Raw genomic sequence first — 144,179 nt, forward strand, 5'->3', positions numbered from 1 at the left:
TTTGAGATAAAACACAGCACTAATTGATTTAAGCGTGCTGTGGGGGTTAATGGGGAGGAATTTAGTCGGTCATCAAGACTTTTCATATTTACACTAAAGGAAGAGAGCGAATACATGCTTCCCAAAACTAACAAAAATACACAAGCCTTTAGAGATATTACACACTATCCAATGTTAGCCTTTCTGTAGTTAAACAAAAGTTAAGTTGTACATAAATAATAATTACACTTGAGTGAAAAATCCCTTTCATTTGATCGACAGTAACACATAAAAGCGTAAAAGATAAAAAATCAGTTGGTCATAGACTGCTGCCATAACTTTTTCTGTTTTGTGTTGTCGGTACCTCGAAAACACAGAAGCAGCAACTGGTAAAGGCGTAGAACTAAAGGAGAAAGTCACATTTGTTTGGGCCACAGTGTGAAGACAGCCAAGGCGTTTCCACAGAGAACATGATGAATGCACCATATCAAGGACACGCTAACGTGCAAAGATCCACAGAACAGAAAAATACAGAAAATACTGTGGATAGAGACTGCTGCTTTCAACCAATCATCAACCAAATCCTAATATCTCAACTGTACGGCTGTATTTCTAGAATTATAATTGGTTTAAATCTAGTGCTTTGTGTTACAGATATACTGTATACTCTTAAACATATAGGTGCTTCGCGATGCCGTAGAAGACCTTTTTTGTCTAAATGGCTCCATAAATAACCTTTATCATCTGAAGAACCTTTTTGTTTCACAAAAGGTTTCTGTGTGGCAAAAAAAGGTTCTTCAGATTACGAAAAGCTAAGAAAGAGATGGTTCTCTAAAGAACCTTTGACTAAATTTGACTAAATGGTTCTTTGTGGAACTAAAATGGTTCTTCTATGGCATTGCTGTGAAAAGTGTAATACATTTTTTCAAAATCACAATTTGTTGATCTGTAGGACCAAATATAGTTCTATACAGACAAACTGTCAGTTGTTGTAATCTAGTTATCTGAACTTGACATTAAGAAACCATGGCACTATAGCAACATCTGTTTTTTGGGTTTTTTTCCCATGCTGGACATACAGCGCATTAAGTCTTCACATTTTACTTAAGCTACTTTGGAAAACGTGTCTTTCAAATGTATAAATGTAAAATATTTAGGTCTAGAATCATCAAACATTCTATATCTTTCAGGTTGTTTAGAACTGCCCAACCAAACTGCCAGTAAAAGGTAGATTTCAGTGTTGTTTCTTTCCTTTCTGTTGAATTAGTAAATATGTCCAACCATTTGTTCATTCCATGTTTTATAAACAATGTATTCATTTTTAAATGTTATTCAAATGTGTGCATATTCGCAGTTATTCCCATACCCACGTTGTATCTCATATTTTTGCAACCATATTTCAACAGCGTTCTTGCGTTAAATTAAAAATGTCGATGTTTTGTATCAAATGCCAGTTTTTTTCGCTATTTAGTCTTCTCAGGTGGCACCACTGGGACGCCGAGACTAAAGCGCGTGCAGGTGAGGCATTCAGCTGTGCCAGGATAACATCAACCCAGAATCCTCTGATAACATCCTTCAAATCTAACTTAAATTTCACCTGGACTAACATATCAATGACCAAACCATCGATTCTTTTATTTCCATTTTATTAAAAACGGACAATGAAAGGAATTTGGGTTTGTTAAGGAAAATAAAAATCATATACAATATTTATTCATGAATTAACAATACAACCCACAGCTTTCACTTAACAGTTAAACATGTAATAATTACATTTGTACAAGAGCTTTTCGACTAAATGGAGACACCAAGATTTCTTTAAAACACCAGTTTTTTATTTTTAACAGTTGCCCGCTGTCCTCAAATATCATTTTCACAGAATGACTTAAATGCTTTTGGCAATAAAAAGTGCGAATTTGACAGGTAATTCAAACGTTGTATTTTAGGGGAATGGTCACACAACATTAAAAGAAAAACAGTGAAGCGAAGGTGACATGTTATTTTTATGCCAGTAACCCGTCTTATAAAGTGCAGCTCCACATTGGGGATGCTGAGATGTACTCGATATCAAAACGTAAATACATTATGAGTTTAGATTTAATTTGGGGTTAATTCATTTACCATTTCTTGGTCTTTCTGCAATTGTTTCTTTTAATAATTTTATCAAATAAACAACATTTTAACAAAAGGGAGAATATCATAAAATTAATATTTACATGCATAATTTATTTCCTTGAGAGCGATATCTAATATAATTAGACCATTAATCATTATTTTTACTCGATTCCTGGTCGCTCTGATCATCCGTGAAACAAACGTCAACGTCGCTGTCGTTGTCGCTTTTTTGTTCAGCATCTTCAAAGATATCTTCCATTTTGTCATCTGTTTTTTTGATAGATTGACCTGGATGCCTTGATTTGACGTGCCTCTCCAAATCTCGTCTGCGCACTAGCACTTTCCCACAGAACTCGCACCTGTACGGAGTGTTTCCCTCCGCGTGAAGTCGGATGTGTTTGTTGAGATTGCTGGGATCACCAAAAGGCCTAAAACAGACTTTACATTTGAGTGGTTTGTAACCTGTATGAGTCCTCATGTGAATCTTCAGGCCGTATTTTCTAGAGTACAATTTGCCACAGTAAAGACACAGGTGTCCCTTTTTCTGTTTCCCCGAGTTTGGGTTGGATGTGGGAATTGACTCAAGCCTAGAACGGTTTTTTTCTACGGAAATGTCTGACAGCTGCTGCGTGTGCATCGCTATCTCCCTGTCGATGTTCGTAATTGAATTTAGGTCTGGATTAAGAGCAGGTGCACCGAAGTAGGAGACGGTGTCGGGATATTTAAGCAGGTTGCCGAAGTGAAATTTAAGAGGGTAGTATGGCGAACTGTACAGGAGCTCTCCGTTGTAAACAGTAAATGGCATCAGGGGTATGTTGCAGTCTCCATTGTATGATTTTCCCCCATCAAACTGCGATAGAGGGAACCTCTCGAAATGAAACGCGTTGGGTAGTTGTGAGTATCGCGAAGGGGATAGAGCAGAGTGCATGCGGCTGTCCACGTGTTTGAACGCAGAGGTCTCCTCAAAGTGTGGCAGTAAAGGAAACCCACGGATAGTGTTTGCGCCGGGAATCACATGTGGCGTGGTATCCATAGGATGCGCGCATTTTGACGGATGGACATTAGGCAAAGGTGACTTGATGCTTCCTAACAGTTTACTAAAACCGATGCTATTTGATTTTGCATTGGACTCAACTCTTGTCACTTCAGCCGGGGAGATCTTTGAAAGTCCCATTGGTTTAAACGCAGAACGTACGCCGGGGTGAAAGCCCATACTGTTAATTACAGATGGCGTTCCACCGAGGCCCATGATGTGTACGGGGTTCCGGCCAGATGTCACGCTCATGTCAAGGGCTCTGTCCTGCTCCTCCGAGCTCGTTTTTTTCAATAGTCCCGCTTTGGTGGCGAACGGCGAGGTTGACACTGTCCTTTTCGCAGAATCTGACAGCAAGGTGTTGTGGCCGTTCCTTGGAGACGAAGAAGTGTTCGGGATATCCCCAGATTTTGGAGACCTGTTAAAGTTGTCCGTGCCTCTCGCTTGCTCGTTGCTCATGAAGCTTTTGCCATTGCTTAAAGCGCAGTGGAAATGTACGTGGGCTTTGAGAGTGTTCGGGTATTTAAATATTCTCCAGCAATGCCAGCAAATGTAGCGCTCCTCACCTGAAAGATTAAAAAGAAAAATGCATTAAACGCCGTTACACTTTATAGCTTTTTCACCATGTTATAAATGTCTTCTTCACGTTGACATGACACCACTTGGGCAGTCTGGGGTCAATTATATAGATGTAATGATTTTGTAATCCGCAAAACCCCGTTGTTTATTTCCCCATCAAAAGAGCAAGCGCCGGGCCAATCTGGCGCAATACATTGAATAGACTTTCCCTCTGCGCTTTCCCGTGGAATTGACGGCAGCTGTTGCTTGAAATCGCAAGTCGCGTAAAACAATGAGGCTGGCCCATCTGTTGACGCTAGAGAATTGGAAGCGTATGTCAAGGACCGCACCGTGTATTGGCCAGGGAGCAGCTCTCACAGTTCACCGTCGCAAATCAGGGCAATATACATCCCACATAAAAGTTAGCATTCACCAGCCAACAATACCTTACGCACCCAGCTAATTTACCGTAGAGCACCGTTTTGAATTTATTTGCTTTTGAATACATCAATATTAATGGCTATGACATTTGTTAACCTCTTCCCCTCGCTTAGCTGTATACACGCATCACCCCATTGCGATGGTTCCCGGGTCTTTATTTATTGATGGATGCATTAATGAAATAAAAAGAGAGAGAAATTTTGCGGGGACAGAATCAATCATTCATTAATAACAAATAAATATATATTTGCGTGTACAAATAGGTGTGTAGCCTACTCTTAAACGCGCCTCTGTAATTCTGGACCAATCAATGTGTGTTACTCTAGACTATACAGACCTTTCGATTTACTAAGTAAAAGAGGATAATCTGAATCAACTACTAAGTCTTTGAAATCGGATTTAAATAGGATTAGCCTCGATTCAGCTGGTGGCAGAGTAGTTTAAAAATCCGCATGTCATGTTTCCTTTGCTCTGTCATAATTCGTTTACCGTTAGATAATGTTATGCTTTCTCGAAATAACAGCTTTGCATTTTAATTTGAAGTAATCTATTCGGCTATTTAGTATTTTATTGTTTTTGTGCATATGTACAAAAGTAAATTCTGTAATGAGGAATATTTAGCCTAATTATTAATATACATTACATTTTCACGTTGCTTAAGTGAACGAAATTTTAATACGTGTCTCACCTTTTTCGTCATGTGTTGGAGTTGCAGTCGTGGGGATGTCAAACCATTGGGCGAGTGCGCTGGAGTACCAAACACTCAGTTCCTCCCCAGCTTGGATTTCTCTCAACACATGATAGAATATCTTTAAAAAACAGGAGGAAATGTTTAAACTTAATAAACATATCCAAACTGATTATAAAAACAGGATTAGATTCATTCAATATTTTTGTCGTGCAGCTCACCTGTCCTCCAGGTAAATCCGACACCGCTTCGAGGTTTTGTTCTTGACTGTTTCTAGCCGGACGTATTAACCCAATCCACTCGTGAACTGCACTGCCAGACTCGTCCACGAACTCCCCTCTTACCAGACGAATCTGCAAATACACAAATAACCCTTAAAACACGCTTAACGCTTCGTAACGATAAATAAATTGTCAAAGAATTTAGGTAAGTTGCAATTTAAAAATGATATCTTTATTTCCCTTTTTTATGTCTTGTACTTATCGAATGTTTAAATATTTAAAAATGAAGTTTTATCAAATTAATTTAGTTTTTTATTCTAAATGTATTTTTTTCTGGTTCCTCCCTCTTACTCATTGTTAAATATGCCACCCCAAGATTTTTTAAACAACAGCCCGTTAATGTGGTTTTATTCGGTCTATTAGACAATGGCGATATTTTCTAAAGAAAATGACTCATAATTGAGTTGATATGAGAAACGAATTTGAAGAGTGTCAAAGCATTTCTATTCTGTTCAAACAAATTAAAGATTAAAGCGTGACATTTGACACGGAGATTGCACCTGATGATCGCTTGTGGCCCGGGGCGTTGCATTTACGCGCATCAATCACAGAAGCAGAAAGCGTAAAGAGCTTCGGTCTATTTACAATTTATTTATGAAAGTTAATACCATTATTTATATGAAGTCTATTATATCTCTGAGATTTATAGATGCTCTTAATTTATAAAGCTTTTTTGAATGTTTAATACAGTTCTCATATTAAAATATTTGGATACAATTACTTAAAAACAATAAATTTACTTGAATTCGAAACTAATTTAATTCGCAATAAATTGAAACTTTTTATAGCGTTGTATTTTTATTTATTTTAGCAACATTTTATTGTCATTAATGACAGTTATTGTATAGTAGACATTTTAATATAAAATAAGTGGTAGCCTACATCGGAATTACCAGACCGCAAGCCTATGAAATTGAATGGGCACAGGGCATGGAATCTCACGCAAAAACTCAGGTCACCCTATTAAGGCGGTTAAGTTAAGGCATAGGATGACAAGTTGTCCTGCTAACATAACTCAATTATTTCCAACCTGACAGCCCAAACTAATTAATAAGAAAACGTTTTATGAAGAGTGACAGGTCAACTTTAAGACTTGATTGGTAAAATTTTTGAACCTGCATAAAAATGGTGATATAAAAAATGTAATAGTCATTTTTGTAGTTACAAATATTACATTTTGTGTGGTTGTTCTAATAACTAAATAATTAGGCCTAAATAATCAAATAAAAAATATTTATTAAAAATGTTTAGATTATAAATATTATTATTAGTATGATTATATGTCATGGTTGTGTGTTTATTATTTGATCAACTAATCAACTAAAAAAACAGCATACAAATGAAAAAGGAAATGGCATAAGTGTATTATTAATGTGAATAGAATAACATCTCCTCGTTGTTTAATAAATAAATAAAACGTGTTGCATATTGCAAAACTAAGTGCACATATTTAAACTGTTGTCAAACAATGAAAGTTTATTCACGGGCAAAATAAATCTAAGTAACTTGCCTTCTTTTTGACTCCAGCGTCCTTTCGGTCCGAAACGTACTTTCCAAGTTTAAAGATGCCCGGCACTGGTCCTATTCGCAGCCCTGCTGGGATGCTGCAGTCGGCAAACACACTGGGTGTCCGAGTCGCTTGCATGGCTGGCTCTGCGTGTGCAGCGGTATCAAAACCAGGAAGACCAAGCAGCCACTGATTGAGATGAGCAGAGAGTCTGAGATGAGGACGGACTAATATCCGCCCGCGAAGTGACGTCGTGGCGTGTGTGATCCGGCTTTTCTTATGTGGCGGTAAGCTACCCCTCTGCACATTAATGCGCAAGGGCGAGCAGAGCGCGATGAGAGAGTTGCGCTCTTTTAGCAGCTGTAGAACACTCCGAAATGGTCACATGGAGACTTTCCCTCACCCTCACACATAATGAACCGCTCCAAACGGTCAAGAGACAATAGGCCCAGCGACCTTCCCATCCCCAAAATCCAATTTGTCAAGGGCAGAGAAAAGAGAGTGCAGAATCAAAGGTCTGGCGCAACCATTAATCCTCAGCATGTGGCTTTGTCCGACAGACAGTTCCGATATTTTAAGTGACAAATCCACTGTATAATTTCTCCATAAATTCTCTCCCCCTTCATTGTTCCTATACAAACCAGTTTTTGGAAATCAGTGACTACTTTAAATCTACTTGGCTGCATCCTTTTAGGTTTTATGTACTTCAAAGCTCTTTATCCTCTGCCTGGCTGTATTGTCTGTTGCAGTTGTAACAAAAGGAGCAGGAATGTTTGGGAGACTTGTTAACTTCTATTGACTCCCGGCGTGTGCCGTGCTGGGACCGGGCAGGTACTCAACGGGAGAACCAGCAAAAAAGTAACATCTTTTAAAACACACGTCATCTTATCATTTCACACTTTTTGACAACAGGTGATGAATCATGGTGGCCATTCGTTCTTATGATAAAGCACCATGCGAGAGAAATATTTTTTTCCTCACAACATTTAAAGTGTTGCGCATGGCTAAATGTGCCTCTTGTATTTTTTCTCACCCTATATGTAAACAGTATTTTCATTTAAAATGTTAGCCTGCTACTTTTTAAGTAAATCCAACATTAACGATAAAAAAATATTTTTACATAGATCTTCATGTTTTCCTGTACACACATCCGACAGGAGGTTGGGAGAGCCTACTGCTTTCACCTATACAGGACCCTTGGGTATCATTTGAAGTGAGCCCAGTGGCATTGTTTTCGCTGGTTTTAAAACTTCATTTGACCCCTTTGATCGTGCTCCTCAATGAGTGAACAGAGGGCGAGGGAAAGAAACAAGAATTTGTGGGCGATAAATTTAAGCCATGAACATGTCCTGCTAACCTCTGCCCTGGCTACTCTTCGATGACGCTCCGGTGTAATTGGAGAAGCAGAGGTGGGATTTCTTTCTTCGCCAAAAGGTATCCCACTGGTCCTTTTTTGGGAGCCCTCTCTTTGGGCCGCTTAATGAGTCAAAGAGCGTGAACGACACGCGAACAATTTTTGAATAGGCGCATGGAGAGGCCGGCTGTGTGGTGGGTTATTTATTAATGTTGCCATTTGTGACTGGTTCCCATCCGCTCTGCAACAGCGGGTTCGGCCTCTACAGCGCTCACACCAGCCGGGCCGATTCTCATTCTTGTCTTGTGTCTTGAACTCAAAGTTGTTCGGCTAATAAATTGTTCACCGTGGTGGAAACGGGGACGTTTTTTATTCTGTTCTGTAAGCGGAGAAAAGCAGGAGTGAACGTCGTCCCAAAGCGCTCATTGGTGCACGGTGAGCGGTCAAAAAGCTCGATTTTGCGAGCAAAAGCAGTGTTCAGAGCAAATGGGATGGAAAATTAAATGAAATCAAATAGCTTGAACGGTCGCATTGTTCGTTGTCTTTTATAAAGCACATTAATTACATGGTAGCTGCTTTGTTTCTCAGCAATATTGTGGACCCAAGCGGAGCATTCCAGAACTTTTTACGCGTCTCGTCAAAGGAAAAAAGGTCGGATTGTGAATTTCGGAGAAAGTGTTGGTCAGGTGTTGAAAACATTTTCTCAGGGTCTCAGCATTACAATTCGAGCTAAATGTGGGATCTGATTTAACAGGTTGCCAAATAATGAACCATGAATGAAGAGTAACACTAACTTTGTGAAGAACTGTGGTTAAAAGGGATAGTGTCCCACCAGGGATTCCATTCATGCATCCAAACTTCGCTTGAATGCCAAGGGTTCACCACTCTATCTGAACGGTTCACAATGCCTAAGCTCCCTAAAACATTTTTTACGCCAACCATAAAGTCTTTGCCATGCAAAGTACCGCAGGCAAAACTAACATTCTTTTTTTCGTTGATTTCACTCTTGAAAATGTCAGTGCAACGAAAAAAATACAGCCTGTAAAATTATAAATGTTTTTAATCATTTGCCGAACATGTTTACATTAAATTCAACAGGCTGCACGTCCAAAACAATTTATTGAAGATGTCCTAGATTAGAAAATTAATATATATATTTGCATAACCAAGTAAAAAAATGATGTTGCGTGGCTATTTGAATGCGCTTAACCTATTCGCTGTTTCTGCGGGAAAGTGCAAGCCTTACAAAGGACGGACCAGCTGCGTCGCAGATAGGGGATGCGGGTGGGACATTAGTGATGCGATTGAATAGTAATTATGCTTGTATGGGAGTCCCACCAGATGACATGATTGGGATTTTAACCCAGACTAATATTCAAAGTCGCATTAGAAAGTGGAGAGATAAGTGGCCACTGATTCGACTCTGTTCATGCGTGCTCCCATTTCTAAATGCTTTCAAAAGGAAGGGGTTGCTCCGTTTCAGTATTCAAAGCCTGAACAAAGTTAGCTCTGGCTTTTGAACCGAGTTTCCCCGACTTTAACTCTCTTGTCCGAGTTAAAAGGGCTCGCATAATGGGGTGTAAACTTGTCTGAATTAAAATGTTTCGGTGTACCTTATAAATTCATACCCTTTTCACTCGAACGCGCAGGAATGAACCCTCAGTCTATCCGATTCTCTCTGGTGTCGAACGCCTTTGCGGCGAGCTTTATTTGTGAAGTTCATTTTTAGGCAAATGTATTCAGGGAAGGGTTGCAGTGAATAGATGTGTGTGTCAGCCGGGCCTAATTGGGATTAAGGCACTAAAAACATATGCAGAAAGTGACAGAATTTCTCAGGTTTTAAAGAGGACCAACTTTTGCCCCCTTTTGATCCTTGAGGAGTAGACGCTGGGAAAGAAGCTTTGCGTACCGACAGATCATTAGTTATTCCATTGATGAAGAATTCCATTCTTAATTCAGTCTCGTATATATTTTGAATACACTGAATGCATGCAGTTTTCAATGTTGAGCCCATAAAGATGAAGGAAATTTGTGATACAAAATTCATGGGTATGTGGAAATATGTAGATCTGTATTATGTGTGTTTTGTAGAAGAAATCTGATGCCAAACAAAGATTAAAAAGTTTGAGCATTTGTTTAATAAGGCCTGGTTAAAAGCATTTATTAGATTAGACTTCCTGTTGGGATCAGACATCCCACTTGCTGTACATTATTTTCAATGCCATATTTTTAATCAAATTTAATTTGCATGCATCAAATTAATACAGAAAACGGAAGATAAAAGCCACAAAGAGACAATAAATTGCATGTGTACATCTAATTTGTTAATCTGATTTGCAGAGCACACTATGCGGAACAAGATGCTAGTGTGAACCTACCAGGACCCTGGATAGCTCCTGTCTTTAAAATTGTGAAGGTCAGATGGCAGAATCTAATTATATTGATAAGTCAAACATAATTCAGACATGCCTTCCCTGCTTACAAGGCAATTTATTTTTTATCATCCTTTAATGCATATGAGCAAAGCATATAGCTCGGCATGCACATTACATGAATGGCAAAAAGAATGCTAATGATCACCACAAACTGTCTGTACCCACCTCATTAATAGGCGGGATTGACATTTCTGGGTTTTCCATAATCCTAGTTCATTTCTGTGGAAAAAAATAATGCATGGCAAGTAATGGCCATTAATTGTGTTTCCATTTCAGGTGGGATGAGCTTGTGGAAATGATGACCATGGCTAGAACAGTAATGAAGAGCTGGTTAATCTGATAAATTCAAGATCCTGAATCGTCAAGACCCTCAACCCTGCTGTCAAATTCCGAGCAAACTGGGGTGAGATTGCATTCCTACTTTAGTTTTATACAATACAAATGAATTTAAATGCGTTGTTTACATTACAATGTACATTACCATTACTTTAATGGTGTTCAATGATTGATGAAAATCACCTGCTGTGATGGTTAAAATAATATCAACTATTTTTTAATCTGGCAAAATTACTTCTTGACAAAATTTCATATTCTAATTAAATTTTTATTTTTTTGAAATAATTTTAATTTGGAAATATTATCACAGAGGGCCCACAATTCTCAATTCTTCCAGGAACCACATTACTGAAAATTGCAAATTAACAGTATTTGTACTTAATATTGCAGCATTTATTTACAATCTGTGAACATCAAATAGCAAATACGAAGAACACTAAACAAAATGTATTTATATTTTTAAGATTTTTAGGATTAACAGTTTCTGATGTCCTATCAAAAACTGTTTACTTCAGAATTTAGACTTCCTTGCTTTGATTACTTCTGGCAATTCACTTGTCATTTCATTTCTGTAGACTGTCTGCCCACACGTATGATGCAGTTTCAGTTGTTTTGCTTTGGGTGAGATTTATCTGAAAGTGGTTTTGACCTGTATCAACACTTTTAGATGAACTCTATGATAGATTCATATTAGCACATTAGTTTCCTATATTGTTATCTTGGAAATTCTTAGAAATTCTTTTAAAATAAAGCATTTGAAATAATGTTTAAAATGCTGCATGCAGAAACTGTGTCAATGCCACATTCCATGCTTTGCAAGTCTGTGATAATTTATGTCAACAATATTCCCCTTTAGCCCATAATGTACAGCTTCTGTACTTTATAGTTTACAAATGCACATCTCACCTCATGGTTCAAGACAGGCCGAGTATTTGACATGTTCCAGTTGGAGCCGATCAGAATAGATCAGATGCAGATAAAAAGGGAAGATTTGGATAGAATGGGGCCATACCGGGAGTGTGACTTCATGTTGCAGCAATACTGTGTGTGTGTGGGATCTCTTAAAGTTCCCGTTGGCAAGGAATCAAGGTGAAAGGCTGAGCCTAGAGTGACACATTTATTCTGCTTGTTGTTATTATATTTTGTTTTCCTGTCTGTTTCATATCCATTGTTTGTTTTCTGCACATCCACAGAGTGCCTGCATCTTACACCTGTTGCTTAAGGAAAAATAAGCATGTGCTACTGTGTTTTGTGAAAGATGATGTGCTCGATTGAACACTGGGGTGGTGAAGCATTTGTTTATCTTTGTAGATAATGGTCTACAAAACAGCCCATTTAACTTAAGACAGAGTCCTGGGTGCACACAATTAAAACAAAACCTACAAAAAAGTGTGTTGCTCAAAGCTTTATTTTTAGTGGGCAAGTTGTAAGACTCAAGTTTAGGCACACAAGCATTAGGGCACAAGATGCAAGAGAACACATTTGAAGATTTATCTTGATAAAATGGATAAGGAGAAGGCACAGCTACTCTTCATCGTCTGCTGCTCCAGAGATGGAATAAGATTTCTCCTGTGTGTTGCTTTCAAATGTGTCATCCTCCGTTTTAACTGTCCTGAGAAAAAAAGAGAAGAAATATGCAAAAACCTTTTCAAAGTGAAACCCACCAATATACAGTTACATTGCCTCATTGAACTACTTTTGGATATAATGTCTAACTCTTGGATAAAATGTCTATTTCTTTATTTTGGGGAAGAGCATGACATGCATATTTCAGAACACTTGTGCCAACCACTATGTCACGGCTCTGACAGAATGCTTAATTTATGCTACCTGATAAGAAGAGTCTTCCTCTCAGTCATCTCCACTGCCTGCTCTTGAGTGTAGTCAATAGAAGTGCCTGGGTCGACAATCCCACCAGTGATCCCATTAACAAGACCTCTGCCGACTCCATCACCAAGACCTCTGCCCACTCCATCACCAAGACCTGTGTCCACTCCATCACCCGTCCCTCCACCCACTCCTGTGCCCACACCTCCTGCCACACATGCAGCTCCAGCACCATGGACATTCATAGTGCCACTCATAATGGACATGGTTTGCATGGTCTGCACCATACCAGTTAGACGAGAGTCCTCACCCTCAATAAGCTTCCTGTTTACATCCAAAGAGGAGGGAGGGTTGAAGAAAAGAAGCTGTCTTTGGAGTCTGGCTTCTTTTCTGTCTTATTAAATAAATCGTTAAATGCATTGGGCTATGTCATGTTACCTGTAGGTGGTTATTTCAATCTCAAGCCCCATTTTAACATTGAGCAGTTCTTGGTATTCACGCAGCAGCATAGCCATCCTTTCTTTGGTGGATTTCAGCTCAAGCTGCAAGGCTTCAATTCTTGCCTGGCAAAAAAATTTCAATCGGTCAAATTTGTGTATGATTTTTTTGATATTTTATTGTATACAGGATATAGCATGATTTTGTTAGACTTTTTTTTTCACCTGGAGTTCCTCGAGTTCTTTTCTGTACTTCTCTTGAGTCTCACGGATTCTTGCTTCCAAAGCCTCGTTTTTGATCTTTAATGACTCTAAGTCCTGCATCTTATTCTGGATCTAGAAAAGTATCACATTCATTAATTCATATGAAGAAATTAAAATAATTTATTCCAAATAACATAAGGTAATATTGTTTTATGAAACACACGTCTTTCTTTGCAGTAACAATTTCCTCTCTTATGCTTCGAGTTTTGTCCATTTGTTTTGTCGATTTGCTGTTGAGGTCATCGAATTTAGTTTTGTACCATGAATCCATTTCCTAGACAAACATAAATTATTTACAGAATATATACATCCTATAGGATTTCCCACTCCAAATGTTTAGGAGGACTAGTATTTAATAATGTTAGTTACCTAATAGTTTGATATTTAAAAAAAGTATAAATGCATTATTATTATTTATCCACCTGTAAATTCTTGGCGGCCATGTTATCATACTGAAGTTGGATTTGCTCGAGCGCGTTGGACAGATCGGGAAGAGAGAATGCGTCTTGGGCTGTGGCGTGGGCTGCGTATATCTGTCTCACAAGGTCGTCGATTTCCTTAAAATGCGATATAAATATGACAGTAAACACGACATTTCAAAATCTTGTATTTTTGTATTTATTAGTAGGCTGTAAATGTAATTACCTCCTTGTGTACTCTTTGTAGGAATTCTATTTCCACCTCCAAGTTTTCCAGCTGCTTTTCTAAAGCAATACGCGTGGAGGTTGCGGCGTCCACGTCCTGTTAAATTGATAAAACATAATTTTTTTGACGCATAAAGTAAAATAAGAAATCGTCATAATAAAAGAAACAGACCGGACGGAAAGCCTCGATGTCAAGCTCGGCTTTCTTTCTCATCTCCACGGCCTCCTCATATTTAACCTTCATCCTCTCCAGCTGACCCACCATAGCATCCTTTGCTGCTACAGCGTTGTCCTTAAAAACAAAACGGAGTATTGTCACGTGCTGTTTTCTGACAGACAAACATTGTCGTTTTAAACTGATTTAAGTTCTATGTATAGCATTATTGCCATTGTCTTTTCAATATGGTCTTATAGTTCAGATCTATTCGAAGATTGACCTACATTAATAACTATTAACATCCATTAGAATATTGGCCCACAAATTTAAATATTTACCCGCTGAGCACTCATTTGGTCAGCAAGCCTCTTCAGTTCCTTGAGTTGCTCCTCGTACAACAAGCGCAGGCCGGTGGGCTTCAAGTATCGATTCTGCAGGGCCTCGATTTCGGTCTCCAACAATTTGTTCTGCTGCTCCAGCGATCTGACCTTTTTGACAGAGAAAAAGGCGACACATGCTTTTTGTACATTTGCTCTGCTGTAGAACGGCTTCTGTCCATAGAGGTGCGAATAATTCGCTTTATCTTCTGACCCAGCAGTGCCATCTCCACACTGCCAGTCTGTGCCATCCACTCAAGCGTGACCACATCAGACAAATTCTGTCAAAATGCCTCTGAAAGTAAGTCTCGCTTGCAAGGGCATTAATCTCACATTTCCCAGGGTCTAATATTTAGAAGTCTACTGCTATTTATTTTGCTGTGTAAACACATTAAGTACACTAAACGCAATTTAGTTTCAATAAATTATTTTTTTGTCATTAAGATCTGTTCATTGTTGCAAAAATGCAATACATTGTGAATGATATGTGCTTAATTGCCTTCTCGATGTATGCTGCCAGTCGGTCGTTGAGTAGGACCATCTCTTGTTTCTCACTGGTTCGTGTGCTGAGGAATTCACGGTTTTCCGCAGCTACTTGATCGAGATCGACGGCTGCGCCCCCTCCACTAACACAGATGGCCCCCATTTCGCCACTGCAATTCAAATGTATATATTAAAAAAAACGATAAAAAACACTGTACATAGGAAGTGAACTTGCGTGTGGTTATGTCAAGGAAGGAAGATATATTTCATTGTCATGTTGGATTTTATTAGCCGACAATTATTGAGAGTACTCGCGTCTTTTAGAGACTGAGTGTGATTTCTAACGGAACAATAACTCTTGAAAGCAAAATATAAACATGATGTGGGAACCTTTGAAGCATATTCAGAATAAATCAAATGAAGCCAATTATTATGAACTGATAGAAAAAGCTAAATGTGTAATGCTAGTGTTTTCTCTTTTAACACTATAATATTCTTGTTAAACAATGCAGTTGTTTTTAAAAACTAGTGTAACATTTATTGAATATAGAAATATTGTACTTTTTAAAATTATTTAAATGGTTCAGCAGATTAAAAAACATTGTTATTTTCATCTAATACTGCTGGTGAAATGCATTTGATGGTATTCTGCACTGTCCCAATGGCATACACTCAATAAATAAATAAATAAAAATGCTGGATTGCTTTCAACCCATGGTTGGGTCAACTATAACCCTTTACCCAACGTTGGTTGGGTTTGTCCCTTTTTGACCCAACCATGTATTGAAAACAACCCAGCATATTTCTAGAAGTTTTTAAACACTATCACCACCTTCCTTCAATCAAGAAAATATAGACTTACCCAGTCATGAGGGGACGGCTGCGTGAGGATGAGATGGTTCTACGGCCCACTGCCATGTTGCTGCTGACTGCTATGGCATTGCGGGAGTAGCTGGCTGAACGGCACCTTCCGGTATCCCGTCTGACAGGGGAAGGGCTGCTTACCCTCACCTGGAAAGAGGAGGTGCTGGTATCCTCGAAATGGCGGCGATAAGAAGAAATCCTTTCAGGGCTGCGACTCATCATGGGACAGTGGCTAGTTTCAGTTCCTGGGCTTGAAGGTCTTACTGTTTTGATCTTCCGTGAAGCTCCACTCACAAATACATACTCTTTGACAAGGGGTCCATGCTCCTTATATTTGGTCTCCATTATGAGTCAATGCGTCTGGAATTTTGAGCCTCTGCATCATAGCGAAATGGGCCTGTCACTCAAACATTTATCAGGTTATTGAGAGGTGTTGAATGGAGTGAAATTATGAGGTGGCGTGGGTCCATTAATCTGTAGGTGCAGTGGTGATGTGGTTTGATTTGAAGGGATTTAATTACACATGCTTCAAGACAGGGCATGGAATAATGTCATGAGGTCAGTGTAGAGAGAGATACTTTGTGAGAGTTGTGATATTAATAGACGTTAATCTGAACCCTATTTACATGAAAGTGGGTAACGATGAGAAATCAAATGGGAATCAACAAAAAATTGTATGGCCTGTCAGAAATTCATGCTTGAGAGGACTCAAGGATGTCAGTGGGAATAACAGTCTTGGGTTTGGACCCTTTAATTAGGGTCCGAGGTTTTGAAAGCTGCTCAAAAAGTATGATGGTTTATTTATGCAAGATAAATCAGCTTAACCTGACCGTGCTGCCATTTTTGTCATTATAGGCTGTTTTTTTATTTTAATTGTTGACCAGATCAGGTTTATTAGTCTCTTCCCAGCTATCTAAGATTCCACAGGCATGTGGGAGGAAGGCTGGGTCTGCATTTCTCTGGGATGTGAACAGTGCTAAATGAGCTTAAACACTGAGGTGTTATTTTACTCTCGCTATCTCATTGATTTACAGTACATTAGTCAGCCCAGTAGTGGTGCGCTCAAATGGAAAAACAATGACAGCACTGGTAGGGACGCATGTGGTTAGAGTAAGACGCTGTTATTCTTATTAATTTTTAAGTTTGATGTTGAGGTTGTTTGCTCATTTCTAATTAAAACATTTTTTAATTTTATATACTTTCAAAAGAGGATTGTCTTGAGTGAGAGACAGCTTTATCACATCCACATCAGTGATTATTACGGTACACATTTCTTGGTTTAAATATTAACATGCTGGTGCAGAAACCCATATATGATTCATGGGACCACATCACAAAAGAACATGAAATGCCAGCCAGATGATGTATAGAGTGAAGAGGGCTATAGGTATAGGATCTAAACAGGATTCCTGGAATAGGAATAGCTTGACCAAATTTAAAATACTGTCGTTATTTATTGACTTTTATTATTACTAACCCACACTGATAATCTTTGTCTCTAAAAATGTTAACACTACGTAAATAATATAACCATAAATGTATACAATTCTGTCCTAAAGTAAGATGTTTCAGTTTTATAACTAAACAGAAGAAAATTGAAGTAATGCCTGCCTCAGTACATCGCTCAAAGTCAATATGAGTCAAACCAAAGATAAGATTGAGGCCCTATTAGATTTCAAGTATATTGAAAGACAGGGAAAAGCAGATATACTGTTTTTTTAGTTGAGTACAATATACACAATAGAGCATCAAAGTTTTATTTTCAAGAATATAAAAACAATTCTTTGATATAATATTTGGCTTTTCTGCTCAAATATATTATTACAGTTATAACTATTAGGCAAAAATCCAACAGCCCTATGCATATCAGTCATAATTAAGACACATTGTAAGCCTCTGAATTTCCATTTCATGTGAATGCACACTGCTCGCATCATATAACAGTGCATCTTTTCGGGCTTAAAAAGTAACCACACAATTACATTCGGTCAAAACCATAAAATTCCTCCGTGGTATTTGGTGGCACATTCTGATTCAGTGTCAATGGCTTTAATAATATTGTAATATAACTGCATTGCTTTCACAGTGCTACCATGACAATATTGTGAGGTTCACTTTTTGGTTTGTATTATTTCATGTTCTGCCCAGTCTTTCCATCCGCCGGGGTAATGCTGGACACTACAGGAAAAGAGAGACACAGAAAGTGATTGGACGCAAAACTTTCCAACAAGTTTTTTTCATTTCAGGGTAGTTATGACATAAAAATATAATTATGAACGTTTTAAAAATGTCATATTTCTATTTACTTATTAACAACAAGGTGCGTGATATAAGTTTTATATTAAAATGCTTACTTGGTGTAACCTAAAGATACTGCAGCCTCCAGCGCTGTTTTGCTTCTTACACCAGCTAGGCAGGTAAAAACAATATTCTGGGAGTGTGATGGCATGTCTCCACCATACTTCTCCTTGAACTCCTCTGGACTAAGCTGGAGAGATCCGTTCACCTGTGCCACTGTATGTGAAAGAAACAAGAGAAAAGTCACACAGTGTGTTAAAAAAGAGGTGACTTGAACGGTTTTGTGTAGATTAAGTCGATTCCATACATGAGTATTAAAAAAACAAGACCTGAAATGTGTATATGCAAACAGGAAACACCTACAGGGTACGTTAATGGATCCAGGTATATTCCCGTACTCCCTGAGTTCCCACGGCTCACGGACATCTATAACCACACCGGACCGGGCTACCAGCAGCTTCTTCAGCTGCTCGTAGGACACGTCGATTGAAGGCTTGCTCGATGAGCTGAAATGTCGGAGTAAACCACCCTCGTAACGTATAACACTGTTGTCTGAAAGACAACAACATGGTCACTTGAACAACAGAGGACGTTCTTCCGCAGCATGTATATTAATGGGTGAAATATGCGTTATTTACAATTACGATCTCAAACAATACCGTAGACTTTACAAAACTCAGGCCAATCTATTACATAAATATGATATGCGCGTTTGCAATGTATGTACATAATCTGTCAATGTCAAACAAGCTTTATTACACGTTGCTGTTGAATTTAGACGTCAAGTTTCAAACACTCACGCTGTAAGCGTCGTAAATGTGTCCAGCACGAACCCGCTGCCAGCGGTCTTGTGACAGAAATAACATTTCTACTCGCTAAAGCGCGGGGAATGATCCTCGACAGCCTAGCGCAGACATTTAACGCCATCCTCGGATTGAGGTGAAAGTTGCAAGTTTACGATCTTCCCTTTGTCTTGTTTGTATGTAAATATAAACGAAATCACAATGTATTCGAGTTACGTAGCTCGATTGCGCCGATCCAACGTTGTACGCATGCGCACTATTACGATTTAACGTGATCCGTAATAGTGCGCATGCGTGCAACGCCGGGATACTTCAACCACAAATGAAAATTCTGTCATAATTTACTCACATTCGAGTTGTTCCAAATCAGTATACGTGTCTTTGTTCTGATGGACACAGATAAACATATTTGGAAGAATGCTTATAACCAGACAGACCTCCCCATTGATTACCACAGTAGGGAAATATACAATGGTAGTCATAAGTGCCCCACAACTGTTTGCTGTCCTACATTCTTCAAAATGTCTTATTTTGTGTTCAATCATTTTTTCCCACTATGGGAGTCAATGGGGGGCAAAATCGGTCTGTTTATAAGCATTCTTCCAAATATATTTCTCCATCAGAACAAAGTAATTTATACAGATGTGTAACAACTTGAAGGTGAGTAAATGGTGACAGACTTTTAATTCTTGAGTGAAGTATCCCTTTAAAGGACCAGAGAGGTACACTTGTTGTACATGAAATGTTTTTTCACGTTAAAAGTATTCGAACATGTCTGAGTTCAAACCCAACGCTTTTGGAGATGTTATTATAATTCTAAATGAGTATGTTATTTATCAATTTAGTGATATTACTTTCTAAATATGAACATATATTTTTTTAAGTTATACATTTTGTATTTTCTTTTCAATAAAACTAGGATACTGAAAGGTTTCCCTGATTAAAACGTTACCTAAATATAAGTGAATATGCAGTTGTGGCGAAAATATTGTAAACATGACATTTATTTCCACCGCGTTTTGTAGATTTGCAGACGCGTTTGACTCTACGAGCATCCGTAGTGCGTCGATGAGGACGCGACCACGTGATCCAAGTAAAGCTTGTGTTTTCTGTTCTTCAAATGCCACCAACTATGCTCACAAACTCCGTTAATAAGTGTTATTTTTCGACATTGCGCAGCTACTCGTTGTTTGAGTGCTACTTTTAAACACTTAAACAAAACTATCACCAGGTATTTCTCCCGTTTCTAGAAACTTGTAAGGATTTATTAGTTATTATCAGCCTCGCTGTTTTACCTGGACACTTGTCAACTGACGTTCGCTTGGTTGTTTTGAGCCTGGAGAGGAGGGGAAAATAAACGGGGTGAGATGTGCTTATAACTGTCATTCAAAGACTGTTTGACATGTGTAGCAACTGGTCTTTTATGTTACCCTATGCTGTATCTGACTTAATGCTGAAAAAGGAAAGGCCTCTGGTATATGCTGTCAGTAAGCACAGTCTGGTCATTTGTGTCGGTTCAAGTGTTATTGTTGTTGTTCTATTACTGTGGTTGACTATTATTAGTTATTATTTTGTATACCTTCTCAATCCTCGTATTCCGAATGACGTCCTTAAAAGTCATGCTTGTCATTCTGATGCTGTGAAACTGTAGTTTTTGACACCTGATATTTTTAACCCCTGTTACGAAGAAAATTGGTTAATATAATATTCTAATTAGAGCATAAACATGGTTTTGCAATAAATGCATATCTCTAAAATGTAGAGAGTCATCTTGTTGCTCTTGGATTTTTGGTTGGCCACTGTTTGACACACCCCTATCAGGTCTTGAAATACTCTATGTGAGGCAGATGAGTTAAAGGGAAAGTTCAGCCCAAAAGGAAATTCTGTTATTTATTTACTCAACCTCAAGCTGTTCCAAACCAGAATATTTAGTTTTTCTGTTGAACACAAAATATTTTTTGTAGACATTTGTGGGGCACCTTTCTCTACCATCGTCAGTATATTTTCATAGGTGTCAATTGTGCCCTAGAACTGTTCGGTTTCCCTCGTTCTCCAGAATATCTTAACTTGTGTTCAACAGGTCAAATACATTTATACAAGTTTGGAACAACTTGACGGTGAGTAAATAATGACACTCTTTTCATTTTTAAATTTACATTTAGTAGACACTTTTATCCAAAGTGACTTACAGAGCATTCAGGGAGCAATAAGAGATATGTAAAACAGGAGTGATTATATAGTTGGTGCTAATACAAAGTTACTAGTTTCAACAAAAGCCAGACCAAAACCTGTGGAGAGAAAGAGAGAGGGTTAGTGTACATTACATGTTTTTAATTTGTCTGTCAAGTATTCACAGAATAGTATTATGTTGTGAGAGATGTGGTTGACCAGACTGAGCTAGGAATAATGTTCCACCAGGAAGGATGTTGTGAAGGAGAATGAGCGGAAAAGTAAAGAAGCATTTTACTGTCCTGTTGAGAATGCACTACATGACCCCGCTGGTTATCTGAAAGCAGGGTTCTTGATGGAGTGTATAAAAGTATGCTGGTGCAGAAACAGTGATTGTCCTGTAGGCAAGCATTAGTGACTTGAATCTGATACAGACTTCTACCGGTAGCCAGTGGAGAGAGATGTAAAGCGGTGTCACATGAGCCCTTTTAGGCTGTTGGAAGACGAGGCATGCTGCTGCATTCTCAACCATCTGGAGTGGTTTGATAGCCTTTGCAGGAAGACCAGCAAGGAGAGCATTGCAGTACTCCAACCTTGAAATCCCCATGGCCTGGACAAGGAGTTGTGCCGCATGCTCAGTGAGCTCTAACCTTCTTATGTTGAATAAGTCATACCAGAATTACCGCGTTGTCTTTCCGATGTGATCATTGAAGGACGGCTGTTCATCAAATATGTTTTGGAAGGAGTGATTGTGGTATTGCCAAGTTGTATGGTGGGATCGTATTGCACCGTGGGGTGTGCCGGAAACACGAGTAGATTCTCTGCCTGAGAGGTAGGATTTGAACGAGTGGACAAGAGTGCCCGAGATTCCTAAAGATGTCAGGGTTGACAGTAGTATCTGGTGATTGAACGCTGCTGAAAAGTCTAGCAGAATCAGGACACAGGATTTAGACTCTGCCTTGGCTAGCCGCAGTTCTTCTGTGACCGATAGCAGTGCAGTCTCAGTTGAGTGGTTTGTTTTGAAGCCGGACTGCTTGTCATCCAGTAGGTTATTCTGGGATAGGTAGGAAGATACCTGTTTGAGAACTGCCCTTTCAAGTATTTTTGCAATAAATGGGAGGAGAGAGACAGGTCTGTGACTGTCGGTAGTGGAGGGGTCCAATGTGGCTTTCGTAAGTTGGGGCGTGACCTGGGCCTGTTTGAATGTTGATGGAAAAGTGCCGGTGAGCAGGGAGGTGTTGATGATGTGTGTGAGTGCAAGTGTGACTGTGCTGGATATGGCCTCTAGGAGATGGGAGGGGATCGGGTCAAGGGGACAGGTGGTGGGCTGGCTGGAGAGAAGTCTGGTGACTTCAGTGTCAGTCAGTGGGGCGAAAGAAGCGAGATCAATGTCTGAAGTGAGGGTAGTGTGTACCGAGGTATGAGGTGCTAAAAATTTAGTGCTGATTGCTGATGTTTTTTCAGTGAAAAATACATGGAGTCATCAGCAGTCAAAGATGAAGTTGTAGTACATTGATGGCTCTTATGACATGTGAGCAGCACATGCTCGTGTTGCAGAAGCAGAGCTGAAACAGCAGCGATTGTTTCAGTGCCGAATCTTTGCGCCATCCTTACATATCTATGGCTCAAAATGTTAACGTGAAAGGTTATGATGTCATAAACTGAGGCAGTTTCGAACTGCATTTTTCAAACTGACTTTTGTAAACTGCAGTTGTATGGGGAAAATACTCTGACTCTACTGTAATAGTTTAAAATTGTGAATTTGCATATGGTTTGTTGTGAAGCATATTTAAAACGCAACAAACAACATTAAAAACTGGATTTTCACCACAGGGGGACTTAAAAAATTGTGGCTGCCCTCACCAACTACCCTATAATCTCCGAGCAGTCACTATGTATTGCATTTCAGTTTGGCCTAGCATGTAAGAGAACAACAAGGAAAGAAAGTGAAATCATTTTTTAGTCAACATGTATTTCTTAGTTAAAAAAAACATCGACCTTTTGAGATTATAAACTTGAGAGTATTCAAAAAACTAATTTAAACTGTTTGGTGGGCTCTCATTTTCAACAAGTGACTCTATTCCTAGGTACAAATGCGGCTGAAAGACCCCTTCTCTTTAAAAGCCACAGACATGACCAAGCGGTCCAACAAGCCAAAAAAGCCTCGGGATGAAGACTCTTCCGATGAGGTCGGCGGTAAGGATGCCATTTCTCACATTCTTCAGGGGACATCTGTGGCCAGATTTATGAAATATGAACATGTTCTTAAAACATAATATAAGATTGTTCTTAAGATCAATTATAAGAAAGTTCAATTTCCACTCTTGACTTTCCATTGTAGGAATAAAAAATATGGCAGTTAAGGAGAATTTTACCCCCTGATGCTTAAAATCACAGACAAACATTGATGGCATTTTTTAGATATTACAAGATCTAACATGCATGTAGTTCCTCTGTCCTAACACCAGGCATTCGGTTCCAGATTATGTATGTAATAGTGCTCGCACAGAGTTGTAAGATCTGCAGTGAAGATGTATGTTTTATACCATTTAGGGCTGACATGTCAGCATGTGAGCAGAGCTGTGGACCTCAGTTCAGTGAAGAAGGCAGTGACCGGCAGCCTGTGGTCTGTCTGCTCGGAATGCCTTAAAGAGAGAAAGATGTTTGAGGGGGATGCAGCAGGAGTTCATGACATCCTTGTGTGCCTCAAGTGCGGGTTCCAGGTAAAAATTTAAAAATAAATAAACTGTCTTGCTATTGTGTTTTTATAGCATTTCACCAAAACACCTGACCCACTTAAATAATGTAATTATTCATGGATAATCTACACAATCTATTTGACTGATCTAAAACTATAGAATAATTTTTATATTAATAATGTAGTATTTTGCAATTGTACTAGAATTCACCCACATCCTCATTCACATGAAGTATTTGTCCTGATGGAAGAATATACATTTTCTGATTCACTATTGCAGGGATGTAACCAGGCAGAATCTCAGCATTCTACAAAACACCAGCAAGCCCATCACTCTGATTCTCACTGTATCACCATCAGCCTCAGTACGTGGAAGGCCTGGTAAGAAAACACAACTCATGAGGCAGCATTTTTATTAATTGATCCTTGTTTAATTCATAAGATTCATGTGAGTTTGGGGCTTATGTGATAGATTATCAAATGTGCTTTGAAAGGTGCTTTGAATGTAATGAAGAGCTCTCCACTCACTGCAATAAGAAGGCCCTCGCTCAGACTCTAGACTTCCTCCAGAAGCACTCTGCAAAAACCACCTCAGGTACTGTAGTTCTTATTCAATAACTGATTTCCATCTAATAATGTTATTAACAGTCATTACACTGGTGCCGGGGCTGATTCTCCTCTGAAAATAGAAACCTGAACTTGCTTTATTTTTCACAGGATTTAGAATCCCAAGTAGAAGCTTAAAATGTTTATGCTTAAAATGGTTTCTTTCTATACTTTTAAGGTATTGTCAACTGAAAGCACTGCAGTGATTTCTGGTGTATTTACTCTCTTGTATTGATTTCAGTCCAGTTTTATTTGTATAGCGCTTTTCACAATACATACTGTTCCAAAGCAGATTTACAAAGAAAAGTGCTTCACTAGCCCAGTGAGCAAGCCAAACCAAAGTTAACAATGGTGAGGAAATCCTATGCTGTGGATGTAAAAACCATGGAAACCAAAAAGACTACCTGGCACCTTACAAATACTTTTTACTTGTTGCTTATTTAATTTGTTATTTTATTAAATCTAATGATCACGGTTTATTTTAGAAAAAAGTTATTTTTTCAGAAAGAAACTTTGAACTCCACAAAGACACATTAGAGTTTTGCATATTTGGAGATGACATATTAACCTCTGTGATATTATAAGGCTCTCAGTATTTATATAGTTAATCTGGTAGAGCGTGAGAGATAATGTTACCAGGTCATGGGTTCGATCACAGGGAATGCATTGATTTGTGTAGCTGCCAAACACTATAAATCAGTAATTTTTTATTTCCATTTAGTTTGTTTCTGTCAGAAAGAACTGGCAGACAGCCTTCTGTTGTACTGAAGCTCCCTGGTTCCACCTAGAGTTCCAGCTGCTTTACTGCCTTGAACAAATGATGAAACTACCTTCTGCAAAAGACACTTGTGATTTAAATAAATTGTGGTAAATGAAGGAGGCTGCGGGGCTATTTGCCCAACTTTTATGAACACACTGCAGTGCAGTATTTTAACTTAAAAAATACCGGCTATGACTTTTTGAGCTCGGTGTGACAAGCGGTTTAGGATGCGTTTTCAGCCCCAGTTTAGAAATACCACGAATGTGCTGTTTACAGGGTTATGTACTTTATGTTGGATCAATGACATCACATGCAGACAGAGAGGAATCAAATTGAGCATAAACTACCTAATTTGAGCTCTTAAGTTTTTTCGGTTGGTTAAACTCCTCTGTTAGAAAACGTATTAGTGATATTTCACCCCTAAAGCAAAACAAAACTTTGTTTTTGGAGGGAACTTGATTCTTTTGCAGTAATTATTGGGATTATGTTTGCCGCTATAAAACATTAGAAATCTCATCCTCAAAAATTACAGAAATATAATTTTCTTGTTAGTGCACCACTAATGCAATACATTCATATGATCTACCATCCATGTCTTCCTGCTTTGGTGGAGTGGAGTTAAGCTCAGTCTGACTGGTCTCCTGTCACTCTCGGGTCTGTGCAACTTCTAAACTGCCAGGGTCTTGCTGCAGAATCTGCGCTCCAATTCCTTTACTGCCGCATGGCTGCGCTCATTAATGCCATTAGGCGCTTGAGTGCTGCTCCCCGGTCGGATTCCCTAAAGAACGGTTGCAGCTGTGAGGAGACAGGATCCTGTGCTCTGCTCCTCCCCCTGCCCTGCCGCATCTCCCATGATTCCTCCTCTCACTGAGCCTTTGGGAAGAGGGTCTTAGGGAAGGGTAAATGTTGCGAGAGTGGTTCAAGATATATATATATATATATATATATATATATATATATGAATGCTAGTTTAAGAGTTTTGAGTTCTTGCAGCTTAGCAGGCTGTCAACATGATATTTTAACTTTCAGCGCATGAGATACATTTAGCAGGACGTTTTTCCTGGTATGTAGGCTTGCCAACTTTACTTAATGTCTTTTGGTATTAACTTCGATCTGCTTGACTCAACGAACGCAGAGAAAACCCTTAACAAGTCGCACTGGGTGGTGTTCCTCTGGTGAGGACCAGAAGTTAGCTGGTGGTGGTCTGTGGTGCTGGGCCAGAGTCGTGCCACCTCCGGCCCACATCCTTCATACTCGGCTCTTTAAATTACCTGTTGCCATTCTTCTGTGTTCATTGTTACCGCCAAGCTGACTAAATAAGGGAGAAACGGGCGGCCATTGTGACTGTGAAATGGACTGGCGCTGGCATAGAGGAGCTGGTGAAATTGCATTTCTGCAATATTTGAAGGCCAGGTTTTTTTTAGATAGAGGCTATTGTAGCATTCACTTTTTCTCATAGACCCACAACACAAAAGAGCCCCAGCAAGAATTTTCCAGAATCCATAATAGTTTTCCACAACAACAGCGGGGAGAAGAAAGAAAATCTATTAACTGCGCTCTCTCACCAAAAAGGCCTTCAGCTCAAGTACCAGAGTCTGGGTAGAAAGAGACTTGACCTCAGAGAGCCAGGCTTGTGCTTGAAACACAGCTGGGGTGGCTTTATTTTGTGGAAATTAAAATGTTTTTCACTCAATAGGCCTCTGAGTCTGACACGTACAGCAGTTGATTCTCTATTTTCTCGTATTGGTTTTTGGTTGGTTTTATCTACTACCGTTTTACACATTTCATATCTTATTCAGGGCTAAAGGGTTACAAATGCGGTAATTTTTTATGACGTGCGAGGTAAAATTTAACAGGGTCGCGCATTGGTGCGGGTGCGTAAAATGAATTTTTGCCACGCCAAAGATTTAATTTAACATTTAATGTGATTTATGAATGGTGAAAGACGCGCTTGGAATGAGCGAGCAGTGAGCTTTTGCATTCCCTCTGTCTCCAAACCAGAGTGTGTGTTTGGCATCATTCAGTGTTGCGCAGTTCGAACGGCATAAAGCATCGTGGGAAAGACTGCTTTTATGACAATGTGTACCTATATAATAATTTAGCTCTGAGTTGCTTTTGAGTTTTGAGCTTTACAGCTAATTTAATCTAATTGTATGTGAGAAAAAAAGGCAAGTGAAGGCCAGTGGAAAAATTACAGCTTTTTGCAAAAAGGGCAATAAAGGAGGATTGTGAAGGGTGACTGGTTTAGTTATGTGTCAGATCATTTCATAGCCAGTATATATACTGTAATTTTACAGTATAATATGTAAAATTACAACTGTAAAAAATAAAAAATATAATATTTATTTGAGCTTTATTGGGTAAGGACTTTTAATGGTGAATGGCCATGGTCGTCACCCACCACAGGAGACAATTTTTGACCCAGGAGAAAATCTGTCTGTTAACCAATCAGGTTCGATTCCCCCCTCCCTACAAGCACGCGGTGCATAGATAATAAAACACAAGTGTTAAAGCGCAAATATGAAGCGGTCTATAGCCAACTATTTTAAAATATAGTGTAACAAATTAACAGAATGATTCATCAACTGAGGTCATTATGCAAGGTCATTATGATTATTATAAAAAGGGTGCAACCAAATTTAGAGTTGGTGCTACCAACTGATAAGAAAACTAGTGGGAAAAATTATTATTAAGTTATTAAGTGGGTATACTGTATAAGTTTAATGTTGTGAATGTCTTATATTAAAGTAATCTTACATAATATTTCTTATAATAGCAGTGGCTTTACTTTGTTTTGAAAAGTGGTACTATAATAAATTATTTCTGTAATAAATAGTGGGCGGCCTGTCCTTTGGCTTTTCGACCCCTGCTCTCACATGTATGTGGTTCCCAAACTCATTTGGGAGTTGTGGTGCATTGCACTTGAAAACAGTTTAATCCTATCCCATGACTAAAAATGTAATTTGTTCATTGATTTATGCGTTTTGCATGTACAAGCAAGCGCCGCTAGTGCGGATAATGCACGCATTTTTATATCGCTCTCTGTCTTCCACAGCTATAACTTACGAGCGTGAGCAACGGGAGATGGTAAGAAAGCGGTTCATCCTGCATTTTCCACGATTTGTAGATGTTTATGGCCCCTAATCAATACACACCTTCCACAAACATTTCTTAATTTCTCCCAAAAAAGTAGGCAAGCATTATGTTTTTATTTCAATGAGCTATTTCTATCTACAAAAACCGCGGGTCCCCTTACATGAACTTCGCCTTGTTGTTTCTACAGTTGCCCTAAAATGACAAACTGCTCTACAGTGCGTTTTAGTAAGCAAGTTATCTCCTCCAGTAAATAAGTGAAAACGTGACCACATCTTAGTCCTGTGTCAGCTACTGTAGGGTTTCGAAAGGGATGGGTAAACGGTGGAGTGAGTTGTTGGTTGCAATTCACAACCTCACCCCTAGATGAAGCTAAATTTCATGCATTGGATCTTTAAAGGGATAGTTCATCTAGAAATTAAGATTTGCTTGAATTTACTCACCCACAGGCCACCCAGGATGGTCCTTCGTAATTTATGCAATGCAGTCATTGTAATGCACCAGAAGCTTCACCAGAGTGATAGGTACCAATTTTGTGTTGTCTTTATCTGCTTTTTTTACTATTAGTGTAACCCGTGTACTTGCATTATGCGAAACAGTAAGTATCACTGCTTCAACTAAATCCTAAAGTGGTCCCTGTGTTTTTCTGTGAGGGTATTCTATACCATGGTAGTTTGTATACTGCAAATATGGATGGTATATATAGTATAGTGGTATATAATAATTATTTTGTTCACATTACATGAAAGTTGCATTGTACTCCAAATTGTCCAAAATAAGTTTTTTTCTTTAGCTACGTATATACTGTATAACTTGTCCATCATCAGCCATATAAGAACCACAAATAAGGTTTTACTGTATTTCTAAGGCTTGTTGATTAGGGGATGTTGGCCTCTGGTGCCGGAATGCTTCGCTATGTAGGTCAATCCAGGGCCAGCATCTAAGCCACAGTTTTTATGTGTGTGTTCACTAACAAACAAGACGTTGGTTGGCTTTGGCCTCAGATGGCAATGCATTGCAGTTTTCATGCCCGGTGGTCACAACAAATTAACGAATTAATAAGACATTTGGTGTTGCTTGGTCTTCCTCATGACTGCTCATGGTCTTTAGCCTGAGGATAACTGTCCTTCACTTTGTGGATAAAACAGTGTGCGTGTTCAGTGCATTTAGTGCCGTCAATATATGCTTGACAATGGAACGCTTCCCTGAAACCAAGCTTAATGTCAGCTTGACAAACAGCATTGTTTTTGCTTAACATAGTTTACCCAGAAAGCTCCACCACTGCAGTTTATCCATTAGGTTGCATTATATTTGTTATGCCTCAATGCATCTAGAGGAGTTCTTGGCTTCCTGGACAGTTTGTCAGGATTCCATGTTCAGTATTGTTATATTTGTGAAAATTTGCGTCAAATCTAATTAAATTTGATTTGTATTTCAATTTATATCATTTACATTAAGGATACTATCTGCGGACAGCTCTTTCTTTTTGCCACTTGTGTGTTTGGAGAGGTTCTGGGTGGGCATGAGTGGATCGTTTAGGCTGCCCGGGGGACATGCTCCACAGTGTCACTGCTGCCCATATTCGGTGGCTGAGCAAGGAGAGCCAGGTGGTGGTGCCGAGTATGGGACATTCAAGCGTGGCAGTGGTGCATGCTGACATTTGCCTTCCCTAACTGCTGCAGGGAGAGGAAAAGTCTGTTTTTCCATATGCTTGATAAGGGCACTGTTCCCCCCTCACCCACCTCCCCCAGTCCCCACTATGCATCTCCTTCCCTGGCTGACTGGCAGATGGCACTGTGAACATTGTTTACCTTGATCGACGGTCCCAGATGCAACGTGGCTCCATAGGCATTCCCACTCTGGACATTTGATTCTCACGTTCTGGGACTAAGAAAACATACACTAAAAGTGACGCCTTTGTTTGTTTTCTCCCGTTGTGCGGTGTGTCGCCGTTGTCCGCACTTGTTAGCATCGCAGTGTTTTTCGACATATGGGCTCTCTCCCAAATGGCTGTGTGGATACAGACAAGCTTCCAGATGTTTCCGGAGCTCCAGATGCTTTTTGGCTCCACTTAGGAACTGCGGCACTCGGGTCTATTGTTTTGACGCCTGATTACACCCTGTGAGAAAATCAGGGAGCCCACAGAAGCTGCCCACTTTTGAATTTAATAGATTTTTCCAGACTAAGCCATTGTCGTGTTATTGCTTAATACCGGGGATAGTTTGTACAGCAGGTGCCTTGGGATCCGCATCCAACATTTGGGCTCTTGAGAGCATTGTTGCTTGAAGGAAAACCAATTTATTTCATGAATTGGAGAACGTGGGTTGACCTTGAGCTTCCCTGAAATTTGGCAATGTGGATTGGTGGGGTGAGGGATCAAAATGAAGCGCAGGAATGTTGGTTTAACCTGAAAGAGGCACTACGATTTAGCGTTGTGTTTTATCCACCCATCACATTGCGGTTCTAAGAAATAACATTTTCCACCATTCAGTGTAATTTGCTTGTGATTGGCTGATATCGTTACAAGTGTCTAAAGAGTGTGTTGTATAACTATTGCAGTCTGGTTTTATGTAAACATCATCTATGTGTCATCTTGGTGTTTTTTCAAGCAGAGATTTGTCTTAGGCAGGTCTTGAGTTGACCCCAGTCTGACATGTCTAATTGTACATTTGTGTCCTTTTTCTTCACAAAGTCGATTCTATTGGACATTTGGGAATGCAGAGGAAGGGTTATATACGTGCTTTGGTTTTGTGTAGGTTGTCAAAAAGATGACCTTCAACCTTCTATCTTCCATCCAATTCAGTATTTCAACATATGTGTACAGTTTGTGGATCAATGCAGAAATCAATACACACCAAGGCAAATATACCTCACACCTACGTAAACTGCGCTGCAACTCTCTACTGTCTTGTACTGGTAGGAGAAGGCCACTTTTACCTCTTTAAGAGTAAATTTTTTTATTCCAATGGATATTGGAATATACAGTATTTGATTATGGACTGGCCGGACTAGAGAATTGTTTTTCATAAAAAAAATAATCACATGAACATGTAAAACAGGGAAAGTGAAGCATTGGGCTGGTAACAGGGCAAGTATGTTTACTATCCTGCGATAGTGCTGCTGATTCAGAAATGGCAGTATATTACAGTGTCAGTGGAGAATTTTAATAGAGATAAACAGCATGCTGACGTGTCAGTGTAAGTGCCTGGGGTGGCCGCAGTTCTTTAGTTCATTGATGCTTCATTTGACAGAACACCACTTGTGTTTTCTTTTACAAATGGTGCCATAAATGTGGATAGTTTAAAAAGATTTATTTAGAGTTTTTATAAAAATATGTCCAAGGCCTTTTTTTTATTTAAAGGAGTAATTAAAAATGAAAAGTTGAAATTTAAATCATTTTGCACTAAAAATGCATTTACGAACATAGATTTTTAAAATGTTTTCTATGTTTTCTACATGCCATAATCTGTATGGAATATTTCGATTACCAGATTAGATGATTTCGATTAGATTAGATTTACTCATGTTTACATAAACTAGCCCTCTTCTTGGGCCTGATATTATCTTACATTTTATAATTAGTATTGGCTCATATCCATGTCTGGTGGGAATTATTATAGGTGTAGATATACAAGAGTGAAAGGAACACAGTGTCATTGCTGAGCATAAAACAAAATACAGTAAAAAGTAAACTATGAATAAAATATCGTCGCTGTTCTTCCGAAACCTCAGATGTCCAAATTCACAGTTTTTTTGAAAATTAAAGTAGTTTTTAAATGATTAAATACTGTGTTGTCAAAGTTGACAAGCACTTTTTAATACTTTTTATTGGTTAGATATTTGCAAAACCCAATGAAACACATAAAGGGCGACTAATAATAATTTATGCCAAAAAAAAAAGATGTTTCGAAAGGACAGCAGCGACATGAGACAATAATATTCTGCATTCATTAATGATCTGTGTACCAATATATAAGAATCAATACAATTTTGATGGAGCCTTTTGCTTTACATGTCAGTATATTTTACTGGCCTTGAATAAATTATTATTCCTGTTGCTCTATTGGTAGGTCATGGATTTGATCCCAGCATTTATCAAATGTATACTTTGTAGTGCACTGTAAGCCACATCGATGAAAGCATCTGCCATATACATAAATGTAAATGAAATCAGGTTTTCCTCTTTGGGACTTTGAGTGCTATTTAAGGGACCGACTGCTCGCTTTGAATTATCATGCAGGTTGCTTTCTTGTCTCCGGAGTGTTTAGAACAGTGCACCTGTCATTTCTCCTGAGTTTTGCTATATTTGTGCAAAAAAATCTCCCTTTCTCTCTCTGTGGGCCTTGTGTTTGGCCGTCTGGGCTAAGAAGCTCCTGCAGAGTCCTGGCTTTAGCGGGGAGCAGCTGGGCTTGCTCCACGCTCCCTAACCAGTGAACTCTAATCCAGCTGTCATCTGCAGTATCTCCCAGCTGCTACCCAGCATGTTAACCCATTTCTCCTGCAGAAAAATCAAGCAGGACACACTGGGCCAGGTCCAGTCCGTAACACATATTTGTGTAGCAGAGTTGTTGTTTTTTACTCAAACTTGTCCAAACTTGAAAAAAGTTTGTTTTTCCCCACTCTTCTTTAAATCAGGTTTTCTGCCTTTAGTAATAGTACAACTATTTAAAATGCAGAATAGAAACATGTGTTTTTCTTTTTTCTCTGTTGATATGAATTCCATCCTGTCTTATAGGAACAACCTCCAAAATCATCAAGCTCAGAGAAGAACCCGCAGAGTATGTCGACTCTCAGAGAGGAAAGTGTCCAGTGAACAGCACACTTATCCCTGTGAAGGGCATCAACAACCTGGGAAACACCTGCTTCTTTAATGCTGTCATGCAGGTGGCACATATGCAGTATCTTGATGTACTTTAAATGTAATATGTAATTTCTGAGAATGTAGCTAAACTTAATATCCTTTGCAGGAACTTAAGAATAAGATAAAAGTACGAATATACAAGGAAAATGTTACATTTTGAAGAAGTGAATGAGATGATGATTTGAGAAATTGGACCTTGTCCTGCACTTTACGTTTTAAGAACAGATATAAAATACGATTATATTTAATTTTAGGTAATTGCAGCTGAGCTTAAAACTTGGATTTAATATCTATTTGCTGTTTTGCATATTATTTGGATACTAAAAATATTGAGAAATTTAAGCTAAATATGTCTCTCTTTCTTTATCTCTCTTTTTTATTTGTCGGTTTAGAATCTCTCCCAGACTCACATGCTGAACGACCTGATTCAGGAAGTCAAGGAGAAAGGACATAAAGTAAAGATCTGCCCTACTGCTGAAAATAACTTGGTATGTTATACGTCCCCACCTGTCACAGGCTGCATGAGACTCTGGCCTCTCAGGTTTACAGATACATAGCAAAACATGTTGTGTGCCTTGCTTTCTTCCAGGGGCCACTAACTGTGACATTGCCCAGCCCAGACCCCCTCACCTCAGCTATGTTCCTGTTCCTTCAAAGCATGAAGGAGCCTGGCAAAGGGCCTGTCTCCCCCAAGATCCTTTTCAACCAGCTCTGTCAGAAGTATGTCTACATTGCCAACTTTTGTAATACCCTCAAAAAAATGCCACCTCACTTGACTGACTTGTCGTGCTGATAAAGTAAGAACATCTGTTGCTTCCTGATGATTGCTTCATGATAATCATGGTTCTTCTGAGCTGTTGTTGCCTGCCAGAACTTTGTATATAATTTTCTGTTCAGCCACCAGATTTATCTTCATTCAGGGTGTCCACCGGGTCTTCAAAAGTATTAAAAGTTGATAAATAAATTTAGAGAAAATCAAGGCCCTTAAAAAGTATTAAAGGCCATTTTTCAAGGTATTACATTTTGTATCAACTTTTGATATTTGTCCAAAGAGATCATATGCTAAAGTTGACCTGATTTTAATCATTGCATTGGCAAATCAGTATATAGTAAATGTATAAGGTAAAGTGTTGCCAATGTAACCGATTAAAACTTGAGTTCAAGTGGTCTTAAAATGCACAAAAAAGGTCTTACAAGTATTAAATTTAGCTCCATGATTCCTTTATATACTCTGTTATTAACAGGGAAGCATGCCCAAAAATAATGTTTTATGTTGATCAAAAGGTTTAATTTTTTGGACAAAATACTTACTGCCACAATACTAGGCCATTGAGGGTGGTTGCCAGAGTGTTGCTTTGTGGTTTTTAAGGTGTCATTTTTTTCACGAGTGCACTGCCATGAAGTTCTTTGGGTACTAGATGGTTGCTTGGATGTTTTCATCCATAGTGTTGTGAGAGGTTGCTTTCTGGGCAAAAAGCCCACCCCCAAGTTTCTATTATATTACCTTGATATGTCACCACTCAGAATATTTTTCTAGCATTTTTTGCTGTTGATTTAATCATTGTACTTAAAAAAAGTATTACATTTTCTAATACCACTGTATTTTATTGAAGTATAATAGCATTTAGCTGTTTTTTGTGCATGTAAAAGTAAGAACGGTCAGTACGGATAGATTGGCAGCTTTGGCTGTTGCTGCACGCTTAGCAGCTTCCAGGTTATGCTGCTTTAAATTTACTAAACGGCTGGTTGGATGCCTGCTTTTGTGAGTTGAACAACGGTTCACCGGCTGTTGTGTGAACATGTTGAATGGTTGGGTGGCTCGGGCAGGAGCCTGCCAGGCAGTTGGGTGTCTCTCTGGTGCTGCTGTGATTTGAACTCAGGTACGGTGCCTTTATCAGACCTCTGGGTTGGCATATGTGTACATGTGCATTCAATTCACCTGGCACCAACTCGGCCTGAAACACAGCTATTCATTTGAGTGTGCTATGTGTGTGTTTTAATAAAATAAGTTTGCTATTATTGATCTTTCAAAATTGTCAAGCTTTTGCCACTTACCTGTAGTTGACCTTTTACTATTCAAGTCTTATTCAAGGTTGGTGGTAATAACTTTGCTCTTATACACAAACTCTTGCATATAAGGTTAATGTTGCACAAATCTAGTGTTTAAACATGTGAAAGCATTCACTAAGCCGGTCTGCCTCTCATGGACTCGCATTCACGTGGCCGCACTCCAGAGAAGTAACTCACAGTTTATACAGTAAGACGGGGTCAAGTGAGGGCCTTGTGTGCAGCACAGCATATCTGTGTGCTCGTGTGATCTAGCATGTCCTTGACAGAAAATATCCTGTTTGTTTAATTTGTTTGTAGCCTTGCAGACAGCGGGTCACAGCTGCTGGTCTGATGGGGTACTTGAACTACTGCGCCATCTTAAACATCATCTTGTACGTTTGCCGTGTCGGACAATGTGATGGAATGGCGGCTTTTGGAGGCCACCTTTTTTTAAGGTGGGACGAACACCAACCATAAAATGGGTGAAGACCAAGTGGTGTGTGTGTTACACAGCTGAGTGCTGTTGGCACGGTTTATTGAGGGCCTGGTCACTCTGCCAGCTGGACAGATCTAAGTGGTACCAGCGCCAGCAGTGATCCAAAGGGTAGCCGACTGCACTGCCTGCTCGACCACACACTGTTTCTGGTGCCAGTGAGGGTCTCAGCCTGTAAACACACACATATATACACACACACATGTGTATATATATATATGATTTTTTGAAATAAACTTGAGTCATGAACTGCAATTTAAAATCCTTTGGATATCACAGTGTGCATCTGTCTTGTAAATTCGTGACTTGGAACGGTAACCATTTCAAGAATGCACAAATAAGTTCCCCTTACTAGTTCAGTGTTTTAAATATACTTACACAGAAGGTTGAACAAACAAATGTAAAATATATGAGCCAAAGAAATGCTTAGAAGAGCAGTGTGTAACTTTTTTTTGAGCTATCTAAACGAAAACAGCTTGCACTGACATATCTTAAAATACATCAGTGCCATTGTTTTGTCTCAAAGTGAACACAAGTAATGTTTGGCATGTTTGTAAAATGTACTTAAATGTCGTTATTTTAACTAAGGCCTAGTTCTGGTATAATCTAATCCCTGTCCTAGAAACCGGCCTAACTGTTTAACATTAAGTACACAACCTTTTGGGAAAATAAGATTGAAATCTTTAATGTCGTCTGAGTAAGGCCATGTCAGAAATTGAAATCATGAAATTAAATAATGCGTGTAGTGGTGTGGTGTGATGTGATGTACATTGAACTGATGCAGCTAAGCTTGTGTGTTTAACATTGTGATGGGGATGCCCGGCGTCTGGTACTAACTCATCCGCTGTTAATTGTGTTAGTGGTTGCAGCTGTCCGTCTGTGGCAGGGCCATATTGGGTGCACCGCTACAGGCTCCTTCAGCCTTCCCTTCCACTGGAATGAGCTTTTAGAACATTCTCCGCATCTCTTCCACCTTTAGCCCAACCAAGCTCCTTTCACCCATCAGATTTCCTTCAGAACACATCCAACCACTGTTCTATATAAATGTAACTCTTTAACAAAAAAAGAGTATTAATTCATAGTATTTAGTATGTTCCAATTCGATTCAGATTGAATTTGAACTTGTTTTATCATGTGACTTGATGACATATTAGAATCTATTACCACATGTTCTGGTTATAATGGTGTGGATGAGAAAAGATGCGATGAAATAGAAAGGCGGGAGTCAGTCTCTTCAGACCCTCTTTTCGTGACTTGTGTTTGGAGCAGGTGGCTAGATGGTTTGCATGTTCCGGACACATAGAGCTCAGGAAAACATCAGTCCTTATCAGTCCACGGTAAAGATGTTCCAGACAGTACATGACGCAGGATGATGCTTTAACCAGACTGGCCTAGCACAACACATTCACATTCCTACACATACACGTTAGACGGTAATGACAAAACCCCAGATAAGCAGCTGGATAGCCAAGTGTCCTAACACAACACCTTGACCTGCCCCTTTACCCTTGGGTTCATAGCCGGGCCGATTGCCCTTCGCCACACTCTGACCAGCTATCCAACCCTAGTGCTAACGCTGCACAACAGGTTGATGCAGGGTCGACTCCAGCTGCCCATATGGCCCCCACAGCTGGCCCACATCTGGCCTGGGCTGCCCAGTAGAGAAGTAGACGTCTTCTAAACGGCCAACAAAGTTTTCCGCTAGATTTAGCACAAAGTTTGCTGGGAGGAAGGACAAACAGATCTCTACACGTCCTCGGTTCAGCAGTCTGGCATATTTGGGATGGCCATGTCTGGTTCTGTTCTGTACATCTGCAGTTTAAGTAAATTTGGGCCTGAGGCATTAAACTCTCTTGAAGTCCCTTAAATTTTTGACAATTTAAGCAGTAATATTATTCATATTTTGCACTTAAACCCGAAGGGTTTTAGAAACCTTTAGCTATTCAATTTTAGGAAAAGTATTTTGCAGGCATTTACATTACATAAGTAAACAGTATTAACAAAATGTGATGCGACATGTGAAAACCCAACACATGGTGAAAATGTACATATTACAGTTTTGTAACTGTACAGTTTTCATACCATATGATTACATCAATCAAAAGCCCTTTCCAAATCATACCTTGTATGTAACTAAAGTTATGGCTATCTGAAGTTAGCTGAGCGCTATGATTTTTAGGAACGGAATTTAGAGTTTAAAAGTTAGGTGATGAAAATAAAAGCACAACATTTAAGAATCGCAAGTTAAAGTCACTTTACAGTGGTAAAAGACGTACTATAAATAACAATTTAATTAAAAAATCATAGTGTTGGAGTAAAAATACAGTATTATACAGTTCGAATAAAACGAAAGTAAGGAAAAGGGTGCTGGGCACACTTAAAGAACGAAAGCTTTGTCAGGAGTCAATTTATTTGTCATTATTTTTTTACAATAAACAGGTACATTTTGCCACAATATTTTCAGAGTTTAAAGAATAAGAATTTAATGATCAACCAATTTTGACGTACTTTCGATCAATTTTTTATATTCCTTAAAACGTCCCAGCGCGACATCTGACGGGCTTTCCCAGGTCGCTAAAAGCTGTCATTGCTTTGAGTAAAGCCTAAAATACACTTCAACACTTTTACCCAGATTTTCAGTGTGGACTTGTTGCAGAAAGTCTGTGCCAGTCTACAGATTTTATCAGTTAGTGTGTTTCTTCTATCTGAAACTTTCAAAAAGTCTGAAAGTGTATGATGTCTTGTTAAAAAAAATCTTTTCAGATTTTTAAAGTCTTGTAGTGTGTTCCAGCCATAAGGAGTAATTGATGACGGGCCAATAAATGATTCGAAAGTTAAGATATATACAGATATCTGCGTGTGTCTGCGTGTTTGCAGTAATGTGACAGAAAAGCTAGTGAGTGATAGTAAATTATTTATTCCTCGTATTGTTTCTATCTTCAGCAGCAAAAATAAATCACGCACATTTTTTAAAGAGTAGGTCTATCAAAATATATTTGCTATCAGTTATAGGCAGCATGAAGAGGAAAACGAACAAGTAGGCTATCAGTGTTTATTAATTTATTTTGTTTTTCTATTTATGTTATGTATTCAATTTCAATATATCTATTTCTTGTTTTTGAAATGCTTTGTTTATTGAAACGAAACTGCACACATTTCCATTAACAGTAAAGTATGACATTATAAACGTCAGCTCAAGAGCAGGGTGCTGTGTGCGGTATTAATGTGTGAAAATTAAAGCCTCATTTAGGCTGCGCTTTTAACATTTAGAAATAAAATATATATTGCTCTCATTCCAGTCTGGGATGTGTAAATTCATTAAAAATAGAAATATAGTTAAAGGGGGCAAATGACGAATATCATCGTTTGTTTTAGATTGAATGCAATGTTTATACACTATTGAAGGTTAAAAAATTCTGTATTTTCCACATACCGTGCATGTTTGTATGTCCTCTTTGCCCCGCTTCTCTGAAATGCACAGATTTTTTACGAAGCTCATTGCTCTGAAAAGCGAAGTGTGCTATGATTGGCCAGTTAACCAGTGCGAATACTGCAAGTGTGTGACGGAAATGTAACGCCTCTTCAGGTTCCAAAGCAATTGTACTGACAGGTACACCCACCGGTCTTAGTCAAATCATACCATGAACTGATGTAGATTTGTGGGGGTTTGGTTACACAAGGTGTTTCAGGCAGGTCTTGGTGAGCATTGCCTTTTAGATAGAATGCGTCTTTTGTTCCCAAACTTTAATTTTTGAAATTTTGCATGTCCAATACATGCATGGGCATCTTATAACATATTTGTGCCATATGATACCTTTAAAGCTTTAAATACTTTGTAGATTTTAGTTTTTATATGGATGTGTATGTGTGGCTGTGCGCAAGCTGGTTGAATGGAAGTTGTTATGAGGAAAATATAATAACCGATCCTCAAACCAGCCGAGAGACAGCTAGAGTCATCATAGAAAAGGCCTTGAGAGAAGATTATGTTCTTTCTCGTCTTTAGACTTCTATATGCTTTTTGTTTGTAGCTAATGGGTGTTTGCGTTGCTTTAGGTGATTTTGTCCATGTGGATGTATTTACACTTGTGCCAATGTGTTTCTTGTGTCAGTAATTCTGATTCTGTGCCTTATGTTTGTGTGTTTGCAGGGCGCCTCGATTTAAAGGCTACCAGCAACAGGACAGTCAGGAATTATTACACTACCTTCTGGACTCTGTGAGAGTCGAAGAGACGAAGGTGAGTGTGTGTTTGAAATCTCTTTTCCTAAAATGCAGAAACATAAACTGAAAGAATAAAGAGACACTTTTTGGGGGGCTGACCTCTGTCGTGTAGGCGCACGAGTAGTTTGATAGAGCGGTTCTTTTCTGGGACTTCGGCTTGTGGAGCTTTTATTCTGGACGTGTCCAGCGCCAGGGGCCAACATCCATGCAACCCCACCAGTGGCCCTTACTGCCCTAAGAAAGCTGGTGCAGAATCGGGCAGTAAAGCCCTGGGGCCAGCCAGACCCATTCAGACCCGTGAATGTGGACAGTTGTGCCACTTAGAAACCTTGCAAGTGGCGCGACTGGCCTCATTGTGCTCCCTGGGAAACAAGTCAGCTGCTTGCTGAGGCTTTGTGATGGAGCTCCATACGCACCCACATCCCTCCTTCCCTCCCTCCACACTTATGGGAGGCTGAGAGGGAGAACATAGGGAACAATCTGCCTTAAGTGCTTCTGGTTATCAGCATGTGTGATTTAAAGACAGTGTAAACTGTATTTCTGTGCTGAGGCATTAAAACAATGTTGGAAAATATACTGCAAAAAAAATACTTTGTTACTCAGTATTTTTGTCTCATTTTGCAGTACGAATGTCTAAAAATAATTAAATCAAGAGGCAGAATTACCTATAATCTTAAATCTTTTTTTCTGTGAATTTTTGTGAAGTGAGTTTAGACTTAAAAACAAGCAAAAATATAATGCCGGGATGAGAAAATAAACTTGAATTACATTTACTTCTATATTAAGTGCTCTGGATATAATTTTTCGTTGTTTATAGCGTAAGCATACATCATTTTTATATTTTTTTTTCATAAAACAAGAGTGGATATATGTGACTAAGTCTGTGAAAACCAGGCTAAAGTATCAGAATCTGATTATGAGATAGCAAGCATTACAGTTTGATTCTAACAATGATTTAAATCTATAACATGGCCTTACTCAAAAGATATCAAGGTTATTTCACAGAATGGTCTTTACATTTATGTAGGATTCATTTCAATAGAAAGCTAAATCGCAAAAAATGGCTGTAGGTGGGTTTTCATAGACCAACTTAAGTTCTTATGTTCCCCATTTGCAAAATCGAGGGGTGTTGTTTGATTCAGGTTTCAAGTTCGATAAACAGATACATTCTGTTGTTAAGTCATGTTTTTATCACAAACAACGTCTTGCAAAAGTTAAACCTTTTCTTTCTCTAAAAAACTGTCATCCATGCATTTATTACTGGTTGTGCAAAATTTTTTGGGGGTTTCTATGGAAGCAAGGAAATGAACATAACACAAATTGCACAAAAAGCTTGTAATTAATTAATTACTAATTTACTTTTTTAATCTACTTCATGTTTTACTCTTTCTTAGATTTTTAGGTTTTTAAAATCGTAAAATGTATTTATATCCATGTTAAAATACATTTTCACTGTATAGACGGTTTCTGCTGCCATTATGTGGCTCACACTTAACTTCCAGTAGACCTCAGCAAATAATGTATCACTGTATTAAATTGAATAAACACCACTCAACAGTTATTATACAATAAAATATCAATAAAAATGAAATACATAAAAACATAGACCGGACATTAACTTCGGGCCAGGCACGTGTGTTTTATTCTCAAAAAACTGTAATCCATGCATTTATTACTTTACACCTTAACTACTGCAATTTACTCTATGGAGCTAACCATTCATCAAATGAATGCCATCAAACGGTTCAAAATGCTGCAGCCAGACTACTGACTGGTGGTCGCAAAATTCAATAACATGCTTTCTGTTCGTGTAGTTTGAGGTTAAAACATCTTTGGGACCGCTTACACAATAGTTGGCCCTAAACTCTGGAATAACCTCCCGGTATCTATGCGCATGGTCTCACCACTCCTCTTTTATATCAAAACCGAAAAGTAATTTTCTTTAGTCTTTAATGTATTATTGTTATTTTTTTATTTTATCTAATTATTTTTTTATTTTCTTTCTTTTTTCAATTATGTTTACTCATAGATTGTTATAGATTACGTTTTTTATATGCGCCTCCTGATCTGCACTGCACATTAGGTCAACCTTAGGCTTTTTTAAATGATGAAATGAAATATTCTGTCATTTTTATTGTCAAGTAAATGTAACTTGATTTCAGAATGTTTAGTTATTTATACTGGAAAACAAGACAAAAATGCTAAGTAAGAAATCATATTTTGAAATATCTAAACAGAGAAATCATAAAAAAAAATGTGGGGGTCCCAAAGTCTGACGCTGTTAGTAAAGAATTTTCAATTTTGCATTTCTTAAATTGAAATAAACGTATAATTTTACAATATAAGTTCAGTTAAAAGCTCAATTGAATAATTTGTGTTAGTTTATTGATCGTTTCATTGGATGTGCGCGCACATGACCCCCGGTTAATATCCGGTTTGTGTTTGGCTCGTGTCTAATAATAACTATTTATATTTTATGCAATTTATGTTAATATTCATTTATATTTTTCTGTATTGACTTAATTGTATTGCATAAACGATTTGTTGTATTTTCATTTTGTTAAAAAAATGTGTTGAATGGGTCCTGTAGTGTGGTCGCATTTAAACAAACCGTATGGTACATTGACATCTTGCGGTTTAGCTTGGTATCGCAGTCTAAGTTCTGAATATTGGCGAAACGAGTTTAGCCAAGTAACGGTTCTTCTCGGTTTCATTTGATTGTTATCATAAATAATCTACAGGCACTCTATTGTTTGTGAATGTGTACCGGAAGTGCAAGTTGGGGTCACAAAAGTGCGCATGCGCAGTAACGTTTGTTTATGTTGTTAAGATGAAACCGTCTATATATTTCTTAGTATTTGCAATGCCCACCTTTCACTTTAACATCGTGCTGTCGAGCTGGCATGACAAGGTTGTGCAAAACCTGATGATCCATCTTAGTCCAACGTGATTAAAAATGTTTCAAAGATCATTTTTTGGGGGTTTCTATGGAAGCAAGGAAATTAACATAACACAAATTGCACAAAAAGCTTATAATTAATTGATTAGAAATTCGCTCGCATTGGATTAATGACCTTGAATCGTACACATAATATTTTCTTTTTAAATTTTCTTCATGTTTTACTCTTTCTTCGATTTTTAGGTTTTTAAAATGTCTTTTTATCCATGTTAAAATGACTTTTCACTTTCAGAACTCACTGTATAGACGGTTTCAGCGGCAACAACATAAATTCCAGTAGACCTCAGCAAATAATCTGTTACTGTTGAGTAGTTTGAATTTAATTTAATACAGTTATTATACCATAAAATATCTATAAATTAAATACAAAATAAAAACACAGACCGGACATTAACTTCAGGCCAGGCACGTGTGTCTTATGAAACTGTCTGTATGCAAAGTAAATAACATCATCTTAATCAACACCTAACTTTTTTAAAGATGAAATAAGATCTTTAAATTAATGATTGATTGCTTAAAAAACACTCTATATTGTGATTGAGCTGTGAGCTCTTAAACCAGTCACCAAACATGGACACCACAATATTTATGTTGATCAGCCAATAGGATCAGTGCTCACAATATGCTAATTAACCTCAATGAATTGTCGCCAATTAACTGTTGAATAAAAATGCTAAGAATGAGGTGCTCAAGTGAGCTCAACTTCTCAGGAGTGTGCGGTGGCCTAGTTATTTTAGGATGCGTGTGTTTGTGTGATTAATTAGTTCGTCTTGCAGAGGGGTCCGACATCGGCGGGGGTTTTTGGGGGGCTGAAGGAGAGGGATTAGCTAGGCTTTTGACCTAAATAGCTCATCCTGAGCGTGGGGACGGGACAATGGAGGAGACCCGTCGAGCCCTATAGCCACCGCCACCACGGCCAATTATCTATTGATTGGTGCTTTACTGTGACGGTGTCGACAAACAGCTCTCTAACCAACAGAGTCACTGACCATGTCACCTCTCATTAAGACCACAAAAACACTCGCCTTTAGAAGTCTTCATCACTGTTGTATACACCATATATACAGTGCGTATGTTTTTATAAAATGCTCCACGTTTGAATCTTCACTTGAACATACCTGTGGCCTTGCCTTGTAGTGTCATTTATTTGTTTACGTGTTTTTGTTGCCATACAAACCTACAATAAATGTTTTTCCGGGAGAAAATTGTGAAGTGTAAGAGTAAAGAGGAGATTTTCTTATAGATTTCAAATCTCTCCGTATTTCTCAGTTTGTCTTATAAATAGGCTATGTGAAGTCTCTATTATTATAGGGTGTGAACCTTTACTCTGTTGCCAGTATTTTGAGCATATAAAGAAGGAACTGTGACAGCAGCTGAGCTTCATTGTCTGATATAATGGCATCACTTTGTGTTTACATTGACAGCGGATTAAAGCAGGCATCCTCAAAGCCTTTAACAACCCCACCGAGAAAACGGCTGATGAAGAGACCAAACGACAAGTGAAGGGTGATTCATCATTGCATTACAGATCACTCAGAGCAGTATTGCCATCTAGTGACAGCTTGTGTTCACTACTAAATAATATTTCAATAAAATTATTATTCAAAAAGATACTTCAGAGTAACATCAGATCATTTGTTTTCTACTTTAATAACTTAATACATGCTTCTTATCTACAGCTTATGGAAAGGAAGGTGTAAAAATGAATTTTGTTGATCGTATTTTCGTCGGAGAACTAACCAGCACCATAATGTGCGAGGAGTGTAAACACGTAAGCATTTCTTCGTTCTAATGTACAATATCTAGAAAAATATGTTTAAACCATGTGACCTCAAGCATTCTTTAGGCCTGTCAAACGATTAATTGCATCTGTAATAAAAGTTTGTTTACACATAATATATGTCTGTGTACTGTGCATATACATTTTGTATTCATAAAAACATACGCATACATGCAAGTATTTAAGAAAAATATAAAAGTTCATAAACATTTATATATGAAATTTAAAGTATTGGTAAATATAAATACATATATATATATATATATATATTTATTTATATTTACCAATACTTTAAATTATATATAAATGTTTATAAAAAATATTTTTCTTAAATACTTGCATGTATGTGTATGTTTTTATGAATACAAAATTGTATATGCACATTACGAAGACATTTTTTTATGTCAACACAAACTTTTATTCTGCATCCGATTAATACTTTGACATCCCTAATTCTTTAATTTCGTTTTATAGACCACTTTGAATGATGTAAACAACGCTGGTTCAGCGCTGGTCCAGAAGAACTTCCTGTTTCACACTACACAAACAAAATACAACCAACAGAACAGAGTAAAATGCTAAACCAATATATACAATTTATTAATGTATGTAAGATTTTAAATCTATATAAATAAAAATAAAACTGGAATTTCCTCTGGACTAGTGTTTACATCATGCAAAATGGTAATAATACTGATATCAATATAAGAATATCGTGTACAATATGTGTTAAAGCTACTTTAAGTTCTACAATTTAGCGTTCACCATCGGTGTGCTTCACTTCTAGATTTCTACCGTGAAAGAAGCCTTCATTGATATCTCACTTCCTATCATAGAGGAAAGGGTAAGACAATCCACAATGTAATGTGCACACTTCTGTATATCCTGTCACATATTAGAACACGTTCCGTAGTAAAATCACTGGCCTTTTTAATGGTTTGAATTCTCTGGATGGTTGACTGAAGGAAAACTTGTCCATTTTGCTTGCTCAGATCTCTAAACCCACAAACCTGGGTAGACTGGGGAAAAGTGGGCGGGACCAGGATGTTCTGGGCTCCCATGGCGACGATATATCAACCGCCCATTCACAGGCCAATAGAAACACTAGGAGGATGAGTGGACAGGTAGGCATAGCTATTAATATACAATCTATATGAAGAATTATTTGCAATGCAAACATTCAGTATTTCCAATGTTGTTATAACATAGAGATGACATCATACTATTTATGTAATCTGGGTGAATGTTGAAGACTTAATAGTTGAAAGGCAAAGATTATTTGAATTAAATAGAATGCGCTTATGTATGTGCCATCAGAAACCACAGAGTCGACATTTGTCTACTTCTCACGATGAGAGGGGAGCTGACTCTTTATCTAGCCGACATGAGGAAGAGCTCTGTGTGGCTGGGCGTGGCCTTTCCAGTTACCCAGCTGATACAACGGGCAGCCAATCAGACTGCAGCGATAAGGATTCTAGCTTGGACAGCAGTAATGATGCGGACAGTGAGGCATCTGAAAGTGAATGGTCTCCTCGAATCCCATGCACACCGAGTCACAGTAGCACCTCAGATAAAGTGTTCACCACGACTACACCAACAACAATGCACAACGTAAAGCCGAACCTGAGCCCAGGCTCAACCAGCATGCCCTCTCTTAGACCTCAACAGGGTGGTGCTGTAGAGCAGCTTGTCACCGCAGTGTCCAAGTTGGGCCTGGTACACACTTCCACCGACACCCTGCCTGTCAGCCACTACCCAGATGAGCAGGTGGAGAACCGGGACAGGGAGAGAGATCGTCAGCATCTTCAAGGTGCTTTTCAAGCCCTTTGTCACAGCTACACACCCAGTTCCAAAGAGTGCTCTGTGCAATCCTGTCTGCATCAGTTCACCTCTGTTGAGCTGCTCATGGGCAACAACAAACTGCTTTGTGAGAACTGCACTGAGAGGAGGCAGAGACAGCTGAAGAGAAGTAGCGGTGCAGGTTAGAACTTTGTTTATATAATATATACAGTGTGGGACAAAACTCTGGGATCTGAGAAGTATCTTGGAAGATAAACGCATATGGGCTATTTTTCAGGTTGCTCCAGTTCTTTAAGTAGCATGACATGGGTGATATCATTTTGATATCACTAGGGTGATATCAAAAGCGTCTGCTAAATGACTAAATGTAATTTTCCAATAGGCAGATTAAAGGCTATTTAAAGGGTTCCTTCATCCAAAAATGTATATTCTGTCTACATTTACTCACCTCCCTCGAAACGACATCTCTTTACTTCTGGTCACGAGGAATGGTGCGAAGGCGGGGTTTGCAATGACTGGCAGATTGCAAACTGGCATTCGTCTTTCACCTTTTAACGATCCAATCAATTGTCGGTGCATGAAGTCAAGTCCCGTCCTACATTTTCTTGTCATTTCAGAAGTTTTTTCACTCTGGTATACGTCAAGATATGGAAAAAAAGACGATCACTACTTCCATTTAATGCCGACTTTAAGAATGTGGTGTACACATGAATGCAGAAAAAAAAAACGCTTTTTTATTTTTGTTATATAGTTTTGTCTTATTAAATGAACAAAATAAACATATTTTTCGCATACAACTGATAAAAATATTTAAAAAAAAAACATTTCACTTAAGCATACTGTATTGTAGATTAAAAAATATATATATTTTATTTCTAATTTAATACAATTATTTACATAACTGGTCACATAACTGGTACACCACATGATATGCGGTCCTTATACGTCATTAACCCATTTAAGTTGCTTTAAATGTACTTCTTACACTTAATGTTTATTATATTATATAATATGTGTATTTCAGATAAGAAAGCTGAGAAGGTCTACACCAGTGCCCGTAAACAGATGCTTATCTCCGCCCTTCCTCCAGTGGTCACCCTTCACCTTAAACGCTTTCACCAGGTGTGAATCTCAGTATCCAAGCAACTGCCGTTACCTGCACTGTATTTATATTTAACACGGAGCAGTTTATATAATTAATAATGGTAAGGTTACATGTTTTGTGCTTTATGGTCCTTGTTTTCACAGGCTGGAATGAATCTGAGGAAAGTTAATAGACATGTGGACTTTCCACTTATTCTGGACCTGGCACCATTCTGTTCTGCCACTTGCAAGGTACAGATCATGTTTATCAACATCAGCCAATACCAGTGATTTAAGAATTCACACAATTCTTCCATGTTATTGATTTTGCTTTTATGTGCTCTGCAGAACCTTGGATCGGGGGAGCGCGTGCTGTACAGCTTGTATGGCATTGTGGAACACAGCGGATCGATGCGAGGGGGACACTATGCTGCATATGTGAAGGTCCGCACCCCTGCACGTAGAACTGAGCAGCGGAGAAACCAGTCAGGTACAAGGCTTTTGCCTACCAGAGTTTCCATTTAATCCTCAATATAATTTATTTGCAGCTTCCATTGAAAAGCCTGGAAAACATGAAGGTACACAAACTTAGTATTCCTTGCATCCCACCATTGGACCCCCAGTCCCTACAGCCTTGAAACTGTGGCTTTTTCGGTGAAGGCCAGATGGTATTGTTTGGTGGTATTGTCTCCCCTCAAGGAGAAACCTTGCTTTCAGCCGCAGAAGGTGGAGTTAAAAGCTCAGAGACCAAGCTGAGAGAATAAATTTTGTTCGCTGATAGTAAACCACAGTAGGATATATTATTGCGAGGTTATCGGGATCTTACAAGCTACATACAGGCCGTGAAAGAAAATTAATTGTTGTTTCTCTTCTAATGTCCATGCAGGTTTTGTGTCCCGAGTTGTTGTGTTTCTCTGAATACTAATGTGTTTGTGTGTTTTAGGTCCAAGAGAGGCAAGTTCTGCACCACAAGGTCAGTGGGTTTATGTTAGTGACGCCAACGTACAGACTGTACCAGAGTCCAGAGTGCTTAACTCTCAAGCTTATTTACTCTTCTATGAAGAGCTGCCGTAGAGCTGCGTGAACGTGAAACGTTTCAGATGAACTCTGGCAACAGACAATATCAGCTTGGACAACACCTGGCAGTTACTGCATGCCTCTGAATTTTAATGTCAGAAGGATTCTACATACTGTACTAAATATAAGCTTGGCCATTCAAAGGAACATTCATTACTCAAAGATGATCTGAATAGGGATTGGACAATGTGATTGATTATTATAGGTGTCAAATTATATTCAAAATTTAAGTTATTTATGACATTCTTTTATTTGTCAAAAGTAGGCATTTATTTTGCAGGAGTATTTGCCAAAGAGTAATTTACAAAAACATGTATAAAAAATGAAATCCAAGTGGGAAATAGGAAAAATGATCATCGTCAGAAGAATATCTACTCTCTGTAGTGAAAGGAAAACTCAGCATCATCCTATTTTGCCCTGGATTATACAATATCACACAAACAGATGTTTTTGTTGTGAAATCCAAGTGAAATCAAACGAACTGCAGTTGGTTTGTTTTGACGAACATAAAATGATATGTTTATTTAAATAAACTCTTCATATACACACAGACACGATGTGTAATGAAGTGTTTAGAGACTGTACTACATTTAAAACATTGCTTGGTTATTCTGTAATAAATAAAAAATGGTTTATTGTCTTTTTTTGCTTTGGTTTACAATACAGTTTCATGACTTTCATGAATATTCTTGGACTTTATAAAACAAAGAATTGTTGCAGAATTGAAATATATTATACTGAAATATCCCCCCTCCTCATGACTTGTGAACCTACACCAGTGCTTGCAGTTTATGAGGGCCAAGATTGTGCATGTTTTGAGCAAAGTATTAAAGTAAAATGTCATCAGCATAAATAGAATGGTATATGTACACTGAATAAGCAATATACATAGTGTTTATCACTGCAGCCTATATAGAATCTGTACCATTTTCTATACTGTTCATTTGGTTTAATGGCCAGATACTGTAACGCCACATTTGTGGTGTCTGAGGCTGCAGGGGTCTTCAAGCTTTTCTTTTGCTTGAATTTTGTGAGCATAATCAAAAATAATCTATTTGAGTGATTTGGGATCGTTTAGATACATTTAGTGGATGAAAACCTGTGAGTGGAATCTTTTGTTTTTGGGCTTTTACATTCTTGGTTTGGTTGGTCTTTCTGGAGACTTTGTTGGCCATTAGCCTGCGCTGTCGCCACAAATCCCAGGATGCCATTTTCACTTTTTACACAGTGGCGATTCGGTGTGATGGGTGCATAGGCGTGTTGTTTTGGAACATGTCCCTGACTGGTGAAGAAGAGGTGGGTGTGGAATCGGGAAAAGGGCAACGTCCGAATTCATCCTGTTCTCCTCTTCTCATTCTGTGACAAGTTGTTAAGACTGTAATCAGTTACAACCATGTGTACAGACACCAACAAGAATGTGTCATCTATGTGAAGTATGTGTTTCTATTTTTAAAGCAGGATTCTGGTTTAGTGACATTGTTTTTGCTGCTCAGATGTGATTTAATCTGAGTTAATGATAAAATGTGTTCCCTCGGTCCAAACTGACAGTGGAACCTGATATGGGGGACGGGTGGAGCTGCTTTTCCTTTCAAAAGAACCCGCTGAATTGGTAGATCACTCGCCTGCCAGAAAGAGATACAGTACATGCCTTAAAATAAATGCCATGACATGTTGTTGGGATGGCATGTCACATACCTCCAGGGCATACATAACAAGTGCTTACAAAAAATGATGCTTGTTATCTTTTTGATCCAGCTGTGATTTCTGGAGAACACAACAACATACCCAATTCTGTCACTCTTTGGAATGTCATTCTGGCTGTTTGGTATATGGCAAAGGAACAGAATGCAAAATTATATTCCCTGGATTTCAGAAATTGAAAGTGTATGATATGATTCAATTGAATAGGTGGGTAATCTACTCTTTTTAAATCCTTGTCTTCTTAATTTTGGGGGGGTTCAGCAGTCTTCTTTATTTTCTTTATTGTGTTAATTTTTCAGAGAGATTTTTGGTTTATTCCATTCTTATGTGTTTTATGCAGTCAAATAGTTCATTGCAGGTTTAATCTTAACACATCTCTGCTTTCGTTGAGACTGGAAATATAATTCAATAAAATAAATACTGAAAATAGTTGGTATTTTATTTCAATTTTTATTTTGATAATGTAGGCTATCTGGTCACTATATTTTACTGGGTGGGATTCATTTAATATTTCACAATCCTTACATTATTGCGGTCATAAAATCTGCATGCTTAACCTTGAAAAATGAAACTAATGTAGGCTATGGCATTGCAGGACATGCGTTTAACTTCCAACCTTATCTACTCCCTGATGATTTCCGGACTAGAAACGGTTTTATAAACACAAAATACTCACTTCAAAAACATTGCGTTATCTATATGCTTATTTCACAATTTTTGCGTAGTGACACTATATTTGAAACTACATTGATCAGACGCGAAGCTCAGAAATCAAAGTAGCTTATTCTTTTATAATAAATGTATTTACATATAATCACTTAAATTTGTCAAGTTTTTACTTATCTTTGTAGACATAGTTTACACGTTTATCATATGTCGTAAACTGGTAACGTTATAATATTGTGAGCGCTAGGGGGAGTTTGCTGCGAGGTCACACTGGTCGCTATTGCTTCCGGGTCATCATTTCATCGCCATTTTACTGCTGAGAGTGAGAGAAACTGAAGAGGTAAGAGAGCGATTGTATTTGTAAAACTTCACTAAACAATCCCCTGTGTCTCCTCGACATCCGATGTGACGATCGGCGAACTACAAGATTTTGTGCGTTTTAACAGCGCAAAAAATAGATTAAATTTGATAACCGTGGTTGTAATGTTGAAGACGTGCGGCCTATCGTCTGCACAGCTGCTCTTACGTCGACGATAATGTCTGTTTAATTTGTGAAGAATACATCAGGTGCAAGACGGTTAAGTGAAAAGGCGTTGTATATATGGCGGTTTGCATTTAAAAGAAAACGGATAGTTTGTAATAGTCGGAGTATCAGTGTTTCTTGGCTGCTTGTGTAGGGGTGTGAGTGTTTGTAGGTGCTGCTGGGCTTATTATATTACCGATCCGTATTGGTACAAATTGATATGACTCTTTACGTCTTTTTAAGGTAGCTGAGACAAAATCACACCATGTACACTTTGTAACGCATATTATATTTGTTTTGTATGCGAGGATAACTAATATGTTTATTGGTGCACTTTTTCAATTTACGTTTTTGTTACTGCATAATTTTGTTATGATTTGTATCAGTCTCCAGACACAGAAAAAGTGAGTGATGTGGGACCAGGGAGGACAGCCCTGGCCTCAGTGGCCCCTGGGTTCACAGCAGCAATGGATGCAGTCTTTTCAACATCAACAAGATCCGGGTGAGAACCTTGTTCCTATCGAGCTGTAGCACAGTATGTTTAAATGAGTTATTCTGAACAATGTTGTTAAGTTGTATGTATGCCTGACGCTGCAGGTCAAGTGGACTGGGCTGCTTTAGCACAAGCATGGATTGCACAGAAAGAATCCAGCGTTCCCGAGCCACCGAGTATTCAGCCCAATGGCCAGGATATGCAGAACATGGAGCCTCCAGGCCGTAATAACCATGGGGCCTTCCCGGGGGATTCAAATTTTGGCAGAGGTTGGCAACCAGGTAAGACTAACTCAACTGTATTATAATCATTGGCTCAACCTCTAAATCATTTTAAAGATTTCTTTGTGTTGCCTATAAGCGAGTGATGGTCATAATGTCACTGATATGTTTTGATCATATTTTTTTTTTATTTGTTCACAGAGTGGGGGATGCATGGCCAGCCCCCACCTCCCCCTCCAGAACAAGCGTGGATTCCTCCTGGGCAAGTGGCGATGGATGTCATCAACCCATCGGAAGACAGTAACAGTCAAGATAGTTTAGAGTTTCCTGGAGAACCGCACCATAGAGGTTTTCCTCCAAACAGCCATGGATTTGGGGGCCAGCCTGAGCCGTACCCAATAGCCACCATGGCTGTCAATCAATTTGATTATCAGGTATGCTATTCAGATCCAAAAGGTATATCTATTTCTTCTGTGTTTCTGACACTTATATTAACCTATCATTTATATTGTTTCATCCTAGCATGGTGCTGCACCGACAGGGACAGCATATGGACCACCCTCCACCGGTTTTCACGCACCATTCTGGCCCGACAGAACTCAGAACAGAACAGACCGTCTTCCTGCCTTCAGAACAGAACACCCCAGATCCCCCAACCAGATCCCCCAACTAAAACCAGAGGCGCCTACACTTGGTGAGTACAAAAGTTGGTCAGAATGAGTAAAATGCAGTTGCTGGTGTACAGTGTTTAACAAATGCTGACATTGTCTTGTTTTCTGTTCTAGATGCTGTTAAAAGGAGAACACTGCCTGCATGGATTCGGGAAGGCCTTGAAAAGATGGACCGTGAGAAGCAAAAGAAATTGGAGAAAGAGAGGATGGAAAAAGAGCGTGCTGAAATGGCAAATAATCATAGCGATATGGTAGAGGAGAGAGGTGATGGGAATCGGTTGCCACGCAGAAGCAAATTTGTAAGCATCTTTTTCATTACCTGTTTACAGGGGAGGGACCTGCTGAGGTTACTTTGGCAACTGTTGTCCCAGCATTCACTGACACGCGTAAACGTTCATTGACATAATTGTGGTTACCCTCAGTAACTTTATTTACTTTTAAAGGTATCGTTCACCCAAAAATTAAATGCAAACAACATCATGGGAATTTTGAACAACATGAGGTGAATAAATGGTGATAGAATGTTTATTTTTGGGTGAACTGATCCGTTGTATTGCTCGTTATGAATGCAGGCCACCAACACTAGCAGTATTGCAATATAGCGAATTCGGCGCTTAGCTCATGCACAAGCTTACAATCTCTAGTCCAACCAGTCCAATCTACTGTGTTTATTTAGGACAGCGATGATGAGGACGGTGAAGAAGATGATGATGGAGTATTAGGGAGGAAACCGGAGTTCGGTGGAAGAGTTTCTCCCCTGGTTCAAGAAGATCAAAGTGAACCCGAGATGACAGATGAGGAGAAAGAGTTTCAGCTGGTCTGTATTTTCTGCTTTTATCGACTCCTCCCTGCCCATGCTTGTGACATGTTACTTACTACATTCTCCCTTTCCACAGATGTTTATGACTAAAACGCTTCTGACCGAAGTTCTCCTTGAGGTCACAAATGAGGAGATCCAGCAGGTGGCCAAAGAGACCCATCGCAAAGCCTCTAAAGGTCTGCTCCTGTTCTCTTCTGTCCATGCAACAGTGCCTTCAAGTTTAATTCTGAGGAAGGGCCACTGTTCCGCAGAAATTCTACTTGCTTATGTTTTGACCCGATATATGAAGCTTATTTGACTGATCCACCATGGTAATGCAAGCAAAAGTGAAATTCCTCAGCAGCCATTCTCTGCTAATGCAACAGAAGATGAAAACAAACCACAGAGGGAGGGTGTTAACGGTCACATAGACAGTCTTATGTATGCCACAAGAACTTTCAAAGGGTTCCCTGCATCTGAATCGGTTTCCTCATTTACTTCCTGTTAAACAAATATACTTTCATGTCTATGACAGCTTTTCATTTTGACCGTGATACTGCATTAGTACAGACTGGTTCTCTCCCTCACTGTTTGCCTTCTGTGTGTGACAGACTATGTGTGATAACCTTCTTCTTCTCTCCATCTTTTTATTTTTGTTATTTTTTTATTTGTTTTGCCAAAGGCAGCTCTTGTGAATAGTGCATATGTGTACCATCATCTCTAGAGACTCTTGCCTATGCGAAAGTGGTGGCTGTATATGTTTTAACATGTTGTTCCTGTTGTTGATGTGAATCAAAGCTCCTGCAAAACAGCTGGCACAGTCAAATGCACTGGCTTCTCTCACCGGCCTCGGTAAGTGTCTATACATTTTGGAACATCGGGGGTGGGTGGGCTTTGGGATGTAGGGGGGACATTTCAGAGCTTGGCTCCTTTCTCAATTCTCTAATGAACTTGAAGAGTTCAAGAAGCAAGTTTTCTCAAAATGGTTAGCTTTCAACGACAGTGAAATGGAATTAGGGTATTTTAAAGCATGCTTCATTACACGAGGTGGGCCGCTTTAGAGTAATATAGTCGAGTGGATAAACAAGTGCTGCTGTCAGTGATGTCCGTTATAAGAGGGGGGCTTTGTTGCCGCAGGCGGGCTGGGTGAGTACGGTTCGGACGAGAGTGAGGATGAGGAGCGCAGCGCTAAAGGTTCCGACTCCTCGGACACCGACGATGAGGAGCTTCTGCACCGCATTCGCCAGAAACAGGACGCTTTCCGTCGCAAGGAGAAAGACCAGCAGGAGAGGTTGGCACTGGAGGCACTGTTGGCTAAAGGTATGTACATCTACAATAATAGCTGGAAACTCTGTTTTAAAGAAATGTTATAGGTTATTTTCTATGTGACACACTCTGCCGGGATGTAACATTATTGGGGCAACATTTCATTTTTCAGAAGAGTCTGCAGCAAACAGAGAATCCATTTATGAGGAGGAACAGTCAGATTTCAAACACAAACAGGAAGTTAGGGAAAAAGAGGTGGAGCCTATAGTAGAGCGGCGCAGGTCGCGCAGTGAACCAGAAGTTAGTGAGGTGAAGTGGGCAGCTTCAAGCAAAGAGAATGCCGGCCGTAACGGAGGAAGTGCCAGCCCCTCACCCAGTGCGAGACGCAGTCGCACCTCAAGTTCTAACTCTTCCAGTAGCAGATCCTCTTCATCTTCCTCATCCCCAGCCACCTCTCGCAGTTCCTCACATTCCTCCTCTCCCCGGAGGAAGAGGCGACGCAGCCGTTCCACCTCCCGTGGGACTCGCAGGCGCAGCCGAAGTCGCAGCTCTCGAAGACACCAGTCTCGCGACAAAGGCAGAGACAGGAGACTGAGCAGTCATGCCCGCAGCTCAGAGCACTCCTCGCGTCACAGGAAGCGCAGCCGTTCGCGACAGCGCAGATCCAGCAGGGGCCGTAGGAGCAGGTCCAAGGCCAGTCGCAGCCGCAGCAGAGACAGGCGGCGCAGCAGAGATCACAGGCACAGCAGAAGTCGCAGTACCAGCCGCAGCAGGCGGAAACAAAAAGATTCCAGCAGGGACAGAGAGAGGAGGAAAGAGAGGAGCCGGAGCCACGAGAAGGATAAGAAGAGGAAAGACAAAGAATTAGACAAAAAGAAAGACAAACAGAAGGGCAAGGAAAAAGAGAGTGATAGCAGCTCAGTAAGGGAGGAAGAGGATGGTGGCAAATCGAGGAAGAAAAAGGAAAGTGAGCTCGCAGATTCCCGTGGTGAGAAGTTTTCCCGGCAAGACAGTAAAAGTAGCAAGAAAGGCTCTGCCAAATCTAGCAGGAAGTACTCCGATTCAGAATCCAGTAGGAGCAGGTCCCCTTCCCCTGAGGTTAGCAAAGAAAAGAAGTCTAAAAAATCTAAACGTAGTCGATCAAGGTCAACGGAAAGATCTCACAAGTCTGGTAAGAAGGCAAGCCGCAAACACAAGTCTAAATCGCGATCAAGGTAGTATCCCTTTTCTTTCTATTTTTTTATTGTTGAACTGTTTTGAGTTTCTGTGTTAATGATCCGTTGTATTTTGCTTATTTGTTACCATGATTGTGTACAAACAAGTTACATTTAAATGTGGCATTTACATTCTTACTCCTATGGTTTTATGGGCAGTCTCTTGTAATGTTAAATGTGAAGTTAATTGAATTGTCCACAAAAGGTGGGTTTTGCCTCCTAGGTGCTGTTTGAGATGTGACTGATGTTATTTTCCCCTTTTCTGGATGTGACGTGCTAGTGATTTCACTAATGGTCTGTCCCCCGTTTCTGTTCCAGGTCCACATCTCCCAGTCGCCGCAAGCGCTGAGGGTTCTGCCTCTGATCTTGTGCACTTCTTTTAAAATTCCATGAGTTAACAAGCTTGTCTCATTATCGAGGCAACGTTGTAGGTGATGTCTCCACTCCAAACTCCCTCACTCCCTCCATTTTGTAAATACATGCTATTTTTAAGTGTCGTCTTCAAAACAGGAGATTTTGAATGATAGATTTTTTGCCTTGTATTATGCAAGACTGATAATTCAAGTAGTCAATAGAATCTTGAAACTGTAACGTTTTAAAAAAACACAAAGGAAACACAACAGGAAAAATTCTCATTTAATGTAAATTGTCCAATAAAACAATGATTCTTTCTGTCTGAAATGGCCTGTGTGTTGTCTTTTTAAATCATGTTATATTTCCAATCCAAATGAAGTAACGAACTTAACTTACTGTTTTGATCTCATAACTGTTTGACTCTGGGTTAAGATGTTAAGAAACTCAATTGATAACATGCATTTTACAGTAAAACCTCTTCCCAAGAAAATTACCCATGTTTTTTTAAGGATAGATTAGCAAAGTTTTACTTGAAATACCATGAACTGGTTACTGTGGCGATACCATAATACATTTGTTGTGACTGTAGTTTTACTACACGTGGGGTCGCCTGTATCTCCTTTAAATATTGATTGAAAGATTCATATCAGAAATTGGTTAATTTAATGTGTTCAATGAAAAACAAGTAAATGTTTATATATGATTAAAGGTTTCCACTACAGGAACGATGCAGGACAATTGTGTATTTCATCGTTTCTTTAAGAGAGTTTTTACACACCAGCCTGTCAAGACAGAAACCATCAACTTAATAAAAGTTACTTTAGTTATTAACTTCAAACCGTATTAAAAATAATTTTTGTTAAGAAATTTGTGTTTCCAGTCAGCTAGACTAGGAACGATTAATTCTGTTTATGTTTCTACTCCGTCGAACGTTGCGGGAACACGCGACGGTCACATTGGAACGAGTCAGACTGAAGTCAGTCACTGAGTATTTTAGGCTGAATGTGACTCTAGTATGCAGTTATGTTCTGTAAGAAATTTGGACGACTGGCTTTTGGGCTGTTAGCGGAATCCACGTATAGATGCCCATTTATCCTGAAAGTGTCTTCCGATGGAAGATCAGTCAGGTCGTTGTGCAGCTGGACGGTGTGGCATCACCGTCAGAGAAATCAGCTGTCAAACGGGTGAGTCATTTAAAACCATAAATGTGCTAATGTGTTTCATCGTGTTGTGCTTTTCTTAAAAGCCCAGAGTGCAGTTTTGGTGTCTCGGTTGTTTGTTTACATGCGCGTCTTTACGAGTAAAAGAAACTAAAAACATTATTATCTGCAGATTACCCCACACAAATGTCCGCACAGTGTCTCAGACCACACTGGACCCCGCCGAGGTGCGCAAGTTTCAGGCCATGGCGAGCAAGTGGTGGGACTTGCAGGGAGAGTTCGCTGCTCTGCACGCCATGAATGATCTGAGAGTGCCTTTCGTACGGTGTGTACAGTTATATTATTACACTGTTGTTAAACTATTTAGGCTAAATAATCACTAACATGGTAAAGGATTTAAATTGTAGTGATTTTAACGGCTCAGTGTGTGTAATTTAGTGGCATTTTATCGTTCATTTCACTCCACCCCCCCTCACTTTTAAAGCACTGAGGTTGACACAGTTTAAGGCCCTGTCCAGATGAACACGGGTATTTTAAAAACTATAGGTTACTTGCTTAACCCGGATCTATGGTAGCATTAAGTGAGGTGTCTCACTATGGGATACAACCCTTCCACGTATCCTTAGAAGCTATATTATTAAATTGGCTGGCATACATGACGCTCGTGTCTGAGGAGTGGCTACCTACGTAGTATAAATAGGGTAACACTGCATTCAAAACAAGCACACCTCTTCCTCGCTTCGCACAGCAAAAAGGCTGATCTGATGAGACACCTCACTTAATGCTATCAAGGAACAGGGGTTACGCAAGTGACCTATATTTCTCTTTCAAGCATACGTTTCGGTGTCTCACTATAGGATATCCTGTTTCGAATAGCCTATGTATGACATATCGCTTATTGCTCCCTGAACTCTTTGTAAGTCGCTTTGGATAAAAACGTCTGCTAAACGACCAAATGTAAATGTAATGCCTGCCAACCAAGATACAGTCTGGGCTGAAAGAGTGAGGACTCAAGATCCTACACTCAGCACAGCATGTGCAAACGTCTGCGCTGTAACATTTACAGTCTGGTAAAAGTGTGCGGTGACCAGCTTGCCACTTCAGAAATTTCCTGAATAGTGATCTCTTTAAAGAGAGCCCATGTCCAAAATCCAGAACCATGTCCAAATTCCACAAGGGAGAAAGCGGCATTGACACAGGCAAAGGGCGACGCGCCCCCTTCATAGAATGACACACTTAAGGATGCTGTCCAACAGTCTTCCCCTCAAACCTTATGTGGCATGCTGATATTGCAGCTAGAAACACTTTAATATTAGAGATCTTATCATTTGTTCTGATATGTTTTGCAACATCTTTTGGGTGTGATCTCGGGGTGACAGCCGTAGCAGGGCTAGCTGACATGAGGGGATCCTAGCCTTATAGGCTAGCTTGGCGTGCTAGCCTCCGGCAGAGGCTCTTTAGAGTAAAGCATGCACAGTGCTCGTAGAAGCCGGGACCATCAATCGCTGCTCAGCCCAAGACATGCAGAGCAGACCTGGTGTGTGTCTTTCCCTGAGATCTTGTTCCCGCATACGCCCAGCCGTGGAAGTTGCCCTTCGCTAACCAAAGCAGTCTGCATGGCTGCGGCCATAGTTGGGTGGTAGAAATTCCGCAATGGAGAACAAATGGCTGGTAACCAGCAGATCGTAGACCCATCAAACCAGCAACAGGCGCGGAGGTGTTGATGGTTCCCAAAGTAAAAAGGCTTCTGGTGTGAAGAGAGAAGAGGTTTTTAAATAACGAAATGATGCCGTGTTACGCTATTTGTACTATGTAGGTAGCCACTTCTCAGACACGAGCATCATGTCTGACTGCCAATAGGGGCTGGCATAATGTAATCGAGCTTCGGAGGAATACGCGGAAGGGGCGTATCCCATAGCATAGAGAAACCGAAACGTATTTTTGAACTTTTTTGAAACTCCTGCCGGAGGGAATTTCTTAGAAATTCCAGTGTTTTCGTGTGGACTGTGAAACCAGCGATGTGGCGCATGGCGTTGGGATGGGTGCCGCTATCTCCTTTGTTTGACGTCAGATTCCAGGCTTTTGATTGGCCTTCATAAATGTACATTTTTAATGTAAGTTTTTCAAGAGGAGTTTTCTTTATGTGTTAATTGTTTAAAATAGGTGAATTATACAAACGCTGAATATTTATATTCTTTTTTATTGGATATTTGGTTTCACAATGTGATTTTTACACCATTTCTTTCCTCAATTTTTTTATTTATGTAATATATTTGGGAATTTATAGTGTAAAATTCACTACAGATTGTAAAGGCTGAATATTGTTATTGTATTTTTGTTATTAATCATAAAGCATAATCCAGTTCCTCAGAGATGGCGTAATTTGTAGTCTTAGTAATTACTAATGAATCCGCATCTACATTTTGAGAGATTTGGGCCCATGTTGCATTATTTGTCGGATTTATATGCGTGATGATGTCTAACGGCTTCGCCAAATGATGTAGTCGCTTTTAAAAATTACAAGTGGATTATAATTGGTGTGTTTTATGTCAAAATATTTAGTGGTTTTATTTAGCACCGACCTTATTTCGGGAGATTTACAAAAAACCCATAGACTTTTGAGCTATGGAACCTTAAGTAAAATGCTAACTCGCTTCTGTATTTTCCATGCAAAAATACATCATCTCTGTGCCTCCCTATAAAGGATAAACAAATTGGCCAACTTGGCTTTATGGTTAGGGTTATATTGCCACCTGTTGGTTTGGCATGGTTTTGACAGCGCTTTATAGCATGTTTTTGCGTGGACGTGATTTTTTTTTCAAACAAAGATGGAAAGACTCATTCTAAGATGATAAAAACGCTTTATTATATAAGGTTTTTATAAACCTCGGAAGACAAAGTTACGTATATTATCATACATTTCTGTCAATAGATCTTCCGAAAAATTACACGCTGATGGTTTCTGTGGGTCTGTGCTGGTAATGGTTTTGGGAACCACCTACTGGAATAAAACACCAAACCAAATAAGGCCACAGTCTGGGCGTAAAGCAATTTTTGAAATGGTTTTAAGGGTAAACAGCTGATGGTTCATATACATTATATACATTTTTGTAATGAAAGCAATAAACTTCATCAGTATATATTACATTTCTAATGTGTACTACTTTATATAATCATCTTTTCTAGTTGTGTGTTCACGCTTCAATGCCAGATAAAAACTGAAGCGGCCATTAATATCAATTAGGTCAAAAGGGTCAGGACAACAAATTAGAGATGAAATGTAGCATGTATCTATCTGTGATTCATCTCTTAGAAGCTGTATATTTTAAAGACTGGATGAATGTTATGGTTGGATATTACTGTGAGCATTGCCTCCTGGAGTCATCCAACCCATATTTTCCCCTTCCCTGAACACAAGATGTGTTGTATTGGCGATGCCCTCAATTTCTCAGTGAAAGCATGCAGCATATTTATGGCTATGGCTGTGGCATTGCCCTAGTGGCATGTTTAATGAGGAACCTCTCTACTGTTGCCGGTCATCATGTTTTATTTAAAGAATGTGTGTTTTCTAGAGATCAGGCAAGAAAAGAATAAAGAGGTAGGAGACTCTGTCACAGACTGTACGGTTTGTTGATAAAAATGGACTAAAAGGATTTAGCAGGATTGGCAGTGAGCACCTCAGGCTGTCTTGTTGTGCAAGAACTGAGAGCCTGTCCGAGCATTTGAAGTGGAATGTCAAGATGTTCCCTTTGGGTCCAAAAAGATAAACTATGAATCTGTAATTGCTTTAGGATGTCAGAAGCATTTGTGTGGCCAGAGGGACTAACGGTGAGACGTTTTTGTGACTCAGTATGCACATGCTGTGATGAGCTTTAGATTTTGTGTTTTATGGCAGTTTGATGTTTCAATGCCTTTAACATAACTTTGTAACTTTGACCCCCTTTACAGGGATAATTTATTGAACATCCATGGCATGCGGCAGTCAGGCAAACCGCTGGCTGGTCTCAGGATACTGGATGTAGGTTGCGGTGGAGGTGTGCTAAGCGAGGTAACTATGGTGTCACCATAAAAAAGGTAGTTGCATTGGTTACTGCAACAACAGTTTTTCTGTTTACTAAAGAACAGTTGGATGCATGCAGTGTTTTATGGTGTTGTTGTTATATGATATGAAGTTTTCGAGCTCTTTTTTTTTTAGCTGGCACAAATTACAGCTGAAAAACTTTCAACAGAACTACTTCATTAAAACAGACAGCTTCACGCCCCATGCTTCTCTTGTGTCAAAACCTGTGTATGACTCTTTCTTTAGTGGATCACAAAAGAAGGTGTTTTGAGTGGTTTTGTGTGCATACTTAGCCAATGGGGTCCAACGTTGTTTGGTTACCAACGTTCATTAAAATATGTTTCTTTGTGTTTGGCAGAAGATCGAATGACATAAGGATAAATGATGAAGGAACGGTCCCTCTAATTCGTTTCAGTCACCTAGAAATCACATGAAACAGAAAAATACACTAGACAATTTACCATAGTAATTGTTAAGGTGCACACTACTAAAGGACATTAATATCAGATTAGCACTAGCATTTTTCAATTTCTCAGCCACTAGGGAGGATTGGTGCAGATGTGCTCGGGATCGACCCAGTAGAGGACAGTGTGCGGACCGCAGAGATGCACTCCTCCTACGATCCTGACCTACGGGAGAGGGTTCGATATCAGGCCTGCACCCTGGAGGAGCTCGCTGAGGATGAAGCAGAGGGATTTGATGCCGTTGTGGCATCTGAGGTGGTGGAACATCTGGCCGACCTGGATACTTTTGCCAGCTGCTGCCAGCAGGTCCTGAAGGTGTGTCACTTTTATCTGAAACAATGCCAATCAGGATAACTACATATTTGTGAGATTCCCAGTCGAGAGAAGTAAACAGGCTGTTTTAATCTGCTGGGTCAGTGTGTCAGAAGACACATTCTCAAAGATTAAATCCAAATCCCTATAATCTTCCCTAATGCTGTGGCATACAGTTATAATAAGAGGCACTTTCCTCTCACCACACAAAAATCCTCAGCGTGCTTTGTTTTTTCAGAAATGTATTGGAATTGAAAACAATCAGTGAACTGTATAAACAAACAAAAATATTATAATTCATATAATAGAAACGAGTGAAAAAGCTGGGGGTTTTCTGTCTGTTTTTCAGCCTGGTGGATCGCTGTTCATTACCACTATTAACAAAACCAGTCTATCCTACGTTCTTGGGATTGTAGCAGCTGAACAGCTATTGAGGATTGTACCGAGTGGAACTCATGACTGGGAGAAATTCATCAGCCCGGAGGATCTGGAACGACTACTGGAGCCTTGTGAGTTTCACTTTAACCTTTAAATGTGTTAATGTATCCTAACAATTCATTATACCACTTGACTTCCGTCTGTTCTAACTGTTCTCTTCTTTCGCTGTTGTATCACTTTGTGTGATTTTAATGGTTGGCAGTTACATTTTATAGGTGATAATGTTATGTATCACATATTTATTTTCAATTGCCATCTTATTAGGAAAGGCTTGCTAAACTATACATCATTGATCAGTACGATCTAATGTTCAACCATTCTGAGAATTTGTTACTTTTTTTTTACTAATCGTCTTTTTCTATTTATCCCAGTTGGTTTCTGTGTGGAGGCTATCAGAGGCATGATGTACAACCCTCTCACAGGAGCGTGGGACTGGCAGCAGAGCACAGCCATCAACTATGCATTGCATGCCATCAAACGTATAGAGGAACCCCAGCCTGATCGGGTCTGGGCCGAGAGCGAGAACCTGGATGAGCCACGTCAAGCCACAAGTTATAGCTGAGCTTACGTTAAAGTTGGAAATGCCACCAGACTTCACCTGAAGTCAGAACAGGAAGTCAATTATTGACTCAAGGTTGCAGTGTATTTCGCATTTGTGCAGCAATGCTGAGCAAAAAATGTAAATGCTGCTTCATAAAACTACAGTCATGAAGCTGTGTAGCTCTAATTGAGGTGAGGTCTTGACTGAACACTTTTGATTCACACCACTTACAGCACTCTTTATAAATACAGCTTTGTCTACGAGTCTTTGATGTTTGATGAAGCACAGTACGTGTTGTTTTGTTGTCTTGACCATTGATCGGTTCATGTTCAATCAAAATGAATCTAAATGGAAAATGGACAATTGTATAATAAATTGATCACGCAAAATGTTGGTACATAGTAAAATAAGATTGGATCTTGTCAGCTGGTTTCAGAAGCTTTTTTATTCAGTTCAAAACATTTCTCAAAAATGGGTTTGCCAAACAAGCTTTCTTTTATAAATAGTTTCAGCAGCAACAACATAGACTTATCCAAATAATTGATTTTATAACTTCTTTTCTATTTTATTATTTTATAACTAAACACATACTGAAAGTTAACTTCAGGCCAGATGTGTCCGTCTGATTAAAACATCTGTAGGAATCAGTAATGTTGGCTGTTATATGCAATACTTTTTAAAGTTGTGTTAAAGTTTTTACAATAATCATTTATCTGTATTTTTAAAATAGCTTGCTTCAGTAGAAAGCCTAGTGGCAGTATTGTTTTATTTCTGAACGCCCTAATATACACCCAATAGATGAGGGGTGTAAAATTAGTGTAACTTATATATATATGCACATCTATTCGCAATATATTTTATTATGTGTATATACTATATTTCAATATAATCGATTCTGCTATGTATCTGACAATATACGTTATGTATTACATAAAACTCTGAATATATTCGGGCTTCGGTTTGCAGTTTCGTTTGGTTTAATTGGTTATTAAAAGCCTAGATGTGTTTCACTTATGTGATGCGCCGTGACATCACGCAGCTCTAGAAGCAAACAAAGGAGGATGCCGATCTGCTCGCGGGAGCCACCTCCCCTTAAAATGCCGCTCTTCTGTTTAATGATGATGAAATAACATACAACCATGTAACACTAGTCTATTATAACACGGATAAATGAAGTGGCGTAGGATCTGATGGAGCAAGCGGGAGGAGAGAGAGAATGTACTGGGTCGCTGGATTCGCCTCCTCCCGGTCGCTCGTGATTGATCTCGGCCGGAATCAGAGCCCGTCCTTCGGGTTGTGCGGCTCTGATGAACGTCACTCGTTTTATGGGTACATAGTAGCCGTTCCGCTGCAGGATTTTGGTGGTATCATGTCGGGATTGGTGTCGGATTCCTGGTGGAGGAAGACCCTTTATATCACCGGAGGTGCGCTGCTGGCTTCGGCGGCTTATCTGCTGCACGAGCTACTCTCCATCAGGTCAGTGTTGAGGCCTGATTATCATCATCGTTTACAATACTCGCAGACGTTTTGAACAACTTCGAAGAGCAGAAGTGCTGAAAAAAAACATACAGAAATTCTTAACTGATTTTATAATGGGGAATCGTATAGGTGCGTGTCATGTTTTACCCTGGATTGGATCAAGTCATGTTTTTTAAGTCAAATGCACATGCAGTGTTTGTCCACACGTCACTACGTGAAAACGCCCTGTCATCAATACTTGCACCGGAATTGCCCTTGTTTACATCCTTACTGCACAAAAACACAGTTATCGAGCTATTTTTTCTGGACCTATGCATCAACGTCATGTATTGTAAATAAGCATATTAAATGGCACGTGATCGTGACTGTTCGGTTTACGCTGGAACGTGATGTCCTTGAGTTGTATCGTACGAACGACCTTCCTTGCTGCTTACGGATAAGCAGACATTTATCTTATCAAAGAGTGGCTCGTGTTAAAATATGCTACTTGGATTTGAGTCTTGTGTTGTTTGTTGATGTGTCAATACAACAGACGTCGCCGTCCTCATAAAATACATGATGGGGAGTTTTCAGCACCACAGGGCAGTGGACAGCACCATACTCGATTTACTTGCTCTGCACCATTCAGTTCATACAGCTGCATCTGTGGTCGCAATATGAGCCTACAATGAGTAGCATCCTGCTGTTACAGAAAGTTAGATTTAGTCATCGTTAAAATAAATAAATCTATACATTTATCTATGCACAAGGTTTTTGCTTTTACTGGGTTTGTTTACTTGATCATAGGCCTATATGCAATTGAGCAACTATATGTGGACAGATTTGTCTCACTGCATCTTAGAATGGAATCCTTTGCTCTGTGTGAAGGGATTTTAGCAAAGCCAAAACAATAATAATTTTCCTTTCCCTCAAAAGGTGGTGATATGAAGGCATATGGGTTTGGTTATCTATGAATCGTTAAGTTATGCAAAATACATTCTTTAGAATATGGCATTTAAAGAGAATATTGTTGCAGTTTGTAGAGTTCAGACGGGTGTTGTTTTGTGAGAATGCTTTCTTTAGATTCTAGTTGCTTCTTGCCTCAAGCTGTTTTAAACATCCCCAACCTGACTGTTTCCCCTCCCACACATCTTGCTGTTTCCTCATAATTATAGTATAAGGTCGTTTCCACTGCGTTCCATGAAAAGCTATTCCAAATAGAACAAATTAGGGGCTTTTGGCACAATATATTTGGGTGAATTGTGTTCCTGTAGCTCACAAATAAGTTCTTGTACCCCAAGAACTCAGACATGCCATGAAAATGCATACCTACCTAATCTTAGTAATTTTGGACAAAAGCATCTATCAAATGAATATATACTCGTAATGGTTAAGGTTTCATAAAGAGCCCCGTTTTAAGTGCAGGTGTAAAGACTTTAAACCCTGACACACACACAAAACATTTTACATTTGTATTATTCCATTAGTTTTATTGAGTTCATTATTATTTCAAAATGTCGAAAAATGTATCAGTGAGGAAGGATTAAATGAACCTAAACATTTTACAAGTAGTATAGTAGTGACAATGTTTATTTGATGTAGGAAAGAGCAAGAGTTGGACTCTAAGGACGCCATCATCCTCCATCAGTTCTCCAGGCCAAAGAACGGCGTGCCAAGCCTGTCACCTTTCTGCCTGAAAATGGAAACCTATCTGCGCATGGTTGATCTGCCCTATCAAGTAAAGCAATTTCAGAGTCTTTGATCAGAGGTTGCATGCAGTTATTGGAAATTGTACAATCTGTTGTTTAAATTTCAGTGAATTTCATGAATCTCAACTAGAATTACATTTTTCCATACTGAAATCTATCTGATATGCAGCAGATTTCAGAGAAAATAGTGTGTAAAAACATATATAAATATTTTATATAACAGTATTTGTATACAAGTATTTTAATGATGTAAAATAAAAATTAAACAGTTTTCTCCCACACATTCTTTTCTCCACTGTAGAACTACTTTGATGGAAGCCTCTCTGCTCAGGGCAAGATGCCTTGGATTGAGTATAATTACGAACAGGTGTGCGGAACTGAATTTATTATTGACTTCCTGGAGGAAAAACTGGGTATGAGTTTGAACAAGAATCTGAGCGCTCAGGAGCAGGCAGTAGCGCGGGCCATCAACACAATGGTTGAGGAACATTTGTACTGGTGAGTCATGTGTGGCATTCAGAATGAGTCAGACTTCTGCTGCTGGGCCAACATTCAAACTGATGGTCAAATGTACGCCTAATCATTATTGATTGATTTTTATGAGTTTTATGAGTTTAGCCAGGGCTAAAAGTGACCATGAAGATCAATCCAACAAATAACAATATATTACGTTAATTGGTAAGATTTATAATGGTATTTGCCAAATTATTCAATAAAAATTAAGTTGGACCATTGCTTGCCAATTTGCAAACCTAATGCTATAATTCAAACATAGATATAATTTCAATGTAAATGTAAAAACATGATCTCTGAAATGAGTTGTGTTCTTAAACAGGATTTTAGCAGCACTGTGTATGTTAGCACAACTCTTACATTAAAATGTACTTACAGTAAGTAAGAGGAGAATCGGTATAACCATCTTTACTTCAAACCTCATTTATCTCCTTATCTTCACTTCTTTCACCGTCTTATTTTTGTGTTTCTTGTTCTACACATTGTTTTTACATAGACACATTTCTCAATGTGGATGTGGGCTATGTACACAGAGCTGGTGAGAGAGGCTCTAGATCTGTGTCTACCCTGGTGTAGTATATGATAGATGAAAAGCTTGCTGAGCAGGGACATTTATTGACCTATAAATAGCTGATGAGTGTCATGCTGGCACTTAAACAGGAAATCTGGATTATAGTACTGATGTGATTTGATCAGGAAATGGATCATACTATACACTTGACCCATTTTAATTTAAGATTCAACACTCAGAAATGCTGAGAGGCGTATAAATGTTGTGCAAAGCATACCGTACTGATTCACGGAAGTTATGTATTTTGTTATGTTTAATAAAATGGCTGGATGTTGGTAACAGTTGTTTACAATGGGACAACAATGTATACACACAATGTCAATGCTTTTGCTTTTGCTTTCAATATGACTCAACATTATTGATTTAACCATGGCATGAGTCGTGGCGGGACTACATGTTTGTCCAACTATGATGATGTCTCTAAGGCCGCAAAATGACATCCTGTAACTTTAAAGCTGTTCAACTTGATTCTCAGAGTACATTTTTAGTGATTAGTTCACCGGCATGAAATGTTTGAATTGGAGAGAAACCAGAGAGCAGCCCTTGAAGCCATTTTGGATGAATGATTTTTATTAATGCTTTGCCTAGCGAGCAAAGACGGTAATTAGAAGACAGCTTTAATTAATTTGATTCAGAGAATCACAGAGCAGAGAATTCATTCAGAGTTTAATCTCAAAGGGCAAACGGAGTTTGTTTTGTGTTAGATACTAAAGCTGCAACAGTGACAAACTCATTTAAAAATAAAGTATGAATTATAAATGATCATATTATATGAGTCACTTATGCGTATTATTAGTTATTCCTTCTAGTTTTCCTCATTTATAAGTAGTTTAGAATTAGGAAAATATTTGCTCTATAAAAGTAACATCTATTGAATTATGTATTATTGTATTATGAAAGCATGAATGCTGTTGCAATGTACCTTTAACAAGTAAAAGTAGATATTCCTAATTCTTGTTTTTCTCCTCATGTCTCACAGGACCATTGCATATTGTCAGTGGGTGGATAATGTTCATGAAACGCAGAGTATGCTGGACCTTCCCGGACCCCTCAGTGACCTGCTGAAATGGATTATGTGCCATCTGACAGGTGGAATTGTAAAGAGGGAGATGTATTGTCACGGGATTGGCTGCTTTACTAAAGAGGAGGTCTACACCCTCATGGAGAAGGACATGCGCACACTGGCCACACTGCTAGGTGAGGAATAGCAATAGAAGAATAAAAGAATAGTGTTGCTTTGAGCTGATATCATTATAGTACTATTTATTGTAGTTATTATAATGCCAGAATGTTACGGTAACTAAAGTCAGCTAAAGACATAATTTTTCACAATATGTTTTTGCTACACCTGCATTGTGGAAATCTTGGTCAGTATTATTTAAATAACCATTTATTGCATTGGGCATTTTGGTAAAATCAATTTGGAAAAATATTGAAAAAGGAGATGTTTTTTACAGATGATCTGGTTAATTCTGTGACACATGCTGTTTGTTGCTTTCTAATGAAGGTCGGGGCCAAAAGGTGTGAAAGTGTTTTGTAATTCATTCACTGGACGAGCCAGTGCAACAGATGCTCTGATCTGAACCGTGAACTTCCATTTCTCATTTAATCCATCTGATAATTGAACACACTACAGGCTTTTAATGGCAGTTTTAAACAAATGCCTCTAAAACATCTTTCTAAGGTCGTTTTTTTGTCCTTGTTTGTTTTATTTTCTGGATTATCAGGGGATAAGAAGTACATCATGGGTTCCAAGCTGTCGAGTCTGGATGCTACAGTTTTTGGTCACCTTGCACAAGCCATGTGGACGCTGCCTGGCACACGACCAGAGCAGCTTATTAAAGGTGAGCAGGACCTGACAACTATAATGCAGTGCCCTCATCAATCACAAAATGATTGTTTGGATGATTGAACAATAATAATTAGAGATTCATGCACATCAGGTGTTTTGATGTATCAATATTTAGACAAATAGTTTCCCCCAATTCACCCATGCCATCTTCTGTGGAAACAAATGCTGTTTAGCTTTCAAAAAAGTTTGGGTTTGAAACTACATAATGGCAAGCAAAAGATGTCCGATTTTTTGGACAAACGTTTTCCATGCCAGAAGAATTTAATTCAGTTTGTCCACTAGATGGCGTTACAAGCATTCATGTATGTTTGCTTCTGTGATTCAGTCACTCACCATAATGAAACATGTTGTTGTTCTAGGGTGAATAGAGGTAAAGTGGTGTAGCTATATGCATGATTATAACAAAAATGAAAACAAAAAATGTAATCTAATATTATATATTAAATGTCATAGTTGCATATAATTTATATAGAAAATAAAAAAGTGCTCAACTTTATTGTCTATATACACATTACTTTGGGCTGAGACACATTGCAAAAAATAGTGATTGGTTGAGAACCTTCCCAAAACATTTAGTTTTTATTTAAAATCACTTTACCTTTTTCCAAACCTGTTTGACTTCTGTTGAAAACTAAGCCATGATATAAAGTTAATATTAAGTTAAGCGTAATATTAAAGTGTCTGACAGCCTCCAGAGACCATTAATTTCTAATGCACAGAAAATAAAGATTGCAATGACCGCGAACAACTTGAACGTCCTCCTCATACCCGTGACATTTGTTCACAGGAGAACTGATTAACTTGGCCATGTACTGTGAGCGCATACGGAGGAAGTTCTGGCCCGAATGGTTTGTGGACTTAGAAGACTTCTGTTATGACAGCGACAATGACACCACCAGCGGGACGCCCACCTGCCCGCTGGACCTTGGACTCTTTTCCAGGACAGACACTTTAGAGGAAAGTGAATTTAGCTCCCCTTCACATGCTGACACACACTCGCAAGACACACAGAACTCCGGACACTCGCTCTCTGACTCTGACATTGAAGTAGATGTTGAAATGCTGAATTCAGATGTTGAGCAGCAGGTCAAGGGTTAAATCATGTCACAACTGCCCTTCGTCAGATGCTATTGGTTATATTACAGAGAGTTCAGCTGTTGTCACGGGTAACAATTTCCTGTCTGGATGACTCTCACTTCAATGGACCTGAAGAACAGATGCGCGAGACATAAGGAGTTTTAACATGATGTCATTCATGGATGTGGACGAGTCAAGATTTAAACCACATAAGTTGGATGCTCGCTTAAGCTCCCGTGAGACGTAAAAACTGTTCTTTTACATCTTGGAATAGTTGCGGTATATGAGTCATAGTCATAAACCTCTCAGAAATCCTTTCTGTTGCTGCACAGTTTCAATCCAGGTAGTTGGCTTTAATTTTAAAGAAAATATTTGTTCTTTAACAGTTGGGATGGGAATCATTTAGGCAGAGTCACCACAGGTTTCAATGGTTGTAAAACTTCCAGTGTTTTACTGCTGTAATATTGTATTGCCTGAACTGATACTGAAGCGACATTATTGTAAACATTACCGTACAGACAGCATGTCAAACTTTTAACGCTGTTCCAAAATCAGTCATTGATTATTTCTTTACAAAACTGATCAAAAAATATTTGATCTCAACGGAATCATGGAGCAAAATATTGTAACTTGCATGACGCAGGATGTTTGTGAGACATCAGAGGATTGACTGATTCCCTTGTGCCCACATGAACTAAAAAGTTGTGTCCTCCCTTGATTTTTAACACTGATATTCCCTGCTTACAGATCAGCTAAAGAATATGAGATTAGTATTGAAAAAAGATTTATGAAGCGTTTAATTCTGTTTAGGTCTTGCATCTTAAAGCAGTTCACACATAAAACAATGCTGTCATCAATTACTCATACAAAGTTAAATGGCTCATGTAAGACGCAAAAGAAGAAACTTTAAATATGTTCTTGTCACTTTTTTCCATGCATTTCCATGAAGGACATTTTTAAAGCCTTTTGGAGCTCACAAATATTCCAGTCCGTTCTCATTGTAATCGCATAAACAACAGCAATGAACATTATTATTAAATCTCCTTTTGTGTTCCATCAAAGAAAGTTGGTAGCACTTTACACTAAGGTAAATATTACTTCTACAGCATTTTTTATCTTAGTTCATGTTACATTTAAGTATTTACTATACTATACATTTTTTAAATAAACATGAACAATTATATTGGCTTTCACTAACATGAACAAAAATTTATAAATTTTTAATTCATGTTAGCATTTTCTAATTTGACCAAATCGAACCTTATTGTAATGTTACCAGAAAGTAATTTGGGCTTGGAATAACCATGAATGATGACAGAATTGTCCATTTTGGGTGAACAGAAATGACTAAATGAGTCCAATCATAAATATTTAGGCTGATTCGTGCAATAAAATAGAATCCCTTTATGTTATTACAATTTATTTGGGCTCCAGTGTATATCATCAGTTTCAGCTGACCTTTGGTCCGTCTGAATGGTGCTTAATGCCCGTGTGCCTGACTGCAGCCGTTTGTATAAGAGACCTTTCTCTCAATCCCTTGTGTCTCTTCCTGCTAACGATATTGGTTCTCAAATCTAGACCTGTGTTCTTCTATGCTACCGCTAGAGGGCACTGTGACCATTCACACTATACGTGGGTCCCATGCAGCCGCTTTTATCGCCCTCACGGGCATCCCTGCTAGCTTCTGCCTTAAAAGAACATTTTAAAATATCAATAACAACAACAGTGAACACTAAACAGTCATCAACTTTGTTGATGTAGGAGTCAGACTGATTATGCATTAGGGTTGTGAAAATGTTTTTCTTCCTCCATGTGTGTGATTGGGGTACCAAAGTGTAGCGTGTGTATACTTATGCAGATTTGCCTTAGTTGAGGGAAATGTTAATGTGATCAGCAGTCGCATGATGAGTTTACCCTCTTTCTGTTGAATTTACTTGAAACCCATGCCGATACTCAATGAATTTATTTATATCCCTGGAGTACTTCTAACTTTCATGCAGAGATATGTTGTTTACTTTTATTGTCGTTGTTTTGCACTTTTTTTCAATTATTGAAAGATTTTGGACAATGTTAAGATATAGATGGGAAATTTACGGAAAATAATAGCACTGAAACAGGGTCCATACAATCAGATATGTTAAATGTGTGTGTATGATATGGTTACCTGTAAACATAATTGACCTGCATGTGTGTTTGTGTGTGCGTCTACCAATGTGCTCTGGTGTAAACCGCACCAGTCAAAATCCTCTATCATATTTGTATTCTCTGTATAGAATTCCTCTCTATATCTGTATCCCTCAAGTCTGGTTGAAGGTGGGGATAAACAACCTCAGTCTCACATTGATGTAAATATGAAATAACTTGCCGCTTAATATTGGATACAAAGTATCACGGTATGAAAAAATATCTAGGTCCTTCCGTGACCTGAAAGTCATGCCTAAGAATGAAAGAAATACTTCAAATTTGCCTTTTTGACTCCTGATAACAGTTGCAGAACAATTTTAAACCCTCCCTGCGCCAATAGATTCTCTATTCATCTATTTTGAATTTTACCCCGTGATTTTTTTACTAACAATATAGACGTATATACATTGTAGATGTTTATTTGTTTTGAGAACATAGCTGGATTATGTTCTTAATAAACTTAAAGATGTCAAAGTTAGTTTTGGTAGAGGTCTGTTACTAGCTTGAAGCCATTTTTTAGGAAGTTGATTTCTTGTCTGTGGAGGCAAAATGATGGCTATAAATATATGTCTAATTCTACCAAATCTGAATCGGCTACAAAATACTGTGCATAACTGAGACCCTCATGAGTGTTTATTAGTTATCCTGAACTGGCTGGTTGTTTAACGATTAAAAACATTAATTAAAATAGCTGTGACAATTTCAAAGTATGTGTGTGTGAATTTATCCTTTTCAATGCATGCAAGAACACAGCTCACAGTAAATCGAAGCATACTTCTGTGATCTTTACACCGTGTCTACACCGGATGCGACCGACGCTACTCGACAAAAGACATTAGAAACGCATTAGAACCCATTATAAATTAAAATTTTGTTCACACTGGATGCGGCGCTATGCGACAAACCCATTAAGAACAAGCAGGTTGTCATGTCGCGTCGAGCCTTTTATGTCCGGTGTTGTAGACATGGTGTTGGTTTTTTAACCCAGCTGTTATTGTTGTTTGATGGTTTTAATTTATTCAGCAGGATACTGCACCCTAAAATGAAAAAAATTGTCTTATTTACTCACGTCAAGTTGTTCCAAACATGTATACATTTTTGTACTGCTGAACACAACAGAAGATATTTAGAAGGATGTTAGCAACTGGCATTTCTGGGACATCTTTGACTCCAATAGTAGGATTTTTTTTAAATATATATATATATATATATTGTTGTTTTTTTGTTCTGTTAAGCAAAAAATGAGATATTTTGTTGAAGACTTTAGGAAAGCAAGAAGTTGTATGGCGCCTTTGACTGTCATTTACATGTTTCCTACTATGGCAGTCAATGATGTCCCAGAAATGCCAGTTTCTAACATTTTTTAAATGTCTTTTTAATGTCTTTGTGTTCAACAGAACTTATACAAAAAATATTATACAGGTTTGCAACAACATTGTGGGTATTCATGACAGAATGTACATTTTTGGGTGGACAGTTCACCCCAAAATTGTTTGTGTAATTTCTTTACATGTGTCCATACAGTTGAATTCAATGTGTCCAATGTTGTTTGGTTATACAGACCTGGGTGTTTAAATTATACATTTTATGTACATGTTTTTTACCATGTAATGTCCAAACAGTAGGTGTGAATCTTAATGTTTAACAACCTGTGTGTGCATATGTGTACGCTTGTGTGTGTGTGTTCACCATGAGCCACCATCTTTTCAATCAGGCTAATGAGTGGTAGCCATTCATGCGCAGAGGAGGGCTGATTAAGGCGTTTCCAGGCACTGGAGGTGTACAGAGGAAACAGCAGGGGAGAGAGAAAAAAAGAGAGAGAGGCCACGGATCAGGAACCAGGATCCCGCGGGATGGAGCAGGTGCAGCCTGCGAGCGAGGCCTTGGGCCTGACGGGGCAGCCAGAGCTTAAAACAATCTGCATAGTACCTTCTTTTAATTTAGCATCTTCAACGCCCCATCTCTCCCTCTCTCTCTCTCTCTCTCTCTCTCTCTCTCTTTCTCTTTCCTGTTCTTTCTGCTGCTTAACAGATCAGTGCTCCACAAAGAGGGGTAAACAGAGAGAGGCAAATTAAAAAGGGAACTCCCCCGATACCCCAAAACAAATTAGTGCAAACAAATTACACAGAGTCAACACACAAACACTGCAGCATCTGTGGCTTTGGACCGAGGATGGAGGAGGCAGGCAGAGCCAGCACACGCGTTCAGAATCAGCACCAAGACAAACATCCAGCGACAGAAAGATTTAAGGTCATTTTTCTTTCAGACCCTGGTGCGGATCTTCTCCTAAGACCCATGTTTGTTTATGCTAACAGTGTGTCTTAAAGGAGCAGGTTTACCAAAAAACAGCGTCAATATTTGTTCACCAACAACCCCATGTGCTGTTATGTTTACTGTGAAATACCAAAGTAATATTTAATATTACTTATATTTATAAGACACAAAAAGTCAATAGTCAGAAAGTACAGCGTTAAAGGTACTGATAAATGACTGAATATTTGCCATCAAAACATCCGATAACCTTGCGGACCTGTGTTTCTATTTATTAAAGATTTTTACTTTTGTGAACCACAATTAAAGGATTAGTTCACACAAAAAGGACATTTACTGTTATTAATGTCTGTCCGTCATGTTATTTCAGCCTGGGTGACTTTCTTCAACACAAAAGAAGATATTTTGAAGAATGTTGGTAACCGAACAACGACAGTACCTATTGACTTGCCTATTTTGTGTCCTTACAACAGAAGTGAATGGGTACCGTCGCTGTTGTTTACTTTCTTCATAAAATCTTTTGTCAAAGTCAAACAGGGTGAGTAAATGACGACAGAATTTTCATTTATTGGGTGAACTAACCCTTTATATTGGAAAAACCTGACCGAAAGTAAATAATGCTAGAATTACTGCACTATTGCTTTAATAGTTATTTACTGTCATACGCATAAATGCAAACATCTAAATGAGTTTATGCCCTAAGATCACAATTTCTGTAATGTAACATCTCATTGTTTAGAAGCAAAAGGGCATTGCTTTATGTGTGTGTGTTTAAATGGTTTATATTAAAAGCCTGTCTTATGAATAATCAGCCTTCAGGAAAATGGCAGAACATTTCTGCGATGAATCTCGACTCCATATCTGCCACACACTTTCATTAAGTCATCTGCTCGCTTGCACACTAGCTCCAAGAAAAGTCTCAAACACATAGCTGGAAGTAAAAACATTATATTTCACATGCCATATGGAATATACTTCCGTCAAACCATAAGGAACAAAGAATGATTTGTGAGACGGTTTACTGCAAGGCTATAAATCATCCTTATGTATATTATAGAATTCATAATGTAACGAGTACTAGAATCAGTCAGGACAATAAGTAGAACCTGCAGTAGTTCACCCAGAAATACTAATTCTGTCATTTTTATTCACTCTCATGTAGATTGAAACCTGTATACGAGTACTTCTGTGGAACACAAGAAGAAGATATTTTGAGAAATGTCTCGGTGGTCTCCAACGTTTTTTAAAATAAGGAAACTTTGTGTTCTGTCAAAGAAAGCTTAGGAATAAAGTGAGGGTGAGTTAATGATGATTGGAATTAGCATTTTTAGGGGTAAACTATCCCTTTAAATCCTGATGGAGACACTTGTTTGAACCCAGCATATTGTAACTAAAAATACTACATCAAATGTAATCATTTATATAAAGTTATTTTAAGTTTATTAGCATTATTATAATGAGAATAGTGGTGCTTAATGCTAAAAAATAAATAAATAAATAGCTCTAAATATACTTTTTAATTTGGTTCTTTTGATTCAAAATAAGAGCTAGACATTTTCTTAACAGGTTGTTAGCAAGTCAGCATCTCCATAACAAGGTATTTAAGGTATACTGTATGTAAAATCATGTGCAAGTTATTTAAATCGTTTGTATCTATTCCTGTCCCTCTGTTTGTGTGTTTGAGAGATACAGCGAGATTTTATCTGGCTTCATTCTCTGGCCCCCTGGCCACCTGGCAGAGACAGTGACCCTTCCATCTGCCCCCCACTGTCTTCCTGTTTGTGTGTTTTTGTGAATCCAGAAAGATGGAAAGAAAGGGGGCACACGGGCCCGGAGTGCGGCATGTGCCAGGTGACTCCCCAGGCCCTCTGTAAGACCTCACTCACCTCAGCCTTGGCAACCAGGCTGAGGTGCGCCTAATAAAGACTGTGCTATGATACCATCAGGTGGCGCTATTTTCTTCACCAATTACACTATTGTTTGCTTGTTGGCATGTGCCACCATCCAGATTGTTTTGGATGAGCCCCTCGCCCGCTGGACAACAGCCAGGGAGAGTTTGTATGTGTGTGGGCCGGTCTTTTCACCAACATAGCTTCTCAAAGCCGACTCCGAAAACGCCAGGAATGATAAGCTTGTGTTTTTGAATGTTCGTGTGCCACATGCTTTATCATATTTTTTATAAAGACCCACATATGTCTGTCCATTTGTCTCCAAAATAGATTATGACAGATTAATGAGGAGCCATTCTTACTTTTGTTGCCTGTGACTTACTACAGAGGAAAAGTAAGTGTTTTTTGACCTGCAGCTTTTCAAGGTCTGCTCCGCGAGGACGTTTTAACCCCGCTTTGGTTTTTCATTCAGCGCTTTGTGGATTAGAGCAGGTAGTTCTTCAAAAGGAGAATGAGAGAGGGCGAGGAACTTTGATACCCCCTGCCTGAGAGGGGCATAGATGTAACAGAGCGGGCCCCATCCCAGAATCCCCTACTTTTTCCTCATTATCTCCTTCCCCAAGCCGCTGTTCCTCTTCCCCTGGATGTTATCTTCAGCTGCTTATGCCCTAATACCACAATTGTTGTTCTCTAAAAACAATCATTAGCAATCCCATCGAGGCCGAGGGTTTTTTAGCGGCGTTCTCTCTCTTTCTCCTGATGGTTTTTCGAAGCTCTTTATCTCTCGCTCCTCTTTTTTCCCTTCTGCAAACAGAAGGATATTGGCAAAGCCTCTTTAAACTCTCCAGCATTACGGTGGATTATTTTGTGCTGAGACCCTTGGACATATTTTTCCCCTTCTCTGTCTTTTATTATTTTCCTCACTTCACGGCTGAGGCAGACACGCTAGGTAAACATTTTGGCGTCACACTCGATTGCGTTCCAGAAATTAAAAAACGCAGAGACAATGGGCCCGGGACACTGACACGCTAAGACCTTGGCTCTAGGGGGAAGGCTCGCACACCGCATGACAGCGTGGCCCTGGCGGGCGGAACAATGCCCGGCCGCGTTCTTTGGTGTGTGTGCTCAGAGCTCGGCGCTTAGACTATCTGCTCGAGGCCATCTGTCTATCCTCCTCCTCCTCTCTCACCCCAGTGCCACGGCGGATTTGAACTTGGCTCAATTATTCATCTGTTTACAAACACGAACGTAAACAGAACAGTTGGATCGCTTGGGCGCAGGCCTTTTTCGGAGCTCTGATACTGAAAGTTTTCCCCAAAGGCGACGCAGTGTTCGAGATTTATTTCTGAGTTGCAGGTTCTTAAGCAGCGACCTCCTGAAACGGTGGCAGACGTGCCACAATATGTGTTGCGCTTGTGCTCTAAAGTGGACAGCTGTTTATCGGTGCAAGTCAATAGTCTCACTTAAACAGAGATGAAATTGCTTCTCAATTTATGTTTATCAGTTTGGGGTTCTGCTATAAAATGTGATATGGTTCGGTACGGTATTTTGTCCGATTTTTTTTATCACTCCGGTGACAGGTTCATGGAATAATTCTCCCCCAGAGCCTATAGAGGGCAGTAATAATGTGGGCTTTGCGATCTTGGTTTGAAAAAAAAAGAATACGAACTGTGTCAAATGGACACCTACGTAAGATAACTCTGTTTCACTGTATGCATTTTTTTTTATCTTACCTCACATTATAAACTAAAGAGCGCAACTAATTTATAAAATCATATATATATAAAAAAGATATTGTTCAAATGTTAACATTAACAATTTTGTAGAACAATGCAAACATTTAGTTTAGTTTAAAGGAACATGAAAATTTTGTCTATATTTATTCACCCTCAAGTTGTTCCAAATCTGTATACATTTCTATGTTCCGATAAAAACAGAGAAAGATAGTTGGAAGAATGCTTGTCACCAAACAGATCTCATCCCCCATTGACTCCCATAGTATTTATTATCTCTAATATTGTAGTGACTGGGGGATGATATGTTGGGTTGGGTTTCTTCCAAATAAATTCCTTTGTGTTCAACAGAACAAAGAAATTCATAAATTCTTCGAACAACCTGAGGGCGATGTGGCGAAACCACCAATATTTTTGTGTGAACCGTCCCTTTAAAAGGTCTTAGGCCTTTCATACTAATAAGCCAATATAAGCCTATTTTTTTTAAGAGCATTGATAACTATTTGTAATGTATTTGACAAACTTAATAAACTCCAGACTTCAACTTTCCAGAAAATTGTCATATCCCTCGCATCTCTCGAAGTCCACTGAAATCGATCCTGTATCACGTCTCGAGGATTCCAACGTTCTCCTCTAATTCCCACACACAAATTTGCAATAAATGGTTTGTACATCGCCCTTTATTCCTGGCGTAATGCAGAGACAGATTGTACGGTAGCTGTCAATTTTCTCACTTCCATCCTGAGAGACCCAAAAGGTCTGCCTTGAAGCTGCAAGTGTTCCTCCCCACATATAAGCTGCTGCATTGTCACTGTGTACTAAGCTATTCCTCCGAGAGCTTATAACGTTCATTAATCTCATTAAATATGTCTTATTGCCCAAATGAAAGGCTGGAAGCTTTGCTGTAGGATAAGTGTAGAGTAAAACTGGGTCCCAGCAGAGAGGCACAGAGTCAAGTCGCGCTAACAGTGCTGTGCTTCATTAGGCTCCTAATTACCTATTGTTTCTCAGTAGTTTGTGCTGTTTTAATGAGAATCTACAGGCATTTAGATCTAATCTGAATTTTCTAATCTACTGGTCCATTCCCAACGAGTCAAATGTTATTGGTTTATTTGTAATCATACTTTTAAATGGTGGAGATATGACTCCCCCTAGGGCTATCGCTGGGTTTTGAGTGACTAATTGAATTCTTGGCTCATAGACGTTTCTTTGGGCGGGAGTCAGAGATGGAATCCGGTGAATCTGTCAGTTAAGTGAGAAAAAGTGTACCCGGTCGTAGTTTCGTCCTAGAGCCCTAGATATACACCCTCAAAGCTCACCTTTGGGGTCTCCATAGCAACAGTTATCATGACCAGTGGGAACAGATGCTTTTAGAGAAGCCACATTACAGTGTGATGATGCAAGCCAAAAACAAGAGTTGTTTGTCAGTAATATGCACTTTTGTTGCCGATAAACATGATTTCTGGGTTCCCGATCCGGTTTGGCCAAACTGGTGCTCTACTGGTTTAAAGACCACTTCTGTATATATATTCACATATGGTGGGGTGTGTGTATGTGTTTATCTATTAGACAGAGTTTGCAGTGCCAAAGACCTCATTTGATATGTGACCTGCCACTAAAGAGTCAGGATATTTATCATCCTCTGAATTGCCTTTGTGCGGTGCTGCAAAATGGCAGCAATACATTCTCAAATGGGAGCGCTTGAAGGTTAATGAGTGGCAATTGCCCACTGAGGACTAAATCTATTAAGGTTTCATAGAGGAAATCAATCAGCATGACCAGCACGCGCTGATTTGTCATTCTGAAACATTGCCCGTTTGAATTAAACAGCACATTCTGTTACATGGGATCATCCATGATGGTTGGATTTGCTCTTCATTAGGTTGAGTAATGCTTTTTCTTCTGATTCTGGATCAGTAAACAAGCACTCTTAATCCTGAGAGGCCATGCTGCATTATGTCACCGCAGAAAGTGATAATGACAACATAGGATCACTGCATGTGCAGATAAACCTCAACAGCTCACTTGATAGCTGTCAAACAAATAAAAAAAGTAGAATAAGTCTACAATCGGATTTTTATTAGTTCAACATCCTTATCAAATGCTCTTCCTTTAGTTCTGAAATATAGACTAAGTATCAGTCACAGAATGGGCCAAGAGTGCATATTTTGCACATTATTATAGAATATTTCAATATCTTCTGTGTGTTATTTTGGGAATATGATGATGATTTTGTAGTGGTTTCAAATCTCTATGATTAACGGTTTTAAGCTTTTTTAAATTTGTAAGTAATACATTTAGGTTCAATGTCAAAATGTCCATATGCTCAGTCCATATGCCACAGGTAACAGTGGACCTGAAGTATCGTATTATTAACTTGTTGTATCCTGATACCTTAATGCTTTTTATAGTGCTACTAAAATCCTTTAAAAAAGGTAAAAACAGGTTTTAGTAGTTGGGGGATGCTACATTGACAATTTTGAGATATGTTGACATTCTGCTTTTAAATGGGTTTTAAATTAATTTACATTAATCCATGCGGTACAGGTTGATGCATACATTGTAAAAAATCTCCTAAAACTGTAATATTTTGGCAGCTGGAGTGCCAGAAAAAAATCTGTCATTTCACATTTTGTACTGTATTTAAAAAATGAAACAGTTAGAATCTATACAATTATAGTTTTTTACAGTGTAGTTCGGCCTTTAAACATGTGCTGTGGTTTTTTATTCTTTGTTTTTTGTCTGTTTATCACATTAAAGGCGCTGATGGACTTAATGTTTAATATACAACAGTTTTTGTTCAACACGCAACATGTGAGCATCGATGTCAATGGATATTTAACATTAGATGCAATAATTGGGAGCGTTATGGTCAGACAGATTTTCATTTCCCACTGTTTATATAAAGTTTCACACTGTCCCCTTACGTTTCCACCAAAACAACCTTCTCACCAAGATGGCACACCAGCAGAAAAGATCCCAGCCCTAATTAACACAAAACGTGCCAGAGGAACTCTGCGAACAAATTCATTTTATCTGCTCCACTTCCGTCCGCTGAGCTCTCATGTGCAAACACAGAACATGCAGTGGAGAGTTGAAGGATGGCGGAGCAGAAGGGGAGGAGGGCGATTCTGCAGATTGTGCCATGATGAAATGCTCTGTGCCGAATTCTCATTTGCTGGAAATATCCTGTTATCATATGTGCTCAGGCTGCGCCTCCCTCTCCGTCTTAGACGCTGCGTGTATTATTGATTGATGCGGTGCGTAGTAGGGCCTCAGTTGCTCCGTGGGCTCTTGAGGGTGTATGTACGTCCAGACGAACACTCAATCAACAGCTCAAAGCACAGATGGATGCTGTGTTACACCATTCCTGCTCTCACTGCATTATCTTTCCTTTTTGAGAAGGAAATTGCTTCATAAATTATTATGTGATTCTTGTTTTCCAACTTTGACTGATTGCCTTTTACAGTATATAAGAAGTATCTGTTTTAAAACGACAAAACCTGGTGAGCTGCTTGCGTCGCTTAGGTGGTGTTCTAACAAAGTGACTACATATGCACATGCATCTCAGTACCTATCTACCATTTAAACAGTACGCTATATATAGGAGTAGTATAAATACATACATTCTCCATGTTTTATTGTCATGTGACCCATATGGTATTTGACCTATGATATATTAACAACCTAATATATATGTAGGCATTGCTAAAAACATAATTTAGTCACAAGGATTTTATTTATCAGTACTAAAACACTGTCTCCACTAGATGCGGCGTAACACGACATGACAAAGGACAATAGAGCTCATTATAATTTAAAATTTTGTCCACACTGGATGCGGCACGACAAGCCCATTAAGAACAAGTCATTTGTCCTGCCGTGTCGCGCTGCTTGCATCTGGTGTAGACAGGGTGTTACATTTAAAGACGTACATCCACCCTAAAGTTTTCTGCAATTATTTTTGATCAGATTTTGATTTTGACCCTTTCTCAGCCCCGTGGCATCATGGGATAGAGTAGTGTCCATCCAATGCACACTCACAAATCTTGGCGGAAGCAGTAGACCACCCGAGTATTTCCTACTGTTTTTTGCATACATACTACATGCATATATACTATGCATGATTCCTCCTGATTTTGACCTACTATATAGTATAGAAGTAGGCGATTTCGGATGCAGGGCAAGAGTTTTGTTTATGGTAAAGCTAGCATGTCGCTAAGCTAACATTGATGTTTCTAAAGAAAAACATTAAACAATTTTGTAATAAATATTTAACATATTAATATTTTAAAATGTATGTTATTTATTCATCTTATTTATTTCACATGTAATGAACCAATTTTGTCTCGGTGCATTCTGGGATTGCCATTTTTGTAGCATATCAAAGTTTTTCGGAGCAGACTTACTTTATTTGTAGAATAAAATACAACCTTCATATGCAGCTCACTAGGTTTGAGAAGAGATAAGATGTGATATTTGCACATAATAAAATGACACAGAGATTCGTGCTTTTCATAGCTGTAAATTGCTTCTTCTTGTGATTGATGACAACCATCAGATGCGATGGGCTTGTTTTTTTATCATGCTGGCGCAAAATGACCGGGGACAGACACAGGCAGTAGAAGTGCTTCAGTGGCTAATGAGAGGCATTTTTCAAACTCCTGCTCTGGTGTCAACATCACATGTCCAGCGTCTCGATGCCTCTGCTCTAGTACAGACAAGCAGCCTAATGACTGTGACAATTAAAGGTTTTGTTTGGATAATCTTTACTATATAAAAAAATAATAATCCACACAGTCATGTAGAGGTGCACCTTGTTACCATTCTTTTAAACAAAATTGAACAGCTTTTATCAGTTTTTCAACTGCTTTTCTTTACTGTAATGGGACACTAAGTAAGACCAGTAAGTCTGTGGAAACCACTGTCAGACTTTACATATTTTGGCTGTGCGTTGGGACTCCGTCACAAGCCATTGGCACTGGCTGTGTGTAAGTGTTCTTGGACCATCAGACCAGAACGGCTAGAGGTAATAGCAACATGTTTTTGTCTCAACTTTTTGACGTAGTCTCCCATCTGTACGTTTATAACCGAGGGACAATGAACCTGGGGCAGCTCTGGAAAGAGACCATCAGACATGACAGAAGAGGGAGAGCGAGAGATCGGGGATCAGACTGAGGCAGCGAGAGGTGCCTGTGGTGTTGGAAGGAGCTCATCATACAAGCCCTTCTCCATCTGTCACAAATCATTTCTGGTCTGGAAGTAAGAAAAGGCAAAATGTCAAAATATTCAAATGCATTCCATGGGAGCATGTCACGTTCATAGAGGCAGCAGTGAGGTGGAAAAGGAAGGGGTTGGGCTTTCCAATTGGTTTATAGGATTAAAAGAACCAGTAAAGATCAAATGGAAATTAATGTTGGGGGTTCGTGTAACAGCAGTTGTACAGTTAAGTTATACATGAGTTCTTTCAGAAATCTATGAAATGTTTAAACTTGGTCCTCTGCTTGTCATTTTTTGATATTTAACAAAGTAAGAGGAGCAGCGATGTTTATGTGTGAACCCCACCACAATGTACAGTACGGTTTTATGCCAAAATAAGATTTAATGCCAAAATACTTTCTCATGAGATCTTTATACATCACATTGCAGAATAAAATATTCAATGCTGTTGATCCTAACGCATTATGTCTCTGAATGATTATCACAAACAAAACCCTTTTTTCAGAATTCCTCAGCTCACCCGATAACTGAAAAATGGCTTGCTTTTTAGACTTCACTGTTGTGACAAAATGCCATAACTATTGTTATTTGTTCTCCTATAGTTTCTTATTTTTATTTGAGTTTTTGTTAAAAATTCAATTTTTGCCACCATTTGTATTTGTAGCTCTCTTGTTATCTTGAAGAGATTGTTGAGCACTTTTATCTTTATTTTTCTACTCAGGTAAATTGTAAATGTGCCAATATTGCTTATAGAAGAAGACGGAGGCAGTGTGAGGTGTAGGACATGATGTGATCTCCATACCTTTGAGGAAAAGTGAAATAAGTGCTCTCTGAAAAAGCCTTGTGTGCAAAGACTGCACGATCAAACAGGTATTCAGAATATAGAGAACCTCTTTACTGTCCTGTCCAATGTGAATTCACTCGTTCTTTGCCTTATATTGGCATCCTTAAAAGTCCAGTGTCTGAAATGTAGTATCTAATGGTGAGGTTACGAATTGCAACCAAAAGATAACTCCACAGATCACCCTTTCCTTCCGAAGCACTTTGGTGGCTCACTCAGGACTAAGATGTCGTCATGTTTATGCTTTTTTTGGAGAAGGAGATATCTAACAAAACGTGCTCTGTATAGCACTTTGTCTGTTTAGGTCTACTGTAGAAACAACATGACGAAGTGTGGTGTATGTAGATAGAAATAGCTCATTCCAAGGTAATAAAAAAATAACGCTTCATTATTGTCTTTATACACCTCTGAAGACATAGTAATGTATATTTTATTGCATTTCTTTCAATAGGTCTTCCAAAACTCCACAAACTTTAATCAGTGGATATTTCTGATAATGTGTAGCTGAAATTATTTATTAGATCAGCTAGCTTGTGTCAGTTTGTGGCACTAAAAGATCAGATCTCTTCAGGTCTCTGGGCCACTAAACACTGTGATTAATTATTTGTCTCTAATCAGAATCACAATGGAATAAAACAATGTTTGTCTGTTTGTAATTCTCCTAGGCCGAGCCTGAAATTTGCATGTATTTGATGGCAAAAAAAACACTCTTATCCAGGGGAAAGATCAAGGTTATGACTTCCTCAAAGCAGAGTTCCTGAATCCAATTAAGCTCCGTGCACTGAAGTTCAGCTGGAGGACACAAGGCTGCAACAATAGAAGAATGTGATGGCTGGCATCGCCACTATCTCCCTGTATTTCCACCCATGCTAATTATATTTGCAGATTCTGTCATTTGGAAAAAAGGTGAATAACTTTGGTAATCATCATGAAACATTCAAATCACTCCCTGGCCGATGCACGTCTTTGACCTTTGTGAATGAAGTCAATTGCAAGACGTGTGGGGTAACCAAATATCATTTTAAATAGACTGAAATGAAATTAGAATATAGGTTAGAAGTGTTTATAGGTACAATTAGGAGTAAGTATGTTCTTGAATATGAATATTCTGAATATTTATATAGACATATAAGTCCTTTAAGTGTTTGATAAGTTTGGCATTACATTGAAAATTCGAAATCACACCGTTTTGTTACAGTAATACAAAATTCAGTATGTAAATAGTTCAGTTCAACTTTCCTCCGAATGATGATAATATAATCTGTAATGAAAAAAACTGTAATGTACAGTAAAAGCGGTCTCAGACTTATGAACCTCGCCGTGTGCCCTTGAATGCCATATTACTAATGATTTGAGAGGTTTTGTTTGGCACAAAAACAGAACAGGTGTATCACTTTGGAGAAGAGGGGATCAAAAACAGAAAGTGTTGAAAATGAATAATTTATATACGCTCTTATGTTCTCAGTTTAAAATGTTCGCATTCGCATATTTGCAAGGAAAGCCTTTGACGGTCTTTGCGCTGCGTTGAGTCATACCCAGTTTTGTTTTAAGGCACTGGGTTTACAAAAGCTCTTTATTTCGAGTGTTTCGCTGTCCATTGTTAGCGATCAAAGCCATTCTAATTCAGATAATGTTGTTATAGCCACAGGTTCCTCCCACTATGCTGGCTCCTGTTCAAAAGACTATCATGCCACAAAGAGAGGGAGTAACTGCTTTTGATTTGAATGTGAAGTGTCATTCAATTGCGCCACTGCCGAGCGATTTGCCATGGTGATAGGCCTTCATTTGAGAACACCTGGGAAGGTGGCAAATGTATTCTAATCTATGTGAATTGTAATGCTCTCACCTGGGGCCATCAGGCTGGGATGTGTGTCTGTCTATGTGTGTATGTGTGCAAACACCAAGTGTGTATAGAAAATAATCAGACTTCATTACTAAACGCAAAGCTGAAGGGATGAATTATAGTGGAGAATGTGTAATTGCGTGAATGGTCATTGAACGTATCAAAACGATTGTGCTTTTTGTAAGTACTGTATAAAAGAACGTATGAAACTAATGGACTGACATCCTGTCTAAAATTGTTACAGGTACAGTATGCATTTGTAAGCCGGCAGTGCTTTAAATGTTTGAATCTGAAATGAGGGCTTGAGGGTCGGCATGAATATTTGTAGCATGTCGTATTTTGATGGCTTCAAAATTGTTGCTGCTAAGTGAATGGATTACAGGGTATAAAAGGATCAGACGACCAAATGTTTAGCTTAACCTGGAAATGGCTGTATTACAAGGTTTGTCCTCCAAAATTTCCTGAAAAATGTTTAGAACAAATTATTTTATGTTGCTTGATCACGAACATAAAAGGAATTGAGGAACTGGAGGGCTCTATAGCTTCCAATTTGATTAGATTTATTAGATTTATTTTACCATAAATGAATTAGTAAACAGATGTTATTGTACATGTTTGAGCTGTTTTCGTGTTAAATAGTAGATGATAAAAAATGTAGGTCTAACTTCTGAAAAATAAGTGGGGAAGAGGGTAGTGAATGATGCCCAAGGTCAATAAAGAGGTAAACATTTAAAGGTTTAAAGGTTAAGAATAATTGTTTAAAAATATTTTTTTTATACTTAAAAATGTTAAACAAACAGTAGATTAACAATTAAAGTCCAGCGTTTGTTGAATCAACATTTCTAATAAATTAATTGAATTAACGTGGAAATGGGGTGCCTGGTGCTAGACCGGCAATTCTGAGCTCGCTATATGTGGAGAGAGCTGCCTGGGTTTGTTTCTTTTTACCTCCGTTAAAGCATCAGCCAAACGGTCTTTGATCGACAAAGAGCAGATAATGTCAAAGCAAGTTTTATTTATGACAACTGATGGAAGGATAGCAATATTTTTGTTGATGCTTTGTCTTGTTCCACTGTGGCTGTGAAGAGAGGGATTACAGTAAATGGACTGAGGTTTGTTTTTGGTTTTCCCTCGAGTATCCTCAAACTCTCCCATCAGCCCCCTCCCCGCCACCTTTCCTTCAAGGAATATGGCCAGATTCATTATTTAGCTGTGCTCTTTTTGACAGCTGGGTCGGAGGGAAAATAGGACCCTGTGTGTGTGTTCCTGCGTGTGTGCGTGGAACAGCAGGCTTGAACAGAGTCCTGACAGAAGACAGGATGCCTGTCTGTGATGCCTGCAGGAACTGACAGCTGATCACACTGTCAGTCAAGGGAACTGTCCACGCTGGAGGCTAACAGACTCAACACCATCAACCTTCTATATTCCTTGTGTCAATCCTTCAACAAACCTTTTCTCAATAAATGATCCACTGTTTTTCCCTATCCCTTTAACCATTACCTTTCACACACCCTTTTCCTTATAAAGGGTAAATGCATCCACTTTCTTTTCCCTTCAGACTCTCTGCTGTAACTTTCTTGCTTTCTGTACAATGTCACCCAATAGAATTAGGGTTCTCTGCTTTTTTCAGTTCCAAAGTTTCATTTGTCTCTATATAAAAATGCCAAGGCAACCTAAAAAATGAACCAGGGAGCTAAAAAATGATTTGTAGTGCATAAAAAGGGAATCATTTTCAGCGTATAAAAAAAGCTGCATTCGAAGAGAGCGCTGTTATTCAAATTCAATTGTCGTCTTTATCCGGTGTACAGCTCCACTCCTAATGAGAGTTTGGCCTGTGATTGCTCAGTGAAGCTTCCATAGAGACTCAATGCTCTTTGTGGTGACAATGGGGCTTCAATTCACACACGAGACAACCCGACTGGACAAGTCATTCATCGATGCAAATGCCAGCCAAGATGCGGTCACATGCATCTGTTTCCCTCTGCGAGCCCACGGCCCTCTCGTGATGGACAGCCAGCGGCTCGTATTCTTTGGAGCCGAGCCTGCACAGCGCCTTCTATCCACCAGAGAGGCCAGCAGGACAGGCCATGAGGGAATCTGGCCATTTACGATGAAATAAATGTCACAATCTCCACATTCTCAGTCAATTCAAACAGACAAATGTATTATTCAGAACATCAAAACAACGTCTTTCTTCCGGACTACAAAGGGTTTGTGCTTTTCACTGAGTTTATACATGAGAGAAAGAGCGAGCAACAGAGGTGAGAAATGTATTGCTGTTGCTAAATATAAGTATTAAAAAACATCCATTGTTACAAACAATAGTTTACCTTTAAAGATTATTCAATTGTTATGTGATGACAGAAAGAAATGTACATGTATTTCCTGGAGGTGCATGTTTCAATTTCGAGTCATAATTAAGAAGGCCTTTAATTGGTTTGTTCCTTTGCTTGATTTTTATGGATAGCAATACGGAACATCAATAGTTTAAACGTTACACTTTTTGCAATAGTTTGCGTTAATTCTGACAAGACAAAATTATTAAAACAAAATTATTTAGACTAATGGCAGCAACGAATGCCTCATTAGGATTTCCACAATCTTTCCTTAAATTCATAATTATTTCGAATGTCACAGAAAATTGTTTTGTGTCACACAATAGTAATGAGCTATAAGAACCAAATGAGGGAAATCATTAAATCCAAATATAAAGAAATATAAATCATGTTAAAATGATGAAATGGACGAATTGCTTGCCTAAAGCAGAATAGGCTATGATAATCCTTTATTTACAAAAAGTCAAATAAAAGTCGATTTCTTAGGCTTTGCATTCAGTCTCCGTTCTTGACATCTGTCTTGTGAAACAAAGATTGAATTGAGAATTATTCATTTATTTGTGTTCATTCAACTTTAACAGCGCCGAGTGTCATGGATATTACATATAATGCGATTGTTTTATAACGATCTCGAAACACATTCGCGTGTATTCTAGCGTATGCCAGTGTGGAACTTCACCTCCCACAATTCATTGCGCAGAGGTGAAGCGGATGTTTATATTTATTTCGCGTGAACAGTGAAGAATGTGCGAGCAATGACAGCAGAAGTGAGACATGGACCGAGAACAGCAGCAATACGACCCACGATCATATTATTTGTAAGTTTTCGTTGTTTTTAAAGAAGTCTGTCGTTTTGGTGTAGCATGACAGCCTGCGTTATGATTTACCGTTAGCCGATTCACAGACCTAATGAACTCTAGCTCAGCTCGCTAACATGTCCTCACTCTTATGACATTACATTTAAGACATGTTTTAAACACGCCACTCGGGTCAACATTAAACAATACGATGACGATAGTATTTTGAGGTGTATAGATAATACTTGTCATCGGCAAAAGCTTTCAGACTGACATTAAATGCTCTGTTTGGTAGTTTGTGATGTTGAATGGCACTGCTTTTATAAACACTCTGTGTTTAACGTTAGTTAAGTCACACATTATATGTCTGAAAACGAATTCCAGTTTATGGCATTAAACCAGTGTTTAGCCTAAACTATTACACGTTAAAGAAACTAAGAATAGTTTTATACACCAGTGACAGGCCTTAAATGGAAAATAATTGATTAGTAAGATATTTCAAGTTTATGCTTTGAAGTGGTGAAGACTTGCATTCTGAGTTCTTTAGTTCTTGTGGTCCTACTGTGCAATGCATTTTAACCAAGATTAGAAAAACAAGAAACGGCATAATACATAACCCACTAAGAATAAACACTATTGCAGGACTTCCAATGCCAATGAAACTGAAGTGATAGTTCACCCAAAAATATAAATTCTCTTAAATTAGTCTCTTGTAATCTCAAACCTGTATGACTTTCTTCCACAGAACACAAAAGAAGATATTTTGAAGAATGTTGTTGACTGGCACCTATTCACTTGCAAACTTTTGTCTCCATACAATAGAAGCGAATGGGGGCTGGTGCTCCGTTACCAACTTTCTTCAAAATATCTACCTTTGTGTTCTGCGGAAGAAAGTCATAAAGGCTTGTAATTACAAGAGGGTGAGAAAATGATGAAGTCTGGGTGAATATTACGATAAGGGGGCAGTTTCGTTGTTCATGGAAGTCCTGCAATAGTGTTTATTCTTAATGTGTAATGTTTTATGCTGTTTCTTGTTTTTCTACGCTTGGTTTAAATGCTTTGCACAGTTTGACCGCAAGAGCTAAAGAATTCAGAATGCAAGTCTTTTGAGGAACCGCTGTACACCACAGCACATTTTTGTTTTGAACCCGCAGCATTCGAAACACAATAGCTACAGTAGTCTAGCTGAACACTTAGTTTTGCTTGGTTTCAATTTTACTCATAGACTTGTAACCCTTTTCGGAGTTTTCACAATCTTGTGTTGTTGTTGGTGTGTGTCTCTCTAACCCACAGGCTCTGCATGCAGTTTGGCCCATAGCCTGTGCTGAGTAGAACCCGACCCCACTCGCGCTACAGTGCAGGGGGCGTGCTTCCTGACTCAAACCCAACCCTGCTGCTCCATGTTTCCTATGCTAACCCTTCTGAGCATGTTTTACTATATCTGTCTACGGCGGCGCTCCAGGAGCGGGACGCGGAGTCAGGCATTGGGCAGCCGGCGGGCGGTGGAGCTGGGCCAGCGTTCGGCGCTGCCTGTCACCGTCGAGGTGGAGCAGTACGGCAAGGAGGTCCTGGACTTTAGCTCTCACTACGGCAGCGAGAACAGTATGTCCTACACCATGTGGAACCTGGCGGGGGTGCCTAACGTCTATCCCAGCTCAGGAGACTTCACTCAGACGGCTGTGTTTCGGACTTATGGAAGTTGGTGGGGTCAGTGTGCCAGCGCCTCGCCCCCATTCTGCCGCACACCACCCAATTTTCACAGCCAGGACTACCTGGAATTGGCCTTCGAGGAGCCTGTGCATCCCACAGCTGTGGAGGTGCTGGAGACGTATCACCCTGGATCCATTGTCAAGATCCTAGCATGCTCTCTTAACCCATTCTCCCAGAACCCACCAGCTGATGTTAGGTAAAATGTTGAATGTGTTGTTGTAGTTTTGATCGTTATTCGAACAAGGTGTGGTCCATGATGAGTAATATGCCATTGAACTAGTTGGTGGAAACCTCAGGACCCTTCAGGTTCCCTCGAGTCCCTCAAGCCATCTTTAAAAAAAATTGATTGTGTTAAAATATAGAATTCTACCAAAAAAATTCAACTAATAATGACCAAATTGCAGATTCTAAGGTGCATTGCACCGTTAGTAAGAATGCTAAATATATCATGTTGTTTTTGTACAGGTGGGAGGTCTTGTGGGCCGGCAAGCCCACCAAAGCTCTGACCCCTCAAGCTCGCCAGTTCTCCCCCAGCATCAGACAGATCAGCTTTCCCACCAACCTGTTGCGTCTTGAGGTGAACAGCTCTCTGCTGGAATACTACACTGAGCTGGATGCCGTGATCCTGCGAGGTGTTCGTGAGAGACCCATTCTGGCACTTTATAAGATCCCTGTCATTGACATCAGTGATCTGAGTGACAGCGAAGAGGAGATCAATGACGTTGGAGGTCTCTGCTGCAGGTCTGGTGGAGAAAATCGTCACATCTTGGGAAACGGCAACTTTGATAGGCTTCCTTATGAGGTTAGCGCAGGAGTATAATTACCCACAATGCATGCATGATGTACTGTAGAACATTTGTTATGAAGAACATAGTTTTAAAGAATTGTTGATAGCAGAGTAGAGAAATACATGTTTGCAGGTGAGACTTGGTGTAGCTCCTCAAGCCCTGACTTGGAATGGCTTCAACAGTACTTTTTAGATAATTAAAGACCATTTTATTGTCATTTCAAAATGCCTTTGCAATTCGTAACCCTACATTACCCTCATACAGCTCTGATCTCCTGTCCAAACCACTGTCAGTCTCAGTGTTGTTACAGCAAATGCATATTTGTTTTGGAAAGATAATACAGGTATTATCTGCTAACCGATATGAGCTCAACACGCAAACTATTGTTCAACCTGGCCAACAGTGTGCACACCAAAACAAAACCAGCACTGTCACAGAAGTCTTAAGAGTGATCTCACCCAATACCTCACTCCTTTTTTAAATGCCTTTATTTTTATGACCAACATGGTGTTGTTCAAAATGTAATGCAGCATTATCTAAAAGCACACTCAAATATTTATATTCTGAAAAATTCAAATATCTGACCAACCTCATAAAGTCCAACGCAGAAGAACGAGAAACTAAAATATAGTAATATATAAGTTTTGTTATTTGTGTAAATAGTGTATTTGAGGTGTTTATCATTTGTTAACAGTAAAGTCAACTTTATTTTATATAGCGCTTTTTACAATTTTCATTGTTACAAAGCAGCTGTACAAGAAACATATTGACTATAAGCAAAATAAATAAGCTTATGTATACAAGTAAAAACAAATAAAGGTGAACACAGAAGAGACACCACATAGAAAACACTCCTACATACAGATGCCCACAGAGACGGATGCGCAGACACGCACTGAGAATCACAAATTTAAGATAAAGGAGACAGAAACACAGGTCAAATATTAAACAGACTATTAATTCCTATATGCAAGTCAAACTTTAAAAATTTAATTCTAAAGCAGCCCCCCAGACAGGCAAACAGTGCAAAACAGTATGCAAACGGTGGGGAGGAACCCATAACTCCAATGGAGAAAAACTCAAGAGAACCCAAGCCCAACCAGGGGATTCCAGTTCTCCTCTGGCAAAAGCTGCAGCCTCTCCACAAACTTGACTGTACTTGCACAACAAGGCTAAAATAAAAATAAATAAACGTAATAAGAAGGTAAATTAAAGATTTAAGATTATCATTAATAGTCTGATAGCAGTTGAAATTATGTAGTGAAGACGTGTCATGTCGCCGCTCCCATTCTCTACCTTCAGGTCTGGGCATGAACTGCATCCTGCCAGCTGTGGTAGAGTACTGTTCTGCACTCTTTGATGCAACAAGTACATCAGTTGTTATTGGAAGTGTTCCTGGTTCCAGTTGATCTAACGAATGCAGCCTAAACCCTCAGAGGATTTATATTACGGTAGTGTAGTGTTTGCAAGATTAAACAGATGCGTCTTTAGTCTAGATTTGAACTGACAGTGTGTGTCTGCCTCCCGAACAGTGCAAGGAAGACTGTTCCAAAGTTTAGGTTTCACTTCTGGTTGCGTGGTTATAATTCTTTAGCGAATATCTTGTATTTTTCTTGTGAAGTAGTTTATAAATTCAGTGGACACGTTTGACTTCCTGTAGCTGATCCAGCTGATCGTGAGTCACCTGGCGGTTCCGGACTTGTGCCGGTTGGCTCAGAGCTGCAAGCTCTTTCACAAGCACTGCTGTGACCCGCTGCAATACATCCAGCTCAGCCTGCAGCCGTATTGGGCCCGACTCACTGATGCCTCCCTGTGCCACCTGCAGAGCCGCTGCACCCTTCTGCAGAGGCTAAACATGTCCTGGACGGGCAACCGTGGAGCTGTGACGGCCGTTGGCTTCTGCAGGTAATGATGTGAATCAGTAAATCAGATCCAGTGACATCGGGTGTTCATTTTTTAAGCTAGAACATGTGTGCACTGATGTGTACTCTTCTTAGAACAAATAAATTCTAAACAAAATCAGTCAATAATGTTTGACTTGATTTGGTTAAATGACATCATATGCAAATAATCGATCACAACGATCAACAATTGCTGGGAAAGACCCTAAAATCAGACAGTTTGAGATATGGTATTATTGCGGTAGATAAAGTCCATCATTATAGTAGATATTATGGAAAGTGATTACCCAATTACTTTCTGTAAAGAAAAGAGATTCCTCCATTTCATAAAACTGGCCTTTAGTCTATATATATTGTTTGTAAACAGTGAAACCCATGAACATACTGATGTATTGCCTTCATTTCATCTTCCCAGCATCTACTCTATCTCTGTCTTATTTTTCTCTTCAAGTTTTATGAAGGCCTGTGGGCTCAGTCTGGTGTGTTTGGAGTTGTCATGCTGTCATTTCCTGACTGAAGCATGTTTAGAAGTGATCGCCCAGACGTGTCCGAGCCTGCAGGAGCTGAATTTGGCTTCCTGCGACCGTCTGCATCCTCAGGCCTTCAATCACATTGCCAAACTCAGTAATCTACGCCGGCTCGTACTTCATCGCACCAAAGTTGAGGTGAGCAGATTGATCTAAGTAAATTGATTCAAGGGTTCTTGTCTTCGTTTAATTTGACACCATGTGTAATTCGTTTGATCTGCTTCAGCTAGATAAAAGATTACTCGATTACATTTATGCATTTGGCGGATATCCAAAGCGATTTACAATGTGTTCGAGGTATATTTGATCGGTATGTTTGTTCCCTGGGCATTGACCCCTTGACCCTTTGCAGTTTTATTGAAAATGCTGTACTATTTGAACTACAGAAGCATTTACTTAAATTGATTCACTTAAAATCAAATTACTCCCACTCAGTTATTTGATCATGTATGTTGGCAGCTTCAAAAATCCAACGAAAACGTATTCATAAAACAAAGTTTGAAATGCATTCCAAGTCGCTTTGGATAAAAGCGTCTCGCAAATTCATAAATGTAAACGTAAGATTGTTTTAAAACTGCTCGCCAGACCAGCTGTTTTCTGTGGAGTCAGTTATATTGGGAGGGGCTAAACAGAGGTGCAGCCAATCACAGCAGTTTGTTTTCCACAAATTAACATTGTGTTTTTAAAGATCACTGTTTATGTTTGATATGTTACTTCTGCATTCTGCGTTTGTAACTTTACAACTAGCAAGACACTTTAGATCTTCACAAAAAAAGTCTTCATAAAAAAGTCTCTAACTGTTTACTTTTTGAAAGCTTTTGTTTGACTTGTTTTATCTGATGATTAAAAAAGTTTTTTCAAAATCGCTCATTACAGATCCGTGGCTGACACTTTTGTTCATCCAAAAATCTGTGTCATGCGGATCTAAATTGGTATGTTATTTATACGGCTCATCAAAATAAAATCTTGAGAATCTAGAAGTAAACATGTTTACACTTGTCTATTTTCTTATTATATTGTATCAAGCCACTGAGCTAGATTTACTGGATATATCATCTTTTAATCAGTATGCTGCATGTCATCGCAGGCCCAAGTGTGCCACTAATCTCAGGTCGAAAGAAAAATAAGAAAAGGCATCCTCCGTGTGTGGTTAGTAATGACTCTAACTATTAGGGAGGTACCGATATGTACAATTTGGACGATAACAATAACTGATGATTCTTTAACATTGGAATCCGATAACCGATGTATTGGCCAATATATATAGTATCTAGATATTAATAGAACATTTCCTAAGACGGCAAAAAGTGTTTTTTATATGAAAACATTCACTGCAGAAAACAAGGTAACCATTAGTTCTCTTTTTCCCCTGAAATTCATGTACCAAGCCTACTTCACACAAGTTAAAGATTATTTAACCTTCAAACTTTTCTGGTACATTTTTTTTATTCAACAAACAAATTATAGATGTTTTTCCCTAACAGCCTAGAAAAATATTCTTAATAGCCACATGTCTAACAGGTCTCAAGACAGAAAGCATTCAGACAACAGTCTGATTCAAACAATATGCTTTTGTTCCTATAATTTACAAATTCACAAATACTGTATCTACATACTGTACCTACATCAACAATGTTTTGCTAATACCAGTAAGTTAATGATAACGACAGAACGACAGTTCTGAACAGTATTTTAACTGTGAGCAGCGTGCAGTTGAAGAAGTTTAACCAGAGGATATTATTTATGATTTATCAGCTATAATACAGTATATAGGCCTAAATTTTATTATCGGTCGATACGATAACATAAAAAATTACCATTTAGTCGGCCATATCGATATGGCCGAAAATGTATTGTGCATCCCTAGTTAATACACAGACACAAATGCACAGACTGTATGACTTATGCCATCCCGCTGTCATCATTTTTGTCCTGGGAACCTAGTGTAAATAAAATGTAAACTTACACACAAGCGCAGTGTTTATGCATTATATCACACAAAATGGTCAATCCTCCACTATTTTGTTTTCTACCCACTGAAACGTTATATCATTTTAGCTTTGCTGTGAGCATCAACCATGAAGTCATATAATAGTTTTATTTTGACATATCCATTTGAACGAATATTGAAAAGCACAGTTGAATGTTGGCATGTTAGGCTGTGATATCAATTGTGCATTCCCGCATCAAATTTTTCTGGCAGCAGGACATACTTTAATATTCTCATTTTGGTATTGTGTTAGTCACAACTGTTTTCTGTTCTCTCCTACACATCGGCAGCAAACTGCTTTGCTGAGCATCCTCACATTCTGCACAGAGCTCAGGCACCTTAACCTCGGAAGTTGTGTCATGGTAAGTCTGTTTGAGAGAAGAATGGAAACTACCATTCGTTCTTGTGCACGTTTGGACACATCAGCACATTACTGATTGTATTGTTCATTTTCACAACTTGAACTGTAAATTAAACTAGATGTTCTGTTTTTATTTAAATGTTGGTCCCTGGCTGCATTGCCTTATGATTGTGTCATTTTATTCTCATGACCCTAGTGAAAGTGCTATCTTAAACCAACGGCAGTTAGTTAGCAACACACATGCTTCACTGTGGCCCTCTGTGCACAGATCGAGGACTATGACGTTGTGGTGAGCATGCTCAGCGCTCGCTGCCGTTCCCTGAAATCCCTCGACCTGTGGCGCTGCAAGAACCTGAGCGAGCGCGGACTGGCCGAGCTGGTTACGGGCTGCAGGCTGCTGGAGGAGCTGGACCTGGGATGGTGCTCCACGCTTCAGAGCAGCTCTGGCTGCTTCCAGCATTTGGCTCGCAGCTTGCCACGCCTACGCAAACTCTTCCTCACCGCCAACCGCACCGTGTGCGACTCTGATCTGGAAGAGCTGGCTGCTAACTGCAATGCGCTAGAGCATCTCGATATACTCGGTGAGATTAAGTATTCACAAAGAATTTCTAATGAATGTGGTAGTAGTTGGGCAAACCAAAAACTTTAAAGCTTTTGCATGTATGAAGTATAATGTAAATTTGTTGCATACTTAGGCACACGGATGGTGAACTCTGCATCTCTGCGCAAATTGTTGCAGTCGTGTCCTCAGCTGAAGCTACTGGACGTGTCCTTCTGCTCCCAGATCGACTCTCGCTTTGTCCAGGAGCTCAGTGACCTTTTCCCCAATGTGTCCATTAAGAAGAGTTTCACCCAGTAAGCAGAAGCAGTTTCTAAAGATTAATATGGTTTTCATTGACCCTGGTGAAAGTGGATGCCCGGGGGACATTCTGGTGCTGTGAACTTTCAAATACTGTCTTGAACTACACTAAGCTGTGAACTGCCACATGAAGGAATTGTTTCGAAGATGTCGTGTTTAACTCGATCTCAGCTTGAATTGACTCACTATGTATTGAATCAAACATTTCATCAGACCTCAGTTTTTGATCTTAATCTCAGGGTTTCATTTTTGTGAGACATTTGTAACACGCTGTACAACTGCCGAATGGATTTGTTTTAAATGTACTTATTGAAATGTTAAAAAAGAACACTGAGCACAGATTGTTTTGATTTCCATTGTTAGTGGTGTCGAATTGATGTTGAATATCGTGACATTATGTAACAGTAATGTGGTTTAATTTAATTATTTATTAATCTAAATTCAGGGCCAAAATGACTTGAATCACATAAATCTTTTGTGGCAATACTTTGTGCGAAGCCCATATCTTGAGTCAGACCTGTTATGCACATAGCGGAAAGCTTTTCTCTAAATTTAAAAAATTGACATTTCCTTTAACGCAGGCGCATGCTTATTAGTAGATAACATATTATTGTGCCTTAGGAGAAAAGTGCTTTGTATGTTTGCTGGTTGTCTATATTGTACTATGCTAGATTGTGATTTGCCAAAATCACCTTAAACCAAATGTTTTTTTTTAAAGCAAAAAAATATATTTAAAGTAAAAACCAGGGGAAAATTATTTGTTAAGTGCTTTTGGTCTAAAAATTGTTTTTTTTTAATATGACATTTTTAATTTGCTCTGTGTTGTTATTTACTATAATAAAAACACACCCTGTAAACAAACTCAGTAAAGCAGAAACAACCCCAGAGTAGGCTATATTTTTGTTTATTTGTTGCTATACTGAGTAACTACCTTAATGGTAATTTCTAAATGGTATTAAATTTGTGCCATTTAAATGCAGACGGCTTTTAGCAGTGTTTCAGATCTGAGAATGACTTGTGAGGTCTTGGTTCAATAAAGTGATGCTCAATACAATTCTGTTGTTATTCTTACTGTTTCTCTTAAGTTAGTAAGAAAAAAAAGAGTACCTTGACTACCCACAAAGGGTAGTCTCCACCCGAGTAAAATTTATTTTTCTGGCATTTTAACATCATATTAATATTGCATCTGGTAGTGACAGTCTCATTGGACTAACAGTGATGTAATGAATTGTTTATGTCTATTTTAATGATGGACCAAGGAGCTCTAATGTGCCCTGAGGACCTGGAGGATGCAATTAATTAGATGAAACGATTTTTTGATTTCTGTACTACTACTACACACAGACAACTGTCATTACACCACTGTAAATACATTGAATGTACAACCCACAAAAGCACTGTCTGTTTTTGGAACCTGTAATTTAGACCTGGCAGCGATCTCCTACTACAGTGGTACAACAATCTCACACATGCATAACCACCTCAAAAAGCATTATTTCAATATGTATCCCAAAACTAAGTGTTTTTCATTTTTATGGTATATTGAAAGGCTTGAGCTCCTGAGCCTGAGCTTCAGGTTATTTAGGATGCATTTGTAAGCTGCTTTGGCTTTTAGTTTTACTTCCCAGATTTTCTCAGTTCAGGACCACAATTTTAAAGCATTATTGCTATGAACACTTGTGTTTTGTTGATTGGATGATTTGTGTTAACACTTTTTGGATGTTCTAGTTCTCAAGAATATTTTTTTTACCTTTAAAATGGGATAGACATCAAGGAGGGGGAGCTTAGGTTTGTGGTGATATTAATCTTTTTTAATCTTTGTGTGTTCATAATTGTAAATTGTGGTAACCTTGATCAAATTCTCAGAACATTGAATATTTAAATATTTATAATTCAAATCAAAATATTCTCTTTTATAGAATAACCTCAACAGGAATTGGTTTAAACATGGTTTTTGATAGAATGTATTATAGATACTGCCAGTTGTGATCATTTTTTTCATTGCTCTACTCAAATTAATTTGTTCATGCTCCAATTGTGATTTCATCATTTAATTACATAATTTGATTAAAATTATTGTTTTTATTTGCTAATATTTGGTATCTGAAGTAGAATACTTACCAGCAGCCATGCTTGGCTTGCTATTTTATATAAATTAAATTTGATAGGCCTTATTTTTAAAAGAAATTGACAGCTATAAATATATTTTTAAATTGTTTTTAGTGCATGGAGAGAAATTGGACCAATTGGCCAACACATTCTAAAATAATTTAAGTATACATGAGAAGTGTGTAAAAATAAGGACAGCTGTGATTTAGTATAATTCAAGATATTATAGCAGACTATGCACATTAACAGCTGTATAACAGAACCAGATTTTTAGAGACGGAGCTGCAAACCGCTATGATGCTCTGGGGTCCTGGAACAAATCTCACTAGGTGGCACTAGAGGATAAGGATGACACCAATTCTACTACAACAAATTCTAGACCTTTTAAATATGGAGGAAATCGATCCCTTTGAAACCTATAACGTTGTTAACCACACATTTCTTGCTTTTAAACGGTGAATGGTAAGGAGTATAGATTTTCAATATCACCAAAAACATTTTCAGCAAAGCACCACGCGATGATAACAAACTTATAAGGACCCACCAACAATAAATACAAATTCATTGGGATTAGCCATTACGTAATTATAAAATATAAAATCAGACGTTTGACATTATAAGGTCTACAAAAAATATACACTGTTTTTATTCGATATTTTAAAAATATTACTGTTTGGAATTAAACTGGCATTTGTAGAATCCTTGGCAAACTATTTTAAACATCTTTCAAAAAATACGTAAAACACACACATACACAAGAATTAACACGAATTATGGAGTATAAATATCGAGACCAACGTTTTGACAAAAAAATTGTATAAATTGCACAAACAGGAATTATACTTATTGGCCCAGAGTCCAAATATTATAAACATTGGTGAACAGTTTTATCGATAGATAATATTAACTTAATCACAAAATACAGCGTTGTTTTGTTGAACGGCGCTAAAACGGAACCGACAAAATGCCTAAAATCTTATGTCAGTCAACATTCTCAAAATAATATTATTGTCATCTGGGATTATATTATCTTTTCGGTTTGGATTTGTTACATACTGTTATGGAAATTTGGCGTTGACGTTCAAATTTTGGCGTTGTATTTTTAGGGTGTTTATTTATATTTTTATTTTATTGTTATTTTGGATTATTTTTCTTAGAAACCTTCACCAAAACATTAATAAGCGCATATATTGTTCACTCGTCGAAATTAAATGTTAGTTTAGATTCACAGATTTAGGATATAAACATGATGTGTTACAAAAATCAATTCTCTATCACAACCTCTGCGCATTTTATTATACCCACAAATATATCCAGTTCAACGTTTGATGGAGTCTTTCTGACAGAGTAAACAAAACGACAAATAAATACATCCCATAATCTTGAAGAATTACATGGTAGTTTGATTAGTTCAACTATGTAAATGTTTCTTTTGTTTTCTTTTGAAGAAAAGTAAGAACCGTAACAAAAGATGTCCCTGGAATTTCTGTGGAATAGATTTAAACCCAAATAATATTAAAAGCATAAGCAAAATAAAATAAACAAATAAGCAAAAAAAGATCATTTCTGATCGTAGAATTGTATTTACATATAGTGACGTATAGTAAGCCCCAGGGACAAATCTTTCCAGTTCCAGACTTCCAGTGTTTACATTTTCTGTAAATAATCAATGCATCGTGACCCTATATGCGAACCCGAACCAACACAATGAAGAACTTTAAAGGCCCCCACAAATCATTTGACTATGTATAGCTCTGCTGTTGGGTAAAACGTGGGGAATAGGTAACTATAATGATAATAATAATAACAATAACGTAGTGCTCGTGTTTCAAATTGAAATGCATTGATCAATGACGGCAATGAGATTTAAAGACATTTTGTCGTACGAAACACTGAAAAAACATTTTCCTTTGAACGAAAATATTGCAGGTCACATCAATTGCTTTTCCCATTCTCCATTATACAATGTAAATAATTTCTATTTCAAAATAATTAAAAAAGACATTCAAATGTTTGAGATATATAATATTGAATTTGTTGGGTAGAAAATAGTGCTAACATTGTTGAAGACTGAACGTTGTTTACTATACATAAACATATAGTAAAGTCAGCTCATAATTTATAAAAAAGCAGCTGAATGTGGGTTAAAAAGCAACTGACTCACGCGAGAGATAGCAAGCAATATCCGGCTAAATGACTATAAATATAAAGGCGAGTAAACCAACTCTAATGCAAAATCATCTGAAACAAACGAGGAATAACCAAAACCGCTAAATATTTTCCAAATTCCAAACGATAAGAAAAAGTGCTCAAGTGAGAGGATAACGAAGCTATGTCCTTTCAAAATTATACAATATTTACAGCACTGGTTGGAGTCCTGCGAAACAATTGTATTTGTGGTAATATCACTAGATAGACGGAACGGTTTCTATCTCTAGCCCTTCGGTGATCTGTCTGCAGCTCGGGCAGTTTCTGTTTTCAATTTGGAGCCATCCGTATTGATAAGACTAAGGGAGAGACTATAGAATCAATTGTGTATGTGTTTGGCGTGACCTTGCACCTCGCAGTATGTCTGGTACACAGCCATGCTGTATCTATAATAACAACAACAACAATAATATAAAAATAATGGTATGTTTAAAGGCCTTTCACTGATGCCAATATAATCGTGGGCGGATGCATGTCACATTGATGATGTTGTTTTTTTCTGACTCGATGTTCACCCCCAGTCGCCGACAATACAAGTAAAAATGGCGTGTATTTGTTGCTGCAGCTCTAGTCACTTTTCGGGCTTTCGACTGAACCTGCTAAAGAAAACGCAGTGGATGTTTGGTCTAGATGTAAACAACTGGCTATGGGACACCCATGCTCACGTCGGAGGGACATTTCGCTCGTCTCAAAGTGTACGTTAAATAGTAGGGTTACACCTTAAAACTGCGTCTTTTCACAGTGCTGGGTATTCACAGAACAACCGTTCTCTTTGCTCCTGTGGGGGAACACGCGTCCCCTCTGGTGCAGCAGTACGAATTTTGAGTAACATTGAAGACGGATTTATATCCTCTCATATCTGCCCCCGCGCCTCGGTATCGAACCGCAGCTGCTATCGCTTTGGATAGTTCCAGTGTTTAGATCGCAGTGTGAACGTATAAATTAAGTCTGAGGCAGTCAATACGCAATACGACATGTCCTTGTTTTTCACTGAACTGGCGTCTGAACCCCGTGATGCGGCGGCGTGTCTCCGTATACGTCCTCGGTACCCGGTAGAGGTCCACCGGGAGGAGTCATCCGTTTCTCTTTCTGTCTTCTGTTACAAAACCAAACCCTCACTACCTCTTTTTCCAACTGCAGACTGTCCGCCAGCGAAGTAATTTCCGACGCGGCTGGCTTTGGGCACTTCAGGAAATGGCTCTCCAAAGCCCCTTTGACGCTTACCTCAATGGAAGTCCTCTTTTTCCTTTTCCTCCCTTGCGCGGCTATCTTGTCCAAGCTCGTGGGGCTACCAGATGTGGAATCTGCCTCCTCCAACCACTTGTTTAACAAAGGCTTGAGCTTGCACATGTTCTTGAAGCTAAGTTGCAGGGCCTCGAACCTGCATATTGTGGTCTGCGAAAACACATTTCCATACAGGGTCCCCAATGCTAGTCCAACGTCCGCCTGCGTGAAACCCAGCTTGATCCTCCTCTGTTTAAACTGTTTTGCAAACTGTTCCAAGTCGTCTGATGTCGGCGTATCCTCGTCCGAGTGGTCGTGGTGACCCTGGTGCGACTGGTGCTGGTGTTGGGACGGCGGATGGCCGTGGTCGCTGAGATGTGGGCTGTGGTGGTCCTCGTGCGCGTCTCGCATGCTGTGGTGGTGTATGCCCTGCCCGGTGCCCGGGATGAGACCGTTCACGCTGAACCCGGGCTGAGAGTAAATAAGGCTCTGTCCGTTTGATGTTGCCATGCTGGGAATGTGAGCTGCCGTCGTTGTTCTCCATGCCCTTGAGTCGTGATGGTTACCGTGCGTCTGATGTACCAGGTGGGGTGGTCGCGACTGATGCTGTAAATTGCTGGAATTGTGCATCTCGTCCCGGCTGCTCTGTACCGCTGGCTTGATGTCCTGTTCGCCGAGCGGACTGGACGACCACGGAGCTCCTTCTCCGTGTGACAAGGCTGTTATCCACTGGTGCGCGTGGCTGAGCGGGTGACTGTTGCTCTGCAGCGAGTAGTCACTCTGCAACAGGGTTTGCGCGTCCCTGTAAGCCGTAGCTTGCTGCATGCTCCCAGGCTCCGAGTGTACAATAGATGGGCTGGAAGTGAGGATATTGTAATGATTGGATGCTGTAGTCGCCATGACTCTCGGAGCCGGACTGATCGCTCCTATTAAAGGAACCTTGCATTTGACAGTTACTCTTTTGCCACAGGCGTCTCCCAGGCTCTTTGCCAAGTGGACGCAGCGGCGCGCACCTGAGCTCCGCCCCTTGAAGACGTTCATTGGGCAGAATTGGATGATGGACGTGCATTTTTAACCCAAGTCCTTAGTTCATTGGTTAGCTAAGAGTCTTAACAAACACTGCCTCTTTCCCTCAAAAGAACTCGGTGTCCTGCAGCACCTCTGAAATGTGAGGGACCGACGGGGCACCAAGACCGGAGCGAAGACCACCAAAGGTTATAACTTTTATAATTTAGAAATGACTTGTTTTTAGTATCCGTAATCAAATTTGTCATTGATTATCTATGTGACTCATATAGCAGAATCGTAAATTTGCCAAAAATTAAAGTAAACATTTTATGTGATCATATTTAATATATTTATTACAGGCGCTGAGGATTCGTTTGACAACTAATTTATTTTTTAACCATATATGTAATTAGGTAATGCGTAATTTAGGTGAAATTGGCAAAATTCTGACAAAGTTATTTGGAGAATGTGAACTTTAAATGCACGTTCAGAGTTTTCGTGAAAAATATGTTCACATTATGTGTCTCCTGCGTGACATTCTGTCAGTGTCAGTACGTGTTTATATCTATGTCAGTGTTTCAATCATGTGTCTGATTTTGAAGTGATGGGACAAAAACAAACCAAGAACTGAACGAAAAGACATTCACTTTTAGAAACTGTGGAATTATGAGTTTAAGTGTGTGATTGTATCTAGAGAATATTAATCAATATAGCTACTTCGAAACCGTTTTTAAAGAATTAATTTGATTATGAAATGTTAAATGTAATTGTTTTATTTATCTGTGAAGCTATTTTACAGAATTAATGTGTTTTTTATTTACGATTTACATTTTCAACCGTGGTATTATATTGTAATTGTCATAATATATGACATGTTATTGCTGTGTTTCTCATTATGCAAATAAAATAAATATCATGATGATTGTGTAGTATGCTTGTTTGCCATGTCTTTTTCATAACACGTGCGAGTGGGAGTAGGACCTATACAAATAACTGTGTCTTGTATTTTAGTCACAAACTAAAGTAACACTCTCTCAACATTAAAGTAAAGAATTTGGAGGACCTTAATCTTTTCATTATATTTAAAAAACTGAAATTTCAATTTATGTATTTAAATAACTCATTCGTTTGTTTTTTGTATAATTTACATTTAATAACAGAAGTCATAAATAACAGACAGAAGCTCATGTGTAACCTATATGCTAGAGCAGGTAATATATTCGAGGTATAGAAAGTAAACAGTAGGCCTTTATTTGCGTAACATTTTTTTATCTAAAAAGCAATGCTCTAAAACCACATTTAATGTTGTAAATTGCAAAAATCTATAACAAAAATCTATTGTGTCTAAAAATCTATAACATTCAAATCTTTATCGTTTGCTTGGCGTATGCAAGTCAAACAAGGGGATATTGCAAAGAGAAGAAGCACTGAGAAAAAAAACAGTGGGCCGTTTGAGACCGCAGGTGTTTAAATCTGACCAGCTGGCTTCTCTGTGAGCCTCTGTAAAGAAAAGCATACGACAATGTCCGAGGAGGGGGACATTTTTTCAGCAGCGCTGCTGGTTGCTATAGAGAGCGGTAAATTAAACAACGCCTCATACGTCACCAGTCTCGCATTCTCTCCTATAGCAGGCCCAACGTAAATCATCTTGCGCAATGGACAAAAGAGAAAAAGAACCAGAGGAGGATCAGATTATTTAAGGAACTATTTAAAAGCAGTAAATAAAGAGCACTTTGAAGTAGGACGTGCTACTGCACCGTCCAATTGCGCGCTAGTCAACAATAAACTTCACAATAAGCAAGACAGAAAACATGAAGTTAAATGTCATGGCAGGCCTTTACATTTTTTCGTATTTATGTTAGAAAACAGTTCTAACTAGCAAAAAGGTATCAAACTTGACCAATGGGATTTTATAATGCAAAATTAATAAAGTGAGAAAAACAGTTCTTAAAACAAACTAACTACTAAACTTATTGAATGAAATATAAAAGGACGCCAAAAACACTCTTTTGTTTCAATTGGCTCAATTAATTTGACTTCAGATTGGACATACTAAACCATCATCTTACTGCGTATCTGTCTACTCATTTGCTATTCCTTTATAAAAAAGGTTTTTAAAATTGTATGAATTAATAAAAAAGTCCCGAGGCAAAAACAATCATCAACCAAGCAGGAACAACAAGTTAAATGCACAAAAACGCTCTACAGATAATTGTGTCAAAGTGGGGTTAAAGGACGTTTAAAAAGGTGGAAAGAAAAACTTTAAAGACACGGCGTGAAAATTCATCCGCGTAATAATGAACATCATTGTGGCGTAACAGTGAAATCACCCAAATCAAAAGAACATTTATGGCAATTAAGGTTGTAATTCAGAGAATTACCACATCGTCACAGAAGCTTAAATAGTCGTGTTGGGAGAAAACCAAAGCACATTACTTTAATGGTATAATATGCAAACTATGGATCGTTCAATTACATGGCTTAACAACGCATAAATGATGCGAGTCTTGTTATTTGGACGGCGGGGTCTATGGTAATTCATTTGGAAGGACCAGCGCGCTCTCAGATACAGTGAAATCTATTTCTGAGCTCCGGGAACCGCTGCCAAACTACATTTAAGGGAATAAAAATTAATGACAGAGAATCTGAGCGTTAAATTAACAGTAATTATATGACCCGCATGCTGTAAAGATCCCATTTTTATGGTCTAATTAGGTAACTGTCTCCCCATACATCAACATATTTCCCTCTGTGGATTTTCACACGAGATCCCGGTCATGTTCAAATACTGATGAAAAATAATTAATTACATTTTACAAAGACACGCTTTAAATCGCGCAATAATCAAACTCCTCTCACGGTTACGCAAATCAATGGCTGCCTGATCACCAAAGGCGTAACGAAAACAAAGATTAACAAAGTGTTTTGTGTTGTATGAGGATTGCATTTTCCAGGATTTCACGTGAATTTATTATTACGTACAAAGAAGGAAATTACACAGTGTGTGCGTATTCTGAGTGGTGGATGAGGAGAGCAACCCCGGTCAGTAGGGGAGTATCTTTACACAGCTCTTGTTGAACAGGTCTTGCACCGAGAATCTAGTAATCCCATGCAATTAATCCGCACAAAGACATCGTTAAATCTGCCCCTCGCTACAATTGCCTACCAATTGTCTGCATTCATTGTGGGGGGGCGCAAAAGACCACCCCTGCGAGATAAAGTGGAGACCTGTTATGTGATCCACAATACGGTGACTCCAAAACTGTGAATAATTCCATCTGAAGTGGATCAGTAGTAGGCGAATTGTGATTTGTTATACGGGTCAGGTAGGATGAAATGGTACAATTTAAGAGTAGAGGAAAATATGAATGGCCCAGTTTCATAGACAAGGCTTAAACCAGTTAGTTAAATTAGGATATTAAGTAACTTTCATTAAAATGCCTTTCATAAAAACATTACTGCATCTTGAGACAAAACAATGGCAATTGCATATTTAAAGATGTGTCGGGGCAATTTATTTTCAGTTAAGAAAAACTTTCATTTTAGTCTGGAACTAGTCCCAAACCTTATCTGTGATACCGGGCAGTAGTGTTTTATTTCCTCTTGCTCTAGAAAGAATAGTGTGATATATTGTTGTTGTCTGCAGACTGCATGTGTTACTTTGAGGAAAGTATCTAAGCCTTTAATCAAATAAAGTGCAAACAGCACGTTTCTGACAAAACCAAATGTATGGGGTTTCTCAAATGTATAATATTAAGTTACATTAGGCCTACCTGTCATTTCTTTTTAAAGCCATCTCGGTTACCATTCGCACACTGGGAATTTCATAAAACGTTTCTCACGTGCCAACACACATTACACGTTATCACTAGATAGGTGCATTTTGCGCATACTATCCAATGCAAGGCTGATATGCGCCTAAACAAATAGCATTGAGGCATTATGGACCGGTTGTCTACTTGGGATACCGGGCCTATGGACTCCTCTCGATCAGAATAGAGATGTGAGTGAGCTCCTGGTCCCATTGCTCATGTGCAGCTCGATTAGGCCCACGTGTCTCATTCTTAATATGTGGAGGTGTAGCAGATGGTCGGAGACGCACCGTGTTACGAGGCTGTGGCGGTATGTAACGCTCTTCTAATTGAAACATCAATACTGAAGAAGAAAGCCTCAATGGAACAATGATGGAAGTTTGGACAAAAATATTTGCCAATTAAAGTTCTTCTGGAAATAACATCCGGGTACTTTTTGTGTGCCTTAAATGTAGCATATTTCATACCGTAAAGGCATGCGTAAATCGGTTTACAGATTGTTAAATAGCAAAATATTCAATACAAAGAATCAGCAGACATTGTGTTTGGTTGCTATTCTTAATAATCCATTATGGAAAAAGACATATAAATGAAAATAATTTCTATGAGGCAGAAAAAGGAGGCCTATGGGGTGCAGCATCTTCAAAGCCATTGTAACCATATAAAGAAGTGTTTTTTTAACATTTACATTTATTCATTTGGCAGACGGTTAACATAACCAAGTGCCTTCATCCATTCCAGGCAATGACCACACAAAAGCTTACCAAGATGAGTTAAAGGCTTATTTGAAACTAAATTGATATAGATGGTAACAATTAGATAGGCTAGTTAAGAATGTTGCATGTACAGACGGGGAAAGAATGAGAGACCGTTCCAAATTTGAATTTCAAAAGGATTTCTAGATGTATTGTGGTCATTACAGTCTTTTCAACAAAATCAAACCTCAGGAATGACATAAAGTCAACAGACAGCAATGTGAAAGACTGACAGCATGAGAAGACACATGAAGACTGTGATAAAATAGAGGTCACCACATAAGAAATTTATGGACGACCAAAATATTTGTACAACTATTACTGCTAGCCTGCTATATTGATTCAGAGTGAATATGAACTTGTTTTCTTACAGAGTATCTTTTCTGTTATTTTGATCTGTTTTTCCGGTGTACATTTTCTGCAAATAAATGCAAAAAGACACAAATATTTTCGTTTGAAACTTGGGAGAAATGTTGATAGCAGTTCAGAGGATTAAACAAAAAAACATTTCTCTGGTCTCTGAAATGCTGTCTTATTGTTTCCGCAGCTATATATTTCTGTTGAGTTATAATATAAATTTATATATTTTCTTATTTTTTTGAAACCAGGTATATGGCATTTAAAAAAATCACATTTCTCATGGGCACGCACACACACTCCTAGAATTTGACCTTTTGGACAAGTTTGCTCTGTAGCTGAGACCTGAGACTTGTGCTTTATCCAGCTGACCTCCACTCTATTGCTTGATGTTTACCTAAGTGATTTGAGGATGAACCTGAAAATATTTGCACTTTGTGTCAACCCCACCCTGAGATTTCAAGTTATGAACTGAATGTATTATTTTGGATCCCTGAGGAGAGAAAACAGGACATTAGTTTCATATTGATATAAAAGGATTGAGAGCAACATAATTCAATAGTTTGAAACAAGCAAATTGGTCTACTGAAAATTCTCATTTATAAGACTGAATTACAGTGTGGTTTGAAACACCAGACTAACCCCCCCACTGCTTATGTACCAGTGTCTACCTCAATATGGTAAAGGTTCTTCATACGTTAATAGATAAAACAAAGGACATCATTTGTAGGCCAAGTCTTGTCTGAGCCTCCGTCAACCAATCCAATACAGCCCTAAGGAAAATATCCAAAGCTCTGCGTTTGGGCTGAGGTTGGAAGGTCTATTTGCCTCTCCGTCAAGCATCGATTTATCCTACCCTCCAATTTATTTCTCCTCCTCGTTTCTGCGATCCATACGGTTCCTGCCTCTGGGGAAGAACCAGGGGAGAGACAGCGGACAGCCTCCCAACACATTCAAAAGCTGATATACAGCCCTCCGCAACATAAACCAATATGTACCTTCACTCCAGGTGAAAGAGCCCCTGAAAGTGCCTAAGATGGAGTATGTCTTATGTTATGCATACACTCTTAATAATAAAGGTGCTAAAAAGGTTCTTCAAAGCAATGGCTGTAGAAGAACCATTTTGGTTCCACAAAGAACCATTCAGTCAAAGGTTCTTTAAAGATGTTGTATTCCCTACCCGAAAAGGAAGAAATATTCTTGCCATTTATTTAGAAATTTCTCAATTATCCCAGTGTGCAGTGCAAAAATAAGGCAATTCTCTTTACACAACAAAACAGTCCAGATAGACACCTGACACGTCCAACACCTGGAAATAATCAATAGTCTGTTCAGGGGACATTGAAATCCATATATAGATAGTTTCAAATATTTACTGGAATCATAAATAACACATAGTGTGATCTGGGGTCTCATTTATAAACGTTGCATACGCATAAATAGTGGTCTATTAAAAACAAACTTGATGGAAGAATGTGCGCACCTGTAAGCAAACTCTGACGAACATTCTGGAGACAAGGGAAAATGGCGATACGGATGGCGAGTTGGTGAACTCAGATGTGAGAAGAATGATTAGAAGTATAAATGCCTCACACACATTTAATTAAACACACATTATCATGAAGATTAAATCCAGCAGTATTATTTGCGCTTGTACCGAGTCATTGTTTCATAAACACCTTGTAAAATCTAACTCCAATCTTAAATCGAATTTAATTCTAAAAATTTGAATTCTCCCCATCACATTGTTCACTTTGGGACTATGCGTACGCATTATTTTACTGGTTTGAATGAAACCTACAGGCTTTTTTTATCTTTTTAAACTCCTTTTTCTCTTTTATACACACATTTGATTATATATTTCACTCTTATTAATGGGGTTAGGCACTCAAGTGACGTAAACGTTAAACAAAAAAGTACAGATTTTTAGAGCATGTGCTGCTTTTAAACACTTTCTTGTGGCATGTTGGTCATAAAATGTTTTAATTACTGCGTGGAGTGTTAGGTCCTCATTTTCTAAAACATATTTAATGTATATAAAACATTTCTATCAAGAACCATGATCAACGGTGCGCACTTTGATATTATTGCGGACGTGATCCGATGGAGTGGTCCATTGGTTCATGTCTTCCATGTGTCTCGTACTGTCACGTGAATGGAAAGTTGCATGTGTCAATGATATGCACATTAAGTTATGACCCATATATGGTTATATCGGGGAGGAGATTGGGTGGAGACGTACGCACAGTCTAAGGAATAGTTTTACAAATGAGACCCCTGGGCTGTCATTCTGTACTTTCAACAGGTTTGATGCTGCTTCAAGACGTCAACAGAATAACCCTTCTCACGTCATAGGCCAGTCAGATCACTTTGCATGGTGGACACAGGGTTCTCGATACACATGAACCTAAAAGAAAATGAAACCACCCATGGCTCTCTAAAAGAGCAGACTGAATATTTGCATAAAAGATGACAAATAAAATCAACATGAGCAGAGAGCAAAATAAAGCAAAAAACTTTATTCTAAGCGACAGAGTGTTCAATTCCATACACATTTGCATTGTCCACATTTAATTGCTTTTTCTTTTTTTGGTGAGCAGACATAAAGGAAAGAAACAAGACAACCCCCCCAAACATAGCAGCGACAGCAGCTAATGGAGGGGGTGTAATTGTGAATGGAGGTATTCATCTGAAGATGCGGCTGGTAAATTGCTGCAGACAATGCATAGCGCAAGGATGCTCAGACCGCCGGCGTTTAGAGACGCTAGGGTAATTGCCCCTCCACAGAGATGGAGGGAAATGAGTGGGAGAGGAAGAAAGAATTGGTGATAGAGCAAAGTAAGAGACGTTAGGTAAAGAAAAGTGGATATCAGACACAGGGATGAGAAAGATGAGTCTAGAGACTGAATGGATGAGAGTCTAGAAGGAGAGGAAGAGGAGGTGAGTGTGTGTTTACATGGAGAGAAGATGATGTGGGGGAGGGCAGCGTGGTGAAATAGGTTCTCAGCACTGCACTTTGCAGAAGAAATAGCCATCAACTAAATGGTATGAAGACAAACACTGTGTACTCAAGTGCAAAATATCCTCCGATATGCACGCTACTCTGACTATAGAGAAATGTATCACAAGTCTAGACGTTAACATTTAAAGAAAACATCCAAGGTCACAAACACAGGAAGAAAGAACGTGGTCACAAACAAACAGACACACACAGCAAGAGATGAAAGAAAGAAAACAACAACAACCATTCACAGACAAAACACATCTGTCAACAGAACAGCATCCTCACTAGAGAGAAACATCAGGGAGCGGCAATTCAATTAAACACATCATCCTGTTTAAATTACGGCTACATAATCACTGCAATTCACCATTGCCTAGAATTACAAATTCACAACACAATGGGCTGAAACCCAGCAAGATCGACGGGACCATTGATAGCTTTGGCAGGAAGGAAATTGTGTGTTTTAAATCACGTAAGAACTTGCAGAAATTAAGTATGAGGCTTTGTGAGGAATTTGGAAGTTCTACAAGTATACTTGTATATTTAGAATTGACCAATTAGAGGTGGAGTTACCCATTTCATAAAGTTTGAGAACTTTTAAAGAAGATATAGCTGCCCAGGAGAAATTTTTATTTCTCTGAGATTTGTGCTTCATTTAAGTATCAACTATATGTTGCAATTGTTAAAATACAAAAATACTCACCCAAAACGGAAAATTATTTGATCATTTACTCACCATCATGTCGTTCCAAATCTGTATGAGTGTCTTTCTTCTGTAGAACAAAAATGAAGATATTCTGAAGAATGCCGTTGAACACATAAAACTGGACCCCATTGACTTCCATTGTATGGACACAAAACCACTAAGACATTTCTCAAAATATCTTCTTTTGAGACTCCACATAAAAAAAGAGTCATATGCATGTTTTGAAAGAGTGAATAAATGATGGCAGATTTTTTGTGCTCTATCCCTTTAAGACTATATATCTGTTGAATAGATTCTATATGTTAAATAATCTAGATTTGTATGAAAATGTTTATTGAAATCTTTAATAATATTAACTTTCAGTCGCAGACTCAGCTCAGTTTGTAACATTGTTGAGATCTCTTTTGAAACTCTTATGGAAACTTTGTGCAATTTCTGGAAGAGAAAGCCAAAGTTTCATTTGGCGTCCATTTAAAATCATTGATATCTATGAGACATTATTGAGATATTAAAAAAAAGGATCACTTTTCTTACATGGATGTGTAAGCAGAAATGAAGTTACTTAATAAACATAGTTATTTGTTTTGGCAGATGGACAATCGGCATGAACTGTGCAAATTGTTCTCTGAGTGTTTGTGTTGCACCTCTAAACGCTTTCCCCTCCTCGGCATAGTGGTTAACAAGATGGTCGCAGACACGTTGCGGCCGACACACATCGCTGACACGAGACTGCCAGGGTCAGCAGGGGTTACACGGTAATTACACATATAACTCCCTCTGTGAGCAGCAGGCCGGCTGAGCTTACAGCCACTGGCTACTGTGTCACACACACTCTCACGCAGAGCGTCTTATAGTGCTGACGCACGCTGAGAGTGGCCAGGGCTTGTGAGGCGCACGCACAGTGAGAAAGTGATTACAAGGCGGGAGGAGACAACAAAGCAGGCGGGGACACTGAGGTGCTGAAAACATGGTTATTAGTTTGTACTGGCAGGGTGGAAGCTCTTGTGACTCTGTCTGTCCCAAACAAGGTCTCAGAGAGGCACAGGCTTAAAAAACAAACAAATCTGAAGTCTTTAACACAACATGTTGAAAACGTCAAACTGGGCAAACTCGTGGTCACCAGATGGGTGAAGATGTGGGTGGTTGGGTGGTTTATGACTACTGCTGATAACCTAAAGGTTGCGTGTTTGATTCCTGTGCCATCACCACTGTGCCCTTGAGCAAGACACTTCAATATACTTGCGATAAGTGTAGCTGTTGTACGTTTTTGGATAAAAGCTAAATGGTAAGTAACTGAACAGAGCTTGATCTTGGGTCATTTTGATATAACATGGTTATAATGGTAAATGCTGCATACATCTGCAGAGTAGGTTAGCTTATAATATGAGTGTAACACCACATGATGTTCCAAGAAAGATCAGGTCTAAGAAATAAGAGCATCCCACAGCAGTGCACAGCATTGATTTGTTGTGGGTAAATAAACCACTAGACACCACCGGTGAATCGATAGCCTTTCTAACCTAACCAAGAGAGAAGCATACAGCCATGCTGTTCACTTCTTTCACTTTCGACAGCATTTCTTAAAGATTCATGCATTTTTACTGTAACACTAATCTGCATTGAAAAATGTGGGTAAACACAATTAATCTAGGATTCATCTCAGATATGAAATAAGACATGGATTACAAGTTTATCTTTCAAAGTGAGCAGTACAATATCACGTCATCACGAATCTGGAATCAAGTAAAAGATGGAAAAAAGCTAGCCACAGGGTCTGAAACAAATTAATGCAAAGGTGTTTATAAATGAGAACACAGACAAGTTCACGTAGCGAGTGAGATATTGTGAGAGATGGATGGCACTACAGAGGAAACGAGCGAGATTAGGGGAGGGAAAGATTGGAGGAGACAGATGAGGAGACTAGCGCGGAGTTCAGGCAGAAATGAAAGAGATATCATGAGAGGACGAGATGGATGTGTGAAATGAGAAGGAAGAGAGAAAGACACGGTCATACGGAGAGCGGCAGATGATAGAAGGGCCGTAGAGGGAGAGAGGTGGGCCGGTGGGTGTGCCAACAGGGCTCTTGCTGGGCGTACATATGTAGAGCAGCAGGGAAGCTGCAGTGTGGATGACTGTAGCACCGCGGCTTTCTTTTCATGTACTATCACATCAGTCATTATTTGCAGGACCCTTCCATTCTTCACCCAACAGACTTTTGTGCCTGGTCTGGACACGCACACCTATGCAACCCATGCAAAAAAAGTAAATAAATAAAAAACCACACATCTGACATCCCTAAACACATTAGCTATGGAAATGCATGCAAAAATATGCACTTCTACAAATCCACCTTGGGCCAATTTGTGGTTTTGTGGCTGTTTGCGTGTACACATGTGTGCGTTACGTATGGAGAGAAGCAGTTGTCTGGTTGAGATCATATGGGTATTCCCTTTTCCGACTGTGAAGCCTCTGTGTGTTATAGAGATGATGTTTGTGCGTAAATACGGGTTCTGTCAGTCACAGATGTGCCCGTATGGTTCGTAATGCTTTAGGCTTCAAATTATTGAGTCTTTCCGATTGAAAATAGGCCTGGAACCCTTGGAGTCTACCCAGGATTCCATGTAAACACAGTGGGATGCTGCAACATTGACGCAGAGCCCTGTCTTACCTGCAGCAAGAGAAGCGCATTTCATTGGTGGTCCAATGGGGAAGAAAAGTAGGGGATGGGCCAAGACAATGATTGCCAACCTGAGGTAAATGCACATACCTAAGGGGGCACTTACCCAGAAGACAATTTATTTGCGCAGACATTGACTTTCATAGCTCTGGAGTTGTTAGTTGTGTTTCATTTAAGTGTCATTTCAAGACTCAAATACATTTCAAGACTAAAATAATTTAGGAGACATTAAATTAAAAACAATATATTATTGTATAAATACTGTACATTGTATACATTGCAGGTAAACATTTTTGGATTATGAACAATTTGATAAGAAATATTTTCCTTATATCTGATTGATGTTTTGGAAACTCATCTGTATATATATATATATATATATCTGATTGATATTTGAGAACTCATCTGTGATTATTCTTTCTCTTGGGCAAGCAGGTTCCAGAGAGTATCTGGAAAAGATTTGGATTTTGCTTGATAAACCTACAAAACACAAGCAAAAATGTATCACAAGCACAATCACAACTGAAAAGTAATTTAACAAAAAATGTAGTTCGATTTAATAGTTATCAGCAGGTCAACACATTCAGTTCACATTTTAGGGCAAGAAAACAATATAATATGTGCAAATTTGTTCATTTTTGCAATATGCAGTAAATGTCATTGTAATCTGCAAAATATTTAAAAATATATAATTATTGTTTTATTTCAAAGTTCATTATCAGCATAATTTGACTGAAAATGTTGAACGCATATGAACATATAAAATGCACTGGACTATGTAGGCAAGAAGGTGAATGTGGGTTATGGTAGTTGAATGTAAATGAAAATGTAAATGGAAAACCTAATCTAAAAAAAGGATCTTACTGGAATATCGTAGCACAGTAGGGAATTAATTCCTCTACTATATTTACAGTGAAAGCAGAGAGAAACGGCTGGAAAAGTCTATCTATGTGGCCTGCAGCATTAACCTTCACTTCAAGAGAAGGTCATCTAAGCCCCTGTTTTGCCTGTTCCCTTTCAATTAAAAGTCCTTCTCTTTTTCACCGTCTTGCTTTTTGACAATTGTCATCATGAGAAATGAACAAAAACAAAAATGCAGGTTATGAGTTAAACCATGATGCGGATGATGTGAGTGTTAAAACGCATCTTCCAACACTAAGTAAGGTTGTGGGTTCAATCAGTCATTTAAATATGGATAAAGAACATCTGCTACATAAGCCATATCTATTTGTGCTTTTTCTCCTACTGTACATATAGCAGTTGATGACATCACCACTCAGACCCTATGCGACTTCAAAAAATTTATATATTAATAAATATAAATATAATATTTCTGTAATTTTTGTCTCCTGGCATTTTTAGAGTTCTATTTCTGAAAACACCAACCTTGTAACTAGTTCTACTCACATGCACATAAAATACACACACACATACAAATCTCTCTATACAATAGTGACTTAGTATCATGTGATCCTGATGTTGGCTCCATCTCTTAGGTATTAAATAAAAAATACATTTCCATTTGACATTTCACAGCAAAGAAGAAAGACGCAAGAGGAAGGAGAAAGGGGCAGAGAAAATGTGAGAGAGTAATACAGAGGTCTGGGGCAGTGAGAGAGAGCGGGTCATGACCTTAAAAGATGAAGTGCCACACGAGTGTTCTGGCCTGAAAGCTCAGTAAGTCTTGTTCTTTATGCAGAAGTTGAAACATCGAAACAGCTTCATACAGTGGCAGTGGGGTCATTGATGCCTGACTAATGTCAGATTACAATTCAAGAGGAGGTTTGTGGTAAATCATGTATACTTCAGCGGGAGCGGTAAGGTGTGTGTCACACTTTTGTACAGGTATGTTTAAAGGGACAGTTCACCCCAAAAAATTTACTCACCCCTTGAATTGTTCCAAATCTGTATGACTTTATTTGTTCTGATGAACACAGAGAAAGATATTTGGAAGAATGCTTGTAACCAAACAGTTCTTGGCCACCATTGACTATCATAGTAGGAAAAATTACATTGGTAGTCAAAAGTGCCCCAGAACTGATTGCTTTCCTACATTATTTCGAAATATCTTCTTTTGTTTACAAGAGAACAAGGAAATGTATAAAGCAAATTGTCATACCATAGTAGTCAAAAGTGGCCAAGAACTGTTTGGTTACAAGCTTTATTACAAATATATTTCTGTGTTCATCAGAACAAACTTTCATGATGAGTAAATGTAGACAGATTCGTAATTTTTGGGTGAACTGTTCCTTTAAGTGTCCAAGTGACTAAGGAGAGAGAGAAATACATCACCAATGCTCTCATTTATATTCCTATACTAGTTAAATACTATATTTATGTAAATAATTTATACTAGTTGTCCTAATGGTTATGCCTAAATACCTGTCATTTGACAGATACAGTAAATAAATAGGCAAGAATTTCATTACAAAACTACATTTATTTCCTTTTTTGGATGACTTGGACTAGATAGTATAGCCCGAAAAGCACCCAACAAGTTCCCAGCATACATTAGAACTCTTTAACATGGTTTCAAAATCATTTCAGTTGGCTCCACATGAAGATGATTGAGAGAACAAACAGACAAGTTCAAATGGAACCACAACAACAAACATTTCTTGGTCACGCAATTCGAATATACAGTATCTATTACATATATAAATGTAAATATCGTCACTGTCCTTCAGGAAATAAAAAAAAATGAACTTTTATAATGAATAAATGCTGTATTGGGAATACATATATGTGACCAACAATAAGGATTCATGGTAAAAATAAAATATGACATATGGACATACAAGGTTTCAGCAATAAAGTAATAATATACATCAGAAGACTTTGTGGTACTTTATCTTCGAAGGTCATCTCACTGGCCAGGTCTCTGTATTTTAACTTATGCACAGCTGCCAGAATGTGTGCACTGGTGTGTTTGTTTAACCAATAAATGACAGAGTTAAAGGCTGTAAAAGTACATCCCCACAGTTTACAAGGGGTTTCTTTAGAGATGCATTCATCACCTAAACCCTGATAAAATAAGTAATAAATTGGACGCAAAAACAGTCAGCCACTGACCTCCAGACACATACTGACCGGCACATGCTCCCAAGGACTGACCGCTGAGTATTTTCCCATCCGCGACAAGGCTCATTTCAGCACCTGAATAAAGAAATATAAAAAATACAACCTTGGTTAGGATTCTCACTGTGTTGTCAAATATAACCAATGTAAGCTCACAATACAATTTATGCCTTTGCCTTCTAAAAAAATTTGATATATATTTGTTAATCGCCAGCAACTATAGAGCCCTCTGTATAACCAGGTCTGCAAAAAATCAAACCTACACACAAGTAGACAGCAAAGCTGGACATGTATTAATAATTCAATTGTTTGTTTGCTATTGGATTTGTAAGTGTGCATATACAGTCTGATAACTATCTCCCACAACACATCTACAAATAAATCAACGTGTTGCGCCTCTGTGTTCTCTAAGGTGTGAATATGTACATATAAAGGAGTGCGTTGAAGGCCCTGTGACTGATATTCAGCTCTGTCTCTAATGGCCCTATATGAAGAGGCAACAAGTCATTTACAAAGATGATGTTGTCCTCTGACACAATCACTTTCTATTCTGTCCGGCAGAGAGGGGAGGCGTTTGCAGTGGGTAATTGCATTGAGAATTGATTTTAAGCAATGTGCCGTCTCATGGGCTGTAATCAAGCACCATTATTCACTGTTAACTAAAGCGCTCCGCACAGGCCAACACAAAGACATGACTCCTGTTAAACAGCCCAGCTCCCTACGCTCACTCATTAACACACACATCTCAAAGAATGACTAAGAGCTCTCACACGACCCGGGGAGGTAACGTTTGAACAACATACCCGCAAACGTACGCCAGGAGTATGAAGTGATTAAGCTGAAATCGGGCCTCTCGTGTGCTCTTATCGGCTGGAAATGAATTGGCTCATTTGCAGCGTGGTGTGAGAGAATGTTTGTTGTGACTTCGAGTAGGAGCTTTCTGAACCGATTCCAGATCCGTGTCAACTTATATCAACAACACCGTTGCGGTGACCTACGCCGTTTACCAATCAGAGCCTGAGATTCACCCGGAGGACCTTGTTTGGCAGCCAATCAGTGTGGCAATCAAACCGCCCGTTTATTTATCTGCCTAGATACGAAGCATTTTGTCAGGACTGTTTTGTCTTTTGTTGCCTTTCGGCTTTAAGCAGTTTTAGCAGGTCGCCAGGGCACTTTTCGATAAAAGGTTGACCGTCACCTCTGTCCTATCAGAGATTAAAAATATAGCCCTACATCTAACACCCATCATCTAAACTACCACCGTGGGCTATTAAAACTCTGCGCAGATCGATAGTGGTAGATTTCGCTCCACAGCAGTAAATGTGCTTGGGCATCTGATTGAGGGAGAGGGAAATATGATATTAAATGTAAAATCTGCCTGGTATTGAGACAAGAGAAGCTTTTTAACATAACTGTTGATTTCAATGATAAATGTGCATATTTCATGGATAAAAGATTACAGCAAATTTTACCTTCTCTAAAAAGGTCAGGGAAATTAACCTCAGGTAATACTAATCCTGTGCAAAAAGACAAGCCCTAAATACATACGTAAATAAAATCTTCTGAGGTTTTTTCAAATATGGACACGCTTGAAAATTTGGTTCATCAAGCTTGTCCAAGCATTCGGTTGCGTTCTAGGGTGCGGAAACAAGTCAGTGGCAAACCTCCCGTGCTTTCCTGAGGCGAGTGATAATGAGTGTCAGCTGCGTGTTGCACCGGTCTCACAACTCTCACGGAGGAGCTCCGGGAGCATAGAAAGTAGAGCGACAGGAGGGTATGACGAGAGAGAGGACCAGGCCTGGACTTTATGGTGTGTTTAAGTGTGTTTGTGTTAATTTAGGTTCATTTTATTGTTAGTTTATTTTATAAAAAAGCTTATGTTGCGTTTGCAGGTTCCCGCCTCCTTCCTTCCTTTTATTGAACCGTGTTAGTCTTATCATTCCAATTTCATAAAGACATTTTGATACACAGACTTACAATGTCCGATTATAACTTATGAAGCGTTGTTTAAGTTTTATGAATGTAACTGTATATAATACAAAATAGCCCTTACAATGCCATGTATTACAAATGTATTCTGTGTCTTCTTTATTTTTCATAATTATATCTCTTTAATACAGTAACTACTGCCTAAATGTGTGTAAAGCTGCTTTGTAACAATTCAAAATTATGAAAAGCACTATGGAAAGAAAATGGATCTGATTCTCCCTTCTCTGCTATATTTCATCTGTTCAGTTTACTTGCGCGCTATACGAGATCTCCCACACATACACAGCTGTCTTAAAGGGACAGTTACGTTAATTGTAATATTAGTGCATTGGACCGCAAAAAACATTATAACATGGTGGCTAGCTGGTTGCCATACATAGTAGCTATCAGGCCTGTGAAACAGACGTTGATGAAACAACTTTATTTATAACCTGTAGGACAGATCTTTACAGAACTCTGTCTTGTATTAAGCATGAAGTTTAAATTCAGAGAATTCTCACAGTAAATAAAGAACACAAAAGGATTTGTGTAATAAATCTTAAGTAGCAATCAATATTATATCCTACAGAGAGAGAGGGAGAGAGAGAGAATGAAAGTGAGACAGAGAGATTAGAGTTTCTTTATGGAGCCAAGTGAGTTGGTCTCTGACAGCAGTAATGCTGTGTGTACACAGCATGCAGCTTGTAAAGCTCCGACCCCCTGCCTTCCCACGTATCGCATCTGCGGCCCGCCACTCTCTGCCTGCTCTTTCAGCCTCTCACTGACCATTGCTTTGAAAAACTCTTCTTTTTTCTCTTCTCCTTTCTTCTCTCTCTCTTCCCTTGGCTCCTCCCACACTCTCCGCAGGTCTTTTCTTTTCCCAACTGTCTGGGGACCCTTTCACTTTTTGTCCCTCTCTGACCTCCCCTGGACCACATTCTGTGTTGTTATACACACCATCTGCTTTAGGGGGTGGGGGTGGGTGGTGAGCCTTTCCGAGCCACGTAAAACGGTCAGTGTGTCAGGCCGGCGGCCTGCTGCCTTTTCCGTTTATAGTGTCATTGGCTTTGGATGCGAACGTATAAGCTTGGCCCTTAAGACAGCTCAGAGAGGAAAATTTAAAGGAGGACCCATCTTAAGCTCACACCCCTCGGGCTGCGGTGGTATGTCCCTTAATTCCCCAATAGAAGTCTCTTTTAAGAGGCACTCAGGCCGCACTAAGCAGCTGCCTGTGAGTTAGGTCATTTTCCCAGGAGCGGGACAGTGGGCTTTGGCAGGACCTCAAAAAAAAAGAATACCATCTGTTATTGGACTGAAAAGGTTGGTGACACCTTCTGTGGTACCAACAACCCCTAATTAAGCGAAGGGGAATGCAGGCGCAAGCTGCGAGCCGACTGGCCGGCCAACCTTATGCATTGCCCTAGTGACAAGCCAAGCCTATTCCTCATCCTTCCCCCCTCTCTCTCTAGCCACATCTGTCCACCGGGGCACACTGAACAGTCCGAGAACCTTCTCTGCTGCTGACGTTAACTGCAGCTTCTAACTATATGAGTGATACACTAACAAAGTCACAGACTTTGATGCACAAAGCATGCTAGGAAGTGCAGAATTTTGTGCTAACACACCCTGTTTTGCATTTACATGCATGCAATCGTGATTCTTTATCAATAGCGGCATGCAGTGCATTCAAGTGTACATCTATCTGTATGGGAATTTGACCCATAACCTCACAATGCTCTATGGCGCAGGAACAACATCAAGGGCATAAAAATAAAAATTCTTCCATCATTCACTCACCCTCATGTCATTCCAAACCTGTATGACAATCTTTCCTCTGCAGAACACAAAAGAAGATCTTTTGTAGAACGCTGGTGACAAAACACATTGCCTTTCATTGTATTCAAAATATCTTCATCTGTGTTTTACAGAAGAGAGTCATATACAGGTTTTAAATGAAATGATGGTGAATAAATGATGACAGAAATTGTACTTATTAACTTTGTTTAGGTGATCCTTTAAGACCATACATATTTCTCAGATAGTCTTTTTTGAGGATTATGCTTAAATATACAAGTGATAGACACCATTACAGCTCTTATAAACATGAAGCCTCTTAATGTGAGATATATGAGGATTACAGGGTGCCAGTGTTTCCTTAGAAGACGTAAGCTGAAAGTTCTCTTTGCATTTTTTGCTCAAAATATGCATCTCCTTGGATTTTAATATTTGTCACATTGGGATTTGCATCCGCGTTCTGTGTATATACACTACTGGTCAAAAGTTTAGGATCACTCTTTATTCATATTTTTTCATAACCACAGTTTGGAATAATATTAAACCCATCAAAACCATGAAATAACACAAATGTAGCTGCGGGAATTATATTGTGACTTAAAGCATCCAAAATAAATGGATATTTTTAAAACTCTATATACTTTAGCATCTTTAAAAAAGCCAAACTTTGACTAGAATCGTACACTCGAATTTTATCATCCAGCATCTCGAGGTCTCAACCTGGGAAGCTTTTTATACAGTATTGTAGGAATTACTTAATCTATGCTGCTTTTTACTTATTGGGTGGTCCAAATAATCCATTAAAAAAACATAATTCAATATGTTGGCACAATTACTATTTTCGTCTACAAAAGTGTTTAAAACATTGACACACCCAGATCGTGAGAAATATATTTAGTGAGCCTAAACATTTGAACAGTAGCGTATATTTAAAAGGGTGAATGTATGCTCTACTGTACATACAGTATGTACAACATAAAAATTTTATAGATTTCCTGATTTGACAATTGAATCAAGTTCATAATTTTAAAGCACTCAATCAACAGCATTGTCTCTCCCTCTCTGTTCTGTAACCATACAGTTACAGTATAGCTCTATTTCAACTACGTGTCTAATTAGTGTGATTAAGTATTTAAGACAAAAGGTCTTAATTAAACACACAAACACACACTGGGACCTTCAAGGCGTTGGCACGGCAGAGACTGAATGTTGGCGCTCTTTCTTTTGCTGCCTAAACGTTTTTAATGGAGAACACAAAACAACACAGAAAACACTTTCACCCAAAACATTTGTCTTGCAAGCTGTGTCGAGCCATCTGTGGTGCTTTGATATTTGATAACACATTACTAAGCAGCAACAATGCTAAAGCTAAATCCCACTGAGAACCATCGAGACTTGTCGCTGAAGAACAAATCATTCATTTGACAAATGACCGGTGGCTTTCAAACAGCGCGGAGGAAACAGAGGTTGGTGCTAAAAACATCCCGCCGAAATGTCAAAGCAAATGATATTGTGTGAGGTAAAAGGCCTTAATGAAAAAGCTGGCGGGGGGAGATGACAGTTTTGGCATGGCCGATGATATAGTGAGCGTTCTATTGCCTCACACCTGCACTCAGATCAGTGGATTAAGTTGAACGTGACTCCATTAGAGGGACCGACACTGTATCACTGCTCACTCTCTGTCAACACCTGATTGCACAGTTGAAGTCGATTCAAAATTGGGCGTCTGACCGCTCAGAGCCCAATGAAACGACTTGATGAGCAAGGTTTCTTTCCTCTGTTGATTTGCGATTGAAACAGGATGTTGGTCTGGATTTTTCTTTTTGAACAGCCAGCAGACCTTTGTTTACGTCACAGAAATAATTTGCTATTAACTACTGCCGCTCAAAACCAGGTGGTATCAGATGGTAGAACATTTTATTCTCAAGAGCATTTTACATAGTTAGTGCAGTATGACTCTGTATGAAAATGTATTTTCCATGATCCTTGAAGATACAATACATTAAACTTTTACTAGTGAACTACTTTCATCTTAATCCTAACACATTCTGTATGCACTACATACTTCAATTCTTGTTTCAACTATTTTTGTTTTGATTTTAAAAACATGGTATGAAAAACAAATAGGTCTTTAAAAATAATTTAACAGGCTGTTGAATTCTTATTTTGTTACACTTAAAGGTCCAGTGTATGAAATTACGCCATCTAGCAATGAGGTTGCAAATTGCAACCAACGGATCACTGCACCCCTTCCTTTCAAAGCACTATGGTGGCTGACACAGGACTAAGATGTCGTCACGTTTTGGTTTCTTTGCTAAAGGAGATGATGCGTTTATGAAACGTGTTCTGTAGAGCAGTTCCTCCGTTTAAGGTTACTTGTGGTGTATGTATAGAAATAGCTCATTATAAGGTAATAAAAACATAATGTTTCATTATGTAAGGTCTTTTTACACCTCTGAATACTTTTGAACAGTAATGTATATTATTTAGCATTTCTGTCAATAGATCCTTCAAAGAATTACACATTGCACCTTTAATGGCATTATAGGATTGCATAGATGCAGCAGATTTGCTTGTCTTCAGCGAAGCAGTTGTCTTAAGGCCATTTCACATAGAGTCCAAAATTTGCATCCAACATTTTCACAGGTCCAAGAATTTCTGTGTTTGTTACATACATAGCAAGCATTATGAGCTAGGCGTGTTTTGACAATTCAGAGACACCGTACGTACAAAAGAGCTCCAAATACGAAAAAACGCATACAAAAATGTAGCAAAGTCTGTATGTGCAAAGACCTTTAGTCTTAACATGTGAAGATCCTTATAGAAATAATAAAATAATGTGATTGCATCAGAGGAACTCCGATGGCCCCATAGGACATATAGGTCCATTACATGAGACAAGTGACACCTGACAACGCCTCTACTAGTGGGAAAGCCTGACCATCTTATTGGGTAATTTTTCAGCATGTGTCTCTTGGTATTACAGGCGCAACTGTAGGGCAGCTATGCATCCAAAGTTGTGTGTCAGCTAATTGTGTGATAACATAAATTAACTGGAGATGAGCAAAAAAAGGAACTTTATTTATGAATTTCTTGGATTTCTTTATCCCTCCAGCAAAACATCAAAATTGCTACTTAGCATGAATTATACATTAGTGGAGGTTGAGAAGAGAGGCCCTCTCTTCCCTGCGGGGGTGGGGGGGGTGAGGCTGCTGCCCGTGCGTGTGCCAGCTCACAAACCCCTGCAGAGAGGACCCCGCCCCTCCGCAGGAAGTGCAGCGCTCCACTTCCCTCGTCCCTCTGGGCAAAGCGGCGTGTCATTGAGACACAGACACATGCATCCCACTTTATCTGCCTGCCTGTCAATCAAGAGTACACAGAGAGTGATGCATACACATCCGACACAGATGCACCAAACTTTCACAGAAACACACAAGCAAGCCTTGGTCCAATGTAGAGACATATATACAGTTTATATCTTTTATTCTGTATAAAATTCACACTGGATTTTCTGAAGGTTTATTTAGTTCTCTTACACAATATGAGGTGTGAAATACAGTTGGTTAATTGTTTTTGCCTATTCTACCTTTAATTGAGTCTCATCTTTTTAATTGAGTGGCTCATTCCATTTAAAAATTGCCAGTAGAGCATGGCAGAGATTTTTGTTAGTAAAACCCGGAAGCGAGTTTGCATTTTAGCACTTCCGGTTCCAAAGTCAATGGGTTTTTGGGTAAAAAAGGTCTGTGCGTATCCTACCCGTTCTCATCGATCTGCGTATAAATAGATACAAATAAATAGATTTCACGTCTTATGCTATTACATAAAACACACCAGTTACAGCTCGTAATTTTTAAAAGCCTTATCATGTTTTAAAAACAACTACAACCCTTGGGGGTGGACATTTTAACATTATCACGCATACAAATATCACAAATAATGCAACATGGACACAAATCTAACAAAATCTGGATGGAGATTAATGTACGTGTAGAAGTATCATAAACCTTTGTTAACCACAAAGCAAATTTTTTCTGAACTTCCAAAAGTCCTTCGCTTTCGGTGGAGGGAACCAGTGTGAACTTCCGGGTTAGAAAAATACGTCATCCCTGCACCTGTCTATTGTAGGGAAGGCCAAATGATCTATACTATGTGCTCCACATTAATTATATGATTATATATGTGGCTCTATGTATGTAAAAATGTTTCTCCCATGGAACTTTTGAATATCAGCACAATTGAGAATTCTCCAGAGCTATGAAAGAGCAACCCTTATCGCAATAAAATTTCCCTTTGGGTAAATCTGTACAATTTATCCAGCACCACCTAATTACACAGAAAGAGAGGCAATGATTCGTGAGGTAAGAGGTCAAAGTTAAGCAGCCACGATCACATTCTCAATACGCCCCATTACGCAACACTGTAGTCAAGCATGGCTTTCATATTGATAAATACCATAACTACCCAGAAATCCTTAAGTTTCTCTTTGTCTTACACACACACAAACCCTCCTACACCACTTTAAACTCGCCCATGCATTTATGATTTATCCATTCAGGGTGGAAGCATATTTCTGTTTGTTTTCATCATTATCTGTATCCTGTGCCACTCAAAGGATGGGGATTAAGTTAGAGAGGCAGAAGTGCTCTCTCTGTCCCACACCATATCTTTAATTAGCTCGACTCTCTCTAGTAAAACATGCACAATCCACCAGCTCAAAGTAATTGGCTCACAGAGAGAAAGTGAGAGAAAAAAAGATTTCTTTAATTAATTTATCTGCCCGTGAGAGTAACCGGGAGAGCAGCCGGAGGCCAGTTTACAAGCCCAGTTTACAACGAGGTCCTCTCTCACACATATACACCACACTGCCACAGGAGAATATGTAGCCTTGTAAGAGAGGAGAGAAAATCTAAGAATACATTAAACAAAGGCACTTACCCTTCACACGAAAACACACACAGAGCATGTGTGCTGTACGTAAGCTTTGATTGAAGGTTCATTTGCAAAGTTCTGTTTCGAAACAGTGCCTGCTCCTGTATTGACTGACAGCTCGTTTCAATTCACTAGTCATTCGGTTAGAAAATATTTTCATGGGCATTGTTTTTTACGTCTAAACCCAATATCCAATGGGTCATTCTATAAAACGGGTGCCGTTTGTGAAGCTTATATGCAATAAATAAATCAAATCATTTTAACATCGAGTAACTGATGTGTTTTCTAAACATATCAACAGAAGTCAGTTGACTATTTTATTTTGATAATATTTAGTTTTAGGTTGGATGACAATGCATTTGTGAAAAAATAGACAAGCAGGTTAACACATTACTTCATGAGTTAACCATGTCTTGATTATATTTTCCCTTTTTACAATAATGAATTAAAACGAATTGTGAATTAAATAATAATACATTTACCTAATGTCAAATTAACTGTAAAACTTCCTTCGTAGCATAAATCCGGAACTATAAATACTCTTCTGAAGTCGAAATTGGACAATTACTTCTTATTTCGTCTATATTTTACAATAATATGGAACTCAAAATTATGAAATAAAACAAAGGGAACTATGGGAATTGTGTTGTAACTAAAAATAAAAAAAATATTAAAACCTAGAATTTGCAGCATTGTTTACTTGCCATTTTATCAAGCAGCTTCTTGAGATCTCACCCGGAGATGCTTTTTAAACAACATTAAAGGAGTTCCCCTCTATTCTGTGCTCTTATTGGTGTCTTTCTTCATTATTCAGTCATCCATCTCAAAAACATTTTTTATAAAAAGTTTTGTTATGAAAAACAAATGTTTGTTTGCAAAAGTATATTTTTTGTCTACTAAACCAATTCCAGACATTTAAACTTTCAGATCAAGTTTTCTTTAATAATGAGAAACATTTCCCTCAAGTGTCCCAGAACTTTAAACCGGTAGTGTTTATCGCAACATGTTAAAACATATTAGCTGATTTATTAAATTTATTAAAATTGTATTTGAATCAACATTATAAACAAGAAAGGGCACCTGTTTCATAGTATCACATTACCTAAGCACACGTTCTGAACATCAGGGTATGTGACATAAGCGGCACTGTAAACACTTTAAGACACTGTGTAACACCATAATTATTATATAATGTGAGAGTGGAGTCATGTGTTGCAGATTTTCACCCATGGGCCAAAAAACATGAGCCTTAAAAAGACATATCAAGTGTAGAAACTGGCAAACAAGTCTAATTAATATCTCCAGTTCCAGACAACGGCACAAGCACGCACATGTTAACTCACAAAGCTGAGATGCCAACGTGTGGTGCCACCACACTCTGACACAGCAGATCTCCTAACACCCTCTCATTATCCAATCAGAGCTCAGATCTCAGACCAGCTCAGCGACAGACAGTGTGTGAAACTGGCACTTTTCACAGGACAGAGGAGGCTGTCTGCCATCTCCTGCTGTAGCTACACTGTGATTGGACCGTTAGTTTGATTGGCAGTGTTGATTACCTTGAAGGCACAGGACCAAAATGAACGCAGGTTGATGTGGACTGGTCTATGATCAGATGTAGACTAGAGCTTGATTTCTTAAAATAAATTCTCACCCTTCTTCTTAACCTCCCATCCGCAAAATAAATAAATAAATTTGCATGAGCAAGGTCAAAAGTGCCTGAAACGGTCAATTTGGTATTTTATATGTGATAACCTCTATTTATAACAGTTTTCGTGTCTTGTCATGCTGTCAGTCTTTCTCATTGTTGTTGGACTTTGTCACTCATAAGGATTGAATTTGTTGAAATTCTATAAATCGACACTGGACTGGAATGGCTACAATACACATAGAAATGCTTATTTGAAATTAAAATTTGGAATGGTCTCCAATGATTACGCGGCTGTATATTAAAAACTGTTAGAAAGATTCCTACTTGCGACCTCTCATGATTAAAGCAGACATTATCTAAACCACAACAGCTCAAATTAGGAAAGGGGCAGATACCCCTGTAGCAGAAAAGAATTGCCCCTGGTTCAGATGTTTAAAACATATTTAAGCTATACGAAATTAAAAATTAAAAAGTTACCATTTGCATAAACTAATTCAACAAAACCACCAGGCATACATGCCCTGAGCAAACAGAACACGCACAGTACCTTCACTTTCTTTACATTCGCACAGAAACACACACAGACTCGTGCACACAAGGACGTTTCGGTCTCCATCTTGGCTCCCGTTCAGTTTGGCTTTGATTCAGCCTCCATTGTGGCTCTATTCCAAAGCCCTCTGTGTCTCAGTTTCAGGGTGCTGGGTTGCTGGCAAAGACCCACGTGGACACTCTGCTCACAGTGGAGCCCTTTGTGTGAGGTGCCATTCCTGCTTTGTTTTCCCATTCCGGTCGTAATTAAACCACCTACAGTGTCTCACCGGCTACAAATTGGGCACCGAACGAGAGAGCAAGAAAAGATAAATGGCTCTAGGCATCTAAAACTCTGACAGGACTGATGGCATCCGACTGGGCCTGACCTCAGAAAGGTTAAAGACATGTTCGCTTAGAGAGCAATCAATTACGATGGCGGCACAGCCAATCTCACACACCAAAACTGTGGCCTGTCTTTAGAAACGCGGCTAATTTGTGGACAAATGATTGAAACGACAAAGCTATCAAATTCCTACTGTTTTGTAGGGAAGAGCTGTGTGAAACACAGTTCATTCCTCCCTCTGTTTGCTCTCTCCTCTCTTAATTTATTTTTTTTACTGTATTTGTCCTTGCTGGCTTGGCAAAGTCTCTCAGCTGTTCTGCTGTGTTAGTAATTACCATTTCATTAAGGACGACAGTTTTGGGGGTAGAGGCACCATTTCAGCTGGGTCTAGTGGGAGAGGTCTTTGCCAAATTCAGAGCATGAATGGCAATTATCCCTCTATGCCAGCAATTCACTATTTTGTACTTGGCGGGTCGACGACATTGATCAGAATTAGGTGGAACTGTGCTATGTACATATCCTTGTAACAATTGTTGTTCCCTGGATGATTTAGCAGCTACATGCTAAAAATACTGCATTAGCAGAGGTGTGAAGAGAAAATCCAAGAGGAAGCAAACACAACAGTTTCTGACTTAAATCAACATCATGTGGTTGCTTGGTTTAAAAGAGTCAAAAAGAGACTCAAGGGACCCTCATTTTGTCTTTGATATTCTAAACTCTTTAAACAAATGACCCCTTTGTTGTTTGTGTAAGCTGCGTGTTAATAAAGATTTGTTAGAAAATGAAACGCCTGTTAGCGCAATCAGGCCAAAGCGTGTAACAGACACGCCGATCCACTGGTAAATGCGTGTAAGTGTCATGCTTTGACTCCTGCCAATGGCGTTTCACAAACGTAAGCAAACTTTTGAGCTGGTTTTGCGCTGGTCTTAGCTGGTCATGTGATGGATTAAGCTGGTCATGTGCTGGTTCCTCACCAGCTTAAACAAGCTCAGGACCATCTTAAACCAACACACGACCAGCTAAGGACCAGCACAGGAACAGCTTAAACCAGCGCAAACCAGCATCAAAACATACCTAACCCCGCATATACTCTCAACAGGGTGAAAAACCAGTCAAGAGACACACGAGAGACAATGCCATTTCACAATCGAAGCTGACGTTCCAATGACAACTTTTGAAATACACAACCGGAACCACTTTCTACAGCGGACAGAGAATGGGGTCGCTGTTCTTTGGACTCGGAACGTATTTTGAATAAATAGCATGTAACATTAGAAAATCCCCCCGTTCTGCTAACGTTACTACACCTTCATACATGGCAGATTTTCGAGTGGACCGGCATGTCTGTTGCAGGCTTTGGTGTGATAATGGGTTGAGCAGGTTTTAAAAAATGATAGTCATGTCACATGTGTACAGTTTGTTTATAAGTAACGTGTTCATGGTCCTCATCTGCAATAACTCTTTTTTTCAGTGGAACACAAAAGAAAATAATTAGAAAAATATCTCTGTGGTTTGTGTCCATACAATAAAAGTCAATGGGGCCAATGTTATTTGGTTATCAACGTTCTTCAAAATATCTTCTTTTGTGTTATGCAGAAGAAAGAAAGTCATACCGGTTTGGAATGACATGAGGGTGAGTAAATCTAAAAGAAATATAATTTTGTGGTGAATTGTCCCTTTAGGGTATAATTCATATTTATAGTACAATGGGTTACACCCCTAATTTTAATACTTAGGGATAAGGAATTTTGATAAGACTTCTAAGTGACAGCAGGGTCTGAGCAGAGTCACCAGTTTAACAAAGTTTTATCCTGCTAGTACACAGTGCTAAAATATGTGTGTGTGTGTGTGTGTGTATTATGGAGAAAGAAGTGGGGGTAGGTGGGGGCTGAGTTATAGTGACAAGACTCTGTGCTTGTCTGTTGGAAACTGCCGCAGCTCATCTAATTGCATGTCTAGTCTGAATGATGGCGCACTTAATTCTTACACATTTCACACAATTGCTCTCCACTAACACAAGCCTTGAGAGAGAGAGAGAGAGAGAGAGAGAGAGAGAGAGAGAACATATGGTGAGATATTCAGGTATAAATAGGTTTTTCCAGCTGTGGTCAAGAAGATTAAACAGCAGCTTTAATGAAGAACGCTTTCCATCCTGAGAAATGCCAAATAGTTGGCTTGAATCATCCACACCAGCATGTGTTGGAGCAAGTGTGTGTTCCTGGCATGCAGTAGCGCTTTCAACCTAAAGAACAGTTGGGGGGCCCTCGGTGGGGCGACCCTGAGATCTTCTCCAACTTCAGCGGGGAGGAGTATAACAGGTCCAAGCTAATATATTCACAAGCCAAGATGAATTCAACCAAAGCACTTAATTACTCTAATTGATCTTTATTAGCACCAATTAAAGCAGGACACTGGGGGAAAAACAAGGTCTTGATTCATGTAGGCAGGGATGGACTTACTAAACCTATGAGGAGAACAAAAAACGGACTAGACGTTCTGTGATGAACATGGAGATCTCTTATCATTCGCTAACCTGCTAGCATTCAATAATGTTTTGTTTTCATAATCCGGTGGGGTTAAAATGACTTTATTTGCTTGTATCATCCATATATCCCTGACTCAGGAATTCATTTTCCTCACACTCTCTCTCTCTCTCGCTCCCTTTTTGTCTGCATAAAAAAGGCTTATGTAAAATAATAAATTATCCGTGGCTGCATTAACAGGGATGTAAATCGTTGGGCAATTATGTTTTAATAGCCTTTTAAGAGAATGAGTAATTGGGGGTGACATTACTGGGGTTGATTATACTAACCCATCTCATTCACTCTCTCTGTCAGGCCCCTGGTCAGTGTGTGCATGTGCTGTTCTCGGTGAGCTGTGTTCTGTCCGGACTAGTGATCAGTCATGTCAGTGTGACGGCAGGTCTGGGAGTGTTCAAGAGAGTGCATGAGCTGGTCTCTGATCAGTGAGAGAGTCTCTGCACTGACTGTTGAAACAAGCAAGAGAGACTGAAATGATGATAGTAGAAATCAGAATAATATCAGGTCAAGTTCATTTATACTATATAATTTGTGCTTAAAGTGCTGCACAACCACATTGATTTGTAGTGTAGTGTGGGCAACACAAGTTCAAATCTGTCTGATCTTAATCTCTCATCTTATCTTCCTCATTTCCTGATCTATCTCTTCCACCTCTAAAATATAATTTTAAAATAAATATTAAACTATAATAATACATGATAAATAGATGTATTATAAAAACATTATATAATAAATAAAGCTGGTTAAACTTTAAATCTTTTGGAACCATTGTGTGTAAATCAGACATATCTATGAGGCATCCCATGCAATTTGGCCCCTCCCACAAGCAGTGATGTCATAAATGAATGCCAGGAGTGAAATAGTGGATCCGATGAAAGTGCAATTTTGGTGCAGGGGTGTCCTGTACAACAATGATTTAAACACGGACGGTTTCCCAGAAAAGGATAATTTTAAATCAGGACTTTAAAAACACACTTTACAAAGAGAAACATGAGTGTTTGCATCTTGAGACTATGGGTAGTTGACAAACTGTACATGTGGTGACGTAGCAAAAATTGTTAATAATATACAATTTTGTATTATTCATATTAATTATATGTGAATATAAAGTGAGATTTATCTTTATCTAAATTTACTACATAATAATTGTACCCGTATAAATGCATAGTGTACATAATCAGGAACCAACATAACTTATAAAGCAACAATTTATACAAACGTCATAATTGGTCTTTAAAGTGTTATTTTGAAGTTAGAATTCATTGTGCAGGGTTAACCTGGTTTGGTTGGGAAACTAATCCTGAGAAAAGCTGACTTACTGGGGCTACATATCAAACATAAAAGCATTGTTTTTATCTTTATTCTGTGTGTTATCCCATAGCTGCGTAATGCTTTGATAGCTCAGACAGTATGATCTCAGAATTCTGATTAATCATAATTTGAGGCGCATCATTCTGAGCAACATTAATAAGCATTCATTCATGCTGCCTTAATATTTTACCTACTCTTCTGTACTATTTCAAATAAACCTCATAAGTTACTCATTTTACATCAACAAACTTTTTTTTTAAATGTTTAATACATGGATGGTCTAAGACCCCATTAAGACCAAACAGATGACCATACTAGCGAACTATATTAACTGATGCACAAACAATATTTGAGTGTATTTAGTCCTTTTACGTACAAAGACTCATGCAATTGTTTTAACAACTTTTCTATGTGATTTATTGCCATTTCAATAAAAAAATCTAGTCACAGCGTATGAGAAAACACAGAGGTTAAGGTTACATCCATTTCATAGGATCATGATTTGAAATGAATCCTCAACTTAGTATAAAAATGTTTTTGTATAGTGCTTTTTATTTCCATAACTGGCTAATCCTTTTCACATTAATGTATAATAAAAAATTACATTAAACCAAAGCTTGCTAATGGCACTAATGGCATTTTAATTAACGTATAATCAGTTTTTGTCTTTGAAATTCATATATTTAAGCACCTGCCTCTAATATTCTTTGTACAGGAGAAGCGAGCGAAGACCTGACTGCTTTGTGCTAACTGTGCCCTTCGCCGCTGTAAGGTGTACCACATGCTTATTGTACGTAATCGCTCTCGCTTCTCTGCTGTATTGGTTTTGCTCTTTGCTTCTCCCAGAGCCGCTCGGTCACCCTGCAACATGAAGAATGCGACGTCTCTCTGGATCAAAAATTTACGAGCAATTAAAAGGGAGGCGACGCAGGAAATCTATCAGTGGTGCGTGCAGCTGCCAGGCAAGGTGAAGGGCTGACAGTAAAGCACAAGCTATATACTTTTATATCTGTTTTCTCTCTAAAGAGGGAAGGTTATGGCAAAAAATTATACTTTATGGGCCCGGTTTGGCTGTGATATAGATGGCTTTCCCTGTGCTGCAGAGACTAAGCGAGCGAGCCAGGAGAACGCATGCAAGGTCCGTTTGAAGTGTTGTGTATTGACTTGTTTGTAATAGCGGGAAGCGTCTATAGATCAAGGGAAGATCAGAGGCTGAAATATTTCATATAAAATATGAAGGTGAAGAATGGTGCGAAAAATAAAGTATCATTAGTACATCGACCCAGATGATCCATAAAACGTCTAATAGCATAATGTATCGCAACTATTTAACTCAAACGCAGATTTGAAAAGTACATTATCTATCCATCTCTCTCTCTCGCTCGCTCGCTCACTCTCTCTCTCTGGATGCTTTAGGGAAGCTTGGACTCATTTGCTTTCTTAATTACATTGTAATGTACGTTTAATTTGCAAATGGTGGCAATTCATTATTTTGATACGGAACAAAATGCTCTAAATATAAACATTTTAATAGTGCTTCATAAATCGTGGATCATTTTTCAAGAGAGTCATTGGCATTATACTTCATTTTTCATCTGCACGTTTCTTTTTTCACTGATCTCACATTCTCCTTGATATTCATTTTGTCTTTTCAAGGAGGGACAGGCTGCTTTTATCTTTTTTTTTCTTTTCCAATCTCGGCACACTTCTGACACCATAATAGCTGCGGTTTCACCTATTCTATCAAAAGAGATTAAATGAAATTAATCTTAAACTTGTTTGTTCGTTCTGTTTTTTACACCGCTGAACATTCTTTGGTTTCTGAGTCAACAAAAAAGTTTAAACTGGGCATAGTGATCGCTTCCTTTGTTTCCCATTGATAGAAGAATTGACAGTATATTGGTTTCTCTCGCTGGCCTGTAGTGCAGAAAAACCAGAGTCAAGTGTGTCTGCGTGTGTGACAAATCAGAAAAGAACTACGATGTAGACAGAGGCCTAAGCCCTTTATGAATGAAACAGATTCCCATTCGTGTTCGCTCTTTCTCATGTTCTTGGCAGGGACGATTCACTGACATCACAGCAGGCCTAGCAACAGCCGATAAATTATGACGGACAAGAATTTGGAACAATAAAGGGGCTGCCATATTTCTTGGGCAGTAAATCTGGATCAAGATTGCAGTGGCGTGTGTCGGCAGACGTGTTTATAGTCGCTGGGAGCTGGGGGTTCGCCCCTACACATCAACGTCTTTGAAACACACTCTCTTCTGAGGTCACACACACATACACAAGGGATGCTGGTATATGCACTAGGGGTGTAACAATATATCAAGGTATCGTATATCGCAATAAAAAAACATTAAGATATGTATCATAGGGCTATTAAGATATGGATCGTGGAGTATGGCAATATATTTTCAACTTGAATACATTTTTAATATTTTTATGTCAATTTTTTACTTATTTTTCAGTGAAAGATCTATTCCGTTTTTTTAGTTTACATAAAAATGGTTGAATGAAACCTTAAATGAATAATCTGTCAGTTCAATTTTTCTTTACAAATATCGCGATGCAATCGCAATCGTAAACCTAGTATCGTGTATCGTATTGAACTGTGAGCCTAGCGTATCATTACACCCCTAATATGCTCCCTTTTTTAAAAACAAATTGTCACGACCCACGTGACCCACATCGGGAAGCTTTATGTCATTGCAAAACAACATGCAGAAATGTCTATATCGCTAGCAAATCAAAATTAAAGGAATTGTTTACTTTCAACATACATTGTCATGAAAATGTATGTTGAAAGTGAACAAATCCTTTAAATAGCATATTTACAATCAATAATTAAACAAGACATGTACTGTACTAGAACTTTGGTTTCCAAAATAAAAGACCTAGTTCACCCAAAAATAAAAATTCTGTCATGATTTACCCACCCTCAAGCTGCTCCAAACTTGTATACGTTGTCAGCTGAAACTGTCAGCTATTTTTAATAGTAAATTTTGAATTTGTCAGCAATTTCAGTTCTGGGAGATCATTGACTACTATAGTAGGAAACACAAAAAAGATATTTTGAGGAATTTAGGAAACATAAAGTTCTGGGGCAACTACAGAGTATTTTTGGGTGAACTATCCCTTTAAATTGCAAATTTTTTAAGCAACCATATTGAGCGTTGCATTCATTGTGATGGAGAAACATCTTGTTAATCTCTATTGTCTAAGTGGCAGGTCAGTGTGCTTGTGCACAGTTTTGTTTGCTAAAAATGTTTTAAAAAAAAGACAAACTGTGCATTAACAATGTTCATATTATAAAATGGTATTTTTACCACTACCTGCAAAGATTTCAGTAACACCTGGAGAAGATTTCCACAATATTCTATGGTGGCAGACAATTTTGTAAAAAGTGACTTACACATGAAAAAAAAACAGCATAAGTGTTCTTCCTCGGGGTGCAAAAGTACTGTGAAATTCGAAGAGAAAGCAAAGTCAAACAATTCATTTATTTATGCTTTAATACAATTTTAGTCATAAAGGTAGATTCATTGTGCTACTAGGACTGTCATGGAGGTGAAAGCCTGCTACCTTTACTGCCCACCCTACTCTGTCTGGACAGGGTCAGACGCCTTCACTGCTAGTTTAAGTGGCAAACGTTTGTGTATGTCAGATCATAGCCAAAGAATAAAGAATGAAAAAACATGAGTGAAAGAGATGACTGCTACTCAGAGCCTTGCAGTGTAATTCTGTTTTAATAATGCATTAATTTGTACCCTTCAAACATATACTTAGAAAGTTTTACACTTGTACTGTACTCCTGAGAAAGCTGTGAGTGGGCCTAAAGAGAGCGAGATACTCTAAAAGGAGCCGCACGTCGGGTTAATGTGCTATTTTCCCTCTTTCTTTCTTTTCTGACATTCATTTCATTTAAAGCATGCTTTTGCGGTCCAATCAGGCTTAAATAATAGCTCTAAAACCGTCAATTTCACCAAGAATATTCACGGCATTACAAAGCCCAGCAGAAAGAATGAGGCGGCTTTCCTCCGCAGAGTTGAGAGGGAATGTGGCAGACCTGAGGTATATTGTCAAGCAATATATTGATGGAATCCAATTAAGACCTTTAAACTGCAGAGGGAGCTTGAAAGATATTGGCTAAGTTTTGTATAACAAAAGAATAGAGGCTAGCGCAGGAGACGTTTCCCTGTATGTATATAAATATATAACAAGACAAAAATGGGCTTTCGCTTTATTCACACATTATTTCTTGAATAGACTTTCAACAAATGTGGAACACCCCTTTTTTTTGTTCGTTCTGATACCATCTGAAGACTAAAATGCTATTAAGAGAAAGGTAGCTAAAGTGTGAAAGAAGTAGTGCTGGAGATACAATGTATTTAAGGTCGTAACCTTGGGGGTAGTTTTTTCTCAGTTTCATTACAAACCTGCTTTTCTCAAGTGCTGAGCTTACCTGAGTGGATGCTTGTACCGCGCTGAACAAGACAATTCACAAACATGTGACCCTGAGGAGAAACCCCTGCTATACGGTGTAGAACTCAATACCACACAGACAGCAGTCATAAAGATTTGTGAACCGTGCCCAATAGATCCATAACCACAGCTAGACACACACAACCGTAGAATTAGCTAAGCATATTATAATATAGAGTCATTCAAATCGTGTAGCTCAACAAAGGCGAAACAGACGAAGCTGAAATTGCTTTCTTTATTAGTAAGAAACTTACAAAAAAGAATAAGACAACAGTGCAATTATTTCAGGCTCCTGTTTCAAAGGTGTGGAAATGGGGGATGGTCATTGTACTTTTGAACCGCGAACGCATATACGAGCATGCTATATTAGATATCGTCGGGAGCGTAAATCCGTTCTCCTCTCTCAAGCTCCCATTAGAACCATATACCTAAACCCATCCACCCCCCCCATAGCAAATTCAGACAAAGCCCCTTCGGTCCTGGCTGGTTTGCATAAAGCAAACAAAATTAAATTTGCTTTGCTAAATCAAAGCTTGTATGGTATTCCAAGCCACTCTCTCTGGGACAAATTACTTCAAACGGCCTCCTTTGTATCATAACAGAGAGAGAAAAAAAGAGGTGAAGAAGAAGAGAAAATCAGCCCAATCAGCACGTCTCGAAAACTCTCAACACAGGAACTAATTATTGAACCCTGGCGCTAGTTAGACCGTCTTCTAGCAGAAGCACGATTTGGATCAATTTTTTTCACTATGGTAAAAACAATCCCTTGGAACGTCCGGAGTTTAGTCACAGTAACCCAAAATCTAACAGGTTGTTTTACACCGGCGTGCAATGATCTTACAGCTAGATCCCCCTGATCTGACCCTGTTCTTTGGTCAGCACACAACACACAACTGTTTACAAATACCCGGTTAATAGGATCACCCCTCATTGACTTCAGCACTCAGATAAAGCTGATGGAATCTATTAGCTGCATGACAGTCAGCTCACCGGACAGATCAATATCCTCAGGCTTCAACAGCTCCGCCGTGCGCTATTTTTCTCCTCTGGTTTGAACCTTACAGTCTCCTGTGAGTGATGGGGGCATGTCCAAGTGTCTTTTTATGACATGAGTGTTAATGACTGTCTCCATACAGTATGTAGAACGAGTGCAACAATCTCTTCAACTCCCTCTTTTCGCCCCCTCCCCTCACTCGCCCCCCTGCACCCCCTCCTCTGTGCGTGCATACGTGTCTGTAGACGCTGTTACTGTGTTTCCAATTAAGTTGAACTGTGGGCAGATCAATGAGGCTCGAGTGAGCGTGTGTGTGCGCGCGTGTAAAATGAGCAGCTCTGGGCCCTGCGAGCATGCAGAGAACTAATTTATTGAAGCAGGGTTGCGCTACAACCAGAGGTGGGGTGGGATGGCGGGTGGGGGGGAAACTCCATCATATTATACTACATTTTAAGAAATAGAAATCACACTCGCCTATTTTACCATTTAAATTAGCAGCCTTGCTCAATCCTAACACTTTGTCAAATATTCCAGGTCACTGCTATTCCTGCACATGAACGCACAAAATAATATTAATACTACTTTTGGTATGAAGCGAGCGGCTCTTCTATAACAGGCAACGCAATCTCCTCTGAATAGAAACAAATGTAATATCTTCTGTTTTTTGTCTATAAAATGAGAAAACAGCAAAACCCACCTAAACCACCTTGAATTCACAGACAAACGGAACCTAAAAACATATAAGAAAAAAATATATATTTATTTATTAAATAAGCAATAAAATATTAAATAAAACCATGCTCTTAAAATTACTTTTAACTGTGTTAACTGTTAAATAATTGTACAGACCAATGTTTTCCAAACCAGGACATAGATTATTAACTACAATTGAAAGTGTCAAAAGTTAAATCTTTTGTTAATATCTCCAATATTTTTCCCATCACAATTATTATTATTATTATTATTTGCAGTAGTAGTAGTATTATTACACATCATCCCATTACTGCAATAGTGCATCACACACTAGTTACCTACATAACACACTGCACTTGTAATGTGTGACCCCCAAAACTGCTAATTATTAATAAGGATATCACGGAAACAGTGACGTGAGAGAGCAGATCGAATAATTAGATCCTTTCATGTTTATAAATTTGCATGACCATCATCTTGATATGAACTAACACTATATCTTCATTGGACACGGTATTTACAAGGCCAGGGTGACTCGCACACACAATCTCTCTCTCATTGTGTCTGGCTGAAACGCGCTCATTAACTACACAAATCAGCGTGCCACGGATGGTGAATGTTTAACGGAAATCAGGGCCATGTAGCTATTGGACTGGGCTAATTGATAAAGTCATTAGCAAAGCTTGTGTTGATAGCACATCTAAATCACCTCGAACCGACACCTGCAGCTACGGGTTATTCTGTGTTATGGTACAACAATGAGTGCTATTGCAACAAAATAAAAAAGAACTGATCTTGTAATTTCTGAAAAATCACTGTGCCACGTCCCAAGCGCTATTGACTTTTTTTTGCGCACGAGTTTGGAGACGTCAGGTTTCTGTGAAAGGAATGTACAAAGAGGGCTTGAAAACACACTTAACCTTTTTCATTAAAAAAATTACTAACACCACCTCCTCGAGAATCAGGAAAGAGGGAAATTGTGAGGGCATAAAAGAAAAGGCTTCAGATATCACTGAGAATGAGAAGTGGAGGATTCTGACACTACATCCGCACACACACTTACAGGAGAGTCTGGTTTGGGTGTGTGTCTGAGGGATTGGCTGAGCTGGATGCAGTGTTAAAAGCGATTAGGGAGGCGGAGCATAGCACGTGTGTAGAATCTACAATGAGATTCTAGCATGATTAGTCAAATCCCTAAAGAGTGGCCTTACTCTCTAAGGCTCCACTGACAGAATGATTACTTCCCAAAGCAAAGACTGAAAGAGAGAGAGAGAGAGAGAGAGAGAGAGAGAGAGAGAGGGGGAGAGAGAGAGAGAGGGGGGGAGAGATGGAGAGAGAGTATTAGAAAAAAGTAAGAGAGTGAAAGACTATGATAGTATTGGAGCTTAGTGAGCATAGTTGTTCCCACAAATCTTTGTGGTTTGTAAACGGGTGGCACTGACCAATCGAATTAAAAGATTAAAACACAAACATTTTGATTAAATACTCTATTCCCAAAATAAAATTCTGTTACCAAATTTTCATAAATGCAGATTTACTCAGTGAGGTGACACCACAATAACATCAAACGTAAGCGAATGCAAGCACCAATGACATTCTTGCATCCCTATATGTGACAACGTGATTCATTAGAGAAGTGAGTGAGAAGTTCTACAAGCACTTTTTATATAGTCAATATTTTCATTTTTCGCAAGGTCTTGAAATTTTTCCTATTTGTTTATTTGTCAGCAAAAAAATTTGCAATTAACTGCAATTTATCAGCATATCATGTAAACAATTAAAATAAGTAATGCAATTAATTGACAGCCCAACAAGGATCAGAGAGGATCTTAATATATAATTTAGATATATTGTATTGACAAATTTTAGATGTAGACAACATAACCAGACAAATAAAGAAAAACACGTACTGTAGCTGGTTGAGCAGTGATGTGAAAGAAAGAATAGAAAATAGAGAAGTGTGAGAGAAAGTGAATCTGCCTTCTCTTCAAATAACATGCAGACAGATTCAGTCCAGAGTTATTAACATCACTGAAAAAAAGAACAACAGAAGGCTACAGTGAATTTAGACACACATAAGGGAAATTCTGTGCGAGACAGACAGAAATAAATATGGCAAAGCGGATTACACATACTTGCATACAGACTGTAGAACTAGTAATTCTTATGTGGTGCAAATTAAAACAATTGAAACAAGAATTGATAGAGAATAGAAAAACATTGGTATTTTCCCCTTGCTTTAACTGCATGCACTGGCATGGAAACAAAGAGGTTGTGTGAAACCTGATGGTCCGTTTTATGCCAGCATTACCAGGGAATGTTCCGAAGAAAATTATATTTTTTCTCTATATATATCATACACACTGTGTCTATGGTGTCTTACTGGACGCTAATCTTTTATATAAGTGTTAACATGGTCTTAAATTTGGTCTTAAACATGATCTTGATTTGGGACAGAAAATGTATTAATGTTTTCAATTCCTCCAAAAACTTTTAAAATTAAAACATAAAATTGACTTCTAATAAAAAAAACTGCAAATCAAAGATTTTCAGTATGGTCTCAGACATAAGAACTCCACTATATACGTGACATGTGATGTCACGTGAGATTGATTACACACCAGTGGGATGGCAACATAAACACAAAATCTTATTATAATACCCACCCACACAAGCCTATGGATAGACAAATAAACAAAATATTATCCTAATTTCATTCGCTCATTAGCATGTTCCACAGGTGTCGCCTCTGGCATGCAAATGAGGAAAACGGGGAAGGCGAATCAGAGTATTTCCAATTCTAATGTTCTCTCTCAAGTGGTGAGAAACTCTCAGTCGACTGCTGGAGAGGCCAAATACACTGTGTGCTCATGTCCACAGCTGTCAATAAAACACAACTCTAACAATCTCTGTTTCTTCTCTGTGAAAATGAGACAAAAACAGACGTTTCACTGTTCTTGGGTCAGTGTTTCCGCCCTCCTGAACATGGAGTTGACTACAGAGTTCCTCAACTTTGGAAAGCTCAGGAGCCACAGAGAAGGATCCTTCCCCTAATTTTTATATGAATTCTTGTATAATAATCAAATAGATAATATGTGAGCTAAAGTATGACCAACACAATATCATTTCATTTGTGGCCAATTGGAACAAATTTGTACAATCTCATTTGCACGTTTCATCACAAGTAGTGATCTTCCTGATGTTTTTTTTTTCAAAACGAAAGACACTTTTATCACTGTACTATAATTTGCTATCCATAAACAACCTTCCAACAGTCCTACCCAGCCCTACACTTTATTAACAAGACTTGCTTGTGATTATTACTGTTGTGGTTGCCGTGATGACAACATCATGCAGACCACAAAAACAAATGGCTCGAGGGCAGCGTGTCGAGTAGCACACGATTCAATAAGTGAGAGGATACAACGTTTCCATTAGTAAAACACCAGGTGACTTCAAGGAAAATGGAAAGGTTAATGAGCAGAGAGAAATCCAAGTCAGTTGTGGACAGGTGAGAAATACATATCAAATAATAGGGGAACATCCAGTAATATTACTGTGTATATGGAAGCACATATGGGCCTAGTTTAACCCTGGTTTTAATATCTGTCTAGGGTGATATGATTAATGTGGTGAGCCGATACAGATTGCAGTTTACACCTGCCAATAACATGTCTTCAAATGTGTCTCCACGGGCCACTGGATTTTGCTACACATAGCCTATTCATAAAATGTATGACCACCATGTAATCACCTCTGAATGTGGTTTACACTTTATGGTTGGGTAAAATATGAACAAAACTAACCTCTGGGTTAAAAATGAACCTATGCTGGGTTGTTTCACCCAGTATGGTGGGCTGTTTCAACCGTGGGTTGCATAACAACAACAAAGCAATGGTCAATTTGTAACCATTCCATAATAAACCCTTGCATATAGCAACATGTAGGCAGTAAAGCGAGACAATATAAACAACTGTATGTTAATACCAGGTGTAAACGAGTTTCAATGAAGATATGTGTTAAGAGCTACGTATCCATCTGACCTAGGCTGTTATTGTTATTGCAAAAACACTTGAAAGGGCAGTGTTCGACCAGGTATCTTCCTACCTATCCCAGAAGTCCCAACCAGTCCGGCTTCAAAACAAACCACTCCACTGAGACTGT

General features: G+C 38.8%; 9 protein-coding genes across 13 annotated transcripts; 5 read left to right on the top strand and 4 right to left on the bottom strand.

The window, feature by feature from the left end:
* Positions 1-1,619: 1,619 nt before the first annotated feature.
* prdm13 (PR domain containing 13) lies at positions 1,620-6,983 on the bottom strand. Its single transcript, XM_079470335.1, has 4 exons — positions 6,606-6,983; positions 5,036-5,167; positions 4,815-4,935; positions 1,620-3,693 (listed from the first exon to the last, which is right to left on the bottom strand). Exons 1-4 carry the CDS (start codon positions 6,738-6,740, stop codon positions 2,243-2,245), a joined length of 1,839 nt encoding a protein of 612 aa, XP_079326461.1. The 5' UTR covers positions 6,741-6,983; the 3' UTR covers positions 1,620-2,242.
* Positions 6,984-12,118: 5,135 nt separating this feature from the next.
* Positions 12,119-15,999, bottom strand: LOC306901102 (desmin; the record flags this gene model as incomplete). The annotated part of the gene is made up of 11 exons (XM_079468613.1): positions 12,119-12,339; positions 12,558-12,878; positions 12,993-13,117; positions 13,217-13,327; positions 13,419-13,529; positions 13,678-13,812; positions 13,901-13,996; positions 14,072-14,191; positions 14,395-14,544; positions 14,933-15,086; positions 15,779-15,999. The coding sequence occupies 11 exons, from the start codon at positions 15,997-15,999 to the stop codon at positions 12,252-12,254; spliced, it is 1,632 nt and encodes a 543-aa protein (XP_079324739.1). The 3' UTR covers positions 12,119-12,251.
* Positions 16,000-17,523: 1,524 nt separating this feature from the next.
* tstd3 (thiosulfate sulfurtransferase like domain containing 3) lies at positions 17,524-19,195 on the bottom strand. The gene is made up of 4 exons (XM_079469050.1): positions 18,879-19,195; positions 18,442-18,630; positions 18,135-18,294; positions 17,524-17,958 (listed from the first exon to the last, which is right to left on the bottom strand). The coding sequence occupies exons 1-4, from the start codon at positions 19,003-19,005 to the stop codon at positions 17,892-17,894; spliced, it is 543 nt and encodes a 180-aa protein (XP_079325176.1). The 5' UTR covers positions 19,006-19,195; the 3' UTR covers positions 17,524-17,891.
* Positions 19,196-19,868: 673 nt separating this feature from the next.
* On the top strand, positions 19,869-49,168 carry usp45 (ubiquitin specific peptidase 45). 3 transcript variants are annotated; one of them, XM_079469889.1, is made up of 19 exons: positions 19,949-20,243; positions 20,962-20,998; positions 23,138-23,246; positions 23,604-23,773; positions 24,029-24,129; positions 24,243-24,343; positions 32,943-33,091; positions 33,461-33,556; positions 33,658-33,788; positions 39,758-39,845; positions 44,213-44,294; positions 44,468-44,559; positions 45,356-45,412; positions 45,561-45,692; positions 45,886-46,549; positions 47,393-47,490; positions 47,617-47,703; positions 47,800-47,941; positions 48,395-49,168. In XM_079469889.1, the coding sequence occupies exons 3-19, from the start codon at positions 23,144-23,146 to the stop codon at positions 48,523-48,525; spliced, it is 2,424 nt and encodes an 807-aa protein (XP_079326015.1). In that variant the 5' UTR covers positions 19,949-20,243; positions 20,962-20,998; positions 23,138-23,143; the 3' UTR covers positions 48,526-49,168. The 3 variants fall into 3 exon arrangements, with proteins under 3 accessions (XP_079326014.1, XP_079326016.1, XP_079326015.1); XM_079469888.1 differs by lacking the exon at positions 20,962-20,998 and having other exon boundaries at positions 19,869-20,243; XM_079469890.1 differs by lacking the exon at positions 20,962-20,998 and having other exon boundaries at positions 19,913-19,974.
* Positions 49,169-51,149: 1,981 nt separating this feature from the next.
* pnisr (PNN-interacting serine/arginine-rich protein) lies at positions 51,150-56,763 on the top strand. Of its 3 annotated transcripts, none has more exons than XM_079469538.1 (12): positions 51,150-51,235; positions 51,805-51,920; positions 52,016-52,192; positions 52,334-52,566; positions 52,655-52,826; positions 52,918-53,102; positions 53,480-53,620; positions 53,700-53,799; positions 54,401-54,454; positions 54,740-54,922; positions 55,041-56,082; positions 56,401-56,763. In XM_079469538.1, exons 2-12 carry the CDS (start codon positions 51,830-51,832, stop codon positions 56,429-56,431), a joined length of 2,409 nt encoding a protein of 802 aa, XP_079325664.1. In that variant the 5' UTR covers positions 51,150-51,235; positions 51,805-51,829; the 3' UTR covers positions 56,432-56,763. The 3 variants fall into 3 exon arrangements, with proteins under 3 accessions (XP_079325664.1, XP_079325665.1, XP_079325666.1); XM_079469539.1 differs by having other exon boundaries at positions 51,232-51,661; XM_079469540.1 differs by having other exon boundaries at positions 51,232-51,327.
* A 399-nt stretch (positions 56,764-57,162) lies between these two features.
* On the top strand, positions 57,163-64,444 carry coq3 (coenzyme Q3 methyltransferase). The gene is made up of 6 exons (XM_079470241.1): positions 57,163-57,620; positions 57,769-57,921; positions 61,545-61,644; positions 62,193-62,435; positions 62,782-62,941; positions 63,242-64,444. The coding sequence occupies exons 1-6, from the start codon at positions 57,460-57,462 to the stop codon at positions 63,430-63,432; spliced, it is 1,008 nt and encodes a 335-aa protein (XP_079326367.1). The 5' UTR covers positions 57,163-57,459; the 3' UTR covers positions 63,433-64,444.
* On the top strand, positions 64,427-73,479 carry faxcb (failed axon connections homolog, metaxin like GST domain containing b). The gene is made up of 6 exons (XM_079470240.1): positions 64,427-64,887; positions 66,472-66,607; positions 66,880-67,076; positions 68,642-68,859; positions 69,390-69,506; positions 70,302-73,479. Exons 1-6 carry the CDS (start codon positions 64,628-64,630, stop codon positions 70,610-70,612), a joined length of 1,239 nt encoding a protein of 412 aa, XP_079326366.1. The 5' UTR covers positions 64,427-64,627; the 3' UTR covers positions 70,613-73,479.
* A 16,078-nt stretch (positions 73,480-89,557) lies between these two features.
* fbxl4 (F-box and leucine-rich repeat protein 4) lies at positions 89,558-98,894 on the top strand. The gene is made up of 8 exons (XM_079469039.1): positions 89,558-89,726; positions 90,999-91,611; positions 91,881-92,217; positions 93,864-94,108; positions 94,556-94,769; positions 96,912-96,983; positions 97,251-97,563; positions 97,678-98,894. Exons 2-8 carry the CDS (start codon positions 91,106-91,108, stop codon positions 97,839-97,841), a joined length of 1,851 nt encoding a protein of 616 aa, XP_079325165.1. The 5' UTR covers positions 89,558-89,726; positions 90,999-91,105; the 3' UTR covers positions 97,842-98,894.
* Positions 98,895-101,231: 2,337 nt separating this feature from the next.
* On the bottom strand, positions 101,232-104,400 carry pou3f2b (POU class 3 homeobox 2b). Its single transcript, XM_079468712.1, has one exon. The coding sequence runs from the start codon at positions 104,280-104,282 to the stop codon at positions 103,146-103,148; it is 1,137 nt and encodes a 378-aa protein (XP_079324838.1). The 5' UTR covers positions 104,283-104,400; the 3' UTR covers positions 101,232-103,145.
* Between the last annotated feature and the right edge of the window lie 39,779 nt (positions 104,401-144,179).

Source organism: Barbatula barbatula, assembly GCF_947034865.1.
Source record: "Barbatula barbatula genome assembly, chromosome: 12".
Taxonomy (NCBI): domain Eukaryota; kingdom Metazoa; phylum Chordata; class Actinopteri; order Cypriniformes; family Nemacheilidae; genus Barbatula; species Barbatula barbatula.

Excerpts from the sequence above, each read along its gene's own strand:
- tstd3 (XM_079469050.1), bottom strand. The coding sequence starts at position 19,005 with ATGGCGTTAAATGTCTGCGCTAGGCTGTCGAGGATCATTCCCCGCGCT. Across the intron at positions 18,631-18,878 it reads ACATTTACGACGCTTACAGC|ACAACAGTGTTATACGTTAC; the intron begins GTGAGTGTTTGA and ends GTTGTCTTTCAG. Across the intron at positions 17,959-18,134 it reads GTATCTTTAGGTTACACCAA|TGTCCAGCATTACCCCGGCG; the intron begins GTAAGCATTTTA and ends CTTTTCCTGTAG.
- pou3f2b (XM_079468712.1), bottom strand. The coding sequence starts at position 104,282 with ATGGCGACTACAGCATCCAATCATTACAATATCCTCACTTCCAGCCCA.
- prdm13 (XM_079470335.1), bottom strand. The coding sequence starts at position 6,740 with ATGCAAGCGACTCGGACACCCAGTGTGTTTGCCGACTGCAGCATCCCA. Across the intron at positions 5,168-6,605 it reads ACGCTGGAGTCAAAAAGAAG|ATTCGTCTGGTAAGAGGGGA; the intron begins GCAAGTTACTTA and ends GTGTATTTGCAG. Across the intron at positions 4,936-5,035 it reads CGGATTTACCTGGAGGACAG|ATATTCTATCATGTGTTGAG; the intron begins GTGAGCTGCACG and ends TGTTTTTTAAAG.
- coq3 (XM_079470241.1), top strand. The coding sequence starts at position 57,460 with ATGTTCTGTAAGAAATTTGGACGACTGGCTTTTGGGCTGTTAGCGGAA. Across the intron at positions 57,621-57,768 it reads AGAAATCAGCTGTCAAACGG|ATTACCCCACACAAATGTCC; the intron begins GTGAGTCATTTA and ends TATTATCTGCAG. Across the intron at positions 62,942-63,241 it reads GGAACGACTACTGGAGCCTT|TTGGTTTCTGTGTGGAGGCT; the intron begins GTGAGTTTCACT and ends TATTTATCCCAG.
- usp45 (XM_079469888.1), top strand. The coding sequence starts at position 23,144 with ATGCGGCTGAAAGACCCCTTCTCTTTAAAAGCCACAGACATGACCAAG. Across the intron at positions 45,413-45,560 it reads TTCCTATCATAGAGGAAAGG|ATCTCTAAACCCACAAACCT; the intron begins GTAAGACAATCC and ends TTGCTTGCTCAG. Across the intron at positions 47,942-48,394 it reads GCAGCGGAGAAACCAGTCAG|GTCCAAGAGAGGCAAGTTCT; the intron begins GTACAAGGCTTT and ends TGTGTGTTTTAG.
- fbxl4 (XM_079469039.1), top strand. The coding sequence starts at position 91,106 with ATGTTTCCTATGCTAACCCTTCTGAGCATGTTTTACTATATCTGTCTA. Across the intron at positions 92,218-93,863 it reads TTGATAGGCTTCCTTATGAG|CTGATCCAGCTGATCGTGAG; the intron begins GTTAGCGCAGGA and ends GACTTCCTGTAG. Across the intron at positions 97,564-97,677 it reads AGAGCATCTCGATATACTCG|GCACACGGATGGTGAACTCT; the intron begins GTGAGATTAAGT and ends TTGCATACTTAG.
- faxcb (XM_079470240.1), top strand. The coding sequence starts at position 64,628 with ATGTACTGGGTCGCTGGATTCGCCTCCTCCCGGTCGCTCGTGATTGAT. Across the intron at positions 66,608-66,879 it reads TGGTTGATCTGCCCTATCAA|AACTACTTTGATGGAAGCCT; the intron begins GTAAAGCAATTT and ends TCTCCACTGTAG. Across the intron at positions 69,507-70,301 it reads ACCAGAGCAGCTTATTAAAG|GAGAACTGATTAACTTGGCC; the intron begins GTGAGCAGGACC and ends ATTTGTTCACAG.
- pnisr (XM_079469538.1), top strand. The coding sequence starts at position 51,830 with ATGTGGGACCAGGGAGGACAGCCCTGGCCTCAGTGGCCCCTGGGTTCA. Across the intron at positions 53,621-53,699 it reads AGGAGAAAGAGTTTCAGCTG|ATGTTTATGACTAAAACGCT; the intron begins GTCTGTATTTTC and ends CCCTTTCCACAG. Across the intron at positions 53,800-54,400 it reads CCATCGCAAAGCCTCTAAAG|CTCCTGCAAAACAGCTGGCA; the intron begins GTCTGCTCCTGT and ends TGTGAATCAAAG.